Genomic DNA, 123,903 nt, shown 5'->3' on the forward strand with positions numbered 1-123,903 from the left:
GGGGCTCGTCTGTGAGGTTGGGCTAAGAGAAGAGAACGGGTGAGGAGGGACTTCTGGAACAATTCTTTCATTATACAAGGACATTGAGGCCCAGAAGAGGAGAGCTTTGCCCCAGGACCCTGATGGAGACTTTGCTGTTGGCTGTTTGTGGCAACCCACGTCCACCCCTTGCTCTTGGTAAGGGCACCCCGTGTGCCCCAGAGGGGCCTCAGCCCCATCCCTGGCTCTAAGGCTGGGGCACGCGATCCAGGCATAATCCCACAGTGATTGGCTCAGCCTTGAGCATGTGACCAAGTTGGTCCAGTCTGAATGAAGACCTGGGCTTTTGTGTGTGTGTGTGTGTGAGGAAGATTAGCTCTTAGCTAACATCTGATGCCAATCCTCCTCTTTTTGCTGAGGAAGATTGGCCCTGGGCTAACATCCTTGCCCATCTTCCTCTACTTTATATGGGACGCGCCACAGTATGGCTTGACAAGCAGTGCATCGGTGCACCTGGGATCCGAACCTGTGAACCCCGGGCCGCCAAAATGGAGCGCGCGCACTTAACCACTATGCCATGGGCCCCCAGACCTGGGCTTTTATTGTGCAACTGGGGAGATCTAGAACATGAAATCAACCAACCAAACCTCTCTGTGCCCACGCTTGATGAAGACAGGGAGACGACGAGTGCACAGAAGTTTGTAGCTATTTATTGCACTGAAAACACCAAGAATAAAACAGACACCCCTTCTTCCCTCCCTCCCCACAATAGCAGAAAGTTTGAGCAGTGGTCATTCAAGTTCACAGCCATATATTAAAAAACAAGAAAGAACTGAAACAAACCCCCAAACAAATAGTAACAAAGAAACCAGCACGGGGAGTCTGGCAAACACATCCCCCAAAGGGTCTCCCCTTGACGGGAGACAGGAGGCCAGGGGTCAGGATTAGCGCCACAGTGGGCACACACCCGGGAGAAGACTTTCCTGTAAACACGTTTGCATGCTGGAGCTGAGGTCTTGTCTTAGGTCTGGATTTTTTGCATCTATGGGATGTTCTGGAGGAACGCAGACTTTGTCTGGTGGGGGTGGGCTCTGGGCTGCTGTGTCTGCCAGTCTCCCCTGCCTGCTGCCTTGGGATCACGCCGGTGCCCTGTGGTCCACACCGGCTGGCTGCCCACCGACAGGCGTGGCCTTCACAGTGGGGCCATCTCAGCCTGGGGTAGGGACCTACGTCCACTTCTCTGGCACTTAGAGAGGGACACAGTGGACAGGAGGTGTGTTAGCAAATGAAGAGCAGGACCTTGGTGTCCCTCAGCTCAGTTTCCTCTGGTGGGGAAACTGAGGGCCAGAGCGGGGAAAAGACTTACCCAAGGTCACAGAGCAGTCTGGACAGAGCTGGGAATGGAATCCTAATAACCCCCACACCACAGCTCTTTCCCCTGCAGTCCGCTGCTGATAAGCAGTTGACAGGCACCAAAGAGGGGAATCAGGAGCAGGCAGGGCAGGGGGGCTACTGGCCTGGCCCAGAATGGAACAGGAGTCCAGCCGCTGACCAACCCTGTCAGTTCTACAGGTGTCTACGGCTTCACCTCACCATCCCGTTTGATTCCCCATCAGTCCTGCAACATAGGCTGGGCAGGAATATTTAACCCCTTTAACCAATGGGAAACTGAGGCTGAAGACGGGGCAGACTTTGCCTTGGCAATTGTAGCATCCCCTGGCGAAGGCCACACCCTCACCTTTGGCCTGGGGATGGCTACGGGACCTGGCAGCTCACAAGGGAGACAGGCGGTTTCTCTGCTGGGATGCTGGGATCATGGGGCCTTTCTGGGAAGCCCTCGGGGCCTGGGGCAGGCCAAGCGCCCACCCCTGGGCCTCGGCAGCAGGGTCTCTGCCAAGGATAGAGGCCAGTGATTGACCAGTTTGGAGACCAGGAGGCCTGGGCAGCCTCCTTCCTGGCCTGCAGCCCCGCCTGGCTCGCCTCACCTGTCCCAGGGGCGGCAGCAGTTGAGAAAAGGGCCCAGCAGACAGCTCACTATCAGGGAAAACTCAGGAAGTCCTGGATCAAACATCCCCAATACCCAGGACTCACAGAGGTTCGGGGGAACCAGAGGCTCCTTCAAATCCCTGGGGATGTGGCTCTTCCTCCCCTAAAATCCTCCAGAGGGGACAGTATCTCATGCTGGCAAAACACGGCCACACAGAGGCCAAAAGCACAGAGAGGCAGCAACATAATTCCGAGTCGGACACTGAGAATACAACCTCTTATTTTTTTTTTTTTTTTGTCCAAAACATGTAGATTGGTTTTGCTGAGTGTTTTTTCTTTTCTTTTTTTTTTTCAACATACTTACTGCATATAAAGTCATGCAAAGAAAACAGTGCAGACAGTAGATCCTGGCGGATGTGCCAAGGCAATCCACATCTGAGTCAGTCCCGGGGAAGAGGGACAGAGAAAGGAAAAGAAAGAGAGAGATGCGAACCTAGGATTCAGGACGAGGCATGAAGAGTAGAAATTCCAGGGCTCTGCTTGGACCAGCGGACGCCGAGGGGAGAGGCAATGAAGACACATGCTTGTGAACACCCCAGAGATGTTTAGGGGGCACTGGGGGTGGCACACAGATGTGGTGGGATGAAATCCTGGGAAGCGTGGTCGTAAGGACCCCAGTTTGGGAGCCAAGCAAAGTCCAGATATTTCCATCTTGACAACCTCCCCCACTCTCTCTGATTTGCTGTTTCTTAGCACTAACATCTGATGCTTCTAGTCCTGAAAGGAACCTTGGGACCAAAATGTCAGAGAGGCCCTTCCCCCTGGGGCTGAGTCCACCTCAGCCCCAGATAAACACAGGTGACAAAGTCCATCTCAGAGATGACATGAAAAAAAGAAGAAAAAAAAAAAGACCTAGAACAGAAAAAAACTACCCTTCATCCCTCTTCCCACCTCTCTTCCCAGCCCTCCCGTCCCTCCTCATAATAATTGGAGAGGTCTAGTTATTACATAAATATCCATTAACGCAAAATCCATTTACGAAACACACGGAAGTTTGGCTATAAAAAGGCATGCGGTCCAAGTAGAAGGGATACCTAAATGTTTTCTTTTGCCCCCAAAAAGCAATCAGATTCTCTCCCTCGGATGTGACGAAGCTGGAATTCTCCAGGCCTGATGGCAGGGTGGAATGGGCGGTTAATGTTGGAGGTAAACATCAGCAGGAGGAAGGAGGAAAGAAGTGGGGGCACCCTGAGAGCATCACGCTCCCCACGCCGAGGGAGAAGGGGGAGTCGGAGACCAGGAGGGCATGACAGGACGGGAGGAGAGTCAGGGAGGCAGTCTGAGGCAGGAGGCTCCTGGTGTCTGCTCATCTCTCACCCTCTCCCGCAGGGGAGGTTGGCCCAGGGGATCAGGGATCCATCTGCCCTTCCCCAGGGGACCCCTGAAGAGGGGAGATCAGGGAGAGGGTCGGGCGATGCCACATTCCTCCTGACTCTGCCCCTCCTTCTCCCCAGCCCCTGGGTGAACACACTGTTGGGCATTCTGGCCTAGGCAAGACCAGGCCGACGACAGCCAGGTGGGGGGTCCTTGGGGCCAGCATCCAGGGCACCCAGGCCTGAGGAAGCCCCGCCCTGACAGGGGACAGAGAGAAAGAGTGGCAGGTGAGGGGCCAGGAGATGTGGCCATTTGCTCTGAAGTCGTGATGGCTTTTGTGAACAGACAGGTTTTCTTGACGCAGGTATGAAAGAAGGTGACGGTGATGGTGGTGTTGGGGGGGGGTGACGTGATTGGGGGAATTCCAGCAAAATCCAAGTGGGAGAACCAGCCGCCACATTCCACAGACGAAGAGTGGATCTCTCCAGCCTGGTCCTTCAACTGTTAAGACACGGTATGTGTAATGGTTAATGCAGGTGCTCCTGAGGGTGCCATGGTGTACTCGGGCAACCACCCGCCCCACCTCCTTAGATGGATTCAAGCTGCCTCCTGTGGGTCTCGCCCAGCTCCCCACCCTCACCCCGTCCCCACCCCCCACCCCAACCTGCAGGCCTGGTCCCCTTCATATGGTCCTCCCTCCCCACCCCATGCCCTTCCAGCAGCCAGGTTCCCCAACATGTACCCCCTCCAGACTGACAACACCCCATTCCTTTAGATTGTCCTAAATGGGAGATGGCAGGAAGGGGGGGGGCTTACTGGGGCAGGACGGAGGGCGCCCCAGATCTGTGGAAGTGGACGATCTGCCATTTGCCGTCCCGGCGGTGCCAGACGCGGGTCTCCTCCGACTGGGCCGTGCGGGGGATGCCGCCTGCGTCCAGGTACTGCGTGATGCGGATGTAGGCGATGCAGGCCGACTCGTCACCCATCAGGTGGATGTGGGGGTTCAGGATGGTGGTGTGCACAGGCTTGCTGTTCCGGGACCACACTGGAGGTGGGGATGGGAGGGGGCAGAGGAGATGCAACTGGGGGGCCTCCTGCCCCACTTCCTTCACTTCCCCAACTCCCAGCGACCCTCTCAGTGGAGGTACCTCTGCCTGCCTTGTTTCCAGAGGAGGGGTCTCTGTGACAGGGCTCAGATACCTGGGAGTCAAGACAGAACTTCTAGATGACCAGATCATATCCCAACTTAGATACAATGGATTTCAGACACGCCTAATTCTTCAAACGCAGGGAAATGGCATTTTAGAATCATAGTATCTCAGACACACAGAAGAATAGGACTCAGATGATTATAGAATCAGATGAGCTTAGACCAGGGTCTCAAACCCAGATCCCTACAGGGGCCAGGCAGGTACATAAAGGAGGGGACAGAACTGGGTATAGATGCTAAATGACCCTTTGCCTCTGTGTCAGGGAGACAATAGGAGTGGTGGAGACTGGGGTGAATAGCCCACCATGTCCCATTTATAGAGGGCACCTTGTACAGAGCTTCCCTGGTGGTTGCTATATGAGCAAGTGGGACTCATGTTGCCACACCTTCTGATTCATCAAGAGAATCTAGAAATCTGGATTTTTAAGTGAAAATGCCTCATTTTTAATTATTGGCATCTAACTCAAATTTAAAACATCATGCAGGCCGCATGAAACATATGTGCAGTCCAGATATGGCCTGTGGGCCCCTCGTTACCACCTCTACTCTCAACACATAGAATTATGGAAACTTGGGAAATCTTAAAATTGCAGAATCTTAGAATCTTGGAATTGTAAGAATGGTATTGGTGGTCATGGGGTGAGGTCATGGAATGTTCCAGAGTTAAGGGGAAATGCATAGGCTCTAGTAATCAAGACAGAACTGACAAAAGTACCTGAAACCAGCTCTCTCTATGTGAAATATAAGCCACCATTATTATTAATATTATTGTTACTAATTATTTTGGTTCTAGGAACTCTCAATTTTTTCAGCAAGATAGAAAACAAAAGCACAGAAAGACAATGACCCAGGGAGGGGCTGGACATGGGTCACCAGGATCTCGGGCTTCAAAGGAGCCCTCACGCCTTCCCTTAGTGTAGACCAAATGGAGGTCTGAATCCCATAGCGAGCTGATTTAAAATATAGACTGCCCATCCCCATCCTTGGAGGTGCCAGTTCAAGAATCTGCAATATTAGAAAGCCCCCTTTCCCTGCCCCGCCCTCTGATGCTGAAACTAGCTGGGCTAGTTTCTGAAAGAAATGCAGTAGAATCTAAAAGAAGTCAGTCTCTAGGTGGGATTGAATTAGGACAGTCTAGAACAATCCCAGAAGGGACAAAGAGCACTTGGCATTGTTGAGGGCACTGGGCCTTGCTGTTGGTGAGGGCTGGGGTCCTGAGGGGCATTTGTAAAGAAATGACCACCGTCATGTGGGGTCTCTTGAATGGGCTGTAAGCTTCCAACATCCACCCTCGGGGATAGCGTGGGAGGTGAGGCCAGGTCCTCCAGCAGGAGAAAGCAGGCGGAGGGTGGGACTTGGCCAGAGCAGGCAGTTACTCTGGGTCTTGCTCTCGTGGGTCCTTTGCTATGACCAGATCTTCAAGCCTAGAGTCCGGGGGGCCGGTGCTATGATGGGGCCCCCTGCCTGGCTGCAGGCCAAGGGCTGGCACGGCCTTCTCTCTGTTTGTTTCCCTTTTGCCATCCCTGAGCCTTTAGAGCCAGCTCTGCCTGGTCTCTGCTCTGCTCTGTGGGGATTGAAGAGTTCACTGTGGGTAACCAGCGCCCCCAGAGGACAGGCCAGTGTAGAGGTGGCTGTGGGGATCAGCCAGGGAGCACCAGGGTGATGGGGACCGCTGGGTCCAGTCATCTCTCTTCACTTGAGAATTCAGCCTCCATTGCTAGGCTTGGAGAATCAGAGTTTGATTTATCAAGGGAAAATGCAGCTTCCTTCCTCACAGTTTTTTTGGAGTGCTCGAGCCCCTGTACTCTCTAAGATTCGGTCAGATTGGGTGCAGGTAGGAGAGGAATGTCCAGCTGGGGGCCATGAATGTGCAGGTGTGGGGGAGCACAGGGAAGGGAAGAGGCGCTGTAGTGAGTCAGGACCAGGCTCTGCCACCGACTCTCTGTGTTCCTTTGGACAAGTCACTTCCCCTCTCTGGGCCTCAGTTTCCCCTTCTGTGTGATGAAGACTTGGACTAGATCCTACTTCAGTCACTTAAAAACCACCTTTATTTTTACCATCTACAAGTGCCACCTGTACTTACTTCGTTAAAATATTTCCTTAAATTGATTCAGTTTATTAATTTATATAAATTTATTTTAAAAGAAAACTTTCTAGCACAATCATTAATGAACAGAATACAATTTTAAGAAAAAGTCCAGCGAAACAAATTAAGTTATATAATCTCAGCTCCATGCTCTTGCCCGCAAGGGATCTGAACCTGAGACTGCCCTCTCTCTGATGAAGAGGTGAATTAGAAAGTGCTCGAGAGGTGTTAAAGTTAGGCTAGCACCCAACTGAGACTTTCCCCGTGATGGAGTCAGACCTATTGAAAGAGAATTTAGAAAGAGACCAACTTTCTCGCAGTGTGAACCAATGCTGTTTCAAGTGGTGCCCACATGCACGGGAAATCATCCTGTGTAGCCTTCGCAGTTCACCCCTTCCCTTTGGGGGACCCTAGCCATGCCACCCCTCAGGGCCTTCCTCTGGGTCCTGAGCTGCATGATTCTAACCTGCATGTGCTTTGGTTGGTCCCTCTCTGACCCCTGGCCAAGGTGAGACACAGACACAGGCCGAAAGCACCCTAGGTCAGGCCCAGCCTCAGCCTCCTGACAGCCCCTGCTTGCAAAGCTGCCAGGGTCTCTCCTGCAGAGGAGAGGCCCAGGAAGGACAGACACGTGGATAGGACCTAGACAGACAGACAGGGCACAGCAGTGTGAGCTCGGGTCCTCTCTGCTTCCCCAGACTGCCCACCCACAGAGGGCACTTGTATAACAACCCACAAGACAGCTTGTGACCAGCTGGGCAGCTGGGGTGGCCCCAGGCATCAAGATGACCGTTAACTTGGGTGTGTGCCCCAGTGGGAAGGCCCTCTTATTTGTAAAATGGGAATAAAGGGCCTCCCAGGGTCATGGGCAGGAGAGGGCCGAGTGGGCTTGTCACCCTCATCCCAGGTCCCCACGCTTAGACACAGGAGGGACAGCTGGCAGTGGGACAGGCCAGGGTTAGGAGAGGGAACCAACATGGTACCAACCCCTGTCCACACGAGATCTTCCTCTTTGCTGGCTCCTGAGCCGCCCCGGAGGCCCTGCCCGTCACCCTGCTGTGCCATCTGGCAGGACACGGAACGAGAGCAGACAACAGGCACCCCAGACAGAAGGGATTGCTCACGGTTTTCAAAATAGAATCGATGGAAGTCCAGGCCCTCGACCAGGTTCCCCAGGGCCTCGGGTTCAAAGGCTGTCATCCCAGGGTCACACATCTTCCTGGGGGGAGGAAGTCAGAGGAAAGAGGGGCTGGGGCGGCCTCTCGGAGCTACTCTCGAATTCCAGGGGCCTGGACCCCAGAAGGGTGAGCCTGTGAAATCAAAGCAATTGCACCCACCTCATGGGATCAGCGAGGCTGGTGGACAGGAAGGGCTTGCAAACTGAACAGTGTGGGGCATTGCTGACTGGTTGGTGCCATTGAGAATTGGGAAGCCTGGGTTGGGGTCCTGGCTCTGCCCCTTACTGGTTATGAGGCCCCCAGCAAGGGGCTTAACATCTCTAAGCAAGAGCACCATGAACATGGGGCAGAGCTGTACATTGCACTAAGGTGCCAGCGGGGATAATCCAGCCTGTGCGCTACTCTCCAAATTGCACCCCCCACCCCCAGGGCAGCAGATCCAGAGGGGTCTTTTCCTAATTTGTCTTCTCTTGGGGGAGGCCTTTTCCTTCACATCAAAGTGACATCTGCTCACCAAGCAGATATGTCCCTGGAGGGTGTACTTTGCTACTTTAAACAAAGGTGCCCTATTGTTAGCAGCGGCCCTCTCGGTGAGCCTCAGTTTCCTCTGCTGTCACATGAACGTCCTTGAAGTCATGCCTGAGAGGAAGGGGCACAGGGCATGCCAAGGAGACCCTCAGCTGTGCCTTGTCAGCTCCGTGGTCCCTTCCAGGTCTCAGTCTTTTGAGACCCTGAACGGCCAGGTGGGAGAAGGAAAAAACTGTCCCCCCATCCTCAGGTCTCTGGGATCTTCTGTGGCACAACATGGACCCCTGTGACCATGACAGTGAAGCCAAGGACAGGAGGTGCCCCAAGACAAGTAAAGATCCCAACCTGGGGAGGAACTGGGGACACTGGGCTTCAGGCCCAGCATCATCCGAGCTGGACACTATGGCGCATGCCCTGTCCTTGCTCTGCCCTGACTTCCTGTCCATGTGACCCCAGACAACTCGCTTCTCCATTCAGGACCTCAAATTCTCCAGATGGATTAGCCAGTGGCTGGGGGGCTGTGCTCAGACCATATGGGATCTCAGGACTCTTCCAGCCCCAGAATCCTCCAAGGCTGGGGGTCTGAGCTCTGAGTGTCCAGAAGACCAAGCACCCCCACTGGAGAAGCCCCTCTCCAGGAGGTCTCTGGGCGTCCCTGCCCCCAAAGGGACTCAGATACCATCTGTTCCAGCTCCATTGTACACACAGGGAAACCAAGGCTCAGTGAGACGAAGTGACTCATCCAGGGTAGGGCCAGACTCAGGGCACCATGGGCCCCAGAGGTCATGGCAAGGGGTCAGAGCCTAGAGTAGGCTGCAGATGCCAGAGGAAGTGACACCACAGAGATGGGAGGGGGTCCCCAGGAATGGCACTGGGGGACTTGGTGTCCACAGGAGCCCCTCTTTCCCTCCCTCCCTCGCTGTGTCATTCCAAAGCCAGTCTCAGGCTCTCCTATGGCTGACTTGACTCCTTCTAGGACAGGCTGCAAGACCCGTTCAACAGTACATTTCCATGCCTTTATGCAACACCCAGGTGCACAGGTGCACACACACCTGTGCACAGGGTCACAAGCACGCATGCGTGGACAAGTGTATGCATACATGCATATATATATGAAGCCTCAGTCTCACACCTGCACCTTCCAAGTTCCTTGTTCTTCCAGAGATACCAATAGACTGCTGGGGCTTTGCCACCCCCTGCAGAAACCCTCTCACAAGTAGAATGTGCTGGCCTGTCAAGCCTTTGGGAGACACCGCAGCTCCTGGGCACAGCGGAAACCAGGAACAGGCTGCCAAAGGAGCAAACCCCAGCCAGGTTGTTCCCACCTCACCTGAACCCAACAGGAAAGGGTCATTCCGCCTTAGTTGACAGCTTTTGTCCACCAAAAAGCATTGTGGGGTCTCCGGACCCAGGTTTGTCAGCCCTGGCCGAGACATTGAGGCCTCAGCCCAGAATCCTCTCCCTGCCTAGGGCCAGCTGAGGGCCTCCTTCCCAGCCAGACCAGGAAGGGTATGGGTGACCACCAGGGGGCGCTCCAGCTCAGCCTTTGAACACAGTCACCTGTCAATGGCTAGTCCAGGCAGGTAGGGGATGTCTCACATCACCTGTTTCATTTTATGTTGTTTTTGTGCATCTGCCTTATTCCCCAGAGGAGTCAAGTTTCCGTTTTGAGGTTCTTTGGCTCACCCCTGCTCACTGGCGGTACGCACCCTAAGAATTCCGGCCCACTCCTGCCCATCAGAGGTCAGAGGTCTGAGGAGGTCCAGGGTGACGACCTAGGCCCAGGCGGCAGGGCTGAGGGGCCTGCCTCCCTCCCCTCCTTCCCAGCTCATCTCCTAGGAGCCCCATCCTGTGGTGGAGACCACCCCCTCTTTCCCGGGGGAAGCAAAGGAGTTTTGTTGGAGTTCCTCCTGGGGAACAGGACGTGAGGAGGAGGAGAAGGACTGAGACATAGAGAAGTGTCGTGAACAGAAAGCTTAATAAAAGAAAGAGTCTGAATGCAGAGCAGAAACACGAGTTCAGTCTGATTCACAGCACATGCAGAGTGAGTGAATGAGGGTCAGAGATGCGGACCCCCAAAGTTAGCCATCAGCCCCCCTGAACACCCATACAGGCAGGACATGCAGAATGGGCCCAGCAACTCACGTGTAGGACTCAAAATCTCCATTGCTTATGGCTTCGATCAGCTGCTCTGTCACTTTTATAATTTCCTGTTTCCGCACTGTAGGCAGGAGGGGACACAGAGAAATGACAGGAATAGTAACAGTAATGGAGCACTGGCTACCGTTTCCTGAGTCCTCACCATGTGCCAGACCCTGTGTGGGACCCGAGGGCCTTGTCTGTATTGTCTCATTTATCCTCACATTGTCCCTGGGAGGTGTGTCATTACTCCCATTTCACAGAAGAAGAAAGTGAGGCCCAGAAGGCAGGAAAAGGCATGAAATCTCCCTCAACTACAAAGGGCAGAGCCAATGTCTCAGTCAGCAGCTTTTCCTCCAAAAAGCATGCCTGGTGGATGTTCTGATTTTTGGCCTGATGTGAACCCAGGTCTTGATCCCAAAATATGCTTCTCTATCACCTTGCTTTGCCACACAAATCAAAACAAGGTCGACTGTGGCGGTTGTCACTAGCAGCCACGAACCAGGGGCTCCCCCGTGGCCCAAACTGGCGCCGAAGGTCTCAGGGCTCACTCATCCCTTAGGTCTGGGTGAGCTTTCTGCTCCACTTGGGTGCGTGTAGAAATCAGGCACTGAGCTGTTCCGGTACTTTCCAGGCATAATGAATCCCAGTTGCGGAGACCCAGCCTCCCCTGTCCTCCCCTGGGACACCGTGAACAGCTGGTCTTTCCTGTAGAGGGTTCGGTGTCAGTTTTCTTATTAGGTGCGTGATGCCCCGAGCCCCAGTTTTCCTCTCTGTAAAATGGGGACACCATCACTTCTCATTCGTTCAGTGCCAAACACGTCATGGAAAGAACCCAGACTCAGACTTCATCTAAATTCCAGCCCAGGTCCCTACAAGCTGTGCAGCCGTGGGCCACAAGGGGTTTCCTGGTCTGTGAGATGGAGATGATAGTGCCCTTCTCGCGGGGCACAAGATGATGGGTCTGACGCGCTTGGACCAAAGCCTGGCACACAGTAGGTACACGCTGTCAGTGCCATTTCCTGCATCCTCCCACACGGGTTGCCACAGCTTCTCCTCACAGACTCCCTGGGAGGTGGGCAAGGCCAGTTTCCTCCCATCCCACACATGAGGAGACTGAGCCCCAGTGATGGAGGAATCTGAAGCCGGGTTTCCCAGAGGCAGACCCTCTTCCCCTTCTCCCCGAGGCTCAAGCTTAGCTTCAAACCTGGTCGGCTCATTGACTACGGAGTAGCCTCTGGTGACACACATGGACATGTTGCCCATTTCTCAGTCTGGGGGCATGGGAGGGAGACCACGCCTGGCTGAGGCCATGTCCCTGCCCCTTTCCTCGCCACTGTCTGTGCCACCCCGCCCCATGGCACGCCGGGGAGCTCAGCTCAGGCCCAGAGGACAGAATCACAGAATATCCAAGATGGGAGAACCCTAGGAGACCAAGAACTCACCCTGCTTATCATACTATTGGGGAAACTGAGGCCCAGTAGGGGGTGGTGACTTGCCCAAGGACACAGAACATATCGGGTGCAGAGTTTGGCTCCCACCCTAGGGCCTTTTCCACAAGACCCCTGCACCCCAACACACTCCTGGGTGTTTCGGGCCCGTATGCTTATCTAGTCCCCAACTCAAAGACGAGCTCCGTGCTGGCTGGGCCGTGGCTGTGCTCGGCCAGCTGGACCCCTGGAGCCTGGAACAGGCCTGGCCCCACAGGCACTCAGTATTGAATGAATGAGCGTGCCAGGCATTGTGCTGTGCACTTAACCTGCAGAATCCCGGAGCCTCACAGCACGACTTCAGGTGGTCGTCACTCCCACATCAGAGACAAGCAAACGGAAGGCAAGAGGTTGAATAGTCTACTCCGGCAGAGCAACCACCCCAAATGGTGTTTGCAGCTCCAAAGCCCATCACTCTCTCCCCCACCACAAGCCGCTTGGGGCAGGGCTCACGCCCAGCACAGCTCTTGGCACATGGTGGTTGCTCCGCAGACACGGAAATTATCATCTGCAACATCGGTCACCATGCTGAACGACCAGTTCGTTCTCTCCTGGCTCCACTAAGAATCACCAGGGCTGGGAATGAGCCCATCTTAGGCCATGAGCTCTGCTGGGTCACTCGCGGGTTGTTGTCCCTCTCCCTTTGGGGTCTTGCCTGGCGCTGGGGCAGAGGTGGCACGAATGAATGAACGAGTGTATGGCACCAAACCAGGGACTGGGGCTGCTGTCTGCCCTGTTCCCTGGACTCGCCCGAGTGGCCTGGTGGCCTCTGTCCCTAGGAATCCGAGAACCCTGCCTCCTGGTCAGCTCTGTCCTCCTTCATAGAAGCTGGAGACTGAGGATGGGAGGAAACCACCCCTGCCAGGGGACACCTCATTCCAGCTGCTTCCTCATGGAATCAGGGTGGCAACCCAGAGTGGATCCACCTGCTCATATTAGGCCGTGGGACCTGTGCCACCTCCCTGGCCTTCTCTGCGTCGACTTTAAGAATCCTTCCAGCTTGAAATTCCACAAGCCTGTGCGTAATGCCCTGTCTGCTGCGGGCTGCTTCTCACTGCCATCTCAGAGAGGCTAGCAAAGTGGTCAAGGGCATGGATTCTACAGCCAGACTTCCTAAGTTTGGATCCTGGCTCTGCTACTTAATAACTGTGTGACCTTGGGCAAAGTAATACCCCATACCACAGTGGGGCATGGAGCTACTAATAGTACTTACCTCATATGGTTGTTCTGAGGATTAACCGAGTTAAGAATATATCCATAGAAATAGCTAACACATATATGGTCCTCGCTAAGAACCAGCTACTGTTCCAAGCTCTTTATATCAACTCCTTTATGTAAATAATGATGCATTACGTAAAGCATTTAGAGCAGCTCCCGGTGCTCCATAAATAGGTCTGTGATTATTATCATCTGCAGATCTCTGGACCGGAAGTTCCTCCTAGAACAGCCTCTAACCTCTAGCCCAGGCAGGGACACTTCCCAGCAGCCTAATGACGTAACAGTTTGGTCTTGGCTGGAACTCTAGGGCCTGCAGCCTGCTGGGCAGCCCACCATGCTGTCGGACAGCTCTCGCCATTTGCGCCTGCCTCCTTTCAGGTTGAAATCTGTCCCGCTGAAAGCCCTTAGTTATAATTCTGGTCCCCTTTCTGCCATCTGGGGCCCTGCAATGAGCGCCAGCTCCCCCGGACTCTGTGCCCTCCCCCGCACCGCTCTTCTCTTCTCAGGGCTAACGGCCTCCAGGATGTGGATTGCAGAACCTGACTCAAGCTGACCATCCACTCTTCAAGGGTCCTTGAGCTATCTGGATGCCTCTCTGAGTGTGAGCACACAATCTCAGGTGTGGCTTAGATATTATAGAATATCAGGTCTGGAGTAGCACTCTCTATCCCCTCCCCAATTCTGGACACCATACCTCCATTAATGCAGCCTGAGACAGTACCTAACTTGGCTGTGCCTCCAGCCACTCAGGACACCAAGTTTGCCAACAGTCAAAGCCTAGTGGGCAGGAATCTCCCTAGCTTCATTCTCTGGGACAGAAGATCTGAGAGTCTGTTGCTCCTTAAATCTGGAAAAATTCACTTCTGTTCTGGGCCCCTCCCATGCCTTCAGCAGTTCCATTGCCGTGAGAGGGGTTCACCCAGCAGCTGCTCAGCAGCAACCTCTGGCATTTCTCATCTGCCAGGTGTTCACCCAGACAATCCAGGAGTGCTCCCCTACAGATGGGAAAGCTGAGTCCCCAGAGAGGTTAGGGCTCTCTCTCAAGGTCACACAGCAGGCCAAGGCTGAGATGGGGTCAGCATTCACGACTGATATTTCCAGAATGTCTCTGCCTAGATTTGAGGCAGCTCTTTAGGCCGGAGAGGAAATTAGTTTTTCATGTACCCGACCAGGAGGAGGTAGGGGAGAGGGGACGAAACCCAGAGGAATCCAGTGAAACTCAGGGGGCGAGAGGCCTGTGTATTAAGCCCGGGGTGCTCTGAAATATTAATGTCCCTTTCTTTGCTCAAGGGAAAATGTTCCCTGGAGGATGACATTTCTAATTAACTTTAATGTTAGGTCAGAATCCACCCCATCAGCTGCTATTCTCACTTAGTAAGAAGACTTAACAAATTAACACCAGAAAATGGTTCTCTGGAAACTTTCTCTGAGGCCTGGAGAAGCTAGGGGAGGCGCAGGGCTCTTCTCTCCTGCCAAACATGGGAGAAGCTCCCGGCTGAGCCAGCATCTCCTCCATCAGACGTCACTTTTTATGTGTGGGGAAACTGAGGCAGGGAACGTAAACTGAGAATGGGGATCCCCATTCTGCCGTTAATAACCTGGATGTGCCCTTTCTCCTCTCTGGGCCTCAGATTTCCCTCTGTAAAAGGGGCATAGGTGAACAAAAATTCAAGACTTCACAAATTTTCCCATCCCGATCTCTCTAAAGCAGAGGATGAAGATTGTGAATGTGGGGCCTCACGAAGGCAATCCAGAGGCATCCCCCAGGTGGAAAATGTCTTTGACAGCTCACATTTTATGTTACTCATGCATACAAATTTTGTATTCTATTCCAAATATTTCTCTGTCTAACACATGAATATTTGCCTTATAATAAGCTTTGAGTAAAATTAATGCTCCAAGAAAATGTCATGTGGCTTCCTGTCAGTCAACCACAAGCTCCAGTTTGAAAAAAAGAAAATAAGATTTATTAAACAATTACCATGTGCCAAACACTGCGTAAGCACTTTATACGCAGCCTCTCATTTCATCTGCACGGCAATCCCCTGAAGTTGCTACTACTATCATCACCTCTTTACTGTTATGGAAACTGAGGCTCAGAGAGGTTGAGTAAGTTGTCCAAGTTCACCGAGCAAATGGACTGCAGGGAAGAAGCACAGAGCCAGCTCAACTCCATGGTCCCTGTCTGCTCTGAGACCAGGATTATGAGGCCACAACGAGTCTCCTCAAAATCCCAATCTTACCATTGGGACAGCAAGCCTCAAATATGGGGAATGTCTTAGAAATATCATGTCTCAGCCCACCACAGACCTATGGAATCAAAATCCACAGGGCCAGGGCCAAGAATGTGGTTAGAAAATCATACTTGAGGAGCTTAGAATGCTGACCTGACCCTAACAGACAATTCTCCTTCACAACAATGTATTTGTAAAGGTTGTCACTAGTGCCATCATAGAAGACTGGTTTGCTCTGGTGTCAGGCTATGGTGATAGTGACCACCTCCCATCCCCCCAGCTGGGAATGACCAGAGAGGGACATACACGGGGCAGAGCCCATCTTCCCAGGTATCCTGGCAGAGTCTGGAGGCAGCCATATGTAAATATGGCTGTCAGTAAATATGGTGTTCAGTGTGTGAAAACTGCCTTAAGCCTGAATTGCAATTGTGCAGAAATATTTGATGCTCTTTTTCCCATCATTATATTCTTTTAGAGGCAAGTTTTCTAAGCTCCTGAAAAGTATCTAAATTGGCACAGCTGAGTTCTCTCCAGGTAGACAGTGTCTTTCTAGATTTCAGAGACCCCCAGGCGTCTCAGACTCACGACCAAGCGTGGGATCCCCTCCACTCTCTGGTCTCCCTGTCCTGGGGGAACGAGGAGGGCCTGGTGCAGGCAGAACCCAGGAAGGTCACTGACTCATCCAAGGATGTGGCGTCCCCTGAGCAGAAGTCAGCGCTCCATCCTCCCTCCTCCAACTCCACACACGCTTTGCACATGCCAAGGCCTCCAGAGCAGTGGTTACGAGCTAGGCCCTGGAGCCACGCTGCCTCCTGGGTTCAAATCCTTTTCTTTTTTTTTTTTTTTTTTTTTTTGTTGTGAGGAAGATCAGCCCTGAGCTAACATCTGATGCCAATCCTCCTCTTTTTTCTGAGGAAGACTGGCCCTGAGCTAACATCCGTGCCCATCTTTCTCTACTTTATACGGGACGCCGCCACAGCATGACTCCACAAGCGGTGCGTCGGTGCGCGCCCGGGATCCGAACTTGTGAACCCTGGGCCTCCGCAGCGGAGTGCACACACTTAACCGCTTGTGCCACCAGGCCGGCCCCATGGGTTCAAATCCTAACTCCACCCTTACAAGTTATGAGGCCTGGGGCCAGTTTACTGAGCTCCTCTGTGTCCTGGGCTGTAGAATGGGGTCAACCACAGCACCTACCTCAGAGGGTTGCTGTGATGCTCAGGTGAACATGAAGCACTTGGAACAGTCTAGCACACAGCAAGCGTCTCATAAAACACAGCCGGTATTCCTATTTTTGTCATTATTTCCTCTCTTCCCGTCTGATTGCAGTTACCCGGGTATTTGCTCCCTCATCCACCTGAGGGCTTCTGGGGACTGCTAGCTGCTGGTTACAGTAACCCCCATATTTTGGGGTGCTCTTAGGCACTGTTCCCCATACTCTAGTCAACTGAACTTCCTGAATTTTTGCTTTCTTTTCTTTTACTATTATTACTTCCTGTTTTAAAAATCAACTCACTTAAAGAAATTCAAAAACACTTACTTCAAAAGGAAAATTTATACCACTACTGTACATTTATGACTTGAATATGTTAAATTAATTTTTTCTAATACATAACCTCTAAAATAAGAAAAGTCCATCCATGTACCACTAGGGGGCTGAGTAGCCCACACGGGGAAACAGCGCCCCGCAGCGTACCCAGTCTGTACTGAGCCAGAGTGAGGCTCTTTGCAGAGGAGCAGGACACAAGGTTGGCACTGGCAGTGAAGGGGGCCTGCCGGGAGGCCCAGGGGGCCCAGACGTAGAAGGCAAGGCCCCCCCTACCTTTGGTGTCTTCATCCTCAATGGTGGTGTTGGTGCTCTCCGAAGATTCCTGCCAAAGAGAACAGGGGAGGCGGTGAGGCTGCCAGGCAGACAGGACAAGGCACGGCCAGTTGGGGGCTGCCCCTGCTGCCTGAAGCTGCGGCCCGTTTCTGTTAGCTTCACCGGCGCTTCGTTGAAATGCTGCACTGAAAACCCTGTCAGACTTCGAGCCTAAGGAGGAGGAGGGTCCAGCTAAGCAGGTGGCTGGTGGCGGGGCTGTGGATGGAGGGATGGATGTGAGGAGAACCCTGGCCTTTCTGGAAGGGCTGGGAGGGGTTCCTGGGCCCTCATTGCTCGAGGGAGCAAAGAGGGGGTGTGGGGGAGCAGAGAGGCACATGGCGGCCACAGAATGGGGAAGGAATACACACACCGGCAGGAGAGGAAGAAAGAGAGAAGGGTAGGCCCAGGGTGAGAGAGAGTGGGCTTTCCAGGGGGAGAAAAACCACACAGCTGAGGGAGACAGCAATGGCATCAGAAGAAGAGGGACATGGGCCACCATGCCACCACCAGAACCCCTAGACAGAGGCAGGGGCTGGAGGCTCCTCTGCCACCGGCAGGCCCTGGGGAGCCTTGCAGAAGCTCAAGAAGGGCCTCCACGGCGCCCACTGCTTTGGCCAAACCACGCCCCCCGCTCGCCGCAACTGGCACAAACCAAGCCCTGAGATGAGTTCCAGAGCAGAGGGTGGGGAGAAGCGAGAAGCCAAGGGCTGGACGTGGGATGGGATTCAAATCGCCCTTCGCACCAGAGGGAGTTCTCAGGTCTGCTGTCAGGCTGCTGGTCTGGGCCGTGGAGTTGAGGTGTCAACAGAAACACGCAAACAACACGCACACACAACACACATATTGTCACACGAGGCACACGTACCAAGCACGCCCTGAGCACCCTCTCCCCGCCCCGGGTTCCCAGTGCAGCCTGCAGGAGGGAGGCAGGAGCGAGGGTTCGAGGCCCAGCATTTACCGGCGTCTGGGAGACGGCAGACACTCACCATTAACTGAACGCTGGAACTGGACTTTCTTTTCTGGAAAAACAAGGAGAAGAGATGGGACAGGAAAAGACACAGCGTGAAAACGGCAGGGAGCAGAGGAACGAACAACAGGGGAGGTTTGGAAGGAGGATGGGCCTCAGGGTCATCCTCTGTGGTCCCTTGCTGGCATGGCATCTGGGCAAGGAGTCAGGGCTACCAGCAACAGCTGGCCTGGCCAGGCCAGTCCTTTCTCAGCCTGAAGTCCTGGGGCCTCATGCACAGCTGCCTGGGTCTCACCAATCCAACCACCCAGCTCCAGGCCAAGCCTCCCTTGGACCAGGGCTCCCTCTACGCCAGGTTCTGATGGGGAAGCAAATCCTGGGGCTTGGATGCCAGTTGCCTAAGGCCTCCAGAATCCAAAGCTCTTGAAGGACAAAAGGGCACTTAGGTCTAGAGATGAGGCCCAGTGTCTCCTTCTAGACTTGCCCTGCAAGCGGGGTCTGCTGCAAGGACCCCACTCCTGGTTTGGTTGTGTCATAGTCACTTGGGAAACTTGTCAAAAATATGCATATCCAGGCCCCCCCCCAAGCAGTTTGATAACTAGGTCTGGGGTGGGGCCTGGGCATCTCCATTCTATAAACAATCTCTAAAGCAGGTGATTCCAAAGCAGGGCCAGGTGTGGGAACCAGTCCTCTAGTGGCCTTTGAAATCCTGCTTATGTTCACAGCTTCCCAGTGACTGGCCTATTCAGCTCCTTTTTGCTGCTAGAGAAACTGAGGCACAGCCAGACACACAGCTGAGCCCAGAATTTGAGTCTCTGGCCCTACCATTCATCCTATTCTAGCTTAGGGGGATTTGTAGCTTCTCCTGTATTATTGGCAGTGGAACCAGGAGAAGGAGAGAAAGAGAGGATAAATGTAGATTATCTTCTCCTCTCAGATCTAAGCCAGGAGTCTTACAGACTCACATTCGTAGCAGGTGGCAGGTCAAGACTGACACTTGCATTGCACAGATGAGAAACTGGGGCCCAGAGATGGGTAGCCACCTGCCCAAGGTCTCTCAGCTAGCTGACAGCTGAGCGGGGCTGCAACCCCTGAGTGCAGGCTCTCTCCTCTGTCCAGGTCTCCAGGCACCTGCAGCCTGACTGCTCCTCAAAGGCTCGTCCTTCCTGGACGCACTTACAGCTGAGAGGCCAGGAGGCCTCTCTCTTCGCTGCACTGTCGGGGAAGCAGAGGAGGGACTTGAGATGCCCTCTGGGTAGGCCTTTGCCCGGGGGGCAGGGGAGCACTGGCTATTCTCGGAGGGTCAGGAGCCTAAGATCCTGTGCTCTCCGTCCAGGGCCTCCCCAGACGTGGCAGCGGTGGCTCACTGGGCACGTCCAGTGTAAGTGCTCACAGCCCCTGCATCTGCCCCAGCTGGGCCGGACAGTGTGACTTCCACGGCCAGCAGCCTGCAGTCAGCCCCTCCTCCCCTCTCCTCCTGGTGTCAGCCTCACTCTTGGCTGGACCTGGGCCAGCACAGTGTGTGTGGGAGGGGACAGGCCCACACAGCTCGGCTGTCAGCAGAAACCTGAGGAGCAGCGTGGGGGCCAGGAGGTTCCAGGCGGGACACGAGGAGGGAACACAGAGCAGAGACTGCATCAGATTCGGACGTACAGTGACAGGATGGGACATGGAGGAGAGAGGTCACGAAGGCACGGATGGGACACCAACAGGGGTCAGTGAGTGGGGTTGAGGGGTGGGAGCAGTCGGCCCCTCCTCATAGAAGTCGGGGCCTAGCAATGGCTGGGAGGGGGCATCGCTTCTAATAGACAGACTCAATTTCCCTGAATCACAAATGATGTTGATACTGATAATAACCCCACCCTGACCAGCGCGTTCGAGTTTAATTTACAAGGGACTTTCACCAAAGGTAGAGGCACACCTCTTAGAACCACGTGGAGAAGCACGGTTCTAAGGTTAGAAGGACGGTAGAAACGGAGTGTGGTCAAAATTAGCCTTGAAAAGCCCGTAAAGTACAGTGTCGTGTTGTATCTCTAACTGCAGCCAGCCAGTTTTTCCTCCAGCCTTGAAACCAATCGTTGCTCCTTCAGTAAAGTCCCAGAAGAAATGGGTGGTTTGTCTCTAGGGACCAGGTTGCAGGAAGAACACGTATTTCCGCGCTTCAGCTGAATGCGTGTCAGTTAAAGGAGCACACGCTGCACCTCCACCAGGCCCCCTCTGGGGTGAGCCTCTCACCAGCCCCCACAAACGACCACCATTCTCCCCTTGCACAGATGACAGAAATGATGACCCGGGAACGGTGGGGCCCAGACTCAAACCCACAGCTTCTTGACTTGAGGTCCAGTTTTACTCACGGTGAAAACATGACTGGACCCCCAGAATAACATGCTGCAGGCTGGGCTCCCCAGATCCCGGGCAAGGCCCCCTGGGTTACTCTCGTCCTCCGGCCGGACTTCTCCCGTCCTCCACCCCAAAGAAGTGAAGGAAGCTGAGCTACAGAGAGACAGTCTGGCCAAGAGCAGCCTTTGAGCTTCTCTTCATCCACACCCAGGCCACCCTGAGAAGTCACTCAAGGCCTGTCCTGCGCCGCAGGAAGCAGCCACACCTTCTTCAGCTGCGCCCCCGGGAAAGCGCTGCAGAGATCAGCCAGGGCCCCCCCACGCCATGAGACGTCCTTGCCCTCAGCCTCCGCCTCCTGGCCTCATGAGAAGCTCCCAAGACCCAGCCTGTGCGAGGCCCTGGCCTCATACCCAGTGGCTCTTCGCCTTGCCAGGGCCACACCTGAGAGCCAAGCAGCCTGGGGCAGCTCTCCCTCTGCCCCCTCCTCCTCCGATGACCTGGGCCACAGCCCACCAGCAACTGTGGCCTCTGCCCCATGCCCCAAATATGATTTTCCCAGGAACCCAGCACCCCCAATGTCTACTAGGGCCAGAGAGGACCCCAGGTGCCCCACATTGCATATCCCCCCATTACCCTTTCAAACTGGGGAGGAGGAGGTTGGACTCATGGATAACCCAAGACAGCAGGTGAGCCAAAACTCAATTCTGGATTCCAGTACAGGACTCGGGATGAGTGCGTATTAACTTTATAAACTGAGTTGCCTTTAGATCGGTGGTTTCCAAATATTTTCTGAAGCAAACTTTGTTTTCAAGAGAAATCTTACCCAAAAGTCTGCTATATAAAACAGAAAAGATAATAACACTGACTAGCACCCCATGAGCGTGTATCACACGCCAGCCCGTGCTAAGCCCTCAGCATACTGGGTCTCAGGTCACCCTCACAAACAGCCCTGGGAGGCGGGAACCCCTCTACTCCCGTTGCTTGAATGAGGAAACAGAGGCTCAGGGGATTCAAATAACCAGCCGAGGCTCTCGGAACCGCCGCCATGGCTGTCACATGGCGCTGCTCTGGTAGAAGTGGGCATGAGAAGCCCAGACATTCTCTGTTCAGACTCCCCCATTCTAATCCCACCCCAGCCCATCTGCCGCCACAGCTGCCTCCCCAGAACCTTTGGGCTCCAAGGAGTTCAGTTTGGAAACCAGTGACTTTGGCTGATAACCAAATAATTCTGTATTCCTCAAGCACCCAAGATGAGAGGGGAGAATGATTAGACAGGGTTTTGGTGCATTTTTTTTTTTTGCTTGTCTGGTTTTAAAGCTGAAATCTTAGAAATCATGGAGTCCACACCCCTCCCACCTCACCGATTGTACCTGTGGGGAAACTCAAGCCCCCAGAGGGCTAAGAATAGAGAGGAGGCCCAAATCCTGGCCTCAGACAGCCAGCCCAGATCCCCTCCCACACAACCCCTGGCAGACCAAAGCCAGCATAAATGCCACTACAAACGAAGCCATGAAGCCACCAGCCCACCTAGGTGGCTGTGTTTGGACAGCGTCCCACACTTCAGTGTCCTGGGCACAGCCCACCCCTGCGGCCCTGGCCACGCAGGGCTCTGAGCCCAGAAAAAGGCAGGGTCTCAAGAGAGGAGAACCCACAAGGCAAGCCAGTGGCAGGGGAGGAGGGAGCTGCAGACAGCGGGGTAGCAGGCCCCAGAGAGCAGAGGGAGAAGAGAGAGCAGGGAAGGAGGGGTCAGCGGGGCATGGAGGGAAGTAGCTCGGGCATCAGAGGTGGGGACAGAGGGCCGGCCTGGGGAGGAGGGGACTGAAACAGCAGGCCTTGGTGGGGAGGGGGCACCTCTGGATCCCAAAGCCGAGAGGAATGTCTGTCCATCCTTCACAGGCTTTGTGGGTTGGACTGGGGTGTACCTTGGGTCAGGGGCCCGCTCCAGCTAGGCCACACTCGGGAAGGAGGAGGTCACCCCTCATGATCATCTCTGTCCCTTCCTTGCACCCTCTCGCTCACAGGTCCTCCAGTCCGAGAGAACCACAGAAACCTCCTTCGGACCGGCCCCTTTCTTTGTGCCCACCCCAATCCCAGGCCACCTGCCTCTCCCACCTGCTTTCAAGCCTTCCCGTCCCCCACATGCCCTCACCAATCCTGGTGAGATAGTGGGCACCAAAGCCTGGGTCTCTCTGTCTGGGGACGGCCGGGCTGTGCAGGTGACCACATCTGCCCGGAACACCACCAGCAAGGCCTGGGTCTTGCCCCAGCCCTGAAAGCCAGGCCCTGCTGGCGGAAACACTGCCAGAGGCCGGCCCTGCCGGGCTTCCGGGGGCTTACCTTCACACCATCGTTCTTCTTGTTTCCTCCACTCTTCCCTCCTGCGGAGGAGAGAAAGTAGAGGGTTACCAATACCAGGCAGGGCACCAGGGCCCACAGAGTGAGGATGAGCAGCATCCACGGGCAGCCGGACGGCACGGAGCCGGCTCAGTGATTCTGGGGAGACCTCCTCCTTCTGCTCCTCCCTCCTCCTCGGTGGCCCAGGTCTGCCGGTGCCCGCTAGGTGGGCCTGGGCTCCCCTTCTTCTCAGCAATCTCAAGTGTGACCCTCTGGCTCCATGGGTTGAGGGAGGTGCCCGACGTGTCCCAGGACCGTGGGGTTGCTGTTTCAGCCCAGGGATTCCCTCTGGAACCCAGTCACCAGCCGTGCTGGTGGTAGCCAGCCCGGAGGCCCGGCTGCCCGGCTCAGGGCTGGACGCTCCCTCCCTACCCTGGCCCATTCTAATTTTAGCCCCATGCTTCTGCAGAGGTCATGTGTCAGCCCTGCCTACTCACTCTGGACAGCTGCAAGCCGCGTTTTGCCAGTGACAAGAAGCAGATGCCCCCCTCTGGGGCCCATCCTTGTCAGAGCACCCATCCCCTACAGAGGCCTCCCCATCCTCAAATTCCTGAGCCCCACGCTGGGGCTGGCTGTGTCCCTGGTAGCCAGGAAAAGCAGAGTGACAGCCTTCAGGGAGACCCCATTTCTGTCACTCCCCTTTCCCTCCCTCCTCACCTCCTGGCCAGAGCCCTTAGAGAGGGCATCACCCAGAAAACAGTATGAACGCCCAGCCCTGCCCAGCCTAAGCAAATGCCTTAAGTTAAATGAGACAGAGTATCTATAAAGTGCTTAGCACTGCATTTGACCTCTAGGCAGTAGATGTTCCGGAAACGGCAGCCACTGTAAGTTCTTCTCCTGGTGGCCTGGAGAGGGTGAGCTGGGGTGGAGGGGCAGTACAGGACATTGATGCTCCAGAAGCACAGTGGGGTGGGGCTCAAGGCTGGTCCAGCTTCCCAGTCACCCTCACATTTCCACCTATGACCCCTTCCAGGCTCTCATCCAAAGTTTTCCTCTTGCAAAGCAAGTGTGGGGTGGGCACCTCTGGATCCGAAAGCCAAGAGGAATGGCTGTCCATCCTCCATGGGCTTTGTGGGCTGGACTCGGGTATACAGCAGGGCAGGGGGAGTGCTCGTCCTCGAGCCTCAAGAGGGTCCCTCTCAGCTCCAGCCCACTATTGCAGGACTGTGGGTCCTATGAGGCCACACGTTCTGATTTTCAAGAGAAAACAGAAATCTGGGCTTTTTTATGAGATCTCCTGGTTTTTAACTGCTGGAAACTCTTTCCAAAAAATTTTTTTAAAACACCACTGGCTCCCCAAGCCCATCTAGAGATGGGAACTGACCCATGGGCACCATTTTGTGAGCTCTGGACTAGAGTTCTCTAAGGGTGCTTCAGTTGTTAAAAAAAGACTCTGACTGTCCTGGTGGCTCGTCTTTCAGGTTAAGGAACTGCAGGATGCTTGTCTGGGGAGAGAGTGGGAAGGCAGTTCAGTGCAGTGGGGAAAGCCCAAATCTGGGGTTCTAGGGTTCTCCCACCTCTGGGTCTCATTTGTCCAGCAGGTTAAATGGGCAGGTGGATCCTCTCAGTGAAGCCAGGGCTGTAGCTTCCCAGAGCCACCACCTTGCTATGGGGCCGGCCATGTGTCCACAGCAGCCCTCTCTGGCTGGCCCCAGCCCCAGGCAGAGGGCCCCTCAGGTGAGCTTTGCTATATCTGCTCAGCTGCCCCATCAGCCACCCTGGGCTCCCCAGAGACGGGCCTCTGGCGGCACTGGCCCCGGCACTCTCCCACCTGCCAAGGGGAGCTTCTTGCTAAGCCCTGACGCTAATCCCTTCCCCTTCTCTCTTCAGGACCACATGCCACAAGTCACTGGGCACTCCTTGCCTTCACCAGCCCGGCTTCGGCCAAGACCAAAGGCTCCTACTCCGGTCTCCCTGCTGACCCAACTGGTTAAGGTGACCCAGCTCTGGGCTGGTCAAACCGGTGCTAAAGCAAACTCTGCCTCCCTCTAGCAGTGAGGGCTGGGGGAGGTCAGAGTTCACCTCTCTGAGCTTCAGTTTCCTCATCTGGAAAACAGGGATGGCCAGAGCCCCCCATCGCCTTGTCACGAAGGCCACCTGAGCGAAAGCATGGGGACTACTCAGCAGGGGGCTCCAGTAATGTGGGGAATGGGAATACTGCTACTCCCCGGGCCTGGCTCAGGCCCGCCTGGACCTGTACCCCAATATTTGGGAGGCCTTCCCCTCTGGCTGGCCCAGCCTGAGAACCCCAGCAGGGCTGTGAGTTGGAGGAGACAGACTAAACCTCTAAGCCTTCCTAGTGGGCCCTTGGCTTGCTGACCTTTGACCTTTCTCTACTTCTGGGTGCAGGTTTGCATCAGGGGAGCTAAGCCCCAGTCACAGGGTCCTCTGCAGCCTCCACTCTCCCCAGGTCCCCTGGCCTGAGGGTACCCAGATATCCAACAGGGCAATGTCGCCACCTCCTGCAGGATGTTTTTGGGACTTTGAGGTCCCACCACCTACCAGAGAAGTTCCTGGTGGCCAGCATAGTGGTGAGGATGGCTCCCTGCAACAGAGAAGCAGAGGGGGTGTGCGGGAGAGGAGGCGGGAGGTGACGGGGGAGAGGAGAGACAGACAAACGGGAGGGGAGTGGGGAAACAGAGGCAGGTGCTCCATTCAGACACAAAGCCAAGGCCTTCTGTTCCTGCCCCTCCACTTGTTCCTCAGCCCACAGCCTGGAGACTACCCCTGCCTCCCTGGAGAAGTCTAGGTGAGCCAGGCCTCAGCTGGCACGGCTCCGATGACAGGGCCCTCCTAGGAGCAGATATTAATAGGTTCCACCGGCCTGGCCAGAGCTGGTGAAAGGACTTGGGGACACCTGTCAGTGGGGGCTCCCAAAGGCCAAGGAAGTTTCCTGCCTGGGCAAGGACGGTAGACCCTGTGCCCCCTCGGCCCCCCCCAGTCTCCGCCCTCTGCCCCAGGCACTCAGCACCTGGCTGCAGCGTTAGTTCAGCCCTCCGTGGTTCCTGGGCTCAGAACCCTGAGGGTTAATGTGGAAAAACCCTCTTTTGTCAACGAGGGGCTGGGGGACGACGGCCCTTCTGTTTCTGACGCTGTCTGATTTGGTCGTTCTCTGAGTCTGACAGTCCATGATTGTAAGAATCCCTGATTCCAACATTTGAGACTTCCTCCATGACAGCTCCCACTGGCGTGGCGGTGGGACTCAGTTCTCCTGGCATCGTGTTGTCTACCACGCCCGGGCCCATGTCCTCGTCCTGAGCCTCCATGCCAGGCCTGGGAGCAGCGGACGAGGAGGTTCTGGATGAGCCAGGGCCTCACCTTCCATCACTCAGCATGCTGATGGCTTCTCTGTTCTGACCAGCGGGGGACCCCTTGGTCGCTCTTCCTACCTGCTCATGGGGCCCCTGGCAAGGCCTAGGTCAGGAGCTGTCATGGCCCTGAGAACACACAGCACCTGCTGAGAGGCTGGCAGCTAGAGCCCACCTGGGTCCCACTGTGGCTCCCTCAGGGCCACAACCCCTATCCAGGTCTCTCGGCCGTTCCTTTCCAGCGCTCCAGCTGGGGCCTCTCACCCCACCATGGTCTCCTGCCCAGTTATGTGTCACGCCCTGAAACCTCTCCCCAGCCAAGCTGACACACTTCCAGTCCCCCTAAAGGGTCTGCACAGGAAGCTCATGCTTCCAGACTTCTGCACAGGCTTCTCTCTCTGTCTGGAACACCTGCCACTCTGACTCTACGCTGCTGATACCTGCTCATCCTTCGGGCTTTCAGCTCAAATGCCACTCGCCCAGGAAGGCTTCCAGGATCCTTCCCTGGTCCTTCTGGACCTGGTTCCTGGCCCTGCTATGTGCTCCCACAGCCTTGGGGCGTGCGGTCACAACACTCACCACTGCCCCGTAATGTCCTGGGTACTTGTCTGTCCTCTCCACTGCTCACTGCCCAGCCCAGACAGCAGGTGGTCAACAAGCGCTTGTTGACTCAATGAAGGAAAGAACTAGTGAGCACGGCTCTCGGCCGCTGTGGAGACCCAGGCCAAGCTACTCTCACGTCCGGGGGGCATGGAGGGCGAGGACCCGTTACCTTCAGTTTTCTCCTGGCGTTGAACTTCTTCAGGCAGTCCACGGTCTCCTGTCTGTGCATGCAGGAGGCCACGGTGGACCGGTGCTGGGGGAAGAAGGGGAGAGGTCTGTGAGCGGAAGGCAGGCATCCCCCAGGGCCCCTCAGCAGGGCGTCTTATGAATGTGGTTGGCATCTTGGGAGGAAAAATTCATTGTTCTAGGGGATGTTGTAAACATCGCAGGTGCTTAGCATTCCTGGACCAGATGTTCAACGCCAGTAGCATCCCTGGTCATGATGCCAACCCAGAACACTTCCCATTTCCACTTTCCCCTGAGAGCAACAGCAGGGTCAGGGTCTCTCGGATTAAGCCCCCTCGGCCCCACGCTGGGGCCAGGGGCAGGGCCAGGACTCCATGAGGACATTAACCCTGAGGTCTGGAGGTCCCCTGGGAAGGGTCCAGCTGCGGCCGGCTCACCGAGATCCAGGGGTGCTTGAGTGCCTCGGCGGCCGTGATGCGTTTGGATGGGTTGATAGTCAGCATCTTGTTGATCAGATCCTTGGCTTCTGGGGTGACGGTGTCCCATTCTGGTGACGGGAACTGAAAGGGGCAGAGGGGCCAGGTTTGCCCAGCCTACCCCAGGCCACCCCTGCGATCCCTCAGCCCCTGACTGGCAGGGGAGCAGGCAGGGGTCCTACTGCCCGTCCACTTGGACATCGACAACCAGGAGGAGTTGGGGCAGGTCCCCTGACCCCAGGACAAATCAGAACCTGGCCAGGGGGAAAGGAGGCCTCCCTCTGCTGTTCTGAGGCTGTGCCCTAACTGGAGAGCAGTGGGCCAGTGGCTATAGGCCAGACTTCAGAATCAGAAGGCTGGGTTCAAGTCCTGGCTCTGCCTCCTGAGTTGTGTGACCTTGGGCAAGCCACGTGACCCCTCCAGCTGTCTCTAGAGATGCCGTGAGGATTAACTATGACATAAAACACATGGCACACAGCTTGATAGATATCAGCCATGCAGAAAAGCAGTCCAGCTTGATAGTTAGATGCATGGACACCATGACTGCCTGGGTTCAAGTCCTAGCTCTATTGTTTCTCAGCGACGTGATCGGGACAGTCATTTAACCTCTCCGTGCCTCAGCTTCCCCGTCTGTAAAACGGGGATACCAACAGTACCTATGCCATAGATTGGTGTGAGGATTAACTGTAATAATACGTAGACAGCATTTAGAAGAGTGCTATACAAGTGCTAGCGATTATTATTATTTGTATACATATATTTGTGTATATATATAGAAGAGGGAGACAGAGAGAGAGAACCTGGCTTCTGGGGCCTGCGCCCCCACCTCTCGCCCCACTTTGGTGCTGCTTCTGCTCTCTGGGGCCCTATGGGCTCAAGCCCATCACTTAGAGGCCCCAGTCATTAGGCACGCCCAGCTTGTCACCTGGCCCCAGTCAGTCCTCAAGTTCCACCTGCCAATCGCCCTGCAACTAGAGAGCAGCAGGGAGGCCTAAGTGGGCTGGGGGGGGCAGGAGGGAGGTGTCGTCAGGTCCCTGACCTCACTGGGCATTGGCTTTCACAGGAAGGGGCCCAGGGGATGGCAGGGAGGCCAGAGACAGGAGTGACACTCACATCATAGGCGCCGGCTTTGATCTGTTGGTACAGGCGGTGCTGGTCTTCATCCCAGAATGGGGGATACCCAACCAGCAGGATGTACAGGATGACCCCTGGGGAGAGGACCAGGAGACACTTCAACCGTCTGTGAGGAGGAGCAATGGGAAAGGAGAGAGAGGATACCAGCGATGCAGGCGGCCGGGAGGATAAAGGGGCCTTGGGATGGACTCACCGCAGGCCCACAGGTCCACAGGCTTCCCGTACGGATCCTTCCGCAGCACTTCTGGGGAGAGGTATCCAGGTGTTCCTGCGAACCCTGCTCCCCAGACACACAGACAGGCAGACACACACACAGAGGTTGGTAAGTAACCCGGAGCGAGAGCCTGCTGGAAGAGGGATAAGGGTTGCCCTGGAGATGGGGAAACACCCCCTGTCCCCCAGAGTGGGCCAAGGGCAGGAAGCCCTGGCCTGGTAAGCCAGCAACACCTCTAGACCAGGGTGGACAAGTACATAGTACACCTGTCACCACCCTCACTCCAGGGCCTTTGGCAGAAGTCATTGATCAGTCCCAGAGACCTTCCCACGGAGTCCTGGCTCAGCGTCATAAAATTCTAGCATGACCCTCCCAGCAGCCACTACCAAGCAGTTGCTGGTGGCACTAGAGAAGAAGTGTCCTTGTCATGTCACTCCAGGCTCGGCTGAACCCTTTCCCACTCCCCACCCCTTCCAGGAGCTGGTGCTGGGATGGCAGGAGGCCCAGCCTTAACTCTGGCTCTGCCCTAAGTCCCTTGGGTAGGCCTCTTTTCCTTCTAGGCCTCAGTTTCCTCATCTGCCAAATGAGAGATTAGGGATTCCCATCTTAAAAACCTCCTGGCATTGTTGGGAGGATCAATTGAAAAATCAGACACTGAAAGTATTTTAACAAGTAATCATAAGAACAGTTCCTACGTATTGAGTGTGTGCTAAGCAGGGCTGAGCACTTCCTATGCCTGATCTCATTTAATCCTCACACAGCCCTGAAAAACATCCTATTAGTGTCTCCATTTTACAGATGAGGAAATGAAGGCTCAGAGAGGTGAAATGATGCACCCAAAGTCACACAGCTTGTACGTAGCAGAGTCAGGATTTGAACCCAGAGCTCTGATTCTTAACCACTGATCAATACTGCACACTAAAGAGTATCCCCACATGGCTGAAGGGACTCAATGACGCCAAAAGCTCAGAGCATGCTGGGTCACATGAGTGTCAATCCCGGCTCTACCCCTTTTAATCTCCCTGGACCTGTTCCAAGTTTCTTGGCCTCTGTTCCTCATCTGTAAAATCAGGGTAATAATCTCCATCTCCCAGGCTGTTAGGGGAACCCAGGGAAGCCCCTAGCCAACAGCGACGGTGTGTGCCTGTGAAGAAGCCATGTACTGATTTAATGATAACTGTGTCCCTGCACCTGGCTCCCCAGGAGATAGGATGGGCAACACCCATGGACCCAGATGCTGGGTGGGGTGGGGCCTTTGCTCCCTGGGCCCTGGCTGGTGCAACAGCCATCTCCAACCTGCCCCTGCTCGGGCAGAGAGTTCCTAGATCCCGCCGTTTCAACACGAGGCTGGCCCCCACACCCCTGCCACCCCCCCCACTCACCGAACCACGCCTGCTGCTCCCCCTCCACCTCGATGGCCAGACCAAAGTCCGCCAGCTTCACCGCGGCGCCCTTGAGCTTGGAGGCCAGCAACAGATTCTCCGGCTTCCCAGCACCAGAGAGAAAAGGGAAAAGGGGGAGGGAAGGGCCAGAGGACAGTGAGCAGATTCAGAGCCTCACCTCCAGGGGCCTGGGCTTCCAAGAGGAGCAGCTTGACAATCCAGGGGTGCCCTGCCCCCACCTCCAGCCCCAGTCACAGGACCCTGAGCTTCAGTCCCCAGAGAGGGGACTATCCCACTGCAAGTCCTCCGTTTTCTGCAACAGGAAGACCCTTCCTCCATCAGCCATCTCCTCCTTCCCCTCCCCTCAGGTCTGGGCTGGTGCTGAGGTGAGGGTGGGGGTGGGGAGTGGAGGGACAACCACAAGCACAATAAGGAAAAAGAAGCAACATTTATTGTGGACCTACTATGTGCCAGCCACAAGGGTTTTGCATACATTGTATCATCAGCCCTTTGGGGTAGAGAATGGTATCATCCCCACTCTCCACTGTCGCCTTCTTACAGCCCCTGAAACAGTCACGCTTGTTCCTGCCTCAGGACCTTTGCACTTCCTATTCCCGCTGCCTGATTTGCTCTCCCTCTGAGCTTCACAGGCCTGGCCCCTTCTCCTCATCTGGCGCTTACCTTCATGTCACTCCCTCCAAGAAGCCCTCTGTGACTACTCTATCTAAAGGACGAGCCCCCAGGTATCCTCTGTCTTAGCTCCTTGTTGTTACCTTCATAGATCTCATCACAATTTGTGATGTTTTTCCCCATCTGTCTGTGTGCTTGGTCATTATCTGTCACCCCTGGAGAATGTGGGTTTCTTATCTGTCCTGTCCACCACTGTACCATCAGCACCTAAGACAGTGGGCAGCACATAGCAGGCACTTAATAATTATTTACTACATGTATAAAGATGAGGAAACTGAGGCTCAGAGAGGTTAAGTGACTAGACGAAGATCACACAGCTGGTAACTGATAGAGCCAGAAGCGAGGCAAAGTCTGGCTCCAGAGCCGTGCCCTCAACCACTTTAAGTCGAGAGATAGGGGGCCTCGTCCATGCCACCTGGCCCCTGGGGCATCGAGGCTGCTGTCTTCTGCTGGGTCTGGAGGACAGGAAATCCCCTTCCTCCAGTGTGGACTCTCCAGTTAGATAGCCCCGGCTACTGATTTTAGTGCTGCCACTTCTATGCTGCGGAACTTGAGCGAATTATTTCACTTCTCTGAGCTTTAGCTTCCTCTCAGAAAAATGGGGATAACGCCTCCCTCATGGGGTGGCATCGGATTGATTGCAATAATCCATGTAAAGCGCTTCGCGGGAGCTACAGCAAGTGCTTGATACGCATCAGTACTCATATTTTCTGCTTTGGGGGCTCCGAGTCTCTGGAGACAGCTGGTTTCCTTTGATCCCCTTCCCCATGGGACTTTCGAGGGGTCTCACAGCTGACCTTCCACTGCCCAAAGCTAGGCAGGATGCAAACAAATATAGCTCTGTCTGCCCCTCGTTAAGGCCTCTTTTGTCCTCGGGGGACTGTGTTCCCAACGTGTCCTGGGTCTCAGTCGCCGTCCTGCCCTGATTTGATGAATGTGCCACTAATTAATCTATCCAAAGTGGCCTAAATTTGTGCTGCCTCTCCTCCTTCCTCCTCCTGTGCTGGGGCTGCAGCTATAATGGGAACAGGCCCTCGGGGAGAGCCGCCCTGGTCTGACCAGAGACACTCCTCCAGCACACACTTGCCCGTGGGGCTAGACTGAGCCACAGCGAGCTCACCTGGGCTCAGGGAGGAGCCACGGACTGTTCGTGATAGTCAGAGGTGGGCAGGGCTTCTGGTCAGAGCATTGCACCCCAAAAAGGGACCTGGACCAACTGGAGGATGCCCGGGAAGGGTGCCCAGGATGAGGAGGGCCTGGAAATCCTATCCTGGGTGGCAATGGAGGAGAACAGCCTGCAGAAGACTTAGGAGCTACAACAAAGCTGCTCCAGGGCTGCTCTGAGGTGAAACCTTGATCTGTGTAGCCCCAAAGTGTAGAACTGGGGTTCCCGGGCAAAACCCGCACTGCAGGAAAGATGGAAGAAGCATTTCCCAATGGTGCAACGGGCTACCCCTTAAGAAGTGAGTTCGTAGTCACTGAAGGTCAAAAAGTAGAGGTTTGACGGACACCCAGCAGGGTTACCTAGAAGGGGCTGCTGCAGAAGCAGGAGCTGGGCTGAGTGGCTTTTTGGCCCCAGACCACCCAGGGCATGGGACGTGGGGTTAGAAGGCTGGGGCTCCAATCTTAGCTCAGGCACAGCTGAACTGCATGTTCTCAGGCAAATCCCTCGGACTATTCAGGCCTTAGTTTCCTGCTCTGCAACATGGGGGTGATGTTACGAGCTACCAGCAGCTGATGCCATGAGGCCCAGCAAAGGAGAGACGTGAAGTCTGTGCTGACCGGGCAAGGTCGTGCGGCTGGTGCCAACCCTAGACTCCACATCTGCTTAGTCCTGCCCATCTCCTTCTTCAAGTGAGAAGAGGAAGGACTCCCCCAAGGCCTGTTTTTCCTCTCCTCCACCTGCCAGAGACCCGGAAACAAGAGTAACAACATGTCTGTGTACCAGGCACTTGTGCTGTCTCCTTTGATTTCCTCACCAAGCCTGTGCAGAGGTTGCTATGGCAACCCCCACTGTAAGGAAGCTGAGGCCGTGCAACTAGAAAGTGGCCTAGCTGGGATCTGGACCCTGCCATAGCCAATCTTGGCAGTCTAACTGCATCCTACCTGGCCAGGCACAAAGCACGTGGGGCTGGGAGTCAGGGGACCTGGGTCTCGAGCCCAGATGCCCAGCATCCCTGAGCCCACTCTCCCCATGGGAACAGTGGGGGAAATATTCCCCACCCAGCCCAACTCAGGGAAATTCAAGGGATTCTGGTAATACCCCTGGCTCCACAGGTGGAGGGAAAGGCAGGGGCAGAGGGGCAGGCTCCCTGTGCGCCACACCCTCGGGCGCGTTGCTCACCTTCAGGTCCCGATGCACCACCCCCATCTGGTGGCAGTGCAGCACGGCCTCCAGGATCTGCTGGATGCAGTGACTGGCAAGAGAAAGGAAGGGGTCACCACGTGAGGGCAGGCCCCCCGCCATGGGGAGCCGGGCGAGATGCCCTGTCCCCGGGGCCACTGCCAGGCCACACCTGACACTCACCTGGCATCAGCCTCACTGTAATACTCCCGGGCCACAATGTCCTCAAACAGCTCCCCACCGGTGACCCTGGGGAGACAGGCATGGAGTCACCCGCCCACGGGGGCCCTGGCCAGCTAAGGGTAGGGCCCAGCGACCTCAGAACCTCAGCCCCAACAGGAAGGACCCCAGGGGTCATGGAGATGCCCCCAGCTACAACCCCTTCCTGGCTTCCAGCCCACCCTCCACTGACTTTCCTCCTCTCCATCCCGGCTCCTCTCCCTCTCGGGCCCAGGCTGGCATTGGGACTGGAGGTGGGGCACTCAGGACTCATCACTAGGATTCATTAGGCTCCTGGAGCCCAAGGGCTGGGGTTTTTTGTTTTTTAACAGACTATTTTTTAGAGTAGCTTTAGGTTCACAGCGAAATTGAACAGAAGGTACAGAGATTTCCCATATACCTCCTGCCCCTCCCCCATTATCAATGTCTCAAGAGCCGCAAGATGAGATCAGTGTCATTGCTGAGCTCCCCTGCCAGTCCAGGATCCCCCGAGGCCCATCATTTCATTATTGCTTTTCATTCAATCAACTGGCTTTAAAAACTTTAAAATGATTCCAAAAGGAAACTTTATATCGCTGTCAGAAATGGAACACGAGCATCACTGGTCACAAATAGAAACAAAACTAAATATACAACACTACGGTGAAAGTTAAAAGTGTGCGTTGGTGCTGCAGGAAAACAGACCTGCACTGCTTGTGTGGCAAGCCGACCACATTTCGGGAAACTCTGTATCAGAAGAGGGGATTCAGCCCAGCCTGGGGGCATCTGGGACCCCTCAGGCCAAGAGACCCAGAGACCACACCCATGCTCAGGCTGCCCCAATACCCACAGTACATCCCAGGGAGGGCCCAAACTCACAGGTCGAAGATCAGATAATGGTGTCCCTCCTCGGAGATGCTGTCATGGAGCCGGACTGAGGGAAGGACGGGGCAGGAGTTATGCCCAGCACACTGCTCCCCACCCCCGCCCTCCCTCTCACTCCTCGAATAGCCAACATTGCAATTTCTCAGACAGTCGCTGAGCACGAGCTAGGTACCAGTTGCTTTGACAAACGGAGGTGAACAGGGACCCATTGACCTTGGGCGTTGCCAAAAGACGCCTGGGCTTAAATACTACAGACCCCTGTTTTGGTCAAAGTTTGGTCCCCTCCCCTCCCCAACCCTCAGTTTCCTTGCTGGGCAGGCTGGCGTCATGGAATGAGCTTGTGGCTCAAATCTCTGCTACTTCCTGGCTGTATGACTTCGGACAAGGTGCTACGCCTTTCTGAGCCTCTCTTTCCTTGCCTGGACAGTGAGAATAAGACTCCTGGACTTGCGGCTTTGTTGTGAGAATTCCATGAGGCACACAGTCGGTGCTTACTCAGTGCTGGCCCTGAGCTAATATCCCTGCTCTGTTTCCAGGTCTGAGGAGATAAGAGAGCCGGTAGAGGCGGGAGTGACAGCGGTCCCTGAGTTGTGACGTGCTGAGAAACTGTCATCTCTTCACAGCTCATTTACCAAGAACAGAGGCAAGGCTCCCAGGAGCCCGGAGCTCCCCAAATTACTCTGGAGCTTCTGAAAGGAAGGGCCTGAGGCCTGGGGCTGACTCTGGGGGCCCGCACCCTGCCAGCCAAGGGCAAGTTCTCCCAGGACACGTTCACATCCTTCCCTGTGTCGCAACCTAATAATGTCCCCAGAGAGGGGTGCAGGCCTGCAGAATTCTGATACATCGCACAATGGAAAATTACACAGCTGTTAAAATACTGCCGCAGTTATGTAGCCACTGGTTTGGAATCATCTCTCAATTATGCTGTTTGCCGAAAAAGCAAAATGCAAAACAGTGTATGCAGTACTTTTTTAAAAAGATGTATTTCAGCCTGTATGTGTCCTAAGTCTCTCTGGAAGGATACAGAGATGTGGGCACCGGGGTTGTCTTGGGGAGGGGAATTGGGGGAGCAGGGGTCGTGGGTCAGTGAGACTTACTTTTCACTGTAAACCCTCATGCCATCTGAATTTGTGCCATGTACATGTGTTTCTGACTCAAGACTGAGTCCCCTAAATTGCTTATGGCTCTCATATCTGCATGTAAAGTTGGGAGAAGCAGGCATCAAATACACCAGAGTGGGTCCCCACGGGAGGGGAAATGGGGACCAGAGACGGAAGATGGAGGGGACACAAATTTAAAGAAAAATTTTTTTAAATTCTTCAATGATGATAGATATTTATAAATAATGACTGAAAGACGTTTTAAAGCAAAACTAAAAAGCAGGTCACCTAAGAGTATATGTAATATAATCCTGCTTTAATTTTTTACCAACATTTTGTCATAAAATTTCAGACAGAAGAGTGACGTCAGCATCAAAAATTTCAAACATACAGTCAAGTGAAGACTCAGGTGCTCACCGCCTAGATTCTATCATTACTGTTTTCTTATACTTGTTTTATTGCATTTCTATCCATTCTTCCATCCATTAATCTATTTTAATATTTTAATGCATTTCAAAGCAAATGCAGGCCTTATTTTTTCAATATATATGTGTATTGAGTGGGGCATCCTGTGTTTTTTGTGTGAGGAATCTGGCAGCCTCACATTGGAGCCCTGCCAGACCCCCTTTAGTAAGATGGTGCAGCCATCCTGCAGCTGCTGGAGGTTGGCTGCTAACAGCTCACGGTTGCCCGCCTTTTCTGGAGAGTTGTCCGTTGCTGATAGAGGCACCCCACCCATGACGTTACCTACAGCCTTCAGCCAATGACTGACTAACGTATGGGAGGCAGGGCTGGTGCAAAGGTCCAGTCTCTTTGCCTTAAGGAAGAACAACTCCAAGATGGGATTTACGCTCCAGAGGCTCCCCATTGCACCCCCCACCTGGGATCAGGTCAAAGGTAGACTTGACCTGAGGCCACATCCCAGCTGGATACCTTCCCCTTCTCTATACTGCTTCATTCCATCCCTTACAGGTCTCCGTGGGGAGCATACCCTCAATAACTCACAAGCACCCGAACCCTGCCTCAGGCTCTGCTTCTAGGAAACTTGACCTGAGATGATAATATGCATAGGTGTACTTGAGAAGGGACAGACATCAAATATCATATGACAGCTTATATCATACAATGTTAGCTCTAGATCTGAGGTTATAGGAGATACTTTAACAATTATTTGTCTTCTCATTTATCTGCAATAAACTTGCATTATTAGTGTATCAAGATAAAGTTTTGAAAAAGACCCTTTCCTCTCCCTGCCTGCCTCCAAGCAGACTTTTGGGGAGTGGCCTCCTTCCCATCTACTCTGCTCCAGGTGAGTTTTTAACTTCCCTTTCCTGAGTGTGAAAAGCTCTAAGAAGCCAAGCTGCAGCCAGAACCATCTCAGGAAGGGCTTTTAGAACCAGTCAACAGCCATTTGAGAGAGGCTCCAAGAAGACTGGGGTCGCAGATCCACCCTGATCAGGAGCCTCGGCCCCTTTAGAGAAGGTCCTAGGGCTCAGGGAAATGGACGGAATTGGGGCGGGGGGGTCTCCAGAGCTGACTCTAGCTCAGGTGGTGCCTTCGTGCTGACTGTAAAAGGCTGCCCCTCCGAGCAGCTAGGCGAGGGGGACATGGGCTGGATTCCAGCCCCCTCCCACGGGAAGGTACCGGAGTCAGCTTCCGCCCCTGAGAGGCGGCTGCATCACGGCTCTGAGCCTAAGAGACAGGACTTCTTTCAGTGCTGTTTTCACACACAAAACCTCCCCTCCCATCAGCAGAGGCTGCGCCGAGGAAAAACTCAGCCCAGAGCCCAGGAGGACAGGCCGGATTCACGGGCGGGGCAGGGCTATGCCCCGGTCCCACCTCCTGGTGGAGAGAGCGGGGAGGCTGCGCTCATGGACTCGTGCGGTCACTTTTTGACTTTTTAAAATATTGTCATAAAACAAACAAATCTGTAACCTAGTTTTCATTTATGTAGCTGGACTCATGAATTCCTGACATTTCTGTCACATTTCCAACAGTTATCATTTTTTTCTTGAAAATTAAAGGATAGAACTTGTTCCTCTATGCACGTGTCCCTCTGACAACACACTGCTGATGGCCACTTGGAAAGCTAAACAGAAGGACTGAGAACGTGGGCTCTGGAGTCAGACTTGCTGGCTTCACCTCCCAGCTCCACCTCTTACAAGCTGTGTAACTTGGGGCAAATTATGTAACCTCTCTGAGCCTCCATTCCTAGCAGCAATGCTAATATCACTGGACTGGTGTGGGGGGTCAATGAGATGATGCTCGTAAAGCACTCAACACAGTGCAGGGCATTAGGAAGAACTTAATAAATGAAGACATCGTCATCATCATTGACCAACCTCACTTTCCCTCTCCACTCCAAATCATATGCTAAACTCTCAGGTTGTCTCCTGCCCCCCAGGGTGGCCTTCGGGGGAGATCTGCCCCATCAGCAGGTGGTAATGGTACAGAGAGCAGGGTACAGTCTTCCCCCAGGCAGGATCTGGAAAGTAAATGCTCTGTGTATGGCACAGTTGGACCCACCTATGCCGAGTCAGGGACCTCCCTGACCTGGTCCCCTTGGAGCTGGGCAGTGGCCACACAGAGGCAGCAACGTTGGCTGGATTCGCCAAGCAGGCTGAATAGGACTCAGTCTGGTTTCTCCAGGCACAGACTCACCTCTCAGGCTCTGCATCCACATCTGTACCTCTTTGTACTTCTCTGGACAGATTACAATCTACTTTGAAGAGAGACGCTTGGAGGATCAGGAAGGGGCACCCTCCCAGGACACTGCCACCCCTGACAACAGCTCCAGCTTCTTCTGAGTGTCTTCCTGTTCTGGATCTCAGCTCTGCTCTCCACTTCCCTGTACACCAGCCACCCCCACCCCATCCCCCATCCCCCATCCTCATTTCTTCTGCACATCCTCAGTGCCTTGGCACATGGTGGGACCTCGGATGCACTTGACATCAGGTGAATGAATGGATGAATGAAGGAGTAAATAATTCAACAGTGACGACGATGATGAAGATGATAGCTGTCATGTCTAAGATTCTACCACATGTCAGCCTTGTGCTAAGTGCTTTACTTGCAATATCTTATTTAACCCTCTTAACAGTTCTAGAAGCTGGGTACCATATTATCCCCATTTTACAGAGGAGGGTACTAAGGCTCAGAGAGGTTCATAGCCTGCCTAAGCGCAAACGCCTAGTAAATGGCAGAGCTGGGATTTGAGCCCAGGCGTGTCTGACTGCAAACTCCATTCTCTTAACCACCATGTATATATAGTGCCCAAAACTGCTGACCCCAAATCTCGATGGCTCAGAGGAATGAGAATTGTATGGAGTTCCAGGCAAGAGGATAATTCCTCAGGTAAGGTTGTTCTGTGGGAAGGTGTAGATTGGAGAAAAAGAGGGCAGCTTAATGATAATCAAGCGCTTACCTTGGGACTATCACTGTGCTATGCTTTATTTTATCATCACAGTCCTATTATGAGGTAGGTATCCTTTCCATTTTCCAGAGGAGAAAACTGAGTTTCAGCACGGTTAAGCAACGTGTCCAGGGTCACAGAGCAATTAAGCAGCAAACCCAGGATTTGAGCTGTACCCTGTTAGCTCCAGAGCCCTTAACTTACTGCTCCCCATTATAGCTAGGAAGGGGAGCAGGGAGGAGGCAGCATTGACCTGAGACAGCTGCAATTGTGTAGCAACACACACACACGCACTCCCCGCCTTCTTCCTCCAGAGCTGACAGCCTTTATAAGAAACATGGGAATTTATAGTCAGAGATCACTCACAGCCCCTCCATAGTACACTCGCGGAATTGGAGGCCTGGAGGGGGCAGGAACAGCCCAAGGCCACACAGCGAGGACATTAGCAGGTCAGGGACCAGGGTCCCACCCTGGGCTGTTGTTCCCTGCCAGCCGCCTTGCTGTCCCTTCTCTGATTCTGGCCCTGGAGCCTCTGGCTGCTGTTTGTGCAGCTCTGTTCCCTTCCCAGGCACAGGGAAGGGGAGGTGCCTTCTGGGTATAAATAGCAGATGGAGATGCTTCTCTCCAGCAAGAGAGTTAACCCTTGGGGCCCTGGGTACAGAGAGATGCTCCTCTCCCGAGGGAGATGGTGTAGTGGCTGTCAGAGTTGGAGTATTCCTTCGAAATCACCTAGACATTGCTCCTCAAAGTGTGGTGTGCGAACCAGCAGCCTTGGCATCGCCTCAGAGCATGTTAGAAATGCAAAGTCTCAGGCCCCACCCAGACCCAGAATCTACCTCTTAACAAGATGCCCAGATGGTCCAGACAGCCGTCTCCTTGTGAAGTTGGGGGAAAGTGGTTCAGAGAGGGTAGTGCTCCTACCCAAGGTCACACAGCCATTCCCTGACACAACTATATCTAGAATCTGCACTTCCTCCCCCCATGACTCAGAGCCCTGATGAGCAGGGCCGCAGCCCCTCATTTGTGCAGGGGTGGGGAAGGAGAGGTCAGGCAGTGACATGTTGTTCAGTGCCCATCCCCACCTGCCCTGGGCCCAGCCTCTCCGTGCAGCCTGTGCTCATTCTACTCCTGGGGCAGGGGCGGCCTGGGAGCTTGCCTCTGAGGAGCAGGAGGGCCACTGGTCTAGGCAGGTGGGCAGGGCCACGGTGCCAGGCTGACTCAGCATGCGGGTGGGTTTAGGGAGTGGGCCGCACTGGTCAAGGCCTAGTTTGGCCTATTTTCGTCTCTCTCAGAGCTTCGGGAGTTTTCCTGAAACAGCTTTTCTGAAGGAGGATGCCGGCAGTGTGGGCTGGGAGGAAAGGCCCCTTCTTCACCTTCCCCTCAACCAAGCTGGTCTCTGAGGAATGTGGAAACCATTAAAGACACCCCCTTTCCCATCTCTATTTCCACCATCCCCGGAGAAGAGAGCAGCCGTACCCCCCCACAAACACCCACAAGGCTGGGCAGGGGAGCAGGGCCCAGCCCCACCCCACACCCTCACTTGTCCCCCAAGGCTCACCGATGTTGGGGTGTTTCAGCAGGCGGCAGATGCGGGCTTCACGCTCCAGCTTCTGATGGTCTGAAACAGAGATACCCGGGTGAGTCCCAGGTGAGTCCCAGGTGAGGGAGGAACCTGCATCCACTCTGCCTCTCCCTCCTCACAGCCTCTGAGGATCTCCACCTCCCAGCACAGCCCTGGAGAAGCTTGCCTTTTGGGCAGGGCCTCTGGGTTCTCCAGGAAGGCAGCGGGATGCAGCAGCAGAGGGAGAGGCCTGGGTTGCAGTGACTCGGAAGTCCCTTCCCCTCTCTGGGCTGAGGTTTCCAGGGCTCTCAAACAAGGAACACCCCTGCGCCCCTTTCTGTATAAGACCCGGGCGCCACGCAGCCTGGAGCACCCCCCAGGTCAGGCCTCTGCTGCCTCTCCTCCAGCCCTGCCCCTCACGAAGCACTCAGACTGATTGGCTGAATTTCTCTCCTCCAGGCACACCCTGCTCAGCCCTTCCACTTCGGGGCCTTTGCACTCACCATTCTGTCAGATCAGAACACCGCCCCCCCACCCCACCCCCACCCCCCCCGCCCCAACCTCCCATCCATCCTTCGCTGGCCATCCATCACTCCTACCCATCCTCAGATGTCGCCCTCTCCCGGCAGCCTGCCCTGACTGCCAGGCTGGTAGGGGTCCCTATTCTGGGCTCTCAGGGCCCCTGGACAGCACGTCCCACACTGCCTCATGGATATCTCTATCCTTGAGGGCAAGGACTCGGTCTCTGCTGTATTTGGCATTTACCCAAATGCCTGGCACATAGTAGGTGCTCAAGAAATAACTGAATAAAAGAACAAACAATCAAATGAATGAACCTTTCTAAGAGAGTGGGTATTCACTGCAGGAGAAGAATTGTATTAATTTGCAGAAACCACCTCCCTTGCAGAGGCTCCGGGAACAGGACACAGAGAGCCCCGAGTAATCTGCAGGGTAGAACTTGTATGTGGCAGCCTTGGGGCTTCTCCAGCGCTCTCATCCCTGCTTTCTAGGATTTCTGTCCAAATCCCCTGGGTCTCCCACCCACCTGGGAGAGAGACCTCGTTTAGGAGCTGCTACCTGTGGTCCCTGCCTCTGAGGCTGCTGGGAGCAATCATACCTGTGACCCCATTCAGTCCTCCAAAAACCCTGGACTGTAGGCATCACTGTCCCTATTTTACGCATTCCTCGATTCCCTTTTTGGTGCTTTTCTCACAATTCGGTAGTTAATGCCTACTTTAAAAAACAAAACAGTAAAAAAGAAGCCAGTAGCAAATGTAGAATATTTACTATATTTCAGGCACCATGCAGAGCACTTTATGTACATTTCAAGGCCTCACAATAGCCCTTTGAGGGACGTGCTATCCCTGTTCTGGCTTTACAGAAGAGGAAACAGAGGTTCAGAGAGGTTAAGTACCTGCCCCAAAGTCATGCCTGTGGTGGTGGGCAGTAGTGCCACGCTTTGTACCCAGGCGGCCAGACTCCAGGGGTGAGCTTTAAAACCCTGAGCTAGGGGCCGGCCCCATGGCTTAGCGGTTAAGTGCGCGCGCTCTGCTACTGGCGGCCCGGGTTCGGATCCGGGCGCGCACCGACACGCTGCTTGTCCGGCCATGCTGAAGCAGCGTCCCACATACAGCAACTAGAAGGATGTGCAACTATGATGTACAACTATCTACTGGGGCTTTGGGGAGAAAAGGGGGGATAAAAAAAACAAAGGGAGGATTGGCAATAGATGTTAGCTCAGGGCCGGTCCTCCTCAGCAAAAAGAGGAGGATTGGCATGGATGTTAGCTCAGGGCTGATCTTCCTCACAAAAAATAAAAAAATAAATAAAACCCTGAGCTATACTGCTCTCCACGTGGACTCACCACCACCACCCCCACCTGCCCCCAATTCCCAAGTGGGAAAATCAAGGCCCGCAGGAGGGAACTCACTAGAACCCAGTCTCTGAATGGCCCCTCCAGAGCAGGCAGGCACCAGGGAGGGTGATGAGGATGGAGGAAGTCCCAGTCCTTGTCCTCAGGCAGCCAGTTCCCTTTTCCCCTGCCCCCTCCATTTCAGCAATCACTGGCCGTCCTCCAAGGGCTGCACAAGCCAAGATTGATACTGAAATGTGGCTTTTCCATCAGCAAAGCAATTAAGTCCAATCCTGTTTCCGTAGGGTATAAGCTCAGGTCCCCAGCTGAAGGCGGGTTGCAGGCTAGAGGAGGGGATGCCAGCCCAGGTTGGGGGGCATCCCCCTGGTTCCCCTCCCTCCCAGCCTCCTTCCATATCCTCCAGAGTGGAGGGAAGTCCATCCCCTGGCAAAGGAGGGGGATCCCCACCAAGGGCTGGCCGAGGCCCCCAGTGGGCTGAGTAAAGCTGGACTCTCCCCTGGCTCCACACCCTGACCCCTACCCCACCCACCCCCAGCAGAACCAGAAATCAGGCCGGTCAAAGTGGGGCCTGTCAGATGGGGCTAGGGGCCTCCTGGCCCAGGCTGCATATTCAGGGGACAAGGGACCTGAATCTAGAATTCTGACGTTTTCTCGGTGTGAGGTTACCCAGGAGCGGAGCTACACTGACAGGATTGAAAAAAGAAAGCATTGGTCACAGAAATTCAAACACACGCCTAGTTACCAGACCTCACTGCTGGAAAGGCGAGGAGCTCATTATTTCTATAAATCTCGTAATCATCTTGTGCGTAGTACAACTACACTGCACTGCAACTTTCAGTGCTAAAAGCATTAATTTATTGAGTGCAAACATATACATTTTACAATAATTTTTGTAACTCTGTTTGAAATGTTTTCATTTTCTAATATACAGGGAACCTCAAGAAATGTAGGGACCGAGCTTCTCTTGACTTCTGAGGCCTTGCTTTGTTATGTATATATGGGGAAACTGAGGCCCAGTGATAAAGGAGCAGCCCCTTTATCAAAATCACTGACCAGGTGGTCAAGTCTTATTAGAACTCAGAGCCCTGAGGAACCCATCCCGGAGGCTCTCCTCCACCCCCGCCCCAGCCAATAGTCCTCAGCAGCCAAGGACCTCTTATTAAAATCTAAATTAGACCCACTCACCCCCGGCTTCAAACTCTACAACAGATTCCCAACCTACTTTTAACACAATCCAAACTCCTCATCACAGCCAGCAAGACCCTGCTAGTTCCTGCCTCATCTTGGCCTCGAAGCTCCAGCCGCAGTGGCCTCCTTTCTGGCCTCAGGCACATCAAGCCCCTTCCCATCTCAGGACATTTGTACATGCTTTGCCCTCTGCCTGGAATGCTCTTCTCCTGGGTCTCCTCATGGCTGCCTCCTTCTCCTCAGGCAGGTCCCAGCACAGAGAGCTCCCCTGGCTGCCTTTTCTGAGTATCCCTCCTGTCCATCACTTCTCCATTACTGTAACTGTCTTATTTTCTTTATAACACTCATTGCTACTGAAATTACCCAGTTTGTTTATGCATTTAATATTCTTTTCAGTGTCCCTGCCTAGAAAATAGGTACAATGAGAGCAACACCTTGTCTGTTGGTCACTGCCATGTTCCCAGGGCTGAGAGCCACTACGCAGCTTGTCCAAGGTCCCATAGCTAAGAAGTGGCAGAGCTGGGATCTCAGCCCATGTTCATAATTACTACATTATATTGCCTCCCATTCTCATGATTAATTGATAAATCAATCCATCCAGCTCAGTAGAATCCCACGAGGGTAAGAAGTCAGAGGGAAGCTAGTCTGCGGCCTCCTGCCCAGGTACATGGAAGGGTTGCCCCAGTGCCCACTGTGATACTTTGTAAACCTTCTTCGGTCCTGGGGGCAGGCCTCCAGGGTCTGGTCACCAGGCGGCCAGGGAAGTGACCCCCTAGCGCTGGGGTGGACGGTGGGGCCTGCGAAGGGAGCCGTACCTGGGCCAGTCGCCTCTGGCTGCACCAGCCGCATCCACATGCCCAGCGCCTAGCATGCCCTAAAATGTTCATGAATTCTTTCTGTGCACACTGTGGGAGGCTACGGCTAGGAGGCACACAGAGCCCTGGCGGGGAGCTACCACTGGGCATAAACGAGCTGTCCTCACTGCTGACAGGATCGTTTAAATGCAGGGGCTTGGGCCTCACCCACTGAATCTAACCCTCAGGGGTGGGACTGGGGCAGCTACATTTTTCTAAAGGGTCCCTAGGGGATTTGGCAGGGATTGGGACAGGCAAAATTTTTACTTTTCATTTCATGTCTTATGGCTTCTTAGAATTGCTTATTCTATGAGCATTTTATTTAAAAGACTAGTTTAAAAATACATACAAAAAATATCTGCTGGGTTTGGGAACCACTTGATAGAAGAGGCTGGCCTGGGTGGGGAAGGGGAAGCCACAGCTCCCTAGGGGGGTGGACGGACACCCCTGGTGGGCACGGCCCCCTGCCGGGCGTGCCAGCAGGAGAAGCTTAGAGAGTGTTGCCAAATATTCAGCCTCAAACGGCTCCCCACCCCAGGCTCCGTGAGTGGCAAACAAAGAAACCAGCTAAAAGAAGCTGTGCTCCTCCTCTCTCGCTGGGAAAGGAGCTTTGGCAGTCGGCAGACTTCTTTGGGAAGGTTGCCCTGAGACCCTCCCCACTCCCACCCTGCATGCTCACCTCAGCCTGGGCCACCTTCCTCCCAGGAGGTAAAAGGCTCAACAAATCCCCAAAGAGAGGGGGCTTGGCGGTTACTGCTGGCATAGCCCAGAGTCTATACTGCCCCAGGAATGCTTAGTCACCTTCCAGAAAAGAGGCAATGCCCCTTCCATTCTCCCCCATCCATATCTGTCTCTTTCTGTCAGTGTGTGTGTGAGTGTGTGTGTGTGTGTGTAGATGTGGCTCTGAGAGTGTGGTGAACTGGCCCAACATCCCCAGCATCCAGGGAGGACCTTGATTCCTGACCTTCCTTCGTTTAGGGGCAACTTCAACCTCTCTCCCCAAGTCATGGTTTTAGTCCTGCCCCCACTGTATCTCAGGGATTGGGACATCTCCCTTGATCACTAGAGACATAAAGCACAGAGAGGGCACCAAACTGCCGCTAGTCACACAGCTACAGCAAGGCCAGTCTGGCGTCTGGACGTGAGACAGCCCTCCCGCCAGCCTTCCTGCCTGTCCTGGCTCCTTGTCGCTGGCTCTGGCTCTGGACCTTCCACAGTCTTGCCCTTCCACCCCAGCTTTCGTGCTGACTGCGTGCCATCGCGGGCCCTGGACCTTCAGAAAACCCCACCCCCACCCCACCCCCAGTCTCCTCCCCCTGCAGCACACAGGCCTGACTACAGGGGAGCTCAGTAACTAGGAGAATGTGCTGGGCTCCCAGCAACACTGAGCCAGAGAGATGAAAGGCAGCAACATGCAGTCCAACTAGCGGCCTGCTGGGAGGCCTGTGGGTGACAGTGTGAACATCCTGTACCAGCCACACCTGCTGGGCCCCAGCCCAGAAACAGCTGCCGCCTCTGCCAGGCCAACACCTGCACACTATGCCAGCCGCTCACACCACGTCTCCCGCGCCGCACAAGCCATGGTCTGCACAGCTCGCATCGGCACCCACCTCACCCAACAGAATTCCCTCCACCCCAAGGGGTCCCCAAGGCAGCTTAGACACCGTTCAGAGCAGAGATGGTATCTTTGAAGATAGTCCTCCCCAACACTCTGGCCATAGTCACCACCCTCACTGCCCTGACCACATGCTAAAGGCAAGAAGCAAGGCTCCCAAGCAGGCTTCCCAAGTTTTATGTCCACATGAACCACCCGAGGGTCTTGTTAAAATGCAGATTCAGATTCCTTAAGTCTGGAATCAAGAATTCGCATTCCTAACAATCTCCTGGCGATGCTGATGCTGTTGGTCTAGGACCACTTCCAAATTAGAATTAACCTGGGATCTTTTCTAAAACCCAGGTCCCACCCCAGACTAATTAAATCACAACCTCTGGGGTTAGGACCCAGGCATCAGGAGTACTTGAAGCTCTCCCGGGGATTCCAGTGAGAGGACAGGTTCGGGAGGCACTGTCCCAAGGAGTATTTAGGGACCAGAGAGCGGACCGGAGGGGCTGAAGCAGAGTGCACCTAGAGCTCGCTGGATAGCGGCTGAGCACCTCGGATACCGGGCGCTGTCCTAGGTGCTGGGCATATAGCACAGCGTGAGACCCATCCCCACCCTCCTGGAGCTTTTAGTCAAGAGGGAAGATGGATGTTAAACAAGGAACCAAGCCAGTAAATAAGATAAGTCCAGGTTGGGGAAAAGCCACTAAGAAAGTAAACAGTAATGAGAGATATAAAATGAGGGGATCCCATCAGACTTGGTGGTCAGGGAAGTCTCTCAAAGGACATTGAGTTGAGGCCTGAAGGTTGAGAAAGAGCAAGCCTTGTAAGGGGCCAGGTAAGGGCATCCAGGCAGAGGGAACAGTGGATGCAGAGATCTGGAGGTGAGAGTGGAGGCGAGTGACAGAAGAGCAGGGTAAGGAAGTCCCACCTGGCACCTCAGCCTTCACCTGGGTCGGGGGCGGAGAACCTGGCCCATTGGAGAGGCTGTGGCCTCCAGCCTAAATTCCCTAAGGAAGGAAACCAGAGGGGTCTGTTCTCATAATATCCCCAGGAGAAGAGCCTCCACCCCTGCTGGCAGCATCACCCAGGGGAACAGACCCAGGTCCTGGTTCTAACCCAAGAGGTACAGGGAGGAATGAAGGGAAGGAGAGCCCTGGAGGGTAGGCCAGGCATGGATTCATCACCTACCTCTGGCTGAGAGCTTCTTGGTGTTGATGATCTTGGCAGCATACTCCTGGCCAGCCAGCACCTTCACACACCTGCGCACCACTGAGAAGGCTCCCCTAGGAGGACAGAGAAGGCAAAGAAGGTGAGGGAGGGCCCAAGGGCTACATCCCCAGGAGACGCTGGAGTTCACGCAGCTGCACCGTGCTAGGTAGGGAGCCCTCCTTCAGGGCTGCTTGAGCTCATAAGGGCTGCTGGGGCCTGACTCAGGGACAGAGCAGGGCCCGAGACCCAGGAGAACTGCTGGCAGTGGATTATTAGGAGCTTGGCCTCACAAGAGATGAGCTTTCCAGAGTCGTAATAAGTTAGGCTCACCAAACTGTAAAACATTAGAATCACGTAGTGTTACAATCACAGAATCTAGGTCCCTGAAAGTTTTTAGTTTTTATTCTTTGAGTAGGTAACACATTGACATGGTTCAAAGTTCAAAAGATACAAAAGTGTAGACAGTGAAAAGACTCCCTCCCATCCCTGTACCCCAGTCTCCGAGGTCCCCTCCTCAGAGACAGCCAATGTTACCAGAGCATCTTTCCACAGATACTCTCCCCCACACAAATGGGCCTGGACCTTGCAAGCTGTTCTGCATCCTCCTTTTCTTAGTAGATATTTTGGAGATCCTCTTTCCATGTTATAACATAAAGAGCTCCTCATTATATGGTATTTAATCATTTGGCTATGGTCCTATAATTTACCTAGCCAGTCCCCTATCAATGGGCAATCAAGTTAGTTCCAATCTATAGCTATTACAAACAGTGCTGCAATAACCAACCACCTATGTGTGCGTGAGAATTGCATTCCCCATGTGTGCAAGTGTCTGTGGATAAACTTCTAGAGCTGGTGTTACTTGGTCAAAGGGTAGGTGTTGTTTGGTAATTGTGACAGATGATGAGAGATTTTCCATCTTAGAGATGGTACCAACTTACTTTCCCACTAGCATGTGAGGGGACCATTTCCTCCACCTTTGTCAACACGATGTGTTATCAAACTTTCTTATCTTTGCTTGTGAGACAGGTGGGACACAGCAACTCGGTGTAGATTTGAGTCCTAATTCTCATACTAAGTCAGGCTGAGCGTCTTTTTGCATGTTTTAAGAGGTTCCTGAGGTTTTATCCTCAAAGTATTCGTGGTTGGAAGAGAACTTGGAGCGAGGGCTATGAGTTTCACTGTTCAGAGGGGACATTGATTGTTGCCACGTGGAATGTGGCCCATTTTCCAGATTATTTGATTTTTCAAGAAAAGCAGGAAGTCTGGATATTTATACAAAATTTCCCAACTTTTAAATACTGGCACTTATTCCAAAAAAATGTAAACATAGTATTGGGCCAAACAAAACTAGTTTGAGAACCAGATCTGGCATCTAGGCGCCATGTTGTACCCTCCACCACAAAGGTCATCTGGTCCAACCCCTTCATATCACAGAGGAGGCCCCTAAAGGGCTGGACAGTGACCATGGTCACTACCATTACTGTCCTAACCACAGGCTAATGGCAAGAAACAAGTCTGCAGGGCAGGCTTCCCCAATTTTAATGTCCATATGAATTACCCCATGTCTTGTTAAAATGTAGATTCTGATTCCTTAAGTCTGGAGTGGGGCTCAAGATTTTGAGCTTCAGCATAGCTTAGTGTAGATTGCTCAAGGTTACACAGCTAGCTACAGTCAGTGTCGAGTCCAGAACTCAGGTATTGGCACTCCCAGGTTTTTTACTTCTCCCTGAGCAAGTGAGTCTGCCGTTTCCTGGCCTGCACGCCCAAGTTCAGGACGTCATCTCACCCCATCACATCCTCCAAACTCTGATCCCCACTCCTAAGCGTACCAGCAGGTCCAAGCCACAAAGATGAGGCTGATGGGAGCAGGGGAGGACCCCGGCAGGCAGTGAAGAAGCCTGCAGCCTCGCACAGATGCCCGCAACACACACACCCCTGGGCATTGTGTCACTGGCTTTGTGTCTGGGCAGTACGAAGGGAGCAGGTGGGGAACCGTGCAGAAGGATGAGGAAGAAAGGTCTGGGAGGGAGACTAGAGACCAGGAAATATGACTTCATAGGAAAGCCAGAGAAGGCCAGAATTCATGACAAAGGGATAGTTTCGCACAGCATCGGACCCTCCCTGGGCTGCGCAGCCCCTGCCTGTCCTTCACCTGGAGCAGCAGCCAGACCCAGGCCACCTTCCCTGAGGAGCCTCCCCGCTATGGGGCCCCTCGTTGGCACTCCCAGAGCACCTCGCACCTCCCCGTCGAGCCCAGGTGGCAGGTGCTCGTCCAGTTTGTCTCTCCCACCCAACAGTGAGTTCCTGAGGGCCAGGACCTTAACCGTCTTCTCTACGCCCCCGTGTGGGTACCACACGTCTGCTGCCAATCAGGCCTCCATAAATATTACTTACAGGAACAGGAGGTGGATGTGAGCAACAGCAAGAGGGACTGACGTGGGACAGGGGAGAGGATTTTCAGTGAGGGGTGTTAGGAATAGGAACAGGCATCTGAGGAAGGTGGGGCACACTGCTCTCAAAGGTGCCCACCCTACCCTGGCAGGGCGACAGACCTGAAGACCTTCAGGTCACTGCCCAGCTGGAGGCCACGATCCTCAAAGGCCCTGGGGGAGAGAATGTTTAAAGTGGCCACTTCCAGGAAAGGTTCTGAGAACTCCAGGGAGAGGAGGGGCAGGGAAGGAGGGAGGCTATAAGCTCCTGAGTGAGCGGGCTGCGTCTTCTCTTGCTCGCCAGCAAGCTAGCCCATGCTTGGTCCTGAGCTGGAGTTCAAATAACATGAGGTGGATGGAGGGAGGGAGGGATATAATTTCTCAACTAGAGAAACAAAACTCCATTCTAGGTAAAGACCTTAAATCCATGGTTATCAAATTGGCTGCCTCAGAATCCTCAAGATCCTTGGAGATCTTTTAAAAATACATATTCCATGGCCCCGCCTGACCTACCAAACCAGAACCTCTGGGTGTGGGCCCAGGGAATCTGTATGTTCATTTAACACACTGTCTCAGCCTGCTGGGCACTGCGCTGCCCGCCTTCTGGGGAAGTCCTGCTGGATGCCAGGCCCCCTGGAAATCAGCACTGATGGGGCGCACCGTCACATGGGGCTCTGCGCAAGGAGGCACGACAGGCCCCATGAGCCTGGGCTCTGCCCCAGAAGCTGAGGACCTAAGAGCCATGTCTGTGAACAAGAGAAGGCACATTTGCTGAACTTCCTCCTCAGAATGCAGTGCCAAAGTTTTGTTCTGTAAATCTCAGGTTCTAACGAGTGGTCCAGGACATGGGTGGGGTAGCCGCAGGGGTCCTGTACCCCCCAAGGATACCCTGTGCCTCTGAGTGTAGGTATGTGCATTTTTTTCTGGGGCAAGGATGCATAGCTTTTAGCAGATGCTCAGCGAGAGGAGTCTGTCAAAACCAGTTCAGAGCTACTGATCCAGAGGACACCAGCCTCTCACATACCGAGAAGGCGTCCTCCCTTCAAATGCACATTGACCACTAAGCTTTTTCTTGACTCTCATAGCAACCCTGCAAAGTTGGAATGAGGGAGCCCCCATTTAACAGATCATGAAACTGAGGCCTCGTGTGAGCAGGCACAGTCCTAGTGAAGCTGTGAAGAAATCCAGGTCACCTGCACTTGTTCTTCTGATGACACCAAAGGCAGGAGCGTGTGACCCTCAAGAGCAAGGCCTCTGGGCTCACAAAGTCCTGTGGTCCAATAGTGACTCGCCCCCAACTCACTGTGTGATACTGAACTTGGCACTTCACCTCTCTGTTTCCTCCTGTAAAATGGGGGCAATAATAGAATCTGCCTCCTGGGTTTGTTGGGGAGATTAAGTAGGGTGACACGTGCAAACACTGGGCACAGTGCCAGGAGCGTGGAGCCTCGAATGGGCTGAGGACAGGGCCTGGGCCAGGGAGCCCCTCTTTCCACTTATGCAGCCTCAGGGCTCCATCCATTAGTGGGAAGGCTCGCCCCTGCCTGCCATGGTGCTGGGGATCAGGGAGATGAGGGGCAGAGAAGACACTGGAGCAAAAAGGAGAGTGGGGGCAGCGAGCCTGCAGCCCTAACTTCCTCTTTTTATCTTTTGTTTAAAAAAAGGCATATTTCTGCATTCTCTTCCTGCATGAGCGAGTGGCCACAGCCCAGCAGCCTTGGCAAACAGAAGAGCCAGCCCACTCACCCCACGGCCCTGAGCTGAGCAGGTGGCCAGCAGGTGGGCGTGCAGGAACTTGGAAACAGGACAGGGCGGGAGAGGGGAGGAGGCCAAGGTGGGGAGGGCAGGTGGGAGGGAGTGACCAGGGGTCCCAAGAGGAAGGGATGAGGCTTGCGTGTGAGGGTCCTGCATGAGGGGGGATGTCCCTGGGCAGGTCCTGGGAGTGCCTGTGAAAGTGTTCCTGGGTGCAAAGGGGTCGAGGGGGCATGTCTGCCCATAGGTGTGTGTCGGCAGTCCCATCAGTGTCCTTGTGTATGTGATGCCATGAGGCTCTGGCTGTGACAAAGCACACTGTGTCACCCTGGGCATGATGTGTGTGCCCGTGTGAATGAGAGGGTCACAGAATGTGGGCAGGGAGGGGTGTGTGTGTGAGACAGACAGACACCGGAGGGACAGAATCTCAGATCTCAGCCCTTCTGGAAGGTCTTAGGCAGGGGTCTGCCCCAACATGGGCCCCAGTTTCCTCATCTGTAATAGGGAGGTTGGGGTGGGGATGAGGCTAAACAGTACAGAGGCCTTTCCACCTTTAATATTCTATACAGCGCTGTCCAACAGAACTTTCTATGATGGTGGAAATACTCTGTGTTGTCCAATGTGGCAGCCACTAGCCTCATATGGCTAAGGAGCACATGAAATGTGGCTAGTGTGATTGAAGAACTGGATTTTTTATTGCATTTCATTTAAATAGCTCTATGTGGCTAGTGACCACCATATGGGATAGTGAAGTTCCACATGGATAAGAACTGCCGCTCCTGAACCAGACCAACCAGAGTTCAAACCGTGGTTCAGCCGCTTACTAGCAGGTTAACCTCAGTAAGCCTGCTTCTTCCCCCTGCTAAATGTAGAGAAGAGTAGTACCCACCCCGTGCAGTTGTTTCAAGGATTCAATGAGATAGTGAGGTATGCAATGGGTTTAGCATAGTCCCTGGAGTATAGTAAACGCTCAAGAAACAACGCCTTTTATAGGCATCATTATCTACGAAGTGATGAGAACAGCTGGCATCATCAGAAACAAAATGGACCTTGTTTGGCAAGCTTGGGGAGGAAGCAAGCCAGGAGAGGAGGTGTGGGGGGGGTGCTGCAGTGAGGAGGGGAAGGGGCTGCAGAGCAGCTGCCCCTGGGTGTGTGCGGGCATGAGTGTGAGCAGACAGGGCGGCCGCGCCCAGCTCTCCAACAGACAGATGGAGAGGGCACGGTGAGAGTGGGTCCAGCGTGGCCGAGAATGTGCTAATGGGCCGTGAAAAGCAAGATTCACGCGGGGAAATTGCTTCCTGGCTGCCTGGCCAGGCATGGTGTCCTGGGAGTTGCTGGCTACCAGCCCACAGGGGGCTCGTCACCCTCTCTGAACTAAAACACCCCAAAATACTGACATGGTAGCCAGGTGCAGCACCAGGAACGTTAGATGGGGATTGAAAGACCTAGGTCCACACCCAGCTTGGCTACCAGCTTGCTTATCCTTCTGGGCCTCAGTTTCCCTATTTGAAAGACGGAGATGAGCAGCCCCAGCCCCACTTCCTCCTGGGTTATCTGAGAGACGTCTCCGCTATGCAGGGATAGGAAGAGGTTCCCGCTACCCAAGACAGGTTACTACCAACTTCCTCTAAAGGAAACCCCCCCACCCTCACCCCGAGCCGCCCAGAGCCCAGGTGTGCCTGTGGGTCTCAGCAGACAAGAACACTGTTTATGGGGCCTTCCAGACACAGCAAGTCACCGGACCCTCCCTCCACCTTGGCCTCCTTGGTGGTCTGATTGTCGGGGGTCCTGACAATCTTTAGGGTCTTCCTTTCATTGGCTGCTTCCTCAAACACACCCAGGTCTCCCTCGTTCTGGAAAAATAAACCACCATCCTGCCCCAAAAATTAAAAACCAAGAACCTTTCTCTCGACCCAGCAGCCTGGGCCACTTCCTCCCTCCCTTCTTTGCTGCCAAACTTCCAGAACAAGTGTCCGACACCCGCCGCCTCCTCTTCCCACCTCCCACACTCCATGAACCCACCACAATCTGGCTCCCACCCCCGGGCTCCCAGGAAGAAAAGCTGCGCCAGGCCCGCCTACCCGATGCCCCCGGGCCCTGCAGCGCCCATTGGACCCCCTCGCCTGGCCTGCCCCACACCAGGCGCCATTTGGTCCCACCGACACCCAGTCTGAGGCCCCTCCTCCTTTTCGTTTCTGGGTTGCTGTGCTCTCCCCGGCGTGCCCCCTCACTGACAGCCCTTTCACTTCCTCATCTTCCCCCAACATCACAGCAGCTCCCTGTTCTCTCTCCACCCGTTCTCTTACCATGTCCCCCTCCATGCCCTCTACCCGGGCCATTAGCCGGGATCTCTGGGGAGGCTCTGGGTGTTCATAAACACACCTAAATTTTAATAAAATTATTCTGTGTCTGTGCATTGTTCTGGGCAGAGGATGCATATTTTTTGTCAGCTTCACAAACGATTCTGTGATGCCCCTCAAATGGTGAAAGCCACTGACTGTCAACCAAGATTGAAATCTGCTCCTAGATAGCCCCTCCTCTCTTCGGAGTACTAGTCCCAAATTTCCAGCTACTCACCACCTTGCCTGGATGCTATGCTACGTGACAGGCACCTCATAATCAAAGTTCAGTCTCCTCCCCAAAGTCTCCCCACTCTCAGTCAAGATACTGAAGCATTCTATCTCTTTGAGATGAGCTGGGGTGATTCCAGAAAGTTCCTGCTCAGATGCAGAGCTGTTGTCTGTGAGAGGACTAGCATCCAGCACCTCATGGTGGTCAGTAACTCACAGCCCAGGTTAGCTGATCGGATCACTCAGGGCAGAGCAAGGCCTGGGGGCGTGGAACCCAGAGCAGATGGGGTTAGGACCTGTGGGGGAAGGGACAGCGCTGGGGTCAGCCACCGGCGCAGCTCCACCAGAAGGGCCAGAGTGTGGCTGCGTCAGAGGTCGGTATGCCCAGTAATATCTCACCATTGAGGCCCACTCTCTCCCCATTCCACAGATGAAGATATCGAGGACTCCTGACTCATCGTCCATTGCTCTTTCCAATACCCCATACTCTCAGATCAGAGGGGCCCCTAACCTGGGGTCCACAGATGGGCTTTAGGGTAGGGGGATCTTTGGGAAATAATATACAACATTCTGTGGGTTGGAGTGAGTGTGCATTTTTCTGGGGAGAGTGGCTGTGGTTCATATGAGATTCTCTGAGAGCCCCTAGATTCCCAAAACAGCTAAAAATCTGGGGTCAGATTTTTCAGAAACAGAAGGAATATCCTGTTTCCACAACACCCACTTCTATATATTTCAAATAAATCTCTTTACCTTTTTGGGCCTTAGTTTATCCATCAGTGAAATTAACGGTTGCTCAGTCACTTTTAAGCCTTTCTCTCTTTCTTTTTATTTATTTCTTCGTAAGCAGCAGTGCCCTTTGTTAATAACAAACAAACAAAACACAGCTATGAAGGTCTCCAAATGGCAAATAGATCAGAGGAGACAGGGGCTGGGGGCTCACGACCTCCTTTGCTTGGCTTTCTCTCTCTTTTCCCCAGCTCAGCACAGCAGCTCTGCCCAGAACCTCACAAACTACAGCATTTTCCAGCCAGAAAATCCTCGGACCTCTTACTGAAGCCACACATCTCGCCTCCTCCCACCCCCGGCTGCAGCTGCCCCCTCCCAGGTGCCAGAAGATGCTGTAGGGACGTGGTGTCTTCGAGCTGTCCCGCACCCCACAGGCCTGCCCCATGCCAACCCAGCAGAAGTCTCGTGGGGGACACAGAAGGCCTGGGAACCGGAAGATTCTGTTTGCTGCAGGGAACATTGAACCAGCAGAAGTTCCAACATATTCCTTGTTCTGGCTGTGCATGGGTTTTCTTGAATGGGTTACAAAAAGGAAAATAGAAAAATATTCACAGAGCTTGGGGGGAGGACCAGAGGAGGCAAAGCAGAGGAGATGCTGAACGGCTGTCGTCTCCCCAGCTTCAGATGGCCTCCTGGCCTGGCTCCCTCCCAAAGGCTTTGAGAAGTTCAGAGAGGGGCTTCCAGGGGTAAGCGAGCCAAGCACCAGGCTAGAAAGAGGTCGGAGTGCCCAATTCTCGTGTGTCACAAGCTGTGTGATCTTGGGCAAAGCCCCAGCCCTCTCTGGGCCTCAGTTCCCCATGGGAAAGACAAGGGAGCACTCCTCACTCCGATATTCTGAGTGAGACTGAGGATATTCCGGCCCTCAAACCATCTCCCACTCCATGCTTGTAGCAAAGCATCTCACTGGGTGAAGACAGGGATGTGGGGCAGGAGGGAGATGGGGGCACAGGGCTGTGAATGCACATTTATCTACTACCAGAGTGCTCACTGTCTCTTGAGGCTGCCTCCATCTAGAGGAGCCATTCTGACCATTGCTTATAAACCTTATGTTGAGCTGAAATCTACCTCCCTGTTACTCTGCACATTCAGCCCTGCTCTGCCCTCCAGGGCCACACAGAGTAGTCTGCTCTCTGCTCTGGGGCCCTAGGACATCCCTGTGGAGATGAGAGGAGAGGGCACACCCTCTGAGGGGTCTCTTCTTCCTGCTAAAGTCCCCCAGCTCCTCAGCCCTCTCTCACTTGATGTAGCTTCCAGACCTTCATCACCCTGCCTGGACCCCCTCTTCTAGACAATCTACAGGTTTTTAATATTCCCCCTAGACCCCAGACATCCAAAACTTGGGGGAAGGCTGAGCAGGCCTAAGAAGTGTGGGACCCCAAACCCTCCCAGGCTGACATGCTCCAGCAAAATACACACCTCACGCCTTTGCCCGTGCCGTTCCCCCTTTGAGGAACACTCTTCCACCCTCTTCCCTCTGATTAACTCTTATTCGGCCTCCAGCTCCCCAGCATCACCTCCTCACGGGAGCCTTCCCAGATTCCTCCCTCACCCCAACTAGTTGAGGTCTCTTTGCAGCTCATAGCTACATGTTTGTGCTCATAGCCCTTAAAGTTGCATTTAAATAATAATTTCTGAAGTGATTTAATTAACATCAGCTTCCCAGTAGACTGTGAGCCCTGAGTGGGCAGAGACTACATAAGTCTGGCATGAGGTACCTGGTGGGCTGAGCCCAGGGCCGGGAACAGAGTATGTGCTCAGGAAATACTTGTTGAATGGAGGCAAGAGTCATAGACATGTACCTCCTTTTATATGACCCCAAGACACCAAGGCCCTCACCCTTCTCCAATACAGAAAGTCCCACTTGCCTTGTGGCTATGCCCCATGAGGACCTAGAGGGCCTGGGCTGGGCCTCAGCAGGTTACGACACGCTCTGGGGGCTGCTCGAGGCTGGCCTGGGGTGGGAGGCTTCCTACAGTGCCAGAGAGAAGCTCAGAAGAGAATGTGACACGGGCAACATGCACGTAGGAGAGGGTGGACTGTGGCAAAGGACCTGCACGCAGAGAGAGAAGGGGAGAGAGAGAAACAGAGCCAGAGACCAGAGACACATAGAGAAAGGAAGAGAGGGACAGGTCAAGAAGAGACAGAGAGAGAGACAGAGCGAGACAGAGAGAGAGCCAGAGGCCCAGCCAGCATGATCTTGCTCTCCCTGCACTGGGAGGTAGACTTGTGCTCGATGCTGTTGGAGCCAGTGTGTGTGTGTACATCCATATGCACCCGTGTGTGCGTGTGTGTTTGCACTAGCAACAGGATGCAGGCGTTGCATTCCAAGGCTCTGCCCTCACCCCACAGAGAGGCCCGGGGCCCAGACTGCAGGGGTGCTAGCAGCAGAGTCACTGTGTGCTTGCACAGGGAGGCGGCAGGCGGGAGGAAGGCTCCGCAGCGTGTCAGTGTGTCTCAGCCTGTGTGGGGGCAGCTGTGTGGGGGCGGAGGGCTGCGGCATGCACCAGAACATGTGCGTGCCTGCCGCTCTGATGGCTTGGAGGGGGAGGGAGGAAAGGCTGTCCCCTCCCCTGTCCCTACCACCCCCTCCTTGAGGACCTGCACCCCAGCTTCCCATCCTTGGCCGCTGGCCCCTGCACATCATCTGGTCCCCTACCCTGCCTTTGCCACGGCCTCTCCCTGTGGCCTTGGGCAAACTATTTCTCTCTGGCTGTTGGCTCACCATCTATGCTATGAGCAGACAGTGTCGCTGGTCCTTCCAGCCCTAATGGTCCAGGAGTCTGAAATTTCCCATGTGTGCCTTCCACAGACGGAGGTTGAAGAGGGGAGCAACTCTAATGGGGCATTCCAGCATCTGCAGAGGTATTCTGATCCCCATTTTACAGATTGTAAAGTTGAGGTACACAAACAACAAGGGATCCACTCAGGGTGGCCCAGAGAATTAGAGGCAGAATCATGATTGGAAAATAAGCAACAGCTCAGAGTTCCCTCACCCACAAGGCCACCGCCCCTGCTCCCTACACACAGCACCAGGGGTGGTCCCTCTCCTCATCCTTCCCTCCATGTGCTGGAGACCTGCACGCAGGTCTAAAGGCTGCCACCATCCCCCTGAGCCAGTCAAGCCTCCTCAAATCTCAGTCTTCTCATCTGTAAGATGGATGAGTCAGCCCTCTACGTGCCTCAGAGATGAGCTAATGGATGGAGAAGTGCCTGCTGGCCCCAAAGTGCTGTGAATGTGAGAGGTTGTTAGAAGCAAAATAAAAGCACAACCCTCGTCTCTGGGTGGTACATCGATGTCCAATATCTCTCTCTCCAGTGTTACACCATTGATCCTCCTAACAGCTCTGCCAGGGAAGGGCGGGAGTGCTAAACACATTTTGCAGATGGTAGAGCTTGCATCCAAGAGGGAACCTAAGCACACAGGACCCTGGACTCCCCAGTGCAGGGAGCTACCTCTGGGCCCCAGTGTCCCCCACTGATCAGTCCAGCTCAAGCCCAGTTCATGATACAAATCCATGGAGGTAAGAGGGGGCGGGGGGCTCCGGAGCCAGCTCTCTTCTCTCCCTGTGCCAACCTTGCTGGCCCCTGGAGCCCCTCCCCCAGCCCCAACACCACCCTTGAGTCAATTTCAGATGCCTGTTTCTAGAAAGAAAAGAGTGGGTTGTGCTCTCTCCAGTCTCTCCCTCCCTGCCTCTCCCTCTCTCAAGTAAAATCTCCTCTGGAGGCTTTTCTGCACAGCCCAGTGATTACACAGGCTGCAGGGCGATCCTCTGCCGCCCTAACCTCTCCTGGGAGTGGGACTCAGAGCCCAGAGAACGTCAAAGGCTGGGGGAGCGTCCTCCCTTTCCACCTCCTGGAACCTGACCCCTTCGCCCATCCTGGTCTTCAGAGAAGGCCGGGTCTGCCCGGAGCTCTGGCCCCGGTGCCCAGGTCCCCCCTGACCCTGGAGCTGGTGTCATTGCATCCTGCTTCCGAACAAGCTGCTCTGCCCCCAAGGTCTGGGCTTTCATTCCTCTCCTTCCCTGGGAGGAAGGAGGATCCGGGTCAAGGGAGGAGGGAGTGCGCTAGTCTCTGGGTCTCCAGAGACAGCCCCACATCAACCCTCTAGGGGACCTGGAATCAAGTTCCTGGCTTATCTGAATTATATGTTGCAGTGGGCCCTTCATCCAATAGCATCAAGAGGCCCCAGAAGCCCCTGCCCAGGGCCCCCACTCCAGCCTACACCTCCCATGCTGGCTGACCAGGCGGGAGAGGGGCAGCTTCTCTTTCATCCCTAGCCAGCTCTACCCCAGGCTCCTTGAAGGCCTGCAGTCACAAGCCAGGCCTCACTGGGCAGGTCGCCAGGAAGCCCTCTAGAGGCACATGCCCTTCTCCCCCACTGGGCAGCCCAGGGCCCTGCAGAAGGCAGTCCAAAGGCTCCCATGTCCCCTTGTAGGGCCAACCCAGCTGCTTCTGCCAGAGATCTGAAGTGGGCTCCTGGAACGGGGACTCAGCTTCTGGCTGGTGCTGCAGCATCCCAGCTGGCAGGGATGGTGGGTCACCAATGGAAAGATGGGCCCTCAGGCATCTTTGTTGCCTCTCTCGACAGAAGAGGAGCTATTGATTCCCTGCCAGCCCGGGGGTGGGGGGCAAGGCTTGGTCAGCCCCTCCCCCAAGCTGGGCAAACTCCAGGCAAAAGGTAAACTCGTGGCAGGGCCCGGGCCCAGCCCCAGCCCACCTAGCCTTTGAGGGCAACGGTGATTCCACGGCCGTCCCTTATTGAAGACCCACTGTGTGCCAGGCTTGTCACTGCGTCTTCATGTGCACCATCTCATTTTATCCTCACAGCCCTTTTTTATCTCCAGATTACAGGTAGGGGGAAGAGGTGCCGTAGCCTGCCCAGCGTCACAGAGCCATGGATGGTGAGGTCCAGAGCCCGTGCCCCGTGCTGGGCGCTGCCCCTACCTGCCCCACTGGGCCCTTGGACTGTAGCTGCCGTGCTGTACTCCCCTCCTCAGTGACATACCCCGGCCTTCTCAACCCAGGCATCAGAGGTGTGGAACCTCATCCCCTTTTTCCCAATCTAAGCATCCTTAATCTCGGCCCATCCATAGCCTTCCGATGTCTTGCAAGCTCCTGACACTGCGTGCAACGTTTTGTAGGTTTGCACACTTCTCTGGGCAATGCAGACTTAGCCTTTCATCAGATTCCTGGAGGGATATGTGACCTAAAAAATGTTAACAGCACCAATCATTCCGGAAGAGGTCCGAAATTGATTAGACAAGGCCTAGCCATGCCTGCCACCCTTGGTTTTCCTGCCGTGGCCACACCAGGGCTCCCCGTCCCCAGAAATTCTGCCCCTGCCCCAGTCCCTGCCAGGCACCCTGGCAGGCACTGGGGCTGAGAAGGCTCACGAAAGCTCTCTCTACCAAGTCGCCCCCACAGCACCCAGTCTTAATGATATCCATCTCCTCTTGGGGCAAAATATCACTTTTATTTTCACTTTGAGGGCCTGAGTCACATCTCAACTCCATTTCCCTGCACTCTGTGACGCAGTCCTGCCAGAGCCCAGCCTTGGTCGCTCCCTGAAAGGCAGCTCCCAGCTCGTCAGGGAATCCTCGGCTCCGGTGGGCACCGGAAACCGGCTGAGAACGGGTCCCTACATGAGTTGAGCAGACAGCCCCTGTCCTCCAGAGCAGCCCTAAATATTTTGTTCCTGCTGTCCCCCCCACCCTCAGCACAAAAATATACTCAGAAAGACCAGGAAGTCTGCAGAAGAGTGAGCACACATCTGCACATGGATGTGTGTCTGTACAAGGGAACTAGTGTGTGCCTGTAGATGTCAGGATAGACTGGTGTGCAAGTGCGTGCGTGTGTGTGTGTGTGTGTGTGCAGGCAGCCTACTTGTACACAGCCACAGGCCCACCTCCCACACATATGCAGACACCAGCATGAGCTCCACATGCCTACAGCACCCACACTCCCACCCGAGCCTGGGGACCCAGGCCCCACATGCACACACACAAATCTTCCTGTGTGCATGCCCCCAGTCCTCACAGATGTGCGTATCCAGACCTCACAGGACACCACCGTGTCCAAGTCCCACAGAGATATATGTGCATCCTTATACAGACATATATTTGCACACACCCAGACCTCACACACGTTTGCCAGCTGATGTGCACACAGCTCCGAACTGCCATACATGTGCACACACTGTGACACGTTTACACCTTCACTCCCATGCAAATTAGCCAACAGCACCCCTTGTGCCACTCACACACATCCACCCTTGCAGGGCACACTTGCATTTTCAGGCCTTACACATGAAGCACACACCAGCACCTCCTCGTGGTGCACACACATGAACACTTACACACCTTTTCAGTGCACACAAGTGTACCCGAGTCAGTCCTTATACAACAATACACATCAAAATGCACACTTGTGTGTGCACATCCAGACCTCACACCAGCACATACCTACTTACAGGGCCCCTCTTCCCTGCACTCCAGCTGCTACAGCGGGGACCACCCAGGCCACTGAAGCTGCTCTGCCCACAGGGCAAACTCTGCCTGGAAACTGTACCCCTACCCTGGATCCAGCCCGAATCCTCCACGCACCTTGGTGGGGGCATCCAGGAACGCTTCCCTGACACTCCACAGCCGACTGGGCTACCCCAAGGGGCTCCCCTCTCCCCCATCCTCCCACCCTTCTCTCCACACCAGTCATTGGAGGCAGGAAATGAGCGCTGGGGCTGGACAACTTGGCCAAGGGACCAGAGCTGGTGCATCCTCACGCCACTAGCCCCTGCACCAGCAGTGCCCCCTCCAACTAGCCAGATTGCCCCTCCCCTCCTCCACAGGCCCAGGAAGCCTCATCAGTTGCTCAGTTATTAACCCCTGCTGTACTGATGCCCTCACTTCCAGAGGAGCTGGGAGGAGGAGGAGGGAGGCAAGGGGACGTGCTTACAGGGAGAGTTGGCCACTCTGCGCAGCCGCTGCAGGTGTCTAAAGTCAGGAAGGACTACCTGGGAGGTAGTGAACTCTGTCACCAGACATATCCAAGTTGAGGCCAGATGGCCACCTCAAGAGAAACTCGACAGGGGATTCCAGCCTTGGACTCAGCTGATTGGGAAGATCTCTTTTTAACCCTGAGTTTCTAAGAATTCGTGTGTGCCCAGGTGATGTGCACTCATGTGTGTGTGCATGAGCACACTGACATGCATTGTCAACCCTTTGCCCCTATATACACATGCCTGGCTGGCCTCGGCACATTGGTGCACCCGCAAACATGCCCACACCCGGCACTGGGCACCCCGCACATGCAAGTGCCCCCAAACACACGCAGCCTTCCTCCCTGTGTGTGCACAGGAAGCATTGCAGGTGCACACTCCCCGCTCATGACGCTGACCCCCTGCACCCTCTGGGACTCTCTGAGGTGCAACTCACTTTCCCAGTTCCTCGAAGAGCTGGTACTCTTCCGTGAAGCGGGTGCAGGTGATGGTGGCCATCCCGGCGCTGGGAGGGCAGGCGAGGCTCGGGGGTGGAGGACCAGGACTGGGTCGCTGCTGCTCTGCTCCCGGAACTAGGGGCCACTCGCCTGCCCCTGCTGCCGAGTGCAAACTGAGAACCAGCTTGACTGACGAGCCCGGGGCTTCTGAACAGGGCACTGTGGCTGCTCACAGCCTCGCGAGCCTTCGTCAGCATCCAGGTCCCCATGGCAACCACCTCCGAAACGCCCTGTTCCCGTTGCCCCGGTAACTGCCTCCCCAACACCTGCCTGCCTTCCACTGCGAAACCTGCTCCTGGACGCCCTGGCCCTACTGCACACAATACTGCAGACCTGTGTGTGTCTGGGGGTGGATGGACCCAGCTCCCCCAAGGTGATGGACCAAGGGAGGGGCTGGAGGAGGGGGAGGAGAACAAACTTAGTCCACAAGTGATCTTCTCTCTCCCCACCTCCCCCACCTCCAACTGTGGGGCCCTTGTAGCAGACAGGATGGGATTAAGTGGGGCAAAAAGGCAGTTGCCATGGTAACAGCCAGTGGCTGCCACATTCCGGGATGGTCCCCAGAAAAGACAGGATGCAGTTACCCTGGCAACTTCTTCTCCTCTGGAGAGACAGGTATTGCCCCGTTGCCCTGACAACAGCTGGGTTCTAAGGTTTACAGGGAACCTATAGCTAATTCATTGGGATCTCTCTCTCTAAGTGGATCACTGCAGTCTCTGTAACTGTCTCTCTGCTCCTCTCCGTATATTTTTGTTTTTTTTTTTTTTGCCTCCACCTCTGTCTTTATTTTGCTCTCACTCTCTCTGCTCTTTGCCATCTTGTCCATCACACTGAGACTCTAGCTTGGGGGAGAAGTGCAGAGGAGACACCAGGATTCTGCAGGGAACAGCCCTAGCTGCCCGCCCACCCCCACCCCTCACGGCTGTGACAGTTGGTGGCCTCCTGGGGCCTCTTCCGTAACCTCGCCCCCACCCCAGGCCTCCAGAGGGACCAGGGAGATCTGGTCTCCTGTGGCTCATGTCCCAGTTTCTGCTTGTGCTTCGAGTCAAGGTGAAAGAGCTGGAGGCGGCCGTGGGGAGGGAAGCACGGCCTGGCATGGAGGGGAGTGGCCACAGACCTGCCCTGAAATCCGCATTCCCAAATTTTGTGGACACTTTCCCTGCCAACTTCAACTCTTCAGGGCAGCTGCCATATCTATGGCCCCAAGATCTCACTCCAAGGCCTGAACGGTTGAGAAGGAGAAGGACTGGAGTTTAAGGATCCGAGTTCAATTCTAGCTCTGACATTTTTTAGCTGTGTGACCCTGGGAAAGTCACTGCCCTTCTCTGAGCCTCCAGCTCCTTTTCTACAAAACAGAACAAAGCTGCCGCTGCAGAGGAAGGCTGTGAAGATAGAGTGGGCTAAGGGCTGTGGAGGCCTTTGTACGTAAACACAGGCCTCTTTTTCGTTTCTAGAAGAGGAAAAGGAAAGTCTAAAGGGGGACGATGACCACCTCCATCACTCCAGCGTGGACTTAGAATCTCAGACCCTTCACACCCACCGCCTCCACTCAAGCTCATCTCACAGCCCACCAGGCTGAGGTCTCGTGCCAGCAGTGGCCCACGAGCACAGATCAGATAAAAAGATCCAGGATCCAACCCCACCCCTTCTGAACCTCCAAATTGCCTTATTGCTCACCTCATTTGCTGGACACCTTGTCTGCTTGTTGGTAATCCCCAACCCAGCAGGTCCCTGACTCACGACCCTAGGTCCAGGGGCCCCTGAGACGTCTGGGGCCCCCTCACAACTCTGCCCCTCTACTTGGGAGTCGGGGGTGGGAGAGGATGAGGGGGTTGGCTCTCCAATGCAGCCACTTCTTCCCAGGAGAGAAACGGGAGGGAGGCAGAGGGGGAGGAAGGGCGGCGAGCAAGAGAGGGGGTAATGGCTCAGCCACTAATTGCACCATTACCACCTTCAGAAAAAGGAAAAACCACTCAGTTTTGTTTCTGTGCACAATATGCTTTCCGCTTCTGCCGCCAACGTTGCAATTCAGAGGCAGAGAAGAGAGGCCCGTGCTCAGGGGCTGCACAGCCAGTGGGCAGCGGGTAGAGCACAGAACACCCCTAGAGGCTAGGGGCTGACACACTGTAAATGCTCAATTATTATTATTGAGAGACTCAAAAATCCCTCCCTCTTCCCACCACTCTCTGAATTTTGGAAGTACACACCACTATCTTCAAGTCCCAGGACATTCTCTGAGTCCCCACTGGAATCGAGCTTGCGGTTTGAACATCACCTTGCCTGGACCTGGTTTGCAGAAATGCCTGTGGAACAAAGGGCTGGGGCTACAGGGAGAGGGGTCACGAGGCCTCCAGCTCATCAGGTGCCAACACAACGCTGCTTTAGAAATTAACAAGTAAAACATAAGGCAAATATGCCCAGAGGCTGTATTAATGGGAATCTAATGTTCTGAGCAAAGGAGGTGATAGCCCTGCTTGGTTTGGAGCTCACTGACCGCTTCACTGATGACATGGAGCATGTTCAGAAGAGAGCAGAGCACATGGGGGGAGCTCCGGCCATCAGGTCACAGGAAGAGCTAGCGGTGACTCAGAGGAGGACTTGAAGGGGCGGAGGCGTAGACGGCCAGCTCTCTCCCTGTCTCTGATGGGGACCACGAAGGTGGCCTATGTGGCTTCAGAGGGCAAGACCAACCCAGCCCCATCCACCCATCACCCCAGTCACCCGTCTCTCTTCTCCCTGAGTTCCACCTACCTTTTCAGCTCTCCTTTCTCCTCTCCTTCCTCTCTCTCACTTTTCCCCGTTTTCTTCCTTCCCTCCATCGTGCCCTTCCTTCTCAGTCCTACCTATCCTTCCTAGTCCATTTCACCCCTATTCTTGTTTCTATCTCCCTTCCTTTCTGTCTTGGTATCTGTCACCCTTCTCTCCCTCCGCGTGCTGGCCTGGACCCTGTGCACACAGTGCTGGAGGATGGGCAGGACCCAGGCTGCAGGATCCTGCTGGTGGAGAGATGGCCGCAGAGGAGGGAGAAGAGGAAAAGGTCTCATCGGCAACTCCAACGCACGCGCACATACACACCTCTGAACCTTTGAGAACCTAGCGCAGGGTGTGGGCACTGCCTCAGACGGGCACCCCCATCCTGGTGTAACTGCCACCCTGCCGAAGAGGCACGGTCGCTAATTCACTGCCTCCCCTGTGCCCGCGAGGCTGAGGCTGGCAGCTGTGCCTGGCGGTGGCGGGCAGCGAGGAGCCAGCCCTGCCTCCGTGGCGCTCAGAGAATGAGCGATGACTGCATCAGGGGGACTGTTCCTGCCAGACTCCCCACTCCCTAGGGCCATGGCAGGCATGCAAGCCAGCACGTGTGCCCCCATCTGCAACACGTGTGTGGTACCCAAGAGCCGGCCTGCCTGCCACAGGCTGGTGGGCAGGGGTGGGGGCCCTGGAGGTGGCTGAGCATGGCCCTGTACCATAGGCTATACCCCACGTAGACACGGAGGGACACACGGGCCCAGGGCCAAGTTCCTGGGCCATGGCAGGGGAGTGGGTGAGTGACTGCAGCCCCAGTAGCATTGTGACAGCTGACTCAAATCCCACCTTCCACAGCCCACACACATGCTCGCATGCACGTGCCCGAGTGCCCCAGGGTCCTGCAGGTCCTGGGCAGGCGCCACAGAAAACGTGCCATCCGAAGGGTCCCCACAGGCCTGTCCCACTAAGGGCAGTGAGCGTGGGGAGCAGAATCGGTGGAAAGTGGGCCAAGAGAGAACTGATCCTGCAGAGGGGCTAGGTGGAGGGTGATTTGGTTAACTAATTGCAATAAGTAACGCCAGGCTTGCACCCTGAAGGGAGAGAAGTCAGGGGTCAGGGAGCACCACACAGGAGGCACTGGAAGCAGGGAGCCAAGGGGCAGAGGACAACGGCTGCTGGGCCAGCATCTGCACAGCACAACCTGCAGCGGGAGGACCCCGGTTCAAGTTCTGCCATCGGCTCTGAGTACTTACAGCAGGTCTTTCTCCAGCTGGGGCCTCCACTTCCTCCTGAGAAATATGGGGACAAGATGTTCCTTCACTCACTCCAAGGACATGAGAAATAGTTATTTCCACTTTAGAGCCAGGCCCTGTGCTGAGCGCTATTTATACATTTGTCCACAACAAATGTGCGTGGACAGGTACAACGTTGCCCGTTTTGCAGAGATGTGATGTGTCTTACCCATCTAGAGTCTGTGACTTCAGCACCCCCACCCTGTGTTCTTTGGCCTCCCTAAGGGCTGGAAGGGCCCTAAGAGAGCCCATGCCCCTTACAGATGGGGGACTGAGGCCCAGAGAGAGGATGCTGCCCTCCCGCAGTCGCACAAGTCAGGGGCAGAGTCAGTATGACAATCTGGAACTCCTGACTCCCAGAACAGTGCTCCTTCCCTTACCCTGTGCTGCCCTCCCTCTTTATGGCACTGCACGGCTACTTGCCTAGGTCCCAAGGTAGCCAGCAGGCACCAAGTGAGAGGAGGAAATGGTGCCAAGGCCCAGGGTAGAGCTCAGAGCCCTGCCCCTCCAGCCAGGTCTAGGGTGCTCTCCTGGCTCCTGGGGGACTGCTCATCCCTGCCCAGAACTCCACAGGCAGGGCCCAGCTCAGGCAGGGCTGCCCGTGGCTCCAACCCATCTGGCTGACAGATCTGCTGCCATCTGGCCCAGCCAATGGGGAAAGAGGGGGCCTGGCTGGCATCTCTGGGCTCCACTCCCCCAGATCTATGACCCAAGAGGCCAGAGCTACCTCTGGTCTGCCCTGCCTCTCACCCTTCCCCACCATAGATGGTGAAAGCATCTGCCTGGCACTGCCAGTCAGGGGTCTGACACAGAGCCCAGACTCAGGTGCCCCAGCTGGGAGGCATGGAGGGGCCACAGGAGGTAGGTGGGAGCCACGCTGATGGCTGGGCAGAGCAGAAGCCACAGCAAGCAGGCTGAGCCCCTCATCACCACACCCTGAGTCCTCGTCGCTCCTCATCCAGAGACCCTCCACCCGTCTCGGGCCCGGGCCAGCTGCCAGCACCCTGGTTAGGCAGGCTTGGGGACTGCTGGGTGTGGACCGGGTCACGGGCTGAAGCTTGAGTGGGGCTCCTGGGCTGTTTGCTGGGTTCTGGGTTAGGTAGGACTCTGAGCCAGGCGAGTGCTAGGCCGGGTGTGAGATTAGAGCGAGCCTCCTTCTCAGGGCATCAGGAGAAGGTGCCAGCCCCCAGTGCCAGCTGGACCCTCTAGGTTTGGGGCCAGGTTGGCCACAAAGGGTTGCCTTGGTGCTTAGGGGAGAGCAGTGCACCTGTGGCCCCAAAGGCTGGGGCCCAAGAAGAAAAGCAGGGCTGGAGCCGGAGGCTGGGCCACCCTGCTCAGAGCCGACTCAGCAGGCGTGGGCGAGGCCTCTGCGCAACCGGTACTGGCCTAGAGCTGCAGGGGAGCCTGGCTCCATGCTGCTCTGGAAGGACCCAGCCCACCCAACTGGGACAAGCACCTGGCAGAGCTGCAGTATCCTGGGTAATGGGCAGACCACAACCCACCCCTGACGTATGCCAGGCCTGGGACGCCGTCCCAGTAGGCAACTTCCTCCAAGTCTCCCTCCTGAGCAGGCAGAAGTGCTGGCAGTGGCTGGAATCCAGAGGCCTCAGCCAGTCGTGGCCCCTGCCCCACCATGGCCTGGGCATCAACATCCTCGAGTAAGAGGAAGGTGCCCGCTGGGGGAAGCCATAAGAGATAAGAGAGCAGTGCTGGGAGGAAGGGGCCTAAGACACAGATGGTCACCTCCACCCTGTGCCCCAGGTCAGATGCTCACTCCAGGGCTGAGCCACCTCTGCAGTGAAGATGCAGCTCTGTAACCAGTACTTGAACCCCGCTCCACTGCACCGCACCCACCCCACCCCACCCCACCCCACCCGTCCCGCTCATCCCCAAGCTGACAAGTCCTAACAGGCCTCCTTTGCCAGCGACAAAAATAACTATTTTCAAAATTCACAGCAGGGCTTTCGCCTACACACGCTGCGCCGGCTGGAACCTGAAGGGAGATATGCAGAACGCAGTGTGCGGATGGAGGCACACTATGCAGCAAGCAAGCTTCAAAACCCCCATGCCCTTCCTCCCCACCACTCAGCCCATGCCCCGCCACACACACACACAGCGGTACCCAGAATGGCCAAATGGGAATGGCTCTGAGATCATCCAGTGTACACAGGGCGACATAGGTCCAGAGGGAGTCTGGGGTTGGCCTGAGGTCACACGGTGGATCTGCGGCAGGGCTGGACCAGAACCCATACGTTCCACCTCCTGGCCAGGCTGCCCACCTCCACTCCCATTCACTTGGCCACTGGTCAGCTCACATCTGCCCCCAGTACGCACGTGCACACACCCACGTGTGCTCACGGACAGCAGCGCAGCCCTCCCTTCTGTTAGTGCACTTTAATCAAGTTCATGTGCTCCTCCACAACCGTTATCTTGGCCAGTCCTCTGCAGCCCTGTGAGGTAGGTGGAGCCAGGCTAGCATCCCCATTTGCAGATGGAGAAGTCAAAGCCCAGACTGGAAGGACTGGGTAGAAGGTCAAAGCAGAACCCAGGTGTCCTGACTGTTGGTTCAGGGGTTCTTTTCACAGATGTTTCCACCACCCTTGATCCTGCAGCAGCTAACAGCCGGGCCAATTCCTCTGGGTGCTGGGGGCAGGAAGGAGAGCTCGCCACCACAGTGCCCACCACCAGTCTGGCTCCAGGATTGGCCCAGGCCACGTGAGGACCCAGGAAGGTCACCTCCTGATCCCTGCACCTCCACACTCAGCACTTAGGGATCTCTTCAGAGAGCAGCCAGATCGCCATGCCTCGACTAGGGTCCAGGCTGGAGTTGCCTGTGTGGCCCCTCATCCAAGCAGTACCACAGAGGTCCAGGGTTCAAGGGCAAGGCGTTAAATGAGCTGGAAGGTGGCAAGGTCGGCTGGGAACTCCACCATGGCCCTAGGCACCAGGTCTACACCACAGAGCCACAAAAAAATTGGAGCTCATATTACAGATGAGGAAACTGAGGCCCGGAGAGCTCATGCGAGTCACCCGAGGTCACAGAGCAAGTCAGTGGAGAGGCAGGACTGGGACCCAGGCATCCTAGTCTAGTTTATTCCCCCCAACCCCCAAGCCAAGCTCCCCATCCTTCAACTGAGGGGCTCTCCACCCTCCATTTCCCTGCAGATGGGGACCTGACCTCAGGCTCCTGCCTGGGGAGGATCAGGGCCAGGCTTGATGAGGGAAGTACATCTAAGGGTACAGAGATCCTCGTCTCCCCCACATCAGATCCGGTGGGACATCAGCCTGGTGTTGAGTTTACGGAAAAACGATCGCAGCTTGCAAATCTTGCATTTTTTCTTGCGGCGCCCCCGGGAGAAGCTGCGAGCCCTGCCCTCCTCCTCCTCTTCCTCTTCTTCTTCATCAGTGGCCCACGGCCCCCAAGCACCTCCATTAAAGTCGGGATGGGCCCGGGGATTCTCAGCCGGGTAGCGCACAGGGATGGCTGTGCGGTTATAGTCCACCAGGCGGGCCAGCAGGGCGCGAACCACGTCGGGCCGCTGGTCAGCCAGGTCCTCCCTTTCGTAGGGGTCAGCACTGATGTTGAAGAGCCACACGGCCTGGCGGGCACTGGCCATCCGCTCCAGGTTCCACCAGCTTCCGGGGAAGGCCGCCAGTGTCTGCGGCGGGATCCAGTCACCATAGCCGGGGTCTCCGGTCAGCAGCTTCCACTCGCCCACGCGGATGGCGGCCTGCACAGCGGTGTTCCAGATGCCGAAGCCACCCTCCAGGGAGCCATGCCGGGCGTGGTTATAGAGCGGGTCAATGTTGTGCAGGATCTCAGTGCGTGGCGAGGCCCGGCCCTCGCTGATGGCCGGCCACACGTCATAGCCATCTAGCCCATCAGCTGCTGAGGTGGTGCCACCTGCCAGACCTACCAGGGTCGGGTACCAGTCCGTGATGTGCACCAGCGCCCGACTTGTCCGTCGCTTTCGCTTGAGGAGGGGGCTATGGACGAAGCCCAGGCCCCGCACGCCACCTTCCCAGTAAGTGCCCTTGCGTCCTCGAAGTGGCCAGTTGCTGCCCCCTGAGAAGGTCTGGCCACCATTGTCACTGGAAAAGATGATGACACTGTTGTTGTAGAAACCATAGCGCTTGAGGGCCCAGGTGATGTTGCGCACAGCCTCATCCATGCAGGTCACCATGGCTGCGTACTTGCGCCGGGCCACGTTGCCCATGGTGCGGTAACGGTACAGGTACTGGCGAGGGGACTGCAGGGGCGTGTGTACCGCCTGGAAGGCCACGTAGAGGAAGAGGGGCCGCCGGGGGCTGTGGTTGGCCAGGATGTGGCTCACGCGCTGGGCGTAGAGCATAGTGGAGTACTGGCCGCTGAGCCCCCAGGCCACACTCTCACCCTCGTGCAGGTCAAAGCCGCACACCCCCGGGCCATCACAGTTGTCATAGGTGTAGTAGTCCACATTGCCCGTGAGCGAGCCCAGGAAGGTGTCGAAGCCCCGACGGGTGGGCAGGCACTCTTTCCGGTAGAAGCCCAGGTGCCACTTGCCCACCATGTGGGTGGAGTACCCTGCTTCCTGCAGCTTTTGGGGCAGCGTCACCTGGTCCAGGGGCAGGCAGTTGGGCTGCCGTGGGCGGATGATGGAGTGCTGGAGGCCTGTGTGGATCTGGTACCTGGTGGGAGCAGGGGGGCACATCTGAATTATCTCACTAAATCCTCACCGCAACCTAGAGGGTGCATATCATTATTATTCCCATTTCCCAAATAGGGAAGCTGGGCCTCAGTAAATTAAATCACTTGCCCAGTGATTCACACGATTAGTAAATGGAGTTGGGATTTTCCAGACTTCAGAGTCCCTCATTTCTAAAGCACTAACTTGCCTAGAGCAAGTCCTGCTCTCCCAGGCAAACTCCTACTCACTCCTCAAAGCCTGGCCCAAATGTTACCCCCACTGTAAAGTCTCTCATTACTCTTCCAAAGAACGAGCCACTTTCGTTTTTGGGTTTCCCCAGCATTTAGTACACACCATCACTGTCCTCCTTAGCCATGGGATTCTACTCAGTTGTACATGCCCTTGGGCCCACTGATATGTAAGGGGACTGCCTCTTACTCAACCTTTTATTCCTAGCACTCAAGAGATGTTCAAAGGACACTTAATTACTTATGGAATGAACGAATGAAGAATGCCACTCCGAGAATTTTAGAGCCAGAAGAGACCCAAGTCATTGTCTAGTTTATTCACTTCGTCTTAAACAGAAACTAGTGTCCAGAGGAGAGGAAGGGCGTTGCCCAAGGTCATTTAGGGGTCAGGGGCAGAGCCAGGACTTGAACATAAATCCAAGCAGAATCCAAGCACAGACTGTTTGCTGGCAAACTAGCCTGCCACTTCTCTTCCTGGGGTCGGGGGTGCTCAGTTTGCTCGTGTGTAGGAGTGAGTGAGTTAGGATGGGAGATCTCTAAAAAGCTTCCAGTTCCCAGATTTTATGAGACCAGTTGTTATGTGCCTGTCCATAAGTTCATGTGGCCCCTGGATCCGGGTCACTCACACAGGCTAATGCCTGAGGCAGGAGCAAATGGTTAGCAGAATCCTGCCTTCCTCAGTTACCCATTCATATCCCATTCCCCTTCTGTGGTCAAGGCCCCATGTGATCTGCTTATGGTGTCTTGCCTTTACTTAAGTCTTAAAAGTCCCAGAGTAAATAAGAAGCCTGGAGCTTCATAAGTGTATTAGAATCCAGCACCTTTTTCTCACCCCCGGGAGCATTCAAGTGAAGCTGAGACCTGAATACCTGACACCTCTAACCCCAGCCGGGTCAGGTGTTTCTGTTTTGGATTCCTTATCATAATCTGTTATTGTTGCTAGCTATCATTAGCTACTACTGCTATTTTTAATACCATATGCCACACATATTATTTCATTTACGTCTCATAAAAAACCTATAGGGAAGACTATTATTATCCCCATTCTACAGATGATGAAACTGAGGCTCCCAAAGGGGCAGCAACTGGCCCAAGTTCAGATAGCTGGACAGCAGAGGAGCCGAGCTTTGAACCCAGGTCTATGCAACTCATGCTCAAAATCTCTCATTTTTGTGGCCTCTGCAGACCTCAGTCAAGCTAATGAACGATTAGATTTGATACAAGAACGATTACATTCGATTATCCTAGGTCCTGAGTCGCAGCAGAGCCTCTGTTCATAGGGGCTGGGCGCCACGGAATGCTGGTTTGTAAAGTGGGTGGGCCAGCTCAGAGTCAGTGAAGCCTGTCTGCAAGTGAGTAACATGAGAAACTTTGGCCCTCTCCAGCTCCACCAAACACGGCTGGATGCATTAACAAACACTAATGAGAGCAGTCAGCATCAGTCAGATGGAGCCAGCTGCAGGGGGCGGAGGGCAGACGCTGCCCAGCCACGCTCAGCTAACTCTGCAGATCAGGGGGCTGGAACGCTGCCCTGCTGGCTGCTCATTCCCCTGCTTAAACCAAAAGTCACCTCTCGGGAGAGAAATGCTAACTTGTGCACAATTCTCGGGAATGCAGATTCCTCCTCCCTCTTCTGGAGGTTAGTCAACACTGGTCTTCACCACCACTACCACCGCCCCTACCCGCAACACATATCGGTCCCTCTTCCTCTTTCTCCTGTTCTCTCTCTGTTCCTGGATCTAAACGCTGAGCACCGGATGGAAGGAAGAAAAGGCACCTATTTGACTTCCAGCTCCAGGACCCCTGCCAAGCACCTGGCCTCTCAGGCCCCTCTCCTACAGACCCTGAAGTTGGGTCCAGGCATGAGTTGGGCCCTCCCTGACTCCATGCCTCAGTTTCTCTCATGCAGGAAACAGGGAGACTAAGGCTTTGGTTCCTGAGCTCACACTAGTAGCTTTTGAATGGAACCTGGGAGAAGGCATGCCTTGGACCCCATCCAGGAAGGATTAGCTTCAGCCTCGCCAAAGGATTTTCTCCTAAGTGGCCAGAGTTTGCCTTCTACACCCCCACCTCCCGTTTCCTTGCTCTTTTAATCCTGTAATCCTGCCGCCTTGCCTGTGGACAACTCGTTATGGAGAAAGAAGCATGTTTCCCTAGGGCTCCCAGCCAACTTGGCAGGATTTTGAAGACGAAAAAACAGAGGCTTGGAGAAATGAAGTAACTAGCCTAAGGCTACACAGGTCACAGCATCCTGTGTGTGTCTTTCGTCTGCACCAATTCCTTGGTTTCTTCCCAATGTAGTCATCAAATACTATGGGGACCCTAATCCCTCCGGTGACATAGAGGCTGCCATTTATTGACAGTCTAGCAGGTTACATGCAAATCATTCTGTCCTCACCACTCCTTTTCAGGATTAAAAACTGTTCTTCACCCCATTTTATGGACAAGAAAACTGAGGCTTAGAGATGTTAAGTGATTTGCTCAGGGCCTCAGGGTGTGTGAACAGAAGCAGCATTCAGACCTAAGTGTCAGAGGCTGCTGCGTTCCTCCAACAAGGGGGTGACCAGATGTCTCCTTCTCATGGTGTGGAGTGTGAGTGTCCTAGAACATCAAAGGGAGAAGATCTCAAAGATGATCCAATCGATTCAGTGTGCAGGTAGGGAAACTGAGGCCGAGAAAGGACAAAGGACTTACTAATCATCACACAGCAAATTGGGGATAGAACTGGCACCGAGCCCTGGTTTCCCAGGTCCCAACAGGGGAGTGTAATTACGGGGGAAATCTCCCGACTCGGTTTATTTGGGGCTTGGACGGCCAGCCCCAGTGGCTTGGGCCATGCCTACCTGCCGGTGAGAAGTTGGCTCCGTGAAGGCGTGCAGATGGGCTGGATATAATAATTCTCCAACTTGACACCCTCGGCCGCCAGCCGGTCTAGCGTAGGGGTCTCGATATCTGAGCCATGGTAGCCCACGTCGTGGTAGCCCTGGTCGTCGGTGAGGATAAAGATGATGTGGGGAGGCTGGGGTGGAGCGGCCGAGGGCTGCTCGCTAGCCTCCCCGGGCCCGTCGGCTCCCAGGCTCGGCTTGGCCCAGTCCCAGGACAGATAGCCCAAGCTGAGCAGGCTGATCAGAGAGACGCCGGTGAGGGCGTGCATCGCCATGCCGGCCCGCGCGTCCCGGCGCGCAGGGCTCCCAGGGCCTCACCGCCTCGCGCGCCCAGGGCGCACGGCCCGCACGCACGCCGGCCGGCCGGCCTGGACGCTACGAGAGCGCTCAGCGCCCCAGGGGATGGCCCAGCGGCTGGTCCGGGACTGGCGGCCGGACGGCAAGGCCGGCACTGCGCGGCCGCAGCGGGGCGCTCTGGGGAGGTCAGGACCGCGCGGAGCTGCCTCCCGCCGCCTGAGCGCCCGCCCTGCGCCGCCCTGGCTCCCTCTCCCCCAGCTTAGCCAGGCCAGCCTGAGACTCGGCGTGGCGGCTTCCAAAAAGTGCTCTCCACCATCCTCTGACTCTCCTCTTCCTTCTAGTCCTCGATTTCTCCCGCCTCCTAATTTCTCTCGCCTTGCTTCCCCTTTCTCCTCCCCTCGACCCTCCAGCCCCTGGCCCGGCCTCTCGCCCCGCCCGGAGTCCTGAGAACAGTCGGACTCCCCGCAGGGAAGTGGGCAGGACCCCAGTGGGGAAGGGGAGGGAGGCACGGGTTGGGCGCGCCTGGGGGACACCGCTGGAGAGAATGCGAAAAAGTTGTAACATCTGCCGGGGCCGAGCCCCAGGTGGAGGGGCGGGACAGCTAGCGGGCTCCGCCCCGCGGGCGGGAAGCCCGGGCAGGCACGGCCCTCTGGCTCCAGCCTCCGCCCTGGCTCAGACCGGGGAAAGGAGGGAGCGGGGCTGCTTGACTTCGATGGAACAGCTCGGGAATGGCCCGGTCAGACATTCCTCGATCTTGGATTCTTCGCATCTCTGAGTGCCAGCCCTGGAAGGGACGCGCGAATATTCTATTCCAACCAGGTCATTCTACAGTTGGAGAAACTGAGGCCCTGAGATGGGCGGGAACTCGTCTAAGTCACAGAGCAAATTAGTGGCTTCTCCCCTGGGGCTCACTGTGGCTGTTAGAGTGGCAGCTCCTCTCTGTGGGCAGTGGAGAAGGGGGACGACTTTGGCTAGCACCAGGGCTGGAAATCAGGAAACTAGCTAGGTTCCGGCCTTGCCAGCTTCCGTCTCCCAACCCCTGCCCCTCTTTATTCTGCAACCCACAGCTAGAATCTTAGAATGCCAGCGCTAGAATCCAGAGGACAGAGGCTGTGGTATACATCTCGTATCCACAGGGTCCTGCAGCTCTGTCAGATCTGGTGCCTGAATGAATGGATGACTGGGCCTCGAGGGTCACCCAGACCAACTCCCCCCCAAGGAAATCTCCACAGCAGAGAACTTGGGGGACTCCCAGGACAGGCAAGTATTATAAATGAGTAAAGGAGGGGTCCAGCTGTATTGCCAGAGGAAGAGGGGCTGTGGGGAGCTGAGCGAAAGACCACAGCCTGGAGTCCAGCTGGCCACTGTCATGCAAGAATGTGGACCATTGTTTCCTGATGTTCTGACTTTCCAAGAACACCCAAATCCAGATTATTATGAGAAATATTTCCATTATTAAGTGTTAGCAACTAATCTAAAAAAAAATTTAAGCACTGTGGGGGGCCAATCAAATCTATCTGAGGAATATTTTAGGCCATTGGGTGCCCCGTTGGCAACTTCTACTCTGCATCATTGTTTTCCAGATTTTTACTGGGCTACATTTTAAATGAGAAAACTGAGTTAAACACAACCAGTTAAATACTACCAGCACTTCAAATGTTTAATATGCTGATCTCCAGGAGGGAGGTTGGTAAATCTGTATTTCCCATTTATGTGACCAAGGACCTTCTTTTTCTCAGAGCTTCTCAAAGGGCCAGTGTTTTGGGAACTTGGAGAAACAAAGACTGCCCAGGTGCGTCTTCTCTCCTAGCATCTTTCCCCTGCCAGTGCTCTGTCGTGATCCCTTCCCTCTTCTTTAAAACCACTGTGTGTTGGGAAAGAAACCAGACCTCCAAAATAGCAGCCCGAGTGAATCTGCATTTTGAAATGAGGACTGCGTGGGGCCGCCGCTCCTGTTTGCTCAAAGCCCCATATTTAGGGTGACCAGATTTATCAGAAGGGAAAACTGAGCCTCTTGTTCTGGCAGAAGAAATGTTAAGGACAGACAGGAAAAATACAGCCTTCTGAGAGGAATGCTGCTAAAACGGTGCTTCTGGAGGCTTCAGCCGGAGGCTGTCCTGGGGTCAAAGTGGGACAAGTCACGGGAGGTCTGATGGACTTGGTGTTTGCGGTCTTTGCATTGTCCCCGACCTTGGTCAGGAGGAACTGGAGAAATGGCAAGGGGGCTGGGGATGGGGATTCAGCCTGGAAGAAAAAAGGTCCAGGGAGGCAAGCTCCCAGGATGCAGATCTCTGTGGGGCTGTCACAGGGACAAGACGAGCAGAATTTCCCAGAGTTCAAGACGGTGGGCTCTGACATCAGACTGCTTGAGTTCAAATCCTGCCATTTATTTGGGGTCAGGCTGTGGGCAAATTATTTTGCCCCCCTCAGCCTCAATGTCTTCATCTGTAAAATGGGATAATAACATAAATGAGATGCAATAGAGTGGTCAGTAAGGTACCCAGCACATATTCAGCACTCAGCGAATGTGAACGGTTAGGATGATTATTCTCTGTGGTTCTGAGAGAAAAGACTAAGTCCTGCGGGTGAAAGTTACTGGGAGACAGATTTCAGGCCAATTGAAGGGATTACTTATGTAGGAAATCTGGCAGCTTGCTTAATAAAAGGATGGCAGTGATGGGTGAATCACCATGTGGCGAGGAGTGGGTGGACCTCTCGGCCTGACTCTTGTTCCCCAATGTTCACATTTCTTTTAAGAGTCCCTCAGTAATCACCAAAACCCACAGTGGCCTCAGAGGGCACCATTACCCCTCTCATGTTCTAGGGAAATAAACACTGACCCTCATCTCTTCCTTTAATGCCCTTACTGGGCCAGGCTGGAACATTTAAGCCAGACATTTCCAAAGGCCCAGGGATGACAAGGGGGAAATAAACACAAAATGTGAATCCAGGTCATATCGCTTTCAAGATGAGGCTCATCTATTCTCCCTTTGTGTTCTCTGCAGGATGCCCACCTGCCTTCTTCCCTGGGACAATGTCCATCAGCCCTACCCCCACGCAGGAAGGCTCTCAAGAACTCCAAGATCTCTCAGGTTCAGGCCCTAGAAGTCAGGCTCAGAGAAACAGAAGTTCCTTCTCCAACTAAGCTAGCCTTTGCAGTGTCTATCTCAGGATCCGCCTGTTTCCAAGGTGATTGAGAGCAGGAATATCCACCCCATACAGGGAAGATCTGGCCCCCTTTCACATAGGTGCATGTTTACCCCATAACCCCCAAAGAACAGCTGCATTAAGGATACCTAAGATCTGCACACGAAATGCAGATCAGATGTGTATCAGGTGCAGATCAGGGGTATAATGTTGATACTTCCTGTCAGAGATTTCCATTGATGAAATCAGACTTCAAAAAGCACTGAGCTCTTGGGGGCTGGCCCAGTGGCATAGTGGTTAAGTTTGCACGCTCCCCTTCCGTGGCCCAGGGTTTGTGGGTTTGGATCCCAGGCGCAGATCTACACCACTCATCAAACCATGCTGTGACAGCATCCCACATACAAAAAATAGAGGAAGATGGGCACAGATGTTAGCTCAGGGCCAATCTTCCTCACCAAAAAAAAAAGCACTGAGCTCCTCATTACTGGAACTATGCAAGAAGGGGATAAAATGCCCATCATCCACGAGGTAATAGGAGAGATTCTTGAGCTAAAATGAGGAGCAAAGCTAACAGACTTTGAAAGTTTTTCCAACTTGAAAATGTTATGATTCTAATTATTTATCCCCAGAAAACTTTAGGATGTGGAGATTAAAAAGTGGAAAATGGGGTAAGTCTGTTTTGTGGCTTTGTCTTTCATTGCTACGTACGGTGTGTGTGTGCATGTGTGTGTGTGTGTAGGTATGTATGTATGTTTGACCATCTTTGAACTAAAATTATCTTAGTACAGTTAGTATTTCTGACTTAAATGACCTTGGCAAAGATGCACAGATTATGCATGTGTCATCCTCTAGAGGTCAATTTGTCTAGGCTGGACCAAATCAAGGACCTAAAAGAAAACACAGAAGGCCTCTGCATAGTCAAAAATGTCACAGAGTTCAATGCCTTAACTCAGAGGAGAGCTCCTCAACGTCCTCACTCCAGGCCCACTGACTCTGACTTCATACACAATCTTACAAGACTAAGGATTTCGTTTCCCACCCCAAGAAGATTGGAAGCAGCTCAGAGGGAACATATAAGAAGGTGGCTTGAGGCAATTGCCTGATTTATAGTAATATAGTTTCACAGTGAAAACATTAAGGAGAAACAAAAGAATAAACATAAAAATCAGACTGATGAATTTCAAAAGCCCAGGAGTTTGGGGCCATTTGGTGCAAAGGAGCAAAGAGCTATATCCACCTGAACAGACCCAAAGGCATCACCAAATCACAGCCCAGCACAGAAGTGAATGATGGGTCGCCCTCCAGAGTTTAAATTCTGTTCTGGATCCTCTTTTTAAGAAAGCTGGGGAAGGCATCAACTATTTTTTAAGGTTTTCATCCACGTGGTTACTACAACAAGTTCACGGTGTAAGCTTCAGTGTAGAACATCCTCCTTGAAGACACAGGCTCAGGAGGCAGTAACATCTGCAGTGGGTTCCCTGGTTATGAGGATGCTGCACCTCTGTGATGTGGAGGTCAGACTCAGCGTGCTACTCAGAGGCAGGCCTGGCTCATCCAACTCCTGCCTGCTCTTTGCAGCCCACAGATGCCGGCATTAAGTTCCCTGCACTTCAAGTCCCATAAGCCTCTGTAGCTTGAAAGGGCAAGTGGCACTCGGGAAAGAAGCACACTGAGTGGGAGCACAGAATTCCAGTTCTGGTGCCCTTTTCGACGGTTAGGCCACATCCTCCTAATGAGCAGCCTCTCGACTGAAAAAGCCCTCCTCAAGAGAAAATTCCACAGGTTCCGTTGGTCGCCTAGTGTGGTGGCCACTGATTCTCACTTTAACTCCCACGCTCTCGACTAGCACATCATTAATTATAATTAATGATCAATGGTAAGGTTGGAGGTGTTTAAGAAAGCCATGCTGGCTGCATTATGGAGAATGTATTTCCAGGGCCTCAGTTAAGGGTCCATGTGAGAAGTCCAGGTGGAGACACACCCACCCAGATGAGCTGTTCTCCCCCAGAGGCAGGCTGAGGGTCATCTGAGGCCCAGTGCTTGCTGGATATTATTCGGGCAAAATCGTTCTGGGAAGAAAAGCATTTTTCTCCTTGATGCTGGGGCACCCCCTTTAGCATCTCCGGGAGAGATGCACATCCCCCTGACCCTTGCTTCTGGCCCTCTTGGTGGTCTCGCTGAGTGCCCCTTGTCTTGGTGTCAGGATCCCCATATCAGACATCTGAGCCAGGAGTGGTAAGAGCCTGGGCACCCATAGCCCCTGCCTTTAACCCTTCAAGGGCCCTGGCCCTGGGCATTTCAATGGCTCCTTTCTCTGGCGCTCAATGAAACATTCTTCCAAGTAGATTATTGAAAGCAGAGCTCTGGGTACACAATGGGCGCTCTGTGCTCACAGCCGCTGCCCAATCTGTTTGCCCAGCCCGACTGCAGCCTCTCCTCTCTGCACACTCCCCACCCTCCACCCACCTGACCCCGGCCCCACCTCGAAGCCCTGTGAAAGGACTTGTTCTCCCCCTTCTCAGAAGTTCCCGCCGTGGCCTCTGCCAGCCTCTGGAGGAATTAGCCTAACAGGCCCCAGGCCTGCCTCCAGCCCATCCATCCGGGCTTCTGACCACTTTGATGTCCAGAGGCTTCCGTCCTCACTGGTCAGCTGGTTTCTCTCTCTCTCATATTCACACATGCAGACACACACGCACATACACACACACACACCAGATGGGACTTTCAAAGAAAGAGGTGAAGTCTCAGAGAATCAGACAGAGAGTGGGGAGCACGGAGGTCCAGATAAACGGAGGGGCTCCTAAACGTGAAGATGGTGGGCTGCCCACCAGCTCCCCCCTAGGGCACCAAGTTCTTTACAGGTTCAGGGAAGGCAAGAGAGTGTCTTGGTTAAATGTGAGACCCCTGGACCAGACTGCCTGTGTTCCAGCTCAGTTCTGCCATTTGCTAGCTGTGTGACTTAGCTATCTGAGTTAACCTCTTGGTGCCCCAGTTTTCTTATTTGTAAACCAGGAATAATAATAGTACTCACCTCAGATTGTTGTTGTGAGGATTACAGCAGACAAAAGCATGTGAAGCTCTTAGCACAGTGCCTGGTGCATAATAAGCTCTCACGAAATGAAAGCTATTGTTATTATCACTACTATGCTTGGATTCTATTGTCCTTACACTTAGAGTCTATTCCTACAAGTGTATGGCCTTAGGGACAAAAATCTGCATTCCCCTGATCAAGTCATTCCTCTCCTCCAAAATTTTCAATGGCTGCCAACTGCCTGCAGTAAAAAGCTCAAGCTCATTGGCTTGGCACTCAGGCACAGAACTCTGACTTCCTCGTTCGTAATGGTCACTGGATACATGGAAGGTAAGTGGGTCCCATTTCTACTACGTATTACAGTTGTTGTTGTCATCATCTACTGTACTTGGAGAAACTGGCTTTTAGCACAAACTGTAAGGAGACCCTGCCTGGGGGGGAAAGAAACCTGAATCAATACCAAATTGAAATTTGGAAACAATAATAATAATATAGTAGCTTGCATTTATTGAACATCTACTATATGCCAGGTATCATGCACAACTTTTTATATCCATTATCTCACTTCACTCGCACGCAATCCTATGACATGAGTAAAATTATCGTCATCTGCATTTTACAGATGGAGAAAAAGAGAAGCAAAGAAGGGGTGAGTAGTTTGCCCAAAGTCACAGAGCTAGGCAGTGTCAGAGCCAGGATTTGAACCTGGGTCTTGAATCCACTGCCTGCTGTATTAAATACCCCACCATTCACTCCCCTGTTGAGACACCCAGCCTGTCGTTGGGGTCTTCACTTAGTTTCCCCTCTGCACTCGAGTGGTTAGATGCCAACTCCCAGTGCGTTGGAATACCTGGCGGTCCCCAGGGGCTCTGGGAGGTCTTGGGACCTGGAAATGACACGGATACATGCTCTGGGAGGCTCCCTCGCCCGCCAACATCCTGGGTGGAGCTGCCTCCTGCCCTGCTCCACCCCTCGGGCATCAAGTGGGAAGGCAGCCACCTTGGAAGCCTGTTCTCAGGCCTGTTCCCTGCCCTCAAATCCCCTTCCTTGAGGGCCCAGTGCATGGTCCAGTGGCTATACGGTGTCCCAAAGCCCTTCCAGACAGAGGCTTCCCCTGGCTGTATATCTTCTCAGACCCAGATGTCACCTGTCATCTCTGCCTCCTGGTGAAACAGGAGTCAGTCTCCCAGGGCGGCAATCTTGCTGGGCTTTTCCTCTAAGAGACAGCACAACCCAGCCCCCGCTGCCCCCTGGCCTTGGCCAGGGATGCTCACTAATGACAGGGATAAGGCTTGCCTCTGTTCCCATGGCAACTGCTGCGCTCCACTTAGTCAATCACTTTTTGAAGCTCCTGCTGGTGTGAAAGTTATTTTGCATAGAAGTGCTTAACTCTTATCCAGGAACTCTGCTCTGGATCTTTAGATCCTTCCGGGTCCCTTATAAAGTTGATTTTCTCTTTCCTCCCTTTGTCGAGGTCCTTTCATCTTTAAAGCTAAGCTCAAACCCTACCTCTTCTAGGAGACCTTTGCAGATTACCCCCCTCCTCTCCCCACGTGGAGTCAATCTCTTGCTCCCACACTCCCCTGGGGCGTGTTTATGGCTCTATTAGATCAGAGTCTGCCTGTTTCACAGTTATTTATGTGTCTCCTTTCGAGCCCCTGGTGAGTGATCAGCCCATAGTAGGTGCAAAACAAACATTTGTTTGAATTTATTTGAATTTCCCTTTCAGGGTTTTTAAAAATTACTATTATTAACAGTACAGACCATTACTAATAATCCCTTACGCTTGTAAAATTATTTACAGTTTATATATAGCTTCATGCTTGAGGGCACTGCTGTAAACCCCAGCTCCACCCTTGCTAGCTGTGTGACAGTGTACAAGCCTTGTAACTGGTCTCAACCTGCTTCTCATCAAGAAAGTGGATTGTTGTAAACATAAAAATAAACGTGTAAAGGGTTTACTTAGCACAGGGCCAGATGCCTAGTGATGCCTCCATAAATGTTAGCAATTATTACAATTTGTGGTCTCATTTGGGCCTCATAAAAGCTCTAGGATGTGAAGAAAGGCAGGGCTTTTGTTGGTGTCATCATTGTCATCAATGACATGTGAAGAGACAGAGGCTCAGAGAGGGGAAGGTTTGCCCCGATATTCAGACTTCAGGCGAATGCGGTGGTGGGCACGTGTTGTCTGCCTTGGGGCCATCTGCCCTTTCCTGGTGACAGAACCCAGATTTTCCTTTGCAGAACTACTCCTCCCCACGGTGGGTCACCTCCAGGGGCAGGCTTGGACAATCGGAGCGTCAAATGTCCCTGGACACAGCGATTGGTTCAGGGATGCTCAATGGACCCAAGTCAGTCCAATGAGACTCAATTCTGAGATTTTTGTTTGAATTTTTAAGAACAAGATTGTCTCTTTCCTGCAGGACTCTAAGCCTGGACCTGCCTGGGACTAACTCTAACAGAAAGGAAAGACAAGTGCAGAGGTGGACACAGATCGATTCGTAGTATCTCAGTGGACCACATGAATCCTGAAACTAGAACTACCCCTGGACTTTAGTGATGTGAACTGATACAGTCTTTCCTTCTGATGCCAGTTTGCGTTGATGTCTGTCATTCAACTGAAAAAGTACCAACTGTTGCAAGTATACTGCCTCCTCCACACAGAAGTCAGGGATCTCTTTATTTCATTTATTCACTCGACAGACACTTATTGAGCACCCACTGTGTGCCATCCATTCAGCTGGGCTGAGACTACAGGGGCAGACAAGACACACTGCCCAGTCTTCCTGGAGTTGATAGTCCATTGTCATCCCACTTGACATATGAAGAGACTGAGGCTCAGAGAAGGGAACACCCCAAAGTACGTGTCCTTCAAATGATTTAGTGCCATGGTCCTGAATGAGGCTGGGCAGGAGCTAGGCTAGCAACCCGGGACTGATTAGTCCCTGGCAGGAAGGACTGGTTTAGGCATTTGTGAGTTTCTGCTCATCCCAGGCCAAAGCAGGAAGGCTCTAGGCCAAGGTAGGAGGTTGGACGTAGAGGCTGAGATTCTAATCCCCCGGTCCAGGACTCCTGGCAGGGGAAGTTTCCTGGGAGCAGCGTGGCTCTGAGGTCTGATTGGGGGATTTGACTCCCATGCTCCGGGCTTAATTGGTGGCCTCTCCCTTTGGGCTCCAATTCCAATTGTTAAAGGCTCTCCAGCATTAAGATGATCCAGAGAGGATAACCCTGGGAGGAGGCTTCTTCTCTCAGGAGCTTTCCCTACACTTCTCCACGGGGAAGGCCCCAGCTTCCAGCCCAAGCTGAGGCTAGTTTTCCTCCTCCATCTGATGACTCACCCCTGGGAGAGCCTGATCTTTCTGGGCCAGGCCCCTCAGGGAGGTTGTGATGTCTAGAAGTTGGATTTGCACTCAGCTTTCTTTGTTTGTTTCTGCCTCCTCTGTCCCTAGCACAGGATCTGACATGTATAGTCATTAAGTTTTTCTTGAATGAACGTTTGCAGGGTTTTTTAAATGAGAGAGGTGCCCATTGTGAGGCAGAATGACCATGAAACCAGTCCGGTTTAAGCCTCAGAACCCCTCCCTGGCACGGACCCCTCCCTGGCATGGGCCCCTCTCCAGGCCCTGGGAGAGGCTAGAGCAATGTGTTCACATGGTCATGTGCTTCTTGCACAAGTCGTTTTAACTGCAATCGGTTGAGATCTCTGACTCTTTCCACTCTGACCTCCTCAGTGTCATGCTTTCCTCGTGTCAGATGGCTTTGGAATAGCTGTGGCATTTTTGAGGTTTGACTAAAGGGAAGTTTAATTCGGGAGACACTTAGTTTGCATTTGGTGTCTGTCTAGGTTCTACATATAGTTAGGTCGGCTGTCTTGGTATGGAAATGTCTTACACGACCCTCTTGCTGTCTGCTGAGTGAACTCACCTGGCATAATGACAAAAAAGTGCAGGCTCAGAGCTTGCCTGGTGACATGAACTTGTCCTCTAGTGCCTGGCCACAGAAGTAGGTGTGTTGGAGAGGAGAGACAGTTTGAAATCTAGGGAGCCAGAGGTCAAGCTGTGGAAAATTCTTCCAATTATCAGACCTGTACAATTGTAAGCAGAGGACTTGGTGCTCAGAGATGCTTAGACAAAATGGAAGTTATCTCCATCAGGAATATTCTCTATAATACACTGGATACAATTATAAATGCACCATAACCATTTTTTTTTCCTTTTTAATGGGCATCATGTTAGTAATGGGTTGAATTGTATCCTTCCAAAAAGATATGCTGAAGCCCTAATTCCCAGTACCTCAGAATGAGACCTTATTTGGAAATAGGGTTTTACAGAGGTAATCGAGTTAAAATGAGGTCATCTAATCCAATATGACTAGTGTCCTTATGTAAAGGGGAAGTTTGGACACAGAGACACATACACAGGGAAAATCCCATGTAAAGATAAAGGCAGAGACTGGAGTGACGCATCTACAAGCCAAGGAACACCAAAGATTGTCAGCAAAGCACCAGAAGCTAGGAGAAAGGCCCGGAACAGATTCTCCCTCAAAGCCTCCACAAGGAATCAATGCTGCCAATACCTTGATTTCAGACTTGTAGCCTCCAGAAGTGGGAGGCAATACACCTCTGCTGTTTAAGCCACACAGTTTGTGGTACTTGGTTACAGCAGCCCTAGTAAACTAATACACATGTGAAGTAGAATTTATCAGAAGACTTGTGTCTATAGGCCACAAACCTGGAGCAGTACTATCAACAGGGAGAACATCCATGTGTGAAGTCCCATGTTTTATGCATTCCAACAATCAGAAATTAAGAAAAATTCAATTAACTATGCAAGAGGGAAGAGTGGATTATCTTTCCATTTTCTCTGTAGAAAATGATTACAAAATCGTTTTCCTACCAAAGGTATACCCAAGATGGCACCTGTGGCCTGCCCTCATCCTCCATACACTACGCTGCTCCTGCCATCTGGAACTTTCTCCCATTGTCTGCAACTAGGACTTCCCTACCTCCACCCGCTCATCCTGGTGCCTGTGTGTGCTCCCCTATTTAGAGTCACCGGCTGGGCTCTACTCCTGTGGGTCCAGATCTCAGATTTGAGACTCTAGAGAATTAATATGAGACTCTAGAGAATTAATGAGTCACAGTAACCTGGACCTTATCTCCAAAACCCCCCTCCTCATCACTTTCCGTTCCTTTCCTCCACCCAGAAAATGAAATCGGAGGTATTTCCTCTCAGAACCTGAAGGAATGTTGCTTTATGCTTGGCCACAGAGGAGCTGTCTCAGTCAACCTGTGAAAGGCCATCTAAACATTGGTGATTCTGCTGGGTTTTTCTTTCCACCTTTTCCTTCTCCTCACCCCCGGCCTGGCCTCCAGCCTCCCTTCAGATTTTCCTGCTCCACAGTGTCCTCAGGGGAACCCCAGCCCTCTTCTCCCCTGCAGCCCACCCCCACCCACCCTTACCACCAGCCTCCTTGGCTGACTCTCTCATCAGACAGCCAGCCAAGGTCAAGTTTTTCTTTGAGTCTGTCTGGAACTCTTGACTACGGTCCTGAAGGAAGTAAAGAGTGGTTCAGATGGGGATGCGGTGGGTCACCTGTGGAGGGTTCTATCTGGAGCACATCTTGAGCCATCGAGATTCTGAATTCAGCACTAAGAAGAGGGTATCAGTCAGGACGCTTGCAGCGACAGAAACCCAACCTGCCAGCTTAGGCAAGAAGGGGGAATTTTCTGTCTGGTGTAACCATGAGGAAGGAGATGGGATAGAGTGGAGCTTCAGCGATGACTTCAACTCTTTCCGCTTTCACTTTTACCCCAATGAAATGGGTGTCATTTTCATCCTTCTAGACGTGTAGCACCCAGGCTCACCAGGAAGAAACTCAGAACCCACTCTTTCTTGGTCCAAGTTTAAAAGTCCCAGAGGGGCCGGCCCGGTGGCGCAAGCGGTTAAGTGCGCGCGCTCCGCTGTGGCAGCCTGGGGTTCGCCGCTTCTGATCCCGGGAGCACACCGACGCACCACCTGTCAAGCCATGCTGTGGCAGGCGTCCCATATAAAGTGGTGGAAGACGGGCATGGATATTAGCCCAGGGCCAGTCTTCCTCAGCAAAAAGAGGAGGATTGGCAGATGTTAGCTCAGGGCCGATCTTCCTCACAAAAAAAAAAAATAGAAATAAAAAATAAAAGTCCCAGAGAACTCATACATTGCTGATGGGAATGTAAAATGGTGCAGCCACTGCAGGAAATAGAAAGTTAAACATAGAATTCCCATATGACCCACAATTCCGCTTCTAGCTGTATATTCAAAAGAATTGAAAACAAGGACTCAAACACATACTTGTACACGAATGTTCATAGCAGCACTATTCACAATAGCCAAAAGGTGGAAACAGCCCAAATGTCCTTCAACGGATGAAGAGATAAACACTTTGTAGTAAATACATACAATGGAATATTACTCCACCATAAAAAGGAATGAAGTACTGATACATGCTACAAGATGGATGAAGCTCAAGACTATCATGCTAAGGGAAAGAAGCCAGACACAAAAGTTCACATATTGTATGATTCCATCTATTTGAAATATCTAGAATAAATAAATCCATAGAGACAGAATGCAGATTGGTGGTTGCCAGGGGAACTAAAAATGGGAAATAGAGAGCAACTGCTTAATTGATGTGAAGTTTCCTTTGGAGGTGATGAAAAGGTTTTGGGACTAGATAGAGGTGGTGGTTGCACAGCATTGAATTGAATTGTTGACTCACTTTAAAAAGGTTCATTTTAAGTTATGTGAATTTCACCACAATAAAATTTAAAAGTCCCAGAGAAGAGCTCTGATTGGCCTCTCTTGGGTCAGGTGCCCACCCTGGCCAATCAACAGGGACTAGGGTGGGACCTACAAAGATATGGCAGCTCCCATTGGAGTTACATGGTTGCAGTTGGGGGAAATTATGTTTCCTGAAAAGGTGGGACACGGGGTGCTCTTCTGAGAAAATGAAACTTTAGTTTGAGAAATAAAAGCACCATCAAACATCAGAGCTAAAAGAGAATTTAGAACTACATCATCAATTTGGCGGCCACTAGTTAAGTATGGCTATTTAGATTTAAATTAATTCAGTTTCTAAATAGCACTAGCTCCTTTCAAGAGCTAGTGGCTGCCATATTGGATAGAAATAGAACTTTTCCATCATTGCAGAAAGTTCTATTAGAGAGCACTAATTTAGAGATTGTAGACTCCAACCCCTTCATTTCATAGGTGAGGAAAAGGAGGCCTAGAGAGAGGAAAGGACTTACATAACACACACAACAATCTAGGGACACAGCCGGAACCAGCACTCAGGCCTCTTGACTCCTATTTCTTCGATACTCTTTCCCCATATTAACATAGTCTGTAGGGTGCTGTCTCTCTTCAGGGAGCTCTCGGTTTCTTGGGAGAGGAGACATGCCAAGAATGACAGGACAGCCTCTTCAATTCCATTCACAAATATTATTGAGAGGCTGTGGTGGGCCAAGCACCCAGTCATGCTGGGAAAAGCAGGGTATGTCACAGAGACAGCGACTGGAAAAAGGCTGTACAAAGGGAGGAGAAGGGCAGATGAAGTCTTTAATTGGAAAGAAGCTCTAATATATTTCTGCTTATAAAAACAACATGCCTGTTGCATGCAATTTAGAAAACCTTGAAAAATATTAAGAAAAAATCAATATCACCATAATTTTTATGACTCAGAGACTGTCATGGTTAACATTTTTATATATATTCTACTAGGTCTCTTTTTTTCTATGTGGTTCCAATTAGAGACACGCATATATGAATAAAAATTCATTTTATTCTGTCTCCTGCTTTTTTCGCTTAATATATTTTGTACATTATGTCATCGAATGTAGATTCGTGCCATTGTTTTAATATCTGTGAGACATGAAGTTTGAATGGAAGGTTCCGAAAGGCTCCTTGATGAAGTGGCATTTGAACAGGCCCTTGAAGGATCAGGAGGCAGAGACAGTGGCCAGGGCATTCTCAGCAGAGGGAAGAGTATGGACAAAAGTCAAATCAGTGACAATCCACTCTGCCCACTAGAAGCTGGCCTTTGATAGAAGAGGGAACTGGGACCCAGAGAGGGGAGGAAATTTTACCAAGGCCATACGATGAGTTGGTGTTAAGACTTGAACCCAACTCCCAGTCCAGGGCTTTGGCCTCCCCAAAGTCCAGTCCAGAGTCTTCATACTGGCACTGGAGGCCCTGCATCATCTGGTTCTCATCCACTCTCATTGCCTTAATCACAGATGACAGCCCATCATGGATCATGCTCTGCATCCGTTTCGTGCACAGGCAGGGAAGTTGAGGAATGGAGGGAAAGGCTGTCTGAGGTCACTGAACTAGAGAATAACAATCACTTGCGTGGAGAGAGCCCTCACACACGTCAGGCCACAAGCTGGAGCCTGGCCTGCATACCACCCCAAGACCCTCTCCCATCCCGTGGGCTGGGCCTGCACCACCCCTGAGTCACAGTCAGCCTGCCTGCCTGCTGTGAGTCAGCAGCATTCTTTGGGGCTGAGAGCACCGCAGTGCAACCACAAGGCCCTCCCTGTACCTTGGTGAGCCTGGCGCATCCTCAGCTAGGCTAGACGTAGCAGAACCAGCAGGATGAACGGCCTCAGGTCGTGGCCTGACAGCCTGGGAGCTGACCTGTGGGGGCCTCAGGGATTCAGATGACTCAGAGAAACCCCAGAGAAACCCTGCCTCTGTGCTGCCCGGAAGCTGGACGCTGACCCCGCATGCTCTCTGAAGGAGCTCAGGTGGAAAGCACTAGAACTGTCTTGGCTGGGAGAAGATGAGGGGAGGCAGTGAGAAGATTCTCTGACATCACCTCCACCCCACTTTGAGCAAGTCACTCCCCACCTCTGGGTGCCCAGGGGATGTTAAGAGCATCGGCTTTGCCACGAGACAAACCTGGGTTTGGGTTGGAGTCCCAACTCTGCCTCTTACTCACATGTGACAAGTTGGCAAGTTACCTAACCTCTTTGGGCCTCTGAAAATGGGAAAACCTGTACCTCCTCACAGGGCCGCAGCAGGACTGAATGAGATAATGTATGTAACGGACTTAGCACAGTGCAGAGCACAGAGAAAGCTCTCAAGAACTGGTAGCTATTATTAGGATAATAGTAAGTCTTATTCAGGGTCTCTTCCGGCATTCTCCTTTTATTCATTCACCCATTCACTCATTCATTCACTTAACCAATATTTACTGAGTGCCTGCCAGTTGGGGACAGAGTTCGGAATAGGGCTTTCCAGGGAATGGAGCTCACCCAATTGCTGACTTTCATGGTTAAGGCCTTTGCTGAGCAGAGAAAACACAGATGTTGACAGTCATGGTCTCTGCCATCATAGGACTTACATCCCAGTGGGGAAAAGTGAGATCCATAAACAGGATAATAAGAAAATTACAGATGTGGCTGAGGGTGATCGGGGAGCCACTTAGATGGAGTGGCCAGGGCGGCCTCTCTAAGGGGGCAACGTTCATGCTGAGATGTGAGAAGCCAGCCCTGTGAAGAGGCAGAGGAGGAGGGCTTCCTCCAGGGCAAAGGCAAGGGCGAGCCCCAGTGCCAGGAGATGTTCTGCTGTGGGAAGAAGGCAAGGACCTGGATGGGCTGCCACGAGCACAGGGATTCCCTGCCACAAGCAGGGGAGCAGTGGAGGACGAGGACGGGGAGCGGCAGAACCTTTCAAGCTGTGTTAAAACGTGTTCATTTCCTTCTAAATGCAATTCCATGCCTCTGTAGGCTGGGGTTCCAGGGCAAGACCCCCGAAAGCCTGAACCAGAACTAAACTGGGAAGAGCTTGGCCATTTTCCCAAGGGGGCAGTCTGTGTCCTATCCAGGCTGCTGGGACCCTCAGCCTCCCAGCACCAGCAGGACTCTTGGAGGCGAGCCCCTCCCTGGAGCAGGGAGACCACAGCAAAGCCGCCCTGCGCCGGCTATTTCTGGCGGGGGCGCCGGGCCCTCCAGCTGCATTCCAGGAGCAAATCTGCCCAAATAGTTGGGTCTGAGGAATGCAGAGCCCACCCCTACCCCAGACACAAGGAGCCTTTTCTCGCCCAGGCCCCTGGGGTGAGGCTTTCCTGGGGCTGGAGGTCACCCGATTTCTGCTGTTTATGGTGAAAGCCTTCGCTGAGCAGAGAAAACACAGCTGTCAGCCAGAGACCCGGCGCAATACCTGCTGGGAGGGACCCAGCAGAGCAGCAGAGGGGGCTGCCAGGCTCGCCGGTCTCCTCTCCCTGTCTACGAAGTTCAGTCGTATCAGCATTCAAGGACTTGCATCTACCTTGACTATCCTAAGTGGGGATAGCAGCCTGCCATAGATCACCCCCTGAGCAAACTTCAGAGACAGTGAAACTGAGGCCAGTGAGAGGAGGGGGCCACCCAGCTGGATAATAATAATTGCTAACATCGAGAACTTATTATGGGTCAGGCATTGTGGTAAGATCCTGACCAACGTTTCACAACAGCCTCGTGATGTGTTACCCCCATTTTGTAGATGGGGAAACTGAAGCTTAGAGAGGTTCAGTTACATGCCCAAGGTTATGAAACAACTAAGTGGAGGAATCTGGATTTGAACTCAGTCCTTCTGACTCTAAAGCTCACTCTGGTTTTTTTCGTTGTGTTTTATTTACTTAAATTAACTTTTTCCCAAAGGAAACTTCTTATTACTACTACTAATGAAAAACCCATATTGGGCCAAGGTAAAAAGAAACGAAACAAAATCCAAATAATGTGAGTAAATTCTAACTAATGTCTAACTAAATACTGTTTGTTGCTGTTCAAAGACCTGAAGCTGAGAGGTGTTCTTGATTGAGGAAAAAGAGAGATCAGCGGGTGTTGGGAAGGTGTCTGTGATACACTAGTGCTGCACTGAGGCTTTCTCCTCAAAACAATCTGAAGCTACAATGAGATTGGAAGGGAACTCAGGTTTTTGCTGAGTGCTTCCCTACATTTAATGCAGCTCAGCTATGGGGTCCTCGTTAGTGCCATCCACCAAGCATTCCTGGTTTTCCGCCTCCTGGGCACAAGGAAGGATGACACTTCCTGGTCCCTTTGGGGTTGGGTGGGGCCACATGACCAGTTCTGGTTCTGAATTGTATATTACTTTGGGCTGGAGCATTTCATTGCTGGTGTCCTTTGACACTCTTTTCCAGAGAGTGGCTGCCTCAGCCTGGGTCACGGGACAGTGCTGAGAAAGAGAGAGAGAGAGAGAGAGAGAGAGGGAGGGAGGGAGGGAGGAGGGAGGGAGAGACCTCAGCGGAGCCACAGCAAACATGTAACATGGGCGAGAAATAAGCCTTGATGTTATAAGCCATTAAGACTTGCAGGTTGTTTATTTAACACAGCATGACTTAACTATTCTGGCTGATACGGCATGTCATCCATCATACTGAAGACGCAGCCCCCTTTTCAGAGCCCACAGTCTTATTGGCCATGCTGTGCTGACGCTGGCCAAGCCCAAGCCTTCGTGTTCCTTGTAGAGGGCTCCTATCCCAACCTGGTCTCCTTCGCTGAGTTCACTACCTTGGAAACGAACAATTTCCCCAAAGTGCCCTTGACTCTTCCCGTCCCAGGGCTTTGCTCACGCATTTCTCTCTCACAGGAACGATGCACACCTCTGTCTCTGCCTCAGCCAGTGCCGTGGTAAAGAGACAGACTGCCTGTGTTTGGATCTGGCCTCTGCTATCTACTAGCTGTGTGATCCTAAGCTAGTCACTTTACCTCTCCGGGAATGAGTTTCCTCATCTATAAAATGGAGAAGCAACAGGACTCTACCACTCACAATGCATTAATATCTGTAAAGCACACAGAACAATGTCTGGCGCATAGGAAGATATTTATAAGCATTAAACTACCAGTATGATACCTGCGTGTAGAAATCCTGGCTACATTTTAGGGCCCAGCTCGCATGTCACCATCTCCATGAACCCGTCTGCAATCCCCCAAATGGAAGTACTCTCTGCCTGCTCTCAGGGCAAGTTGCACGGTGCCCCCACACTCCTCGGGCAGAGTGGCACCTAGGTCATCTGGATCTCCCCACCTCCCTACACGGGGCCAACAAGAGGCCTTGCACCCTGGAGGACCAAGGAATGGTGGTTGGATGAATTGACTCAGGCCAGGATGGGGAGGGAATCCCTGGGTATCAGTGAGGTTCATGCAGGGACACGAAGGCTGCAGGCCTTGGCCTTGCCTCTGGCCTGTGCACTGAAGGCCTGGGACCTTCCCCCTTATTCCTAGAGGGTCACTTCGGACACTACATGGAAAGATTAGATACCAAGTATATTAGTTTGCCGGGGCTACCATAACAAAGTACCATAAGCTGGGAGGCTTAAAACAGAAATTTATTCTCTCACTGTTCTGGAAGCTAGACGTCCAAAATCAATACATCAGTAGGCCAGGCTTCCTCTGAGACTCTGGGTGGAATTCTTCCTTGCCTCTTCCAGCTTCTGGTGGTGGCCATTGATCCTTGGCATTCCTCGGCTTACAGACGTATCACTCCAATCTCTGCCTCTATCCCAACACATGGTGTTCTCCTTGTATGTCTGTGTCTTCACATGGTGTTCTCTGTGTGTGTCTTTTCTTCTTACAAGGACACCATCGCATTGGGTTAGCCCCCCCCAATCCAGTGTGACATCATTTTTTGTGTGTGTGTGAGGAAGACTGGCCTTGAGCTAACATCTGTTGCCAATCTTCCTCTATTTTGCACTGGGACACCACCACAGCATGGCTTGATGAGCAGTGTGTAGGTCTGCGCCTGGGATCCAAACCCAAACCCCAGGCTGCTGAAATGGAGCACATGAACTTAACAACTATGCCACTGGGCCGGACCCACTATGACCTTATTTTAATTTGATTTCATCTGCGAGACTGTTCCCAAATAAGGTCACATTCACAGGTACTGGGATTAGGACTTCAACATATCTTTTTGGGGGACACAATTCGATCCAAAACACCAGGAGTCAGGAGACGTGGCCCTTTGACCTCTGACTTTTCCCAGGGGGGCCTCAGAAACCGGGAGGGAGCAGGTGTGCGGGGAGCTCTGGCCTGGACACCAGGACACCTAGACCCTACCTTCAACTCCCAGCACGACCTTGGGCCCTCCCCTTTTCTGGGCCTCGTTCTTCTTCACGGTAAGATGAGGAAAAGCACTCCCACCCCCAACCAGGTTCTTGTAAGGCCCGAAAGAGGGGGGAGTGTGAAGGGGCTTTGCAGCCTCACAACCCGTGCACAGATGGGAAGACTTGCTCTCAGCCCTTGACTTCTCTCTCATGCCTCTCACATGAGGTGGGCAGAGAGTTACTGCAATGGTGGTTTTTGTACCGACCCGGCTAATCAGACACGCCTAAAGGTGGGCCCTCAGCCCTCCACCCTCTCCATCCCTGGGGTTCTCTCATGAACTCATCCTTTCTCCTAGCTTCCTTCGTTGGGTTACTTGGCTCCCCAAGTCTCAGTTTCCTTCTCTGTAAGGTGGGAAGAGAGGTCGCCCCTTCATACAGTTGTTGCAAGGATTAAATTTAGAAGCAATGCAGTTAAGTCAGCATGGTGCCTGACAACACGGTAAATGTGAATAAATAGTCGTTTATATTGATTTGATCATGACCATCAGGAAATAGCACATACAACATATACGTAGACCGTGCATGGTGGGCATTGCGTCTCCCCTTAGCCCGTGGGCTTCATTCATGCATTCGCCCAGCAGCCTTTGATTCAGCCCCCTATTCAGTGCCTTGTCAGGCTGCAAAGAGGATGGACCTGGTTTGTTTGGAAAATCCCACTGGTTAGGCTTGCTGTGTGGCTCGGGGAATGGCCTCTCTCTTTCTGGTTCTCTGTCTTCTCTTCTACACAGTGAGAGCATTTGGCTGGGCAATCTCTGGGAGGCCCCACCAGCTTTCTTGTTGTGTGATTCTAGCCTGCAATGGCCCTTTAGGACACTCCAGGCCCAGAACAGGAGAGGCAGAGGATAGACATAGTAGCAGAAGCCCAGACAAAGGCCAGGACTCCTGGTTCTGCTTCCTGCTCTGCCACCGACATGCTTGGGCAGTTTCTGCCCCTCTTTGGGGCTCTTTCCTCCTCCATCACAGAAGAGGCTGGCCGGGATGAAAGCCCTTCCAGTCTGCTTTTCTGTAGTTCAACAAACAACCCCCTTTGGAACATGCCCAGGTTGCCCTCCCCATCCGGCCTTAACATCTGCTGTGCCCTCTACCAGGAGCACCACTTCCCATGTTCACATGGTGCACTTTGTCACTTCATTCAGGTCTTTAGCATTCAGCAAAGCCTTCCCTCTCTACCCTACCTAAAACCACATGTGGACACACAGCCCTGACACTGTTTCTCCCTGAAGCATCAACCATTACCTGATATAGGACTACACGTTTATGTGTAGCTTACTTTTTCCCAGGCTCCCCCACTAGAATATAAGCCCTATAATGGCAGAGACTTTCTCTATCTAGTTCAACGTGGCACCCCAGTGCCTAACATAGGACTGGGCACGTAGAAAGTGATTGATATATTGTGGAAGGAAGAGAGGAAGGGAGGAAGAAAGAAAACGTTACCTACATCCATGCGTTTAGCCTAAGATCACATAAAAGGCCTTTTCTTTCTCACCATTGCTTTTGCTAAGCTACGTCTTTTTAGCTTGTATTTGTCTGTTCAGCTACTATTTATTGCCAGCTGGCTCTGCCCCAGGCGTGGAGCTGAGCCCAGGGGATACAGAGGCCAACCTGACGCCCCAGACCGTCTCCTCCGGATCTTACATCTTCTGAGGAGGAGACAGGCTAACGTTTAACCCAAACAACAAACCAGGCTTGTGGTCAGTGCAATGAAGGAGAACAGGGCACTCTGTGACAAAAGGACTGAGGACAGGCTGGGGGGCGAGGAGCAGTTAGGGGAAGGCTTCTTAGAAGAAGTGACCGGGGACCTGAGTGGTGGGTCAGGGGTTGGGGAGGGAGGCTGGGTGAGACTGGCTCCGTGGTGTGAACATGGCAGTCCAGGGACAGGGCTCAGCCATCCAGGCCTGGGCCTCATCTCCCTGTTTCCCTGAGAACCCGTTCTCCCTAGCTGCCTAGTTGGACACCCTACCCCAACCAAGCCAGGGTCCTCTCCCCACTCCCTGCACATGGAGGTGGCCAGCTCCTTTCTTTCTGAGCTGTCCCTGTCTGGTGGTAGACTTCCAGCTGCCTGACCCCCCATGGAGTACTCTGTCCCCTCCCCCTTCGACATACACTGGGGTCAGGCTCTGGACACCCTCCCCGACTTTTGCGCTGCTGTACCTTCCAGACCAGGCTCCTTTCTCTACAGCCTTACCTCTGCGGCACCGTCTCGCTGACCTTCCTCACTTTTCTCTCCTTACTCGTTTCCCTTCCCCTGAGGCTTGGGCAACCCCACTTTTCCTCCCAGAGTCAGGACTTGGCCGGCCCCAGGTGATGTTGGAAGACATCCAAGGAGGCCATTTTCAGGCGGGTTCCACTTAATAATAATAATAATAATAATAAGCGTTTCCCTGCACCAAGCCAGGTACACACATCATCTCATTGCGTCTTCACAAGGACTCTACTGTTAGTCCCATTTTACAGATGAAGGCCTGTAACACTTGCCTTAGTAGGTGGCTGCATAGGGGTTCCAACCCAGGGCGACCTCCTCTCCCTCCAAGCCTCTCACAAAGAGCAGGGCCCTCAGGGCCCATCTGCTCCGCACCCCCAGGGCTGGGCTTGCTTGGGGCCACCAGTGAGCCAAGGACCGGCTCCTTTTCCAGGGAACCAAATGTTTCCCCTAATGAGGGAGTGGGGTAGGGTTGGGAGACAATCAGAATCATAGAACTTTTCAAGTTGGGGTAAAACCTTGGAGAAGGGACTTAGATAGCCATCTTGCCCTCTGGACATTTTCACAAATAATAATAATTACAACAGACACCACTTATCTAGTGCTTACCATGTGCCAGGCACTGTTCTAAGCAATTACACATGCATTAACTGGCTTGATTCTCACGAACACCATTATCGCCACGCTACAGGTGAGAAAACTGAGGCAAGGAAAAGCTACATCCACATAGCTGCCAGTGACTGTGCTGCGATGGAAGCCAGTAGGCTCTGAAGTCCAGCTCTTAAGCTCGACCAGTAAACATTTCTCAGTCACTCACACAGCCCTTGTACAGAGTGACGCAGGCTCACCCCACCCCAACTTGGAACACATGAGGGCGAAGGGGCTGGTCATCACAGCCCACATACCCCCCAGCGCTTGTCCTCAACCTCTGAACATTTGTCCTCCAGACCAGAGGCCCTTTTCACGGTGATGGGTCTGGATCCCTTTTAGAAGAAAAATACAATTTTCTTTTCCACTCAACAAGCCCATGTTTCTCTCCCCTACCTCCAGCCCCAGTGTTTATTTCGGCAAGGAAATGGCCTTTGAAGTCCTCCTCACTTCTTGAAAACTGAGAGGGAGAGGGAGGCACTACAAACATTTAAAAGCATGTCCACATTTTGGTTGGAACATGGAATTTTTTTAAGGATTAATAACTGTTTTTGGAAGCCACGGACCCTGCTGCTCTTTCAAGGTGAAAAAAATAATCCCTTGACTATCACGGCTGTCGTGGTCTGGGGGAAAAACCCCACCGGGGCAGGGAGCAGTGCTAAGGGTCTCCTTATGCTGAATGAGGCAGAGCCTAATGAGGAACAGCCCCAAATCTGGTCCAAGGGGAAGATGTCATAGATCTACAGTGAAGTGAGAGTAACGATATAGTTTTTCCTAAAGCGCCATTCACTCAGTTTACAGGATCATCTTCTGCTCAGGGGTTATGCCTTCCTGCTTTGTGTGATGTCAAAAAGTCGTTTCTTTAAGGAAATCATCGCTATATTAAACAATAGTCTTTCTAAAATGTGTTTAGCAAAAGAAAATAGTTGGCACTCCTATCTCAGCCTCCCAGTTTCTAATTTTTAAAATTTTTTGGAAGATATCTGGTCTACAAAACCTCAGGTTGGAGAGTAGAATTGAGGAGGAGGAAAGAGCTGAACACAAGTTATCCCAACCCGAAATAGGAACAGGGGCCTCATGAGACACCGTCAAAGGGCCGGGGAGGTTCCGGGGAGGTCTTTCCAGATGCAGAGCCTGGGGAAGGCTTCCCAGAGGAGGGGGCATTGGCGCAGCTCAGGAAGGGCTGGGACCACTGCACACCCAGGGCCAAGGGACTGTCCCAGGGAGAGGGAAGGAAATGAGCAAAGCCACAGAGGAAGAAGCAGAACAGCCTTAAGAGGACACCTGCTTGCCCACAGGCTCCCTCAGAGCCGATCTCTTTACTTCTCACGACAACCCTGCAAGGTGTGTCCTCCCATTATCCCCATCTGACACCAGGAAATGGAGGCACAGCCAGTGCAGGGTCATGAGCGAGGTCACACAGCAAGTGGAGGCCAAGCCGAGTTCTCGCCCAGGCCACCTGGCACAACAAGCTACATGATTTGCAAGCCCAGTGCACAATGAAAATGTGGGACCTCTGGTTCAAACATTAGTAAGCATATCAAAATGATGACAGCAGAGCGTTCAACCAAGCATAGGGCCCTTCCAAAAGCGGGGCCCTGTGCAACCACCCAGGTCACACACCCAGGACACCAGCCTTGCCACCTGGCCGAAGTCTAGTTCTTTCCGTTAGATGGTAGAGTTAAGTTAAACAGAGAAAGCAGAACCAAAATCTATAATATACCAAATTGTCCATCAACGGTTATGTTTGCGGGGTGAGACCATAAGTGAATTTTTTTCTACTTTTCTGTATAATTTTTAATGTAAATATGAATTTCTTTAAAACAGAAAAGTGGGTGCTTTGTTTTGTTGTTTTAGTGGTTTTCCCTGTAGGACAGGAAGAATTATGGAGTTTCCTGGTTGTTCTCTGAGTTTCCCTTGCAGGGCCACTTGGTTCCTCTTTGTCATTCCCTCTGACCCTAGACCCCTACCCATCCTCTTTCAGGGCCCCAGCATGGCCCTGGCCTATGGCTAACTTTCAGAACCAGAATGTGTTGTGATAAACCAGAGCATGTGCACCATTGGAGAGACCACGGGCCTGGGAAGAAACTAGGTCTACTTCTTGCTCTGCCATGAATGTGCTGTGCGGCCTTGGGTAAGCCCCTTTCCCTTTCTGGGCCTGATGTTACAATAGGGCCCTTTCGTATAGAGCGGCCTACAGCTCAACTACTGCAACGGTCAAGGAGGCAACCCCACCCACCAAGATCCTTTCTTGAGTTTCCTCCTTTCCACAAACAGCAGAGAGGGAGTGAAGTAGGACAGCCTGAGGAGGGGCAGTGCGTACAGTGGGAAGAGCGCTGGGCCTGCCGTCAGGAATTCTAAGTTGGAAATTCTCTAGGTGGGCGGTATCTGCACCCCTTGGGACCTCTGTCCTCTCTGCTCCAAACTCTCCGTGGCTTCCAACTGCCCCCAGAATAAACCCCAAACTCCTTACCATGGCCCTACACAATCCACCTTGCTGGCCTCGTCTGCTCCCATCTCTGCCTCTTGCTCAAGCCCCTCCTGCCACACTAGCCCCCTGCCTTCCCTCCAGGCTCATTCGCCCTCAGCACCCTCGTACTGGGTGTTCCCTCTGCCTGGAACTCTCTTCCCTAGACCTTCACATGGCTGCCTCCTTCTTGAATTTGGAGCTCCAGCTGCAGTATCACCCTCAGAGAGGTTTCCCCAACCACCCAGCCCCATCCCAAGAGCCCATGTCAGCATCTTCACAGCCCTTGTCACCTTCTGAATATTTCCTGTTCGTTTGTTCGCATGTTTACTGTCTGTGTGCATCCCTCCTTCCTCCCCGTGACATTCAGCATCATGCCAGAGGGGACCTTCTGTCTGGTTCCCCACTGTGGCCTCCCTGCTTAGACATTTAATAAATATTTGATAAGTGAGTGGATGAATGACTAGAATGGGCCTCAATTTTCCTACCAACACAATGAAATGGTAGGTATAACTCAGTAGTTCTGGCCACAGGTGCCTTTTCAAGTAGAACACAATTTAGGGATCTTCTCCCCAAGAAAGCACAGACACATGACATTCTGTATCCGGTTTGGAGAGGGGGTCCCCAGACCCTTTAAAGTCTACCCCATACTTCCTGATCTTGCTCTGAGGTTGGCGGATTTGGGAACAGAAAACAATGAAGATCAAATGGCTGTTCCTCTGGTTGCAAAAGGTGCTCAGGATTTGGGACTCCATTTTTGTGGAGTTTCCTTATTTAGAGGCAAAAGTGCTCCTTGGTGCCCCCTCTCACTCCTGTCCCCAACTCAGCAGATCCCTCTGCAGTCCGGGATGGTTATTCTTGCTCCTTGCTTGGCCTCCTTCTTCCTACGGGCCCCCTCCCCTCCTCTTCCTGCCGCTAGGATCTTAAGACAGCAAACTCAGGCCCCCCGAAGAAATCGTCCCTTAACACCAACAGGGTCCCCCATCTATAAAACCTTTCAACTTCATAAACTCGTAACTGCAGAAATCTGTCCAAACATTCCGGGGCGGTTGTAACTATTGGTGTTGGCTTGCAGACCTGAGCCGAGCTGCCAGGGCTTTAATGAGGAAATACTTAACAGTCCCAGCCCACGGTAACGGCCAGGGAGGGTGGGGAGCCCGCTGACGGATGCCAAGGAGCCATGAACTGGCCTCCACGGCACAGTGGACAAGACGGGCTATCAAGCGTTTTCTCCGAATGTGAAATTGACTTAATCCTGTTACCCTGTGTGGGTGTGAGTGGAAGAGGCTGAGATGGGTCAGAGACGGCGGGGCAGCTGTCAAGAGCAAGGGCTTAGCCAGGGCTGAGCTTTTGTGTTGAGACCCGTGTAGCCAGACAGATGACAAAGGTGCTTTCTCCCTCCTAGGCTGGGGCATGCTGTCTTTTCCATGATTAATGTGGAGAGAATGGCTTAGACGCTCGGCAGTGAGAAGTGGTCTTTTTTTCCCCTCCTCCTTAGGCGCCTGTCTGGAGGATGGTGGGCCAGGAAGGGTCCGTCGGGTTGGTGGGGGCTACTGCTGAACCGCCTGGAACTTGCACAGGAATCCACATCACTGAACACCCAGGGACCCTGGCACCCAGATGGTGGGCTGTGGGCCACCTCAGGAAGAGGGGGCTGCTGTGGCCCTAGCCAGGCAGCTACAGAGAAGCAACTGCCCGTGGTATTTCCCCTCCCACGAGCCACATGAAACAGTCCCTGGGTGAGAGGGAGAGAGAACATGCTTCAGAAGTGGGTGTGAAAATTTGGGCCTGGCAGATGAGGTGCCGTCCACGAGAAGGGGGCAGCTCTGTGGCCTTGGATCTCCTGGAGAATTAGTCTGGAGGAGTTCCCCTGAGTCTGGTGATCAGGAGAAAGGGCTCACTGGCTGTGTGGTTGGAGCAAACTGCTGCTCCACTCCACCCCTGCCAGAGGCCCCCTGTCCCTTCAGTGTGAAGAAGAGCTGGGAGCTGGATGGGGCCACCTTTGTGCCTGTGACAGGTGGGCAATTCTAAAAGCTGGGTACCCAGAGGCGCCAAGTCAGAGCAGCATATCTGACGTCCCCATGTGGTCTAGCCTGTCACCGTACTTTGAAGCCCTGATTTTCAGGGCAGTTGGCCCCAGACCTAGGTGACCCCATAAATTCCAGGCACACGGAGAAATGAGGGTCACTCTTGCAGAAGGTAGGGAATAGGGGTCTTTCCCGACAGGGTGATGGATTTCTTTTCCCTTCATCACATCAACAGTTCTTAAGACCTTGCCTTGCCTAATGTCCTGGTCCTCACCGAGACTCTCCGACTCCCATGGGATGGAGCCCTACTCTCTTTACAGATAAGACCCCAGGAATTATGCTTGCAGCCCTGGGGGACAGGAACAACATTGTTTAGGTTCCTGACTATTGCATAGAAGCAGAAACTGAGGCCCCAGAAAAAAGCTGAGTGAGAATCATAAAATGGATTTTCACTTGGAGGCCGTCTGGCAACGTACTGGTTTGCAGGTGGGAATTCTACAGCTCAGAGAAGGGAGAGGACTGAATGTGCCCCCTAATCCCTCCCTCCCAACACAGCACTATGCCCAGGACCCCAGAACATGGCCTCCCCTTCCTCTGCTCTCATTTCTGGAGGGGGCCCAGCAAGCCGTCCCCCTACAGATGTCCCCCCAGCTCCCAGCAGAGGCTGGGCCTGGGCCAGAGGAGCCTCAAGAACCTCAACACGGTCAAGGGGGGCCAAGAAAGCAACAGACACAGGGGCAGGAGTCCAGAAAGCTGGTTTCAGTCCCGGTTCTCTGCTAGAAAGCCCTGTGACTTTGGGGGGCCCTTTTACAAATATCCCTAATATTTGAAGAAAACATTACATTTTACAAGGCTCTTTCCCATATGTTATTTCATTCCATCGTTAATCTCTTGGGCCCTCAGTTTCCTCACATCAAAATGAGGGGATTGAACTGACAGATGGCTTCAAGGCTGTCTCCCCCACATGCTAATATTTTGTGAGAGACTACGTTTTATGGCATCTCATATATTATATTGTTCGTTTTAGGATTTATGGTGCTAAGATTCTGTGTTCTGGGATTCTAGAATCTTGGGCTTCTAAACTTCAATGGTCTTTGATTCTGAGACTATATGACTTTTTTGTTCCACTATTGCCTATGTCAGTGTTTCCCAAATTTCAGTAGTACCCGTACCACCTTTACCATCTAGGCCATGTCTGCATACCATCTGTATGATAATTCATTCAGTATTTTTCTTTAAATAGACTCTTTTTAACTTAAATAAATCTCTTTAAAATGGAAACTTTATATCACTACTGCAAATGGAAAACCAGTCTCACCTGCCATAAATAGGAGCTAAAAGTAAAAATAAATACAATAAAAACAATGTTATTAAATTCTAACTAGATACTGTTGCCTGCCAAAGGCTCCGAGCCCAAGGCCTGCTTAAAAAAATTTTTTTTTAGTATATATATATATATATATGTATGTATGTATGTATATGGACACACACACACACTAGCAAGGCTTAGAGAGGTAGTAAGGACATGTTAGCATCAAATTAAAATGGTATAATGAGAAGGACTGAAAGTATAACTGAACTTTTCATCTCTTTTTCATTAAATGATTCTGTGTTCAGTGCTGTCCCTGGCTGTCACCTACGTTCGTAGCAAGAGTGTGTCCCTTCACCACGCCAATCATCTCACTTTGCTACATGGGAGAAGGAACCTGGGAACTCTCGCCTCCCAGGCCACACACACATGGTTCAGAGACAATTGTTCCCACTTTGTCTAGTCGGTTTCTTCCCTTCTGAGTTTTGCATCAGGTCCTCTTTGCATTGTTGCAAAACCAGGCCCTCAAATTTAGGCTTCCCTCTGCTCATCTCCCTCTGGCTAAGAGGGAGACTAGAAACCCTCGAAGCCTACCACCTGGAGACTGTTGGAGACATCGGTGGCCCTGGAGCCGCTGGCGGGACTCAGCCAGGCAGAAGTGCAGTTGCTTCAGGGCAGGTTTAGTGACAGCCGGGCCTGCAGGAGATGTCTTGGCCTGCAGGGCGCAGCGAGCAGGCACAGCCCCGGGTGGTGCTGCACCCCCAGAGTCAGGGAGGGTGAGGGGCTGCAGGTTGCCTGGCATGACCCGTCATAGCCCTGGAGGTTCAAAGCCGTGCTCACTCTCTTTGGGGCTGGCTGCAGAGCTAGGGTGGCATCAGGACAGGCCCCGACCTGTGGGCAGGAGGACCCAAGTCCCATCCTACTACGGCTGGCCCACTGTGGGACCTCGAACAAGTCTCTTCTCTGTGGAGCAATTTCCTCCCTATAAAATCAGTATGGATACCCTGGCTCTGACCATCTCGTCTGATTGCTTGCTGGCTCACCACTCTATCTTCAGCACATGTTCACACGCAGATAAATAGCTGCTGCTATTATTGCCATAACAATAATAATTATTATATGATCCTCATGATTCTTTGAGGAAGGGTAGGATGGGCAGCAATTTTCTCATTGACAGGGTCGATACATACAAATGTTTTGGTACAGAGAACAACTTCATAAATTTGATAACAATTCTTCTGTTTCTCTCCTGCCAGGCCCCCTGGTGCCTGAGGGCAGCATCAGTCCCTGGCCTGGGCTCAGTTCCTCCAGCTGGCCTCACGACAACTTCTCCGTGATAGTGACCTCGGCCTCACGTCTGAGGCAGCCTCTCGTTGTCAGACTCCAGAGCAATGTATGAAGAGCCCGGGCTGCCCTCCTCCCCACTCCCTTCACCTCTTATGCGTTCCCACCTCTTGGCCTCTGCCATTGCTCTCACCTTCCCCTGGAACGCCCTCCTCTTTTCCCCTTTGATCCAGCCCTCAGAACCAACCACTGACACCCAGGTGGTAGTCCTGGCTGGACCCCTGATTCTCTGATTACTTTGGGTATGTCCCATAGCTGCTCTGGGCCTCAGTTTCCCCATATGAAATAAAGCATTGAACTACACGTCCTCAAGTTCCCTCCAGCCCTGGCCCTGGGAATGGTAGGTGCAGTAGTGCTCACCACAGGAGGAGTGATCCTGCCTACTGGGATTCCCTTGGCTCAACGATGACCTGTCAGACTTGCAGTCGGGAGCATGGGGACAATCAGCGCTATGGCCTCTGAAGAAGGTTATAGCCATCACCTCATAGACTGTAGGCGACGAGAGGACAGGCCATGCCTATATTTATGGACTCTCACATCCTCAGCTGGCACAGTGCTCAACACGTAAAGGTTGCTTAATAAATAATTATCAGATGAATGTACGTATGCGGGAACAGTGGTGGGGTAAGTGTTATTATTAGAAACTGAGGTTAGAGTCAAGTGAAGTCGTTAGGGCTCCTTAACCTTAAGCTCCAAAGAGAGAAGCCCTCTCACCCCGCTCTGTCTCTTCCCCCAGGCTCAAACTGCTGCGTCAGCCTAGTCCAAGGGTGTGTGTGTGTGTATGAGTGATAGAGAGAAAAAAAAAAGACAATTTATTTTAGCTAACTAGAGAAAACTTCACATCTATAGGCATCCTTACCCTGCCCAATATTCATTCATTCATTTCACAAACATTTCTTGAGAACATCTGTGAAGCTGAGGCTACAGAGAGGGTATGGGGGACAGGTATGGAATTTGAGGAGTCAGGACACTTGGTTCCTAGCCCCTCTTTGTATGACCTTAAGCAAGTCACTTCTCTTCTTTGTAGCCTTAGTGTCCTCGTCTGTACAATGGGGGAGTTGGACTTGATAATATCTAAGGATATTTTCTTTCTTATTATTTATGATTGAAGTCTCACCCTGTGAGCTACAGATTCTGGGTGGGGGGCAGGGCAGAGTTTTGTTAAGAGGTCTGAGAAGTTGTCAGTGTATCAAGCATTGTCTGTAAACTAAATACGTGAAATTATGACTCCATTCACGTGTGTTGGAGTGAGGAGGCCGATGTCCTTTGCAAAAGGGTCTCGTACTTTAGAAAGTAGAACCTCTGTTGTGAATGGCACTGACTCTAGTTCTGACTTGCATGGTGCTTACAGTTTTGCAAATAAGATAGAATTCAAGTAACTTGGATACAAGGAGAGAAACAGATGTGGGTCCTGAACGTCCAGAGGAAGGAGAGACTAGTTGTCTTTTAGGGGCCAGACCTCACTGAGAGGCGGAGAAAATTACTAACTCTCCCCCATAAAAATGCATACATGCGCCGAATTTCACATACGATTTCTTGGTGATCACAGGTCTCCTAGTTCATCTCACAGACCTCAGGTTAAGAACTCTTGATTTAGATAAACGCGTAAACATAAGTCAGGGGAGGCTGGAGCAAACATCGAACTTGAATTTTTGAACAAGACCACCACACAAGTTATTAGGAGAGGCTAGGGACACAGGAGGTCAGTGGCCTAGGGACGCAGGGTCCCATAATTTGGAAGGGGGCCTCGAGCAGAGAGAGAAAGGAGGAGGAAGAAGCTTGGGTGAAACCAACCATGAGCCATCTTCTCTGTTCCTTCTGCCAGACAAAGCAACTCTTTAAGCTGTTTTGAAAGACCAAACGAATGAGCTTCAAAACATAAACAAGCAGAGCCTCTGAAATCATTGGGGAATTGTTTATGACTGTAATTATTGGATTAAATTGTCTGTTCATAATAAACAGAGACTGGCCTGAGAATTCACAACCTCCGTGACTGGATGCAGAAGAGCAGAGAATCGGGAAGTGCCCCTGTTGGGATGAGACTCCATCCAAGATGATCCTGTTCAGAGACAAGACCACCAGCTAGAAAACTCTGCCTCCATTCTCGTGAACATGTTCCTTGGGGTGCTAGAAACCTGATGGACATGCAAGATTTAAAAGGTGAAAATATACTTTTGATCCTTAAGTGGTATAATTTTAAAAGTCATGGCCAAAGCCGCCAGCACTACAATTAAATCCAGCAGTCTTGTGGCAAAGGACAAAGGACCTGATGGCCAAGTGCAGTTTGATTGAGGCTGCTTGGCAGCCAAGGGCGTAGACCCCCTGAGTGGCTGTGGGATGGATTTGCTGGGGAGGCTGAAAGAAGCGCACGCTACTGAAAACAGGCTTCTCACACTTTAATAGCGTATATCTGAATCACCTGGGCATCTTGTTACACTGTATATTCTGATGCAATAGGTCTGGGGTGCATGAGATTCTGCAGTTCCAACAAGCTCCCAGGTGATGCTGATGACACTGGTTCTCAGACCACACTTTGATAGGAAGCTCCGAGATAATGGCTGTGACAGCAGAGCATGGATAAGCATGTGAACTTTGGAGTCAGAGAGACCTAGGTTCAAATCCCGACTTCCCCATCCCACTAGCTGTATAACTTTAGTTACTTAGCCTGTTTGAGACTCAGCTCCTTATTTGTAAAATATGGATTATAGGCAGGATTAGTTGTTCATTCAACAAATATGTATTTAGCATCAACTCTGTGTCAGGCTTGTGCTAGGCCCTGCGGATACAATGGTGACCCATAACAGGCCCTGTTCCTGCTCTCGTGCATCTGACAGTCTTGGAGACAATGGATGTGAAGTATTCGGCACAGGGCCTGGTATACGGACAGAGCTCAGCAAATGATATCTATTTTTATTAGGAGAAGAAGTAGCATCAATTTCAAGTGCCCAGAAGAGAGAACTCTTCTGTTAAATGCTGACTACATGGAAAGATTTGGGATTCATTCTGCAATCCAGGGGATACCTATGTGAAGAGTACATGGTCCCTCTCCTTGAGGAGCTCCTGGTTTAGTGGGGAGACGTGTGTAGCCTGTGTCGTCCTCATAAGCCACCAGGCTCTCCCCAATAGCACAAGTTACATGTGGGTTCACTTTGTTCACACACTTGGTCCTGAACCACCTCCACTCTCTCCTCGAAGCTGGCCCCAGTTCTCTCTTGACTGTCCCACCCCCAACTTTAGTTTTCCTACTCTGCATCCCATTTATCTACCCTTTCCTCACCACTTAACTTGAAAAATGCTGTCCCCCCTCGGTAATGATCCTGACCTCGCTCCTGCTACTCCAGCCAGACAGCCTGTAGACCTCCCACTCAGAGTTGGGCTCCACCCCGTGGGTCTCCCTGCCTTCCTGCCCACCAGGGCCTTACCAGTCGATCAGTCTAGACACCAAGTAGACACATAGACACTGACGTTGTGGGGTTCTGGGGAAAAAAATCACAAAGACTTGGAATGCTCTGCACATCTGCATACTATCCTCAGACAAAGGTCCAGGTGAGCCAGGATAGACTTAATCAAGAGGTTGGAGAGGGCATTATGCTAAGTGAAATAAGTCAGACAGAGAAAGACAAATACCGTATGATCTCACTTATATGTGGAATTCTAAAAAAAAAAAACCAAGCTCATAGACACAGAGAACAAATCGGTAGTTGCCAGAAGCAAGGGACGGGGGGTGGACGAAATAGGTGAAGGGGGTCAAAAGGTACAAATTCCCAGTTATAAAATAAATGTCATAGGGATGTAATGTACAGCATAGTGACTAGAGTTAATAATACTGTATTGCATATTTGAAACTTGCTAAGAGAGTGGATCTTAGAAGTTCTCATCACAAGAGAAAAAATTTTGTAGCTGTGTATGGTAACGGATGTTAACTAGACTTATTGTGGTGATCTTTTTGCAATATATACAAATATCAAATCATTATGTTGTATACCTGAAATTAATATAATCTTGTATGTCAATTATACCTCAATAAAAAAATAGTAATAACATCCACAGCACACACACAGAGGTTGGAGCTCATGTATGAAGGAATGACAGGCTGCTTCCAGGTGGGCTCGGTTCAACACCTGGGTCTGGGGCCCTCCGTGCTTCCTTCCTGACACAGGCTTTGCTGTGGTGGGATTCTGAGTCACGGCCAGCGAGAAGGAGAGGGAGCAACATCAAGGAACATCTAGTAACAGAAGACCTAGAGGCAGCCTTACCCTTCAACTGGACTGCCAGTAAAGGACAGGCGCTTATTACCAAACTATCGTGCGCAGTGCTGGGCCCTGGGGACACGGTTAGGAGCGGGCGAGTCCCTGCCCCCAAGCAGCTTACAGCCTAGCATGGAAAGCCAACAAGTTGGCAGGACATTTCAGTATAACGTGGTGTTGCCATCCTGCGGGACACATGGAGTCGGAGCGAGCCATCAGTAGAGGCCTCCCAGGAAGCAGTACTTCAGCGGAGACCCAGAGGAGAGGGATGGTTAAGGAAAGAGAGTCCCAAGATGAACAAACAGCACACCTGAAGGCTGGATCAAGAGAGCTGATCCGTATGGTCAGAGTGACAAGTGTGAGAAATGGGCGTGGTGAGGAAAGAGGCCACGGCTGACCACCATCCTAAGAAACTTCGACACGCTCCTGAGGGCAATGAAGAGTCACTGGAGGGATCTACAGTGCAAATCAGCAGCGCAACTATTAGCCCCCTTTTACAGATGGGGAAACCGGGGCACTGAGGAGTGGTAGGTAACTGGCCTGAGGTCACACTACTAAAAAGTGGTGGGCAGGATTCAATTCTGACCGTCTGAGACCAGAGCCTACACTCTCAAGCAGTTCATTAAGTACATACACAGATAGAAACACACATACATTAAAATTTTTTTAAAAACTACACCCAGGGTGCAGGGCTCAGCCAGAGGCCATACAAGCAAACTCTATTTAAACCCATTTAACAAGGAGCCTCTTAATGATCTCATTAGCCCAGACAGGGCCCTTAAGAAACTTGAGGTGAGGACCCACTTTAAAAGGGGCTTCTTTGAAGTGGCCACCACCTGAAGCAGCCACCTGAGAGGGCGGGGAACAAAGCCAGCCTGTGAGCCCCGTGTCTGCTTGGGCCGACGCCACAGGGCTTCTAGCACGACAGGACTTGGCCTCAGCGGGCGCCCGTCCGGTTTCCATTAGCTCGCTCCCAGCCGCCCTCTCCACAGGCTTCTTCAGATGGGCGATCTGGCTGGCCACAAATGAGGTCACACGTCAGGAGGGCGGCGGCCAGAAGGAGCCTGTGGCCTGCCCTTGGCCTCACCCTGTCAGGCCTGGACTTCTAGGCTCCCCTCAGCCATGGTCTGTCTCCCTGACCCCAGCCTCAACCTCTACCCTCTCTATCCCCCAGTTCCTTTCATCAGTCTTCCTATTTCCAGACTGACCCCCCTTCCCTTCCAGCCATACAACTCTGATCTCCCCGTGACCCCCTTAAGGGCAGGTGCCTGATCTTCCACGAGAGCAGCTGTGGAGACCCCAAGCAGACATTCCTCTGTCCACATGGATGTCCGCTTCTCCGGCCAGCTCTGGGTCCTCTGGGCTCCCTCTCCCTCTAACTGGGTCCAGCATGAAGGAGGAGGGCCAGCATCCCAGCAGGACCAGGCCACACCCCTTCCAAGCTGCTGCATTGAGGGCTCAGGGTGACTGACCTTCCGAGAAATAAGCGCCCGGCCGATTGCCCCACCATGGGGTGCAAAATCCAGACGGACAGAAGGAACAGCTTTACCTTTCCAGAACTGCATGCCGAGGCCCTCCCAGCAGGCTGCGGCTGAGGCCCCTGACTATTAATAGTCAAGCAGCTGTTTGCCTCCCTGAATGAGACTCTTCATTGCAGACTGCGTTGACGAAACAGATCGCGCTCATTCCTGCCCGGAATATTTGGGGATGGAGGGGCCACAGGGAGACATTCCTTCCTTCCAGGGAAGTTGAGAAGGTCAGCCCTGGGAGAGACCTTAGCAGTGACCCCCTTCAGTATTGGGAAGGCCAAAGCCAAGCTATCACTACCCCCTCTGCCTCCTCCCTCGCTCCTCCTCACATGTTCCCAGCTTCAGCCAACAGCCCACTGTTTCCTCAGTACTTCCTCAACGTTGTCACCTCTCCTTTGTCCCAGCCCCAATCTAGAAGCCTCAAAATCAAGGCCTTGGGTGACTACCCCTTGCTATTGTCCAGGCCTCATCTCCCATGCCCCCTCCTTTCAATCCACTGTGTTTGTGACTTTGCATGCTCTCCCTTAGCTCCTGGCCTTTGCACATGCTACTCTCTCTGCCTTTTCCTGCCCTCTTCACATTTTACTGGTCCCTTAAGTCTTGGCTTAGAAGAGATCACTCCAGGAAGTCTTGTCTCCTGATACCCACCTCAGTGTGATTTCACACTCTGCTGAATTTACCTCCTTACCTGAAGTTCTGGAAGGGTAAAGCAGGGTGATTTATTTTTTCATTGTTTTTCTCCACCAGCCACCAGGCCACTATCTGACATTGAGACGAATCAAAGAAAGGGCATGTAGGGGCCAGCCCCGTGGCGTAGCGGTTAAGTGTGCACGCTCTGCTGCTGGCGGCCCGGGTTCGGATCCCGGGCGCTCACCAATGCGCCGCTTGTCAGGCCACACTGTGGCGGCATCCCATATAAAGTGGAGGAAGATGGGCACAGATGTTAGCCCAGGGCCAGTCTTCCTCAGCAAAAAGAGGAGGATTGGCATGGATGTTAGCTCAGGGCTGATCTTCCTCACAAAAAAAAAAAAAAAAGGCATGTGAATTCTTCCTTCCCTTTCCCCAGACCCCTACAATCTGCTTAGTCACCAAGCCCCATTAATTCAACTTGGTTAAGACAAGGAGATCTGGAAACAGGCAGCCTGCGTTTGAATCACGGCTCCGCCACTTACCAGTTGAGAGACCTTGGGTAAGTCGCTTAACCTTGCAAAGCCTTCATTTCCTCACCTGTAATTGGAGCCAGCCATAGTACCTCCAGCCATAGTACCTGCCTCATAAGGTTGTTTTAAGAAGTCAATGAGATAATGCTTGGAAAATGCCTATCCCGGCGCCTGGCACGTTCAGCAAATGTTAGTGGCAAAAATAATTTAATTCAATGTTTCGTTCACCACAGAATCTTTCCTCCCCTCATTAACCACCATCTATGATGGTTAGTGCACCACAGCCCATGCTCTGAGCCATGCCCATCTAGGCTAACCCTCCTGCTATCAGCCAGGTGAGGAATGTGAGGCCAGAAGGAACAGAGGAAAGAGCCATGAACCCAAGGTTTAGACACTGTCATGTGGTTGCATCTCTGTGTCTTGGCCTGGGCAGCTAATCCGTGGCTGCCTGCTGGCCCAGCAGCCTGCAGCAGCAGGCCTCCCAGGGAAGGACCAGGCCCCAGGAGGCTTCACATTAGAGCAGCCTGGGCATGAGCTTTGGTTCTCAAAGCCCCTCAGGGTGCCTAAGGCATGTTTGTGCCAGGAGTTAATGGAATTTGTTCCTTCTCTGCCTGGTGGGGGTAGAGAGGTGCCTGGAGGTGGGGTGGGGGAAGGAAGGAGACATTCATTCAAGCCTTGGAGCTGGTGCTCTCTGCTTCCAGGAGGTTGGCTGGCTGCTCCTGCTCCCCTGGGCTTCAAAGCCTTCTTAAATTGTCTTCAAAGGGGGAATGCTAATCCCTGCCTGGTACAGGACTATTCAGTCCCCAAAGCACATTTCCTTCCATGATCTCACTTGATCTCTTAGCTGTCCTCCCTATGAGCAGCATAAGGCTCTCCCCAACTTGGCTGATGGTAAAATTGAGGCTCAGAAAAGGCAAATGCCTTGCCTAAGGCCACAAGTGGGAGTGTGACCCTGCGGAGGTTGCAATCCAGGTCTCCTGGCCCCCTGTCCAGTGCTCCTACCCTTCCACATGGCTGTTGTGCAAGGCAGGAAGCAGAATGTTCTCTGTGGTGTCAGAGGCCCAGGTCCTTTAAGCAAATAGCTCTAGGCCCATAAGCATATGAAAAGATGTTCAGCTTCATTAGGATTCAGAGAACTACAAATTAAGACCATTGTGAGATATCATTTTATACCTACTAGATCAGCAAAAAAATAAGGAATATGACAATACCAAGTGTTGGCAAGGATGTAGACCAACTGGATGCTGACTGCTAGAAGGAATGTCTATGCGGATAAGTGATTTGGAAAACAATCTGCTATTATTTTATAAAGTTGATCGTTCTCTTTCCCTACAACCTAGCAATTCCACTCCTATGCATATATACTCCCAGGCACATATACACCAATGCTTACCATTTTGACCACACGTGTTAAAATTTTGAAATAATTCCACGACAGTTGGCAAATAACTACCACTGTAAGTCTCTCCCCTACTGCTTCATTGTGTGACCCCCTGTGCTCTGGCTCTCTCAGCTCCTCCCCTGCCCCAACCTCCCCATGATCCAGCAACTAAAATGTTAACACCTGGCCTCACAGAATACCACCAGGACCAGCTTCCAGCTCCAGAGCATTCATCTTGATTGCTCAGTGCCCTTACCTTTCCGGTTGTTTATTATTATTATGTACACCCTAGAGAAACTCTTGTTCACATGCACCAAGCGACATGCACGAGTTTATTCATAGCATCAATGTTCTTAGTAGAAACAACAACAACCGCAAAAACCACAATAACAAATCAAGTATAAATAACTTGCTGTGCATGGACGGGAGATGCCCATCCAAGCTGCTTCCTCCTGTCGGGTCAGAGAAGCCACTTGGGCTCAGATGGAGGGGAAGGGCCCATCTTCTAGGGAGGCCCAGGCCCAGTCAGATGGTCATGCTAGATAGCACGTGTGAAGCGCACGCTCTGTGCTGGGTGCTTTGTGCCTTACTTAGGGTCATATCTTATTTACCAGCCACAGAGGCAGGTACCGTTCTTCATCCCGTTTTGCAGGGAAGGAAACTGGAACGTAGAGAAGGAAAGTGGCTTGCCCAAGGTCACACATTGTGGAGCTGGGGTTTCAGCTCGTGTCTGTCTGATTTCAAAGCACAAACTCTTCTTCACTACTGTGGGCTCATTACTATAGACGGGGGGTTCCCGGGATACAGGACTTTCTCTGCTCAGGATCGCCAGCATCTAGCACAGGGCCTGACATACAGAAAATGCTTGGCAAACAGACTTGATGCCACAAATCAGTCAATCCACTTGTTGTGTCTGACATCAGCCTCTGAACCATCCTCACCCTCCGCTTATCTCCTGCCTGGTCCCTGAAGTTCAGGCCAGGAGGCCGTTTCTGCCCTGAGTTCCCTTGCTTCCTGACCTCCTGATTTTGCACCTGGACCTGTGAGACATTTCTCTGAGAAGCCCCTCCAAATCTTTAAACATAAAGAACGTGACTCTAGTCACGCATTCCTTCATCCTCTAAATGTTGATCAAGCACCTACTATGTGCAAGGCTGAGCTGAGCTTGAGAGAAACAGCAGTGGCCGGATCTGGTCCCGGCTTTCTGGAGCTCACAGCTGCCCTGGTGACCCCAACCCTGAAACCACGTCCCCCAGAGGAGCAGGTGCTGGAATGAAGCCCCTGTGCCCAGCACAACAGACCTTCAACCCAGCAAAGTGGCAAATCAAAGTGTCTGGCACTGCAGCCCTTGGCTGGGTGTTCTGTCCCCACACGCCTCCTGTCTGACCTTTCGCCTGAGGAAGAATTTGTTTTTGCTCCAGGAAAAGAGATATAGCTGTGGGGAGTTCAATGTGCTCATTTATTTGTTTGGTTTCCTTAATTTAATCTCTTTAACAAATAAAAATAAAGGTAGTATATTTGCTCAACTAGTGACAGGCCCTACCTGAGATGTTATTATTACACTTCCCAGAATTGGAATCACACCACCACTGCTAATGGCCTGGGTGCCCGGGGCAGTGGAGGAAACGCCAAGTGGGGATAGGAGCCCCAGTTCCCAGCCCAGCTCTGCCAAGAACTGATGTTGGAAAAATCATTTCAACTCTTCAGGCCTCATTTCCCCCCTTTAAAATGAGAGGGTTGAACACGCTTATAAAGACAGAACTTTCACATTCACTATTGCATTTTGCCTTCATAATATCTTGCGAGGAAGGCATTTTGATCCCTACTTTATTGACGGGGAGATTACAGCAGAAGCGTCCAGGTGACGCAGCCGAGAAGAGGCAGAGGCAGGACCTGCATCCAGGCTCCCGACCCTCGTCTGTGCCCTTTAGTCCTCACCAGGCTGTCTCATACTTGCATAATGTTCAGATAGATGCCTTTAAAAAATTCTCACTGAGCCTAAGAATACATCCAGGGATCTTGGGGGTCTGCAGACACAAAATGTAAGAACCTGCTGGGTTAGATCTATGTGAAAATCTTGGATTATTCAGGAGCTGTGGGATTGTTGATTATCCAGAGCCAGTGTGATCATAAACACAAACACCAACAAAGGCATAGTCGCATGGCCATGCAGTGTTACCAGGCAGACATCCAGATGATCCAAAAACATAATTTTTAACCATTTTAGATTATCATTGCAATAAACATTAAAAAATTAAAGTCCTTAAGAACTTCTGGGAACCCCCCCGCCCTAGCGGAGATTCTATCAGGCTGCATCCACATTGCCTGAAAACCCTTCCCAGTTCTAACATTCTTGAGTTTCCCTGGTAACCATCTGCTGGTGGAAATGACAATTAAGCTGTTCAGCTGCCTAGTTCACTGAGTTCCCCCATGATGGCTCTGTGCCAGGGCCAAGAAGGCCTGAATCCACCCACCTGCAGCAACATGCCTGAGGAAGACGGACCCTCCCTAGCTTAGGGACGAGTTCTGAAATACAGAGTAGAAAAAGCCTGAACCGATGAACATCATTCATTCATTCACCACCTCATCCATCCATTCTTCAAATATTCACTCCTGCCTGTTTTATTCCCGGTCCGAAATTCGAGAGAGAAGATGGGGTGAAAAAAATGAGCAAAGCTTACCACAGTGTGTGTAATGTGCCACTATCCATGTTATATAAATACATATATGTCTGTAATCTCCAGTAACATAGCTTGCTCCTAGGAGGCTGGGGGAGAGGGCTAGGGAGCTGGGAGACTTACTTTTCTCTGCGTCCCCTTTGTTCCTTTACAATTTTGCATCATGTGTGTGTATTGCCTACTCCAGAAACAAGTTTCAATTGTAAGCAAGGCTTCTGACTGCCATCCCAGTGCTCTGGTCACTTGAGCAGGCTGACCCCTCCGTGGTGGGGAGGATGCAGTGATTTGGGGTCAGTAAGTGGGGTGGATAAGGAGGCATCTTTTGGCCCTGTTGGCCATGGGTTCTGTGGCCTTGTCCAAAAGGCTGCTGACCCCAGAAGGCTCTGCCCACTCCACCTCCAGCTTGATCCTGCCCCAAGAGGGTGCTGTGCCCAGGACAAAATACTTGGAGTAACAGGAGTACCCTCCTGCAGTGGCCTCAAGAGACCTGTTTGTGTGGGCTGGCATGTGGTCACATACGAGTGAAAGTGCCCTTTTCTTTCCCTAGGACAAATATTTTCCTTGGAGCCACCAGATGCTCTGCCACGGGTGAATGGGCACCTTTCAGCGGCCGTGGTGTACATCCTCCCTCGTCTCCTTCGAGATCAGGAATGTCACTCCACACACATCCCTGCCTTCAGAGTCACCGAACACAGGCCCAGGACCCAAGGCCATGGGTGGGAGGGAAGGGGTGGTAGACCTGAGTTCCACGCGTCCCAATTCCTCCAGAGACCCAGCCCCACTCTGAGATGTAGTTAGAGCTGAAGAGACTGTGTTGATCCCTCGGGGCCAGGCAAGATTGGGACATCCACACTGGACAGGCCTCAGGTGATAACTTCTCCAGAGACTTTTCTCAGTGTGCCCTCCCTCCCCATGGGGTTTCAGCACTTCTGCCACTGCCTTCCTCATCCCAGCCTCACAGCATCCCTGAGAGTTGGCGACTGTCTTTACCCCTATTTTACAAGTGAGGAAGCCAGAGCCCAGAGGTAGAATGACTTACTCCCAAGTTCACCTAGCCTGTAAATCTCTCAGCCTGAATTCAGCCCAGGCTGACCCAGCTCGAGAGCCCATTCACCTCTTGCTCCACCACAAGGCCTCCAGAGGAGGTGCTACGCAGGGCAAAATGGCCTCAGCTGACCGCAGAGCGGAGCAGCCAAGACCATAGAGGAAGAGATTGATGCTGTCGGTTATACTAAAATGTAAAACCCTTGTGCAGCAAGACTCCATAAATAAAGTGAAAAGACAAGCCACCGACTGGCAGAAGATAGTAGCAACACACCAGGGACTAGAGCTCCTACAAATCAATAAGAAAGACAAACAACCCAAGGAAACACAAGCCGGGTCGCAAAGGTAATTCACAGGAGAGGAAATCCACATGACCAGTAAAGTGGTGAAAACCTTTCAGCCCCACTGATCAGAGACACACAGATTAAAAACACAAATGAGAGACATTTGGCCCCCATCACAGTGGCGTAAATTCTGAAGTCTGACAATTGCCGGTGTGAGTCTGGATGTGGAGCGACAGAAACTGGCCAGCGCTTCAGGTGCGGTGGGGCGATGGCAGGTGAACCTGAAGAAGCTCACTCACCCAGCGACCCCTCCCCAGGCGCGTGCGGGGACATATGCGAGGATGTTCATGGCAGCATGGTTTGTACTGTGGAAAACTGGAATAACCTGAATGCTCATTAACAGGAGAATGGATTCATAAATTGTGGTACATACTTCCAGTGAAATGGATTAGAGAGTGGCAATGTATGTGCAGAACTCTGCACAACAGCATGGATAAATTTCAAACAAAATTGAATGAAAACAAGCAAGTTGCAGAAGGCTCTGTACAATACTATATCATTTACAAAAACTTTAAAAATCTGCAAAGCAATACTTCGTATGTTTTACGAATGTATACATATGTAGCATAAATATAAAAATATGCACCGGAAAGATTCAGGCCAACTTCAGAGAATGGGGTGGTGACTCTCTGAGCAGGAGGGAGGGGAATGGGCCGAGAAGCTCCTGTTTATATGTGATGTCTTATTTCACAATCTAGGTCCAAGGGAACAACTGTAATTGTCTCTATTTTTCATATGTTAAATATTTTACATTATAAAGAACAACAGGAGCTGGACATTTGCTCCAGGGTCACTTGTCTCCTGGGTCACTGATCACAGTTAGAAAATTCCATCTGGAATCTGCCTCCTAGTCATTGCTCCTGATTCTTTTCCTTAAGGATGCTGTGTGAAAACCCAGCTACTGGTGGCATACATCCGAATTGGCTCCTGCCCTCAGCAGGCTAATTGTGCAGGCTGGCAACTGCAGACAGGAAGCCGCATCTCCCGGCCGCCCCCTCCGTTGCCATCCTCCTCCACCCTTCACCACCCCTTCCGGCCTTCTGAGCAGATGGCTGCTCACACAGCATGTTCTCTTCTGTAGAAAGTCCTTGACAAGCCCAGAGGCAAAGGAAGCTCAAAGAAATCCCACCACATTTGTCAGTGGAGTTCTCTTTGCTAACCAGGGACTAGGCTCAACAAGGATGCAATTCCCTCAGTGGGAAGAACTGAGCTGGAAGTCAGGGCATCTGCTGTGGATTTGCTGGGTGACTGTGGGTAAGTGACACAACCTCTCTGAGCCTTGGTGTCTCCACAGGTACACTGAGGGAGATGTGCGGTCTAAGGTGGTGGTTCCAAACCTAGAAGCATCAGAATCGACTGGGGAGCTTTTAAAAACGTAAATGCAAGGGCCCCATAATCAGAATTGCCTGGGGTGGGGCCCTGGAATTCTATTTCTTTGAATCACTGGGTGATTCCAATGCACAGCCAAGTTCGAGAATCCTTAGACGGTCATTCCAGGTTGGACATTCACGTATGTGAGAAAACTCTGTCCCCACTGCCTTATTTTCTCTCCCCACCCCCTGTGCCTTCCTGCATCCTTGTTAATCATCACCTTCAATAGTTTATGCCAAGCGGGGTGCTGAGTGAGAATGAGGGAGCAGATGAGCTTCCAGAACGTGGCCCCTCTCAGCCTCCCACTCCTTAGTAACTGCAGGGAAGCTGAGAAAGAAGGCGGGGAGGGGGGCAGGAACTCTACCCCTCCACAGGTGGGGAGGGTCTGCTGGGGGGACATGGCCCATCTGCTGAATTCCTGCCCTCCGCCCCAAGGCCCAGCGCTCCAGCTCCTGGGGCAGCTCCTTCCTCCCGGCTTCCACCCCTAGCAAGGGCAGGAGTCACCGTAAATCACAGAATTCCGGAACATCAAAGACAGACCAATGTTTTCCCTGATCGCAGCCATTCATTGCTGTCTTACCACCTGTACTATTATTTAATTGGCACTTTCTTTTACATTGACTCACTGTTTTTTTACTTGAATGCCCGTTCTAAGCAATAATATCTGTGAAATAACAGGTTTGATGTGCTAGTTATTTTTTGTCTAATACACATTAAAATAAATACATAATGATTTCCATTTTAAAATGTCCATCTATTTATCTCCTGAAGTCACTCTGTGCATCACCACGCTTCCAGAAACGCTGAACGGACTGGTGGAACCCTCTCGTTTGACAGAGAGGCAAAGTGAGGTGCAGGAGAGGCAGGGCTTGCCAAAGGTTACCCCACTGGGGTGGAACCCCCCTATATTCCCTCAGGCATCTACACTGGAGACTAAAGGGTGCACAGCAAAGGGCTTAGGGTGGGACTCAGGCCCCCCCGTGACCTTGACCTTTCGGGAGACCTTTCTTTGGTTGTGCACTGCCCCCTCCTGGCAGGTCCTTCTGCAATGTGGCTCCTCCTAGAAGGAGGCTCTGTTCTGCCTCGTTGCAGAACAGAGATGACCGTGCTAGAGGGGAGAAGCTGGGGCAGTCAGGGAAGGCACCCTGGAAGAGGTGGCCTGTGCACTTGGCTTTGAAGGATGAACAGACTGGGATGGGCTTGAATGCCTATTAGGAAGCTAATGGGCACTTGATCCCGGGGTCAGTGGTTCCCCCCGGGGAGGTTTGATAAGCAGGGGAGCAATGTGATGCCAAATGCAGTGTGGAGAACAGACAGAGGAGAAGAGAGTGGAGGCAGAGGCAGCTGGAGGGAGGAATGATGTGGCAATAGTCCAGGCAAAGAGGGACAGGGTCTACCTCTGCCTCTATCCCACTGGGGACCTCACCAAACTGATTCCTACCCCTGGGCCTATTTCCTCATCAGTAAGAGGAGAGAGCTGGGCTCGATGCTCTCCAAGGACCCTTCCAGCTCTGGGAAATAAAACCACATAAATAAGAAATTATGCTGATGAGACTGTTGCTACAACCCTTTTGGCAGTTAATCCAGCTTTAGCTGTTAAAAAAAACCCATGCGTCCCCTCTGCTGCACTTTTAATTCCATCCTACAAAAATTAAGGTCTGTAAGGATGTAGTTCCTAGGGCCTTTAGAGCAGCAGTGTTGTATTAGCCAGAAAACTGGAAGTGAATAAACCCCATCGTGCTGTCTGTCACCTCTGCCTGTCCAGAGTCCTGCCGGGGGACTGTTTAAGAGCACCCTGGCAGCTGGAGCCTGTCCAAATCCTGCCACTCGCTGGCTGCATGGCCTTGGCCTGGACCTCTCTGAGCCTCAGTTCCCCCTCTCTAAACAGGGCTGATAACCAGTTACATGCTTCACAGGGTGCTGAGGGTTAAACCGGTTAGAGCTGGTCAGTCTGGCAGCGCAGTGCTGGCTTCTCTACAAATGTGAGCCCTTACTATTACTCAAAAGGCTGTGGCAGATCCAGATGTCTGGAGAAATGGCTCTGATGTGTTATTAAGTGAAAAAAGCGAGTTGCAGAGTTGTGTGCTTAGTACCATCCCTTTTGTAAAAAGAAAGTTAAGAGAAATGGAAAAGGAAAAGGGGAGTAAAACGTATTATGAAGGACATCTATGTTTGAGCAGAGGAAGGACGCGAAGGGATCCGACACCAGGCCCCCAAGACTGGCTGGGGAGGGGAGGGGCTGGAGTGTGGGGAAATTGGCTGGGAATGGATGAGACGGAGGAAAGATTGACTTTGTCTTTATATGTCTATGAATTGTTTGACTTGCTACTTCAGTAATAACTTTTAAACCTTTTGTAAACCTTTAAAATCTCCAATGAGATTGAAGAAAAGAGAAAGAGAGAAATTGTCATCCCACGAGAGGAAAGGAGGCTGTGAGAAACCTCCTGGCCACAGTGATTTGTTCCAAGGAGAACCCATTGTTACGATGGGAGAAGGAACGGTCTCTAGGTCTGGGGGCAAGGGCAGCCTTCCCAGATGAATCCCTCTCTTGAGAGTTCCAATGCTGGAAGGGCCTTTGTCCAACTGCTCAAACCAAAAGAAATGCTGAGGATCAGAGAGAACAAGAGACTGGCCCAGGTCACACAGCAGAGCCAGGCCAAAAAGATATTTTCCTGACTTCCGGCCCAGTAGCCTCTCCCCTGTGTCATGCTACCTCCCACCTCTGTGCAGGAGCCACTTCTGCTGGGAAAAGAAGGTTTTAGCACCCCACCTGCTTAGCTTCCTTCTCTTCTGATGACGGGCCTTCCTTCACTCATTTCCCGAATGCCCTCATTGTGCCCTGCTTGAGAATTCCAGATGACTAAGGCATGCTGCTTACCCGAGAGGGGCTCAGAGGTTGAGTGGTCTGGAAGCTTCTGATTTCTACCACTAACAAATGCATCTTTTTTTAACTGGTAGAAAAACGCTCTGAGGCTAATTTTTTTTAATGCGCTGTTTTGTTTGCTGCTGTCTTAATTGTTGCCATGTTATATTTTATCGGTTTAATGTTTTAATTTTGTGCTTGGGCCCCGAGGCAATTCAGTGAAGGGTATGATTTGGAAAAGCAAGGATATAAAGAAATTGTCCACAGAAGAGGCAGCCTCCCAGGAGCCGAGGACAAAGCATAAGTGCCTAAAATGAATTTTATTAGGAACAAAACAAAAATAAACAACGTGTTGCCAGACAGAAGATATCAGACCATCCTGGTTTTGTTTTTTAATTTAATACCAGTTCTCCATTTCTTCCAAGGTCAGCAAAGGACTCACAACACGGTTCCTTCTCCATTGCCTTCTAGAAGCCTTCCTCATTTCTGCTTCCAACCCTATACTCACGGTGTGCGCCCTGCCTGCCCTGCCCTCCTCTCTTCTTCAGGAAGCAGGCTATAACCACCCTTGCACTTGCCAACGTTTATTGACTGCAGTTGGGGATAACGCAGCCAACAAGACAACCAGGAGTCTGCCTTCAGGGAGTTTACATTATAAGGAACGCATTCTCAACCGGGGCAATAACGCCCCCACGGAGGGTAAAAATTGGTTCTCGGAGGGGTGAAAAAAAATTGACCATCTTACAATGATTTGTATGCTCGTCACCCTGTTCGCTTTCTCAGTGAGTGGCCCATCCAGCCACCCAATCAGCAACCTGGGAGCTCATGGCAGCCTCGTGGCGGCCCAGTACGCAAAGGCTTCCACTCTCTCCCTGAAAATTGACGCCATCTGTCTTCATTCCCCACCTACCCAGCCTAGATCCGAGGGTCCAGAGATTAGGCACCATTTTTGCCAACAGTTCAGACACTGTTCCTTTTTTTTCCACCCATCTGGCAAAGCCCTAGGTCTGGGTAAACCCTCTAAGTACTTTCCCCCTGCCTGCACCTGAGGAGGTGAGCTGTGAAGGGGGAAATCACACAGCTGGCAGGACAGGACACATAAATTAATGGTCACCAACCTCAACTGGGTTGTCAACACTATCAGGCAATCGGGGAGTTTGTGGGCCAGTTTGCTCCTCCACTCTCCGAATGCTCATTCTCCTCCTTCCTTCAAACTCCTCACCACCTCTTCCTCGCTCTCAGCAGAAGACCTTGCCTCCCACTTTGCAGAAAAAATAGAAGCTCAAGATGAAATCTCCCTTAACATCCCACTACAAACCTACATCTACATCTGCACCCATCCTCTCTTTGTTCCTACTTTTGGTTCTAGAGAAGTCATCCCTCCTCCTCTCCAAGACCAGCCCCTCCACCTACACGCCTGATCCCATCCCCTTGCACATGCTCGTGCACATCACTTGATGATTATCTCCCCTATTTCCTAAACCCTTAATTAATCTCTCTCCCCTTCAGGCTTGATCTGCCATCAGCCTGTAAACAAACTCAGGTCTCTCCACCTTATAGCACACTTCCCCCCAACACACACTTAGACCCTGTCACGGCATCTCGCTCCTCCCCTTCACACAAAAACTTCTCAAAAGATCCACTGCCTCCCTCATCCTTCCTTCTCTCATCAGACCACTGCCATCTGACCTTCTCCGTCACTCCACAGAAGTAGCATTCCCTACAGCCACTGACAATCCCCATGCCTGTCAGTAAACCAAGGCCCATGGTTCTATCCTCATCCCATCCGACTCTCAGAGCAGTCTGCATGGACACTTCCCACTTTCCCAAAACTCATCCCTTGGCTTCCTGCCCTCCGCCCACTCCCTGGGTTTTCTCCTACCTCTCTTGTCCATTCCTTCTCAGCCTGTGCAGGCACATCCTCCTTTCTGCAGCCCTAACCTGTGGGTGTGCCTCAGAGCTCCAGCCTGGGCCACTTTCTCTTCTCTCCATGTTCTTCTCCTCACTTATCATCTCTCTACTGACAACTTCCCATTTTCATGTGAGTCCAAACCCAGGCTTCCAAGTGCCTACTCAGCATCTGCACTCGGTGTCTCAAAGACATTTCAAGCTCAGCGTGTCTAAAGTGGAACTTGCACTTTTCATGTCCCCTCCACACCCTCCCCTTGTTGCTCAGCCCCCATCCCAGTCCTCTCCTGTTTTCCCCATCTCAGTGAAAGTCACTGCCTGCCTGTTTGCACAGACAGCTCAGAGTCCATCCTAACACTCCCTCCTTACCCTCCATTCCAGCACATCTCTATGACAATTTGACTTCCTGATAACTTTGAAACCTTTCACAGTTCTCAGCTCCACTGCCACCAGTGCCACCCCCATTCTATTCTCCCTGGATGCCTGCCTGCACTCCTAACCCTGTCTTCCTGCATCTACTCATACACTAGTATTCCACTCTCCACTGGGCATTCACACAGGTCACATTAAAATTCAAATATCATTCTCTTCCTCTTGGGCCCACACTGTCAGTGGCTTCCTTCACTTTTAGGATGAAGAGAAAGATCCTTAATGTGGAATCTGGCTCTGCCCACCTTCTACACTCCCCAGTCCCCCTGCTTTCACTCTAGGCCCTGCTACAAGGGCCTTTTCTCACCTCTTCTCTCAGCTATACCTTCTGCCTCAGGCCCTTTGCACAGGTTCTTTCCTCTGCCCAGGATTCTCCCCACCACCATCCTCCCCTACACATAGTTCAGATTTCCTCACAAATATCACTTCCTCAGGGAACCCTTCCCTAACCCCCAAGAAAAGATAGCTCCCTCCTTCCTGTTAATGCTTTCCCAATAATGGCTCACACACATACAAGCACAGCACTGTTGTTGGGAATTCACCTGCGCATTTCTCCTTAGAACTCATTTACTCCTCATGACAACTCTATGAGGTAGAAATTATAATTATCTCTATTTTACAGATGAAGAAACTGAGGCACAGAGAAGTTATGTAACTTACTCAAGGTCACCTAGTTAATAAGAGGCAAAGCCAGAATTTGAACCCAGGCAGTGTGACTTCAGCAGAGCTTTTAAACACTCTACTGTTCCATAAGAAAACACTATCCTTTTCCTTCTGCACTTGCTCACTGTTTGTAACAATGTATTGGTATGACTATTCGTTTAGCACGTTTCTCCCCCATTAGACTGTAAGCTCTTATTGGGGTAGAGACTGTTTCATCCCCAATAGTAGGCCCTCAATAAATATTTGCTAAATGGCTGAATGTAGATTAGTCTTCTCCCTCTTTCTTACTCACTGCATTCAATCAGTCACCTCATCCTGTCCTGTTTCTTCCTGGAGCTGCAGTTCCTAACCCTAGGAGGTTCAGGTACGTGCTTATCTCTGTCCTGAAATTGGATGGAAAATGTTATGTATCCATACACATTCAAAATTTTCTACAGTAAAGGCTAGGTGGTTCATGCTGTCTTCAGATTCTCAACAGGGCCATGAAGTTAAGAAGAGCTGATTCAGGGCCGGCCCCGTGGCTTAGTGGTTAAGTGCACTCACTCTGCTGCTGGTGGCCCGGGTTCGGATCCCACACCGACGCACCGCTTCTCCAGCC

The 123,903-nt window shown here is 52.7% G+C and overlaps 2 protein-coding genes across 6 annotated transcripts; both read right to left on the minus strand.

Moving 5' to 3' along the window:
• Nucleotides 1-673: 673 nt before the first annotated feature.
• On the minus strand, nt 674-63,076 carry CAMK2A (calcium/calmodulin dependent protein kinase II alpha). 5 transcript variants are annotated; one of them, XM_058544019.1, is made up of 19 exons: nt 62,172-63,076; nt 47,184-47,278; nt 40,475-40,534; nt 34,399-34,453; nt 33,505-33,570; nt 33,322-33,394; nt 30,288-30,390; nt 28,885-28,968; nt 28,671-28,765; nt 27,519-27,641; nt 27,065-27,148; nt 25,487-25,529; nt 22,928-22,968; nt 18,270-18,302; nt 17,245-17,293; nt 10,487-10,562; nt 7,760-7,854; nt 4,156-4,384; nt 674-3,840 (listed from the first exon to the last, which is right to left on the minus strand). In XM_058544019.1, exons 1-19 carry the CDS (start codon nt 62,231-62,233, stop codon nt 3,837-3,839), a joined length of 1,470 nt encoding a protein of 489 aa, XP_058400002.1. In that variant the 5' UTR covers nt 62,234-63,076; the 3' UTR covers nt 674-3,836. The 5 variants fall into 5 exon arrangements, with proteins under 5 accessions (XP_058400002.1, XP_058400013.1, XP_058400031.1 ...); XM_058544030.1 differs by lacking the exon at nt 18,270-18,302; XM_058544048.1 differs by lacking the exons at nt 7,760-7,854; nt 10,487-10,562.
• Nucleotides 63,077-68,153: 5,077 nt separating this feature from the next.
• ARSI (arylsulfatase family member I) lies at nt 68,154-74,888 on the minus strand. The gene is made up of 2 exons (XM_058544003.1): nt 74,028-74,888; nt 68,154-70,937 (listed from the first exon to the last, which is right to left on the minus strand). The coding sequence occupies exons 1-2, from the start codon at nt 74,342-74,344 to the stop codon at nt 69,533-69,535; spliced, it is 1,722 nt and encodes a 573-aa protein (XP_058399986.1). The 5' UTR covers nt 74,345-74,888; the 3' UTR covers nt 68,154-69,532.
• Between the last annotated feature and the right edge of the window lie 49,015 nt (nt 74,889-123,903).

This window comes from Diceros bicornis, chromosome 1 (assembly GCF_020826845.1).
Source record: "Diceros bicornis minor isolate mBicDic1 chromosome 1, mDicBic1.mat.cur, whole genome shotgun sequence".
Lineage (NCBI taxonomy): Eukaryota > Metazoa > Chordata > Mammalia > Perissodactyla > Rhinocerotidae > Diceros > Diceros bicornis.

Excerpts from the sequence above, each read along its gene's own strand:
- CAMK2A (XM_058544019.1), bottom strand. The coding sequence starts at position 62,233 with ATGGCCACCATCACCTGCACCCGCTTCACGGAAGAGTACCAGCTCTTC. Across the intron at positions 33,571-34,398 it reads CATTATCTGATCTTCGACCT|GGTCACCGGTGGGGAGCTGT; the intron begins GTGAGTTTGGGC and ends CTGTCTCCCCAG. Across the intron at positions 7,855-10,486 it reads GGAGATTTTGAGTCCTACAC|GAAGATGTGTGACCCTGGGA; the intron begins GTGAGTTGCTGG and ends TCCTCCCCCCAG.
- ARSI (XM_058544003.1), bottom strand. The coding sequence starts at position 74,344 with ATGGCGATGCACGCCCTCACCGGCGTCTCTCTGATCAGCCTGCTCAGC. Across the intron at positions 70,938-74,027 it reads AGCCAACTTCTCACCGGCAG|GTACCAGATCCACACAGGCC; the intron begins GTAGGCATGGCC and ends TGCTCCCACCAG.